The sequence below is a fragment of the Scaptodrosophila lebanonensis genome, unplaced genomic scaffold, assembly GCF_003285725.1.
Source record: "Scaptodrosophila lebanonensis strain 11010-0011.00,11010-0021.00 unplaced genomic scaffold, SlebRS2 tig00000092-arrow-pilon, whole genome shotgun sequence".
In the NCBI taxonomy this organism is placed as follows: domain Eukaryota; kingdom Metazoa; phylum Arthropoda; class Insecta; order Diptera; family Drosophilidae; genus Scaptodrosophila; species Scaptodrosophila lebanonensis.
In genome coordinates this window covers 872,660-973,818 of record NW_022060566.1, presented here as the reverse complement: position 1 = coordinate 973,818, position 101,159 = coordinate 872,660, and the positions used below count along the sequence as shown (strand labels likewise).

Genomic DNA, 101,159 nt, shown 5'->3' with positions numbered 1-101,159 from the left:
CTTGCATGTATGAATATTATATAAATATATGTATACATACGCTGCAGTTGTAAGCAAAAGCATATAATATGGATATCTACATATAATCATGCGCATTACATGAAATAAAAGCAATGTTAAATGCACAAAGAGACGAAATTCGAACAAATTTTTCATTTTTAAACAAAGGCGCCGCATATGCCTTTGTGCAGCCAAAAGCTCGGTGCTATGCAACATTTGTTGGTATTTTGCAGCACTGTTCTCAAACGCCGGCTACATGGGCGCGAGTGAAACAGGTAACCTGACTGAGCCTTAAGCCAAACAGCTGATTCTGCGGACCATCCGCCTGTTGTTATTTAATAATTCATTGCTGATATTTTTGCGCCCGATTAAATTTGTTTTATTGAATAAAACTACAATGCAAAGTACACGTAAGGTAAAATTCCTAACACTGGCAAGCCTTATGCTGAAACGCACGGCGGCAGGTGCAGCGCAACAAACGACAGCAAATACTGCATCTGCCTCTAGAGGGGATGAGCAGACTACGCACTTTGGCTACCAAACGGTCAAGGAGAGTGAAAAGGAGCAAAAAGGTAGGTGGGACAAGGCATGTCCGCACCAGAGCTACAAAATAAAGTAATACAATTATTGCTCTTCGTGCATAGTGCACGAAGTGTTTGAGCAGGTGGCCAAATCTTACGATCTGATGAACGATGCCATGTCCATGGGAATACATCGTGTGTGGAAAGATATATTCATTGAACGACTGGGACCCACACATGGCATGCGTCTGCTCGACATGGCCGGCGGCACGGGGGACATAAGCTTTCGTTATTTGAAATATCTAGCCAACCAGTCAAATCCAAAGCAACGTGTCAGCCATGTAACTATATCGGACATAAATCAGCACATGTTGAACGTGGGTGAGGAACGTGCTCGTAGATTGGGTTTGACAGGAGAGCGATTGCCGAATGCGAGCATTAGCTGGCAGTGTGCGGATGCCGAGAAGCTGCCATTTAAAGACGAAAGCTTTAATGCCTACACGATTGCTTTTGGCATTCGGAATTGCACGCATGTGGATAAGGTATTAACATAAATAGATATTATTATGTGAATTAGTGTGTGAGGCAATCTTACATGTTATTTCAGGTACTCTCCGAAGCCTTTCGTGTGCTTGAGCCTGGCGGTCGATTCATGTGCCTCGAATTCAGCCACTTGACAAATGAGACCATGCAATGGCTGTACGATCAGTACTCGTTTCAGGTCATACCACCAATGGGTCAGTTACTGGCTGGCCAATGGCATGCCTATCAGTATCTCGTTGAGAGCATTCGCCGTTTTCCTCGCCAAGAACAATTTAAGCGTATGATCGAACAGGCGGGCTTCTCCCAAGTGGAGTATGAGAACCTGACATTTGGCGTTGTGAGCATACATTCGGGCTTTAAGCTGTGAAATATGTGTAAATCTATGCTTTAGATAAGGTAGCTACTAAGTTAATATCGTAAAAAGTTGTTGGGACTTTAGTTTATTGTTACAAAAGTGTGCCTAGCTCAAAAATGTTTTAGGAATTTGTAACTCTTGCACATTAAAAAAAAAAAGTATGCTTGTCACGTTTACGAATGCGCCGAATGCGTTTAACCCATCAAGTTGTAAGAAAATAAAAGTTTTATTTCCCTTGTTGAGAAATTACATGACAAACTTGATGGAATTTTTGTGAGACATTTTAGCCCAATTCCAGAATCAACATAGCGAACATGTCAATAAGATTTGAAGTCAACGCAACATTTCTCAGTCTAATTTTTGTTGCTGTAACACCTGCCCCACTCGTTAATTGTACATTAATATTCCAAATGCTTTTATAGCGTTTACAAAAAAAGTGAAAATAAATGAAAACAATGTGGGGTAATTGAAAATTCATTCATTTTATGTATGTACAGAGCGCATTTGATGGTGTGTGATATAATGTCAGTCAGTGGCCCACACCTACAACCCCACCCCAGCCCACCCCCGCACTTCAACATCATCGATGGCGACGGCTACGGCGACGGCCACTGCCAATATGACTTGCCCCAGTCACTTTGGCAGTCATCAAATTTAGTGCAAGTGAAATTTATGCGTGTGAATGTTGAATATTAACTAAAAACGAATCGCGCCAATAAAAGCGAAATGATAATGTGATGAAAAGTAGTGCAAAAGCAATAATGAAATGCCATTAAAATAATTGATTGTTGGCATCGGCAACGCATTGGCTAATTATTCAGTTTAAAGGCGCCTCTTATGGGCGTTTAAGTACAATTTTTATTTTATTTATTGTTATTATTTTTGTTGTTGCATATTCGATACAAAATAGATAATGGCTTTCCCCTCTATACATACATATATATGTATGTATATATGTACATACATGCATATGTATGTTTGCAGATATGTTCGATTTTGTAGCAGTCAGCTTTTGTTTAGCCATTTTTCTGGCCACTGATGTAACATGCGATACTTATTTGGCCCTGGGCTGCCATAATAAAGATGCCACAGTTAGATTTGTTTCACTTAATTGCAAAAATATATGTATATGTAAATAAAACTATTAAATGACAAACCTTTTTGGGGCCCATTGGCCATTGGCGCGTCGCTTAAGAAAGTGAAAGACAACAACGCATCAAACACGGAACGAAACATTGAACATAATAAAATAATAATAATAAAACGTTTGTGCATGTGCAGAAACGTGCGGCGCATGCGTAGGTGGTTGCTTCCAGCAATGGTCGGCAACATAATGAGCTAGCGGTTGTGGCCGTTGGGCAGATGGGCCGATGGGCAACCGCAGGTGAAATGGACGTGTAAAAAACGTCGCCCACACAAATGCACTGTGGGCCACTGGACCCACACAACAAATTTATTTTAAAATAAGTATCAAAATATCATAATATTGTGCATGAGTAGTACAGTAATTAAAATTATTTAACAACTTAATTTTCAATTTACACCTCTATTAAATTAAGTTTTGTTCTAAAGCTTTGAATTGAATTTGCAGATGCTTTTTTGTGACAGATGTTTTTTTTCCTCATAAATGTTAGATCGCACATAAAGTCGAGGCCACTGGACAAACTGTTAGATCATTTTTATAGGAGACATGATCCGCAGCAGGAAATTTTTTAAAATATACATAGCTATGTTTTGCTGATCCAAAGTACATATGTATGTTCATATATTCAACATTTTATCCATAATGTATCCAAGTATGTAGTTGCTTTTGTAGGCGCCAAATAGCCTTAAAGGAAAGTAGTGTAATACCACTCACTGTTTCGAAATAATATATAGCCTATATTTCTTTTTGATCCATATAAACATAACGTAAAAATGTCAACGCAATTAGTTCAATGGACACCCATAAAGGATAGGCAGGTATACACTGATATGTATAGTATATATAGTACTATATGTATTTAGGTACATATAAAGTACATTTGTATGTATATGCCATAAGTCATTTTTAAATAGTAGCTTATATACTATAATTAATTTGATATAATAAGCTTTTGATGCCTTATGAAGAACTTTCGGACATAGGTCATTATTTTATGTTCTATATCTTAAAGAGTGTATTTCATTTTATCAAATATAATAATATAACTAAAATGGAAGCATATGTACGTATGTACGTATGTAGATAAATTCTATTGAACACTATTTACCACTTTTCATTCCTTTGTCGAAATAATGCATTCACATTTACTTCTAAATATAGATTATTATACTTATTAATAATACCTTTTAACGAATTAAGAAATATATAAATAACTAAATGAAAATAACACATTTATTTGAAACTATTTGCTGCAGTCAAATTTTAATAAAATCATGTTTTCTTTAAAACTAAAACAGTATTCAAAACAAAAAAAATTCGTAACTTAAAAGAATTAAAAAATACATTAATTCAATTTGTTAAATGGAGTTCATTGAACCGGATTTAAAATAGCAATAGCAATAGTTTTTTTTTAATATTAAAATTTAATTTTTATGTATCATTATTTAAAATCGCTTTAGTTTTAATTCCAAACCTTTAATGCTAGTGACAACGCAAGTTCTGATTATACTTACTTGTATTTATTCAAATATTTTAGTAGAAGCAAGCATTGGAGTAGTTAGTTAATGCTTGGATAGTCCAAAAATCGACTCGGTGGGCCACTGTGCAAGGGCCAATTGCTGTCAGCCATGCAGATCAGGCCCAGTACGCTGCACTAGCCATAGAGCTTTGTCCAGCTGCTTAGTATGCACGGAATAATGCCAATTGGCCGACCACTGCATTGATATCCGCTTTATAAATACAACAAACGCCGAGGAAGTTCATTTCATTTTCTCGGTAACAATTGACGCGTTGACATAATCGCGGCCACCATATCGAGTAGTGCCAACCACAACCACAACCACATCGAAAACGAAAGTCGCACGGATTAGACAATGAACCCGAGGAGTATCTGCGTGCTGTTGGCCACGATTGCTTTGGCCTGCAGCGCACGTGCCGCATTGCGTGTGCGCCAGTCGAGCCGCTTGGCCAGCACCACACCCGCCACCGTGGTGGCTGTGGCCACTACAACGGCGGCTGAGGACTCACTGAAGAAAACAGTGCCCGAGGTCACAGAGTCAGCTGTGGAGCAGCCGACGAGCAAGCATAAGCGCGGCATCTTGCATGGCGGTGCTGCTCTGGGTGGGGCCCACTGGCCAACCCGTACCTATGCCGCCCACTACGGGTATAGCTTGCAGCTGCCCGGCGCTGCTACATTCCTGGCCGCCGCACCGGCCGCCCATCGATCGCATGGCTTTGTGAAGTATGCCGCTGCCGGTCTTCCGTTCCATGGTGGTTTCCACTACAAGCCTTATGCGCTGGCAGCCGCTGGAGCCACACCTCTTGGCACCGGCGCCTTTCTACCCACATCCGCTGTTGGAGCGGCAGTTGGAGCGTTGCCCGCTATCGGTGGTATAGCTTCGGCTTTGGCACCCGCTGTTGCACCGGCAGTGGCCACTGCCTTAGCCCCTGCTGCCCCCGCCGTGCCCGCGCCATCGTATGTGCTCCGCCCGGGCAATGCCCTTGTCTCCTCATACAGCGTCAATTATCCGCATCATCATTTCCGCAAACCAATTGTGGCTGGTGCTGTAAAGCCGCTTCACTTCCATGGCCACGCCTTGCAGGTAAGTTCTTCTTGAACATTTAATATAGTAGTAAAAGGTTAATATTGTCCTATTCCCTAGCCCACATTTGTTCAAGCTGCTGGTCCCGCACTGCCAGCACTGCCGTCCCTGCCAAGCTTACCTAGCCTGCCTGCTGTGCCGTCCGTTGGACTGCAGCCAGTGCAGCCGGCGGTGCAGACTGCCTTCGCCGTGCCCAGCGTGCAGCCAGTGGCTACGCCCGTGCCAGCCGCACCTGTCCCCGCTAGTCCACCGATGGCTGCTGAGTTCCCCAGTTTTCCGCAATTCCCCGCTTTTCCCCAATTCCCCACATTTGTGAGCCAAGTGCCTCAGTTCCCACAGGCACCACAGGCACCCGCGGTTCCGCAGCAGCCACCCACATTTGTGCAGCCCGAGGCACAGTTTCCAGGCGGCTTATTCCCATTTGCGCCTCAGACGCCCGCTGAGCCGGCACCGCCATCTACCAGCCAATTCTTCCCCGCCAACGTGCAGCCACCACTGCCGCAGCAACCGCCCACATTTGTGCAGCCCGAGGCCCAGTTTCCAGGTGGCTTAGTGCCACTGGTGCCACAGTCACCTGCCGCTAATGTACCCGGTACACCAACAGCTCCACCCACAAGCCAGTTCTTCCCCGCCAGTGTGCAGCCACCCACTTTTGTGCAGCCCGGAGCACAATTCCCAGGTGGCATAGTCCCGTTACCAGGCTCTACGCCAGTGCAACCGGAGACCGGTACGGCCATAGCGTCACCCCAAATACCGAATGTGCCCGTGCCAGAAGCGGACCCTGAGCCCACGCAGCCAACTCAATCGCAGCCTCAGCCACAGCCACAGCAGCCATGGAGACCGGTCTTCTTTCAACCATCAACGCCGTCGTCGGCGGCGACACCTCAACGACCTTCCATCACACTGCAGCCTCCCTACGGCAGAGCGCCGGCTGAGGGTAAATCGCATTTCATTCCAACGACTCACTATCTCCATTTCGCTCTAACACCTTTCTCTCCGCTTCTCATAGGCTATCTGCCGCCTGTTACGTCGCAGTCCGCGGCACAGCTGAGCCCGTCCAGCAGCCAAGGTCACGGCATCTTCGATCAGCTGAGCGACGCTGAGATCGAGCACATCTTCGCTCAGGCAAATCTGGCGCAGCAGCATCATCATCACGACGCCTACCAGCACTACTAATCAGCACTACTCAACCCTATTTAATTCCATTTCTTACGTGGTTTACTTTTTTTTTGTTTTTTTTTTTCTGTTAAAGCTTAGGGCATATTATTATTATTTTTTTTGTAAAACCGTTTTCCTTGATGCGCTATGCTATTTTACTTACCTTATTGTTTAATTAAATTATTATTAGTTATTTATAAACGAAACATACAAACAATCGTAACGGTATTTGGAAAGCTTTCAGCGCTTTTCACCTTGAACTTGGCACAAAGCTTTTTTCATTCATAAATTTGTTTTGGCAGCTTTCAATGGGGGCAGGGCTGAGGGTGGGCGGCTGTCTGAGTGGCTGGCTGGCTGGCTGGCTGGTTGGTTGAGTGGCCAGCTGGCCGGTTGCCACATGTTGCAAGCACACGCACTAGTCGCCTCAGTTGTTACCGTTAGCTGGCAGCGCGCGCAACAGAAAGCAGCGCTCCGCGAATTTCGCCAAAGTTCGTTTGGCTGCCGATCTCAAAACAAATTGAAAACCGAAACAGAAGCAAAATTTAAAGCCGTTTTATCTCGATATCTGCCAAATATACATATGTATATATTGAGATGTATTTTTTCCAAGAAATTTGAAAGTTATTGCAGCCATCGCGTGTGTCTGTGTGCAACGTTTTTTTTTTTTTTTGGGTTATTTGTACTTATTCATCGATTGTTGCATTTCGCTTAATTTGTGATTTAGTGATTGCTCTCGGCATTAAAGAAATTAAGAAATCAATTGACGCGCTGGCTGTCCCGCATATTGCCCACATCTGTCACAGTAATGCGTACGTGTTCCCATCATATCGGTTTGGTTTAATTTGCTTTCGAATGGATTGGTTTGTTTTGCTGCCGGCCCTCGAGTAAATAAACATGGATGCGCCTTTTAGACGCTCCCCCCGCCCTTGCCACTGTCTATATCTCTGCCACTGTTTCTGCTTCTACTTCTGGGTGTGCGTGTGTGCGTGTGTGGCTGTGTGATCTTTTCTATTTATCCATTTGCCGGCCCCGTGCTTTGATAATGTATTTTTATTGCCCGATATATATACGAACAATTAATTGCTATTAATGCTACAGCTAGTAGAACAGTGGCTGGAAAGGCGGGAGCGGGGAACAAAGGTAACTCACTGCCGGCAAAGACATTGGCCAGGTGCTGCCGATAATTGGGTAATGACATTGGCCACACAGCCGATCGTCTGGCTCTGATAGGTATATAACACGTATACGCTTATGTCTGTGAGAAACCAAAGAACAGCAGGAAAGCTCTTGGTGGCCTTTCTCAACATGGAGAAAACCGGACAAAACATTTCTAAGAACACTTGCAGGAAACAATCGTGTGATCTGAATTGTTGCCCTCACTTCAACATAATAATTAAAATATTTTTAAAACTTTAAAAGAGTCTTATATTCTGGCTTACTTTATTTATAAATTTACAAATACACTAAATAACATAATTAAATAGTGACTGTGTTTTTTTTTTTTTTTTTTTTTTTTTTTGGGTGTAAGTGGAAAGCGTGTGGTCTGTATTGTTGCCCTCAAAAATCTAATATAATAATTTGAATATTTTACTTTAAAACAATCTAAAATTCTGGCTTACTTTATTTTATAAATTTAAAATCTTAGACTAAATAATGCAATGATAAGTGTAAGTGGAAAGAAATTAATGTTTTTTATTGTTACATGATTATTTAAAAATATATCATGAATGATATAAGATTTGATATTTGAATTTTTAACTTGAAACATTTATAAATGAAATGATTGTGTAAGCCTTTTTAGTCAAGCCTAATAACGAGTGGAAGTTCAATTTTAAGAAATTAAAAGTGCTCCTCAAATTACAAATAATTTATAATTTAAATAAGACCAAATCGTATATCCTATATATCCAGGAATAATTTGGCAACTTATTTAAATATAGAGTCCTTCTTTATAAATAAATTACTAGTATTTCTTTGAGAGACCCTTCGCCCTAGCCATATTGTATTTGTTGGAAATCCTGATACACTCTTCACTATTTCAATCTACATATTTATGCAGAGCTAAAGTGATATTGCTAGGAATAATGTGAATGATTATGCTTTAAGTGGGTATATTAATATTTTTCAATATAGTAGAATGTCTTTGGTAACTTAAGCAAATGATTTATGAATTGTGTGAGTGCTGTTGGTTGCTTGTGTGCTTGAAAGATTGCATCCAATTTAGTGCTGGGCTTTATCTAGCGATCTGCTATCCTCAGATGGGGTTCCGAGAGTATGGAGGATTGATTGGGAAGAGTGTCAAACGATGTATCTATCAAATCATAAAAATGGAAAACGCACAAAAGATTTTATAGCTGTTCTTCTTAAATTTTTAAAAGTAGAACTCTTTCACCCGTTCTTCTCACTTTTTTTTTACATTTTTTTTGTTGCAACACATTTAAAGACAATATAGTACATATGTGTACGTGTATATATGTTTAATATCCTTCCCTTGAATGTTTTAATGTTGGCGTTGAAATAGTAACAAATAACTAAAGGAAATTCAATTTCCCGCCTCTATTCAAATGAAAAATTTTGTAATTTGCATATTAATTTATTGGAGTTGAGCGCGACGTGATTCGCGTTTATCTATTTACGTTCAATGCGCAGATTTCCGTTATTCGACTGTGTGTAATTCGAATTTTCATAAAATGTCATTAAGTGTGTGAGCTCGAGAGATTTATGGCACTTCAGGGTGGCAGGTCCTAAACCAATTGTTCACGGCTGGCTTAGCCAGCGCCAATGAACTGTGCCCATTCGCAGTCACATTTAATGACGGTTTTCACACTTCCGAACCCCCCTCCAACCACATTCCCACCCAAAATCTACCGCACAGCTGTTAAGTACACAGAGATAATCAACGTTCTAAACACGAGTCATATCCTGGTCCTTAATCGCTCATTGAAACAAATCTGTAATCCTTATGCAAGAAAGCTTCTATCGACTTCTCCTGTATGTCCTGTGCTAATAGTTTTATTGCTCATCTGTTTGAAACGCACAGGATCATGGCCTTAAGTGTTTCCTTATTTGTGTGTCGCTCCTTACTCAAGCAGGGTCTATGAATAAATATAATCGTATGTAGGATGTCGAATCTTTCTGCATCAACGATCCGTTTCTCAAGGTTCTTTCCTCATTAAATGAAACATAGCCTGCCGGCTGGGAAAATGAATTTCCTACAACATTTCGGAGGCTTTATTATCCATTATAATAATTTGTTTAGATTATATAAAGATGGATCTATATTCGATCTCATCAACAGAGCAACGGTTTATTTATATCATTTATTTTATTATTGGCAAATAAAATTCCCCCACCGAGTTATTATTATTATTTTTCTTTAGTTTTATTTATTTAGTGAACTTGCTCTATTGTTTTGATTTGTTTTTTACATACGATAAAATAAATAAATTAAAAATTAGTTTTGCAGGTCCACTCTTTTCTTAACAGTTGATGTGTTTTCTACAATTTATTAATTAATTTAATGTATCGACTTGTCAAACAAGTCTTTGACCTATTTGAATAAAAAAGTTGCTTTAGTTTTTTGTTAATTCTAAAACTTTGAATTAAACAAGAAACATGTTTGGATTGGGGACTAGTCTTTTGGTTTTTGTCAGTGTACGAGCATTGAAGCATCTGGCCGGTAGTGAGTTTTAGCTTTTGATGTCCAGTTGAAAGTTTGTTATTAGATAGTTGTCAGGCGGTCTAATGGCTAACGGCTTACGGCTTATGCAAATGCTGCGGCCTATCAGGCGCTTAACTTTATGACCAGCCGCAGGACACGTGCACATTGTCCATATGAGGCGGCATTTTTGTGGACAGATTAATGCAGATATTACATATGGCATTATGTATGGACGACATGAGTAAGCAGCACCTCTAGCAGTTCTCTAATTCCAACGATAAGGTGCGAATGTAACTGAGAGTGAAAGTGAAAGTGGGAGTGGAAGGGGAGCGGAATTGTAAGCCACAGAGCTAAACGGAATCTCTTAGGGGCAGAAGCCACGTACAGTTCATGCAGCCACATGCTAATGTAATTTGACAAGGCAGAGGATTAATCGCTTTGGCTCGGCACATTGAAATATTGATAAACAGGGCAGGTGGACAGGACTTTGAGGTGAGAAAGTAAACTTTAAAGGGCACTGAAAATTTCAACTCTCATTTGTAAGAGGAACAAAACTAGTATACCCTTTCACCCTTTGGGTACAGGGTATAAAAACGAAGAAAAGTTGCCGTGGAGTTTTTCCATTTCCTATTTACTTTGAGTTATGTGTTGATTTATCCTTAAAGTTGTAAGCATAGCACTCTAATATTGGTTAAAAGGCTAGTTTTTTAAGGTTCTAAAGGCAATTATAATAATGAAGATTGTTTTCTTTTCTTTTTAACATATTAACTAAAAGTAGAAGGCACAACTGAATCATTTCAAGCATCATTGGATACTAGAAAACACACCTTAAATTAGCCTCTTTAATTCCACTTTGTTGTTCTAGTATTCATTTAAACGCTTCTTTGGCGATATACTACAGTACAGTGGACGCTCATAAATTAGCGATAATTATAATTTCTGAAAGTTATTTCTTTCTGTCGAGCTAATAAATTGCTGAATTGCTACCATTTATCAAATTATTTGTGTTTTTAATAAGCACTTTAAATTAAGGCAGCCTTGTGAAATTTTGCAAGCCGTCTCTCTCATACGTACGTACGTACATATATACTAATACATACTTATTAAATATGCATAATTATGACATTGTTTTCATGCTTGACTTGCAATTGAAGCATTTTATTTAATTTTTGATATACTCCTCAAATTGATCAAAATTATTGCAAAACAAACAAATTGCAATGCATCCTAAAAAACCCATAAGAAATGCCTTGAAAATAATTTTATTTTATTTAATTTATCAGAAATTTCACACTTTAAATCTCGATTTGCCATCACTTAAGTACTAGGTATGAGAATCGCAGAGGAGGGCGGCCAAAATATTTTTTTTATTTAATTTAATTTACCAGAAAATTCACAATTTATTTTTATTTATATTCATTTATCAGAAATTTCACACTTTAAATCCTGATTTGCCATCACTTAAGTACTAGGTATGAGAATCGCAGAGGACGGCGGCCAAAATATTTTTTTTATTTAATTTAATTTACCAGAAAATTCACAATTTATTTCCACAATATTTTTCTTTAATTTATCAGAAAAATCAGAATTTAACTCATGTTTGCCATCACTTAAGTACTTGGTATGAGAATAGCAGCGGAGGTTGTTTTATTTAATTAAATTTATCAGAAATTTATCAATTTTTTTAAAATTAATTTATCAAAAATTGTAAGCTAATGTTCACTGCGTCCCATTTCCCTTGCTTAGTCAACTGAAAACTAATTGAATATTTAACATTCTCTAGCCACAAGAGGGGAGAAACAAGAAATATTTTAAAAAGGGAGTGTTCGTAGAAAATTAAATGATTTGCTCACATACATTGGTAAGCTTGTCTCTGTGCTGCCTCTATGACAAACAATGGCCTGTTGTTACAAATATTTTAATAAATTTGTGACATTTATATATTTTTATAGGAGTATTTATTGATTTTAGTTAATAAGGATATTTAATAATTTATACATTTATTTTCATCAACAAATATTAATCAGACAACAAAAGAATTTCTTAACACATTTTTTAACTTGAATTTGCTTAAAGAATATTTATTACAATGAAATGTGTGTGTAGACTTAATAATTTGACTGGGTTCTTTTGAATTGGAAAATTATTTTAAAAAAAGTTCTATAAATTGTTGCTGAAACAAATATGTAAACAAGTTCTAAAATCGTAATTAAATAAATAATTTTAACAGCTAATGTTAGATTTGAATGAATTATATTAATTTTTCCCCATTCTTTGATTTAACATTTCAAATGCTATTGTAGTTATTAGAAGCTCTTAAAAATACACCAAAAACCAATTTTATTTATTATCACAGTTAAGCGTGGTAGATTAAGCAAATAACAAGAAAAAACTTAACAGGGAAAGGAAGCTTAGAATCAGTTAAAAGCTCATTTAAAAAATAAAAAAAAATGTGTACAAAAAAAGAAAAGGGGAGGGGGAAAAAGCTGCTTCAAATTTAAAAAATATGTATATTTTAAAAGCTGCTTTAAAAAGAATAATTCTGAATGATAGCTTCATTTCAAACATATATTCAAACATGCAAATCATATTGAGGCTTTTGAAAACAAGTGTGTTTGTCGTCCTTCTTTTCTAAATAATAGATAGTATACATATGTACTTGTATAGATTAAAAGAGCATTTAATACGCGTTAAATATGAGTCATTGAGTGAATAGCACCTTATCTTCCTTAGGCATCAAATTAATATCCATCCATCCGTTCATACCTAAGTACTATACATATGTTCAGTGCCCATAGAGAAACTTTGGTCGGCTAAGCCCAAGAAAAATGATTCTGTCAAATAAAAAAATAAACAAATAGATACTCTGCCAACCTAAATATGTGCCATCATCTGCAATATCTTTGGTTGCCTCTACTGCTCCGCATTCCCCAATCCCCTTTCCTATTCTCATTGCCATTCCCATTTCCATTTATAGCCCCATTCTTATTCGCACTCATCCATTGCCCATCGCCTGCCACTTTATCAAAACTCAGAATTTGGCTTGGCTTACAACAACAACAAGAACGACATGGCAATAGGAGCAGGGCAAGTGACAGGACCGACCCCAGTGCCTGGTTTTCCACTTAAGCGCGTGTCGCCCGTGGCCGAGCAGTCAGTGTCCATGACGATACGAGTATGTGTAGTCCTGTCCCATTCCTTTTCCTTGCTCTGGCCGGCGCACAAGTGGCGCTTCAAGGAAGTAATCCTTATAGTGTTCGGCACACGGCTGCCTGTAATTTGAATACGCGCGTACATAGCAATCATTATTTATGGCCTATGCGGCGATTTGTTGGGCGTGCTAGCTTCCGAGCTGTATATTTTTAGCCATTGCCGTCTCCTACACTAATGACGTGGTCGCAGTCGTCTCGCCATCATTCTGGTCCTCCTCTACAGTGGACATTCCAGGCGCCAGAGAAAGTGCAATGTACTGCTAATCGACACTAAAAGAAAATCATGTCTTGATTGTCCAACACACACACACACACATACGAACACGAACACGAACACATAAAAGAAGAAAGAATAGTAAGGACAAAAAAGTATATAGGAAGAAAACAAATTTAGCAATAATATCATGTGACAGCCTTGGGATTAGGCCTGACAGACGGCCGAGTAAAAAAAACTTGGCAGTTGGCAGTTGGCATATGGCTTGAAGGGCAGCTTTCAAGTTGATCAGGCGACCAATGTGGGTCTTGTACGTATCCGTAGGATTCATTTTTTCTCCTTTTTCCTCTTTTTTGGGGGGTAATATGAGGCGTAACTGTTTAAATTGCACGAAAATGTAATAACATGCTAAAAGGTTGCGCATCATTAGAGCGACCTGAATGGAGCCGAATGGGGTGCTCTGTGGTGAGATGTGGTTGTGTGGTGTTGGGTCATCAAGTGATGCTTTGGATGATGAGTTGTTTCTCCAGTCGTTGGCCAGGTAGTACACACTCGTACAAAGCTGAATATGATAGGACATTCCGAGATTGTCAGGCAGTGTGCCAAGCAGCACATGGAGATGGTGACTCGTGGTCCTTCATTTAGGTTCCTTGAAGTTGTCACGTCAGCGGTTTATAGTGTGTTGGGAGACTTGCGACTATTTCCGCCTGATTGCTAGTATCAATTCATGCGTCCATATTTCTAATCTCAGCCAAAGTAGAACCAAAGTAGTTTGCAGTTATCTATCTGTCTCTAAGTAAAAGAACATTTCAAAACATATTTATATTTAAGACAGCCAGCAAATAAAATGAATTTAACATAACAAAAATTTACATTACCCGTGTCTTCGTAGCCAGTTTTTTTTTGGTTTAAAATTAAGGTGTGCTGTACCATAAATTCGAAAAATGAAAGTGGAATAGGAATTCGGAATATTTCTACTAAACATAACATGAGAGTTGTTTGAGTTTCAGAAACAAAAATAAAAGCTACGTAAATTCTTCCAAAGTAAGCAGAGGAAAATATTTTGTTTTTCTTTCCTTTTTCTTGTCACTAATACCTCCATCTTTAGGTACACCTAATTCTGTTTTTATACGGTAGATTGGTTCCAGAAACAACCGTGTAAAAAGACATTGATCATATGCAAAAATATAAATATATATGCAATTTTTAATTTTCAAATCGTGTTATATCAAAATAGTGTAAAAAAATACCGTGTAAAAACAGAATTAGGTATATATGCAATTTTTAATTTTCAAATCGTGTTATATCAAATTCGTGTAGACCGTGTAAAAACAGAATTAGGTGTATTTCTCATTTAAACCTCATTTCTCAACTGCTTATGTTGACAATTGTATTATACATAGGATCTTAAAAAAAGAAAGAGGTAGAGAAACTTTGTTTTAAAACTTGCCTATAGAGGTAAATAAAAACGAACACCTTTTTCGGACTTTATTCTAAGCAAAGCTAGTAAGTTTGTAACATATATCTCTAATTTTATTTGAAGTAAAACTGCGACCAGAAGTGCAAATAATTTACGCACAAATATGTGTAATAATCAGGGTTTGTAAAAGTAGTATCAAAATATTGTAGTTGAATAGAAATATTTTTGTTTTTTATTTATTTAAATAACATTAAATGTATGCCATTTGTGTGAAAATTATTTGCATGTCTTAACAGTACTTTTTTTTTTGTTAAAAAACTAACAGTGACATATTTCTGTACTTCATGTACTGTACTTATTGAATAATTTTTATTTAAATAATTAATTAATTTAAAATTCAAAATTTGTTCTTACTTTTGGGAGTGTGTACAGAGTATTTAAGAGTTGAGCCCGCTCGATTCCAGAGTTCCTTTCTTGTTTGTATTAGTGTATTCTCAGGGAAAAAGTGAAATTGCGTTTGAACTTGTTGCTGCCACCTGTCGCGGAATACGTTTGCAAATCGAGGCGCCCGCTCTGCTGGATTTTTGTCCATTAAACCATCATCAATCGATAGCAGTTGCATGTCAATATGTCAATGCGCTTGCCAAGCAGCTGTAATTAACATTTGGGCGTTTGCCCCGCTTGATAATGCAAAACAAAACAAAACAGAACAAAACAAAACCGAACAAAATAAAACAAAATGAACCGAACTGAACCAAAACGAAACGAAATGGCAATTCCTGTTGCTGCTCTTGCTGCTCTGGTCCCAGTCCTGGTTCTACTCAAATTAATGTTTACACAATGGCAAAAAAAAAGAAACACATACGAGTATCTGTGTGTCTGTCTGTGTGTTTGTGTGTGTTTACACACGCCTCGGCTTGCTGGCGAAGTGGAAAAATGAAAAATGGCATACGGAATTTGTTGATTGAGGCGCGCACTAAAAAGGAGAAAGGGCAAAGGATGAAGCAAAACAGCCACCTAGGGCCACAGCCACAGCAATAACAACAACAACAACGACAACAAAGGCAGGGATGGATTGACTTGGATCAGCCAGTAAGTGTGGCTTAAAGTTGGAGGCTGTGGACTATAAACCGCCTAATTTCGCAAAGGCCTTTGTCACATAACCACCGAATGTTGGATGTCGGATGACGAAAGCGGAACGCCACAAAAGCAAGCCTATCCACTAGCCGACTGCCACATGCCACATACCACAAGCCTCTTTTTGCACCATTAACCATTACATTACATTTATATTCATTTGTGCTTGCGTTTCTTGCTCGCTCTATCTGCGTCAGCTCAAAACATTTCAGCATTGACTCTTCATCTACATTTCCCGCAGCACTCCCCCCCATTGACTTTTACCCCATTTTCCGTTTACTATAGTATTTACCCAATCGCTCAACCACTGCCGGTCCCGACCCAGTACAAATGATTAATTCGCACACAGCAAGCATTGTATAATTAAATTTAGGGACCAGTCATTTGCATTGTCATTTCGCTGTGGCGACTTGACTTCACAATTAAGTCGTTGCGAGCAACAAACACTTACTCCATACTCCACAATTTGCATATCCATAGGCGCCCTGTTTATTATCCATTATCATAACCATAACATGTCTAAAAAGAAAATCAAAGTATGTCGGCAGAGCTCTTCAAAGGCAGGTTATAGTTTTAAAGCTGCTTTTGGAAATCACAAGTGAATTTCCAGTGCAAACAGCGCAATCCACGAGGAGATTTCCAATCACCCAATTATTTACTTATTTATTGATTGTTCAAATGTATGTGTAATTGTAAATAAACTGTGCTAGTATATACTATATACTATAGTATAGCTGTAGCCCCATGACCTTCAGCTTAAGATATTCTACAGTATTCTGTTTTTTTTTTTTTTTAAATCCATGCTAAGCTGAAGCTTAAATGCTATTTCGAGTTATGGTGGAAATGTAATAAAGTCTGTGATTTTAGTGAAATTGTTTGTTGTTGGATTAAAAATTTCAACTTAGTGGATTAGAGTTGTTAAAGGACTCATACAAATAAAAAAGTTAGAGTAACAAGAGTTGACAGAGGTTAAGGGGGAGTTTGGAATGTGAATTGAAGGGCTACTTTTCTGGTAACAGTTAAAGTTTTCCTTAGTCATAGTCATTGAGCATTTCTCAATGAGTTCTAAGATTTGTAGTGAGGCCTGGTAAGCGGAATAAGTTATAGACCTGACCAAGTCGATAATCAGAAAGGAAAGGCTAAGCATTTCTGCTGAGAATACAGAGGAATGAAAAAGTTATTCCTATGATTCTTACATATTAAACTAAATGATATCGGTTTTTGTTCGGTGAGTAAGGGTTTCATAGCAATTCTTGATGCTTAACTAAATATAGGATCATGGGATTAGTAATTGTCGTTGTTGAAAGGCCAAGAAGAAGGTAGAAGTTTTTGATTCAGTCGTTTAGATTTATCATTAAAATATTGATATTTTAACCCCTCTTTTTCCAATGACACTAGAAATACATTCGACAAAATAGTTTTATACCGTGATATAGTTATTATAGACATAATCAAAAGTCTGATGATGTTTGTAATTGCAATTAGTTTGCAGTATTGTATTTATTTTTTGTAAAAAGAAGCAGATTGCGATTTTATTTATATTATTTATAAAAAAAGTGATGTGTAACTATGCAGCTCACTGAGGTTTTAAAGGAAGACTACAAATAAGTAAATATATGTACACTCTATATATAGCTACTATGTAGATAATTAAAAATATATAAATGTCGTTGATAATTGTAAGGATCTCGCAAACGTGATGCCAAACAAATTGTTAATCTGTTAAGGGTTCATATAGTTATAGTTGATCATAACTGACTTATAGTATATTGATTATTTGTAGAGCTATAAACAGAGTTTAATAGGCGCTTTGTTTCGGAAGACAGACGCTTCTTTGTAATTCATCTTGAGGATGCGTGAAGTGTTTATCCTTTTCTCTTCGTTAATATGAGTCCATGAATACAATTCATTATTACGCTTAGAAGACGTTTCCCTTTCCCTCCCAATACTGTCAACCATTTCAATTCTTCGCTGTCTTATGGCTTTAGACGGAGATAAGGCACCTTATTTCAGCTATCCGAAGGGCAAATAATATTCCCCCATTGGGTCGGAGGCGTTTTTAGATATTATTGTAATTTGATTAGATTTCTCCTTCCTAGGCTTTTCTAGCTTATAAGATGTTTTTTTATTTTTATACTTGTATATGTATTTCCTATGTCGACAGTCAATGTTTGTTGACATAAATAAATAAATAAAATTAAAAAAATAAATAAAATAAACAAGAGATAACGCTACAGTCGAGCAAGCCCGACAGTGAAATACCCTGTACCCAGACAAACTTCCGTCACTGAGTTATACACATATGCGAACTTGATGCTGCATTTTTATACCCTGTACCCGTAGGGTAAAAAGGGTATATTAGGTTTGTGCAAAGTATGTAACATGCAGAAGGAAGCATCTCCGACCCCATAAAGTATATATATTCTGAATCAGCATGACGAGAGAAATCGATCTAGACATGTCCGTCCGTCCGTCCGTCTGTCCGTCTGTCCGTCTGGATTAACGCGAGGATCTCAGAAACTATAAAAGCTAGAATAACCAAAGTTGGCATCCAGATTCTCCTAGGTCCGAGAAAGGACGAGTTTATTTTATTTTTTTGAATTTTCCCCCCCTTCCCCCGCTACAGAATTTCGTCAATAGCGTCCACATTTCAAATGCTACCTAAACCAAACTTTGCACACATAATATATATATAATTGTCTACTGTTGTTTAAAATTTTATTCAATTCTGTCAATTCTAAGAAAAGTTATTAGCGAAACAAATTCTCGCCAGTACAACCTCACCAAACTGCAGCAACAAGTTTGCTCTTCTTCTTCCTCTTTTTGCTGCTGCTATGGGCGCATATAACTCAGTGACGGAAGTTTACCTGGGTACAGGGTATTACACTGTCGGGCTTGCTCGACTGTAGCGTTCTCTCTTGTTTAGAATAGGTTGGTTTATAACTTTTCTTCAAATTAAGCGATTTTAATGAAACTTCAAACAAAAGTAGTAATTATACATAAAAATCGAGTTTTTGGCTTATGTAACTTTGGAAATGTGGACAGTATTGACGAAATTCTGTATCGGGGGAAGGAGCGAAAATTCTAAAAAATAAAATAAACTCGTCCTTTCTCGGACCAAGGAGAATCTGATAGTACATACTTTGCACAAACCTACAAATATACAAATGATTTGAAAAAAATAAAATAAGAAAACCTTCTCAACCAAATCAATGATAATGAATAATCCAAAGTAAATAAAAATAATAAAACTGTCCTGTGACAGTGCTTGGTGGAATTAAAGTCCATAGCACAACAAAACTATAAATTGTGAATGAAAAACATCAGCGAAGATGAAAAGCCAACTCCTTTGAAAAACCGCTTTGTTCTAGTTATATATATATCGAGCATTTTTAAAGTAAACTGTTTAAAAAGATTTTTAAAAAATGATTCGAAAAAAATAAAATAAAAATAACTTCTCAACCAAATCAATGATAATGTATTATCCAAAGTGACAGTGCTTGGTGGAATTAAAGTCCATAGCACAACAAAACTATAGATTGTGAATAAAAAACATCAACTTTAGTTGAGCGAAAATACAAAGCCAATCACTTCAAAAAACCGCTTTATTCTAGTTACATATTTATAAAACAAAAAAAAAAAATTGAAAAGTCGAAAAATAAAATATATATTAGTCTTGGTGCGATGTGCTCGCCAACGCGAGCCACGCACGACTGAAAGTTTTATGATTAGGCATCAGCGAAATTACTTTTCTGAGATGCCCAGAAGCCTTCTTGTTTGCCCAACACTAAATAAGTACGGGATTACTTTTCCAACACTTAGAACCCGCAGATTGACAGCACTTTCTTTTCCTGTTCGCACTAACCGAAAATGCCACACTTGGTTATTTGTTCACCGCATTTGAATGCAATTCCGTTCAATAATGCATTTCTTATTGTTTTCAATTTTAATTCATATAATGCGACACATATAGCGTATGTAAATGAATAATTGGGTTGTATTTAGTGCCAGCGAGTTCTAAGTGTTGGAAAAATAATCCCGTACTTCTATAGTGTTGGGCGAACAAGTAGGCTTTTCGGGATCTTAGAAAAGTTATTTCGCTGATGCCTAATCATAACATTTTCAGTCGTGTGTGGCTCGCGTTGGCGAGCACATCGCACCAAGACTCATACATATATATTTTATTTTTCAACTTTTCAAATTTTTTATTTTTAAATTTTTCTTAATTTATTTTATAAATATATAACTAGAACAAAGCGGCTTTTCAAAGGAGTTGGCTTTTCATCTTCGCTGATGTTTTTCATTCACAATTTATAGTTTTGTTGTGCTATGGACTTTAATTCCACCAAGCACTGTCACAGGACAGTTTTATTTTTTTTATTTACTTTGGATTATTCATTATCATTGATTTGGTTGAGAAGTTATTTTTATTTTATTTTTTTCGAATCATTTAAAAAAATCTGTTTAAACAGTTTACTTTAACTGAAATGTACAGCTTGCTAGAATTAACTCGTCCTTTCTCGGACCTAGGAGAATCTGGATGACGACTTTGGTTATTCTAGCTTTTATAGTTTCTGAGATCCTTGCGTTCATCCAGACGGACGGACGGACATGTCTTGATCGATTTCTCTAGTCATGCTGATTCAGAATATATATACTTTATGGGGTCGGAGATGCTTCCTTCTGCATGTTACATACTTTGCACAAACCTAACATACCCTTTTTACCCTACGGGTACAGGGTATAAAAACGTGGCATTTGTAAAATTGTAATGTTTTAGAAGTAGTAGATTTTTGAAGGCTTTATTTCTTCTGGACAATTTTGGAGCATATCACACATTTTGGCGGGAAGACAAACTAAAGTATTGACTGCAAACAATATAGAATTTTCCTTGACAAATAGTGCAAAGGTATTTTTGCTAAATACTATATAGAACGATAGATAACGAGTATAACATGGTCAGTAAATATAAAACCAAGAAGATAGTAGATTTGGGCATATATCTTTCGCCTTGCTCAAAAGCCGACTGAATAGGGCTCTGCATTGAAACTACAAGATACAAGTATATAGCATGTCTGTAATAATAATACACCAATGAGTGTGCGGCATAGTTAAATAGACTGCTTTATTTTTACAACATTTAAATTGGACAGCCGAACAATTTGGCTTTGTTTGATGTTTATGCTGGTGTTTATAAAAATAAGTTCATCAGTTTTGTCTGTTTTTGCTGGGTGCGTGGGGTATTTGGTTTATTCTGCATCATTTGCACGATATGAACACATATTCATGTATACACTGCAAGAAAAAGTACATACCATGTATGAAAATAGCCTCAAGCAGATAATAATTTATATATTTTATTCTGAACATAAGAAAATTATATAGCGCTGCTAATAATCGTAATACCTTTTTTTCATTTCATATAAAAACTTTTCTGATGTAGGAATTAATTGTTTTTATTTAATTTCCTTTGTTTAAGTAACAGACGTTTCCAAACACGATCAGCTCATGATTAAGTTATTTGGGTTGTGATTTGAGGCTGGTGTTATGCTTTTGCTTCTTTAATTCAATAATTCAAACATTGCTCGTGATTTTGATAATTTTTTTGGTCGGTTTCAAAGAGGGTAACAGATCTGTATTTATATAAACGGACCACAAGACACATACTAGTCTCAGACGAAACACTTAAGATTTTAGTTTTTTTGTGTAGCTGTGTCCCATGTGGTGTTCTTATGGGATAATTCCTGAAGAGCGGTCCGTCGCCAGGTCCATTTCTCCTTCAAATTGTGCTAACCTGGATGGTTCCTTTTAGAGTTCTTACGGTCCATTGTCCGATTCTTGTCCGTTTTTGAAATGCCTTTGGACGTTTCCTTTCTAGTTATTTTTTAGCTGCAAATGATTGTTTTCTTGGCATCACAATGAATGGAAAATGAAATTGATTTTGCTATCACGTTTTTCTCAGTGTATGAAACCCAGAAAATCAACTTTCACCCACCATCGGACCATCCGACCACCCCCTCCACCAATACGTACAGTTTCGCCGTGCCATGCCCTACTTGCATGTTTATCATCAACTCGACCTTTTGTTTACAACTTTCTTGGTTGAAACTTTTGAAATTGAACTAGCATTTGTTTTAGAATATAAAAATTCCGAAAAACGGACGTATAAATATTTTTTTGGTCTCTTTTTCACAAACAGAAAACTTTGCGATTTCAAAAACGGTGAACAGCAGTGAATAAAACTTTTGGAATTTCTGCGTTGTCTTTAATTGTATTTATTTTTGTTTAAGCAATTTAATTTGGTTTGCAAAATATAAACTAAACTGCTGCTCTTTTCTCATCTCTGCCTGCCTGTTGTTGTTGCTTTTTTCTAAATTTCTCTTCTAAATTCTTTTTTAATCTTTTCAAGTCTTTATGCTTATGTATGTTGTTTAATGGGGCTTTAGCTATAGAGGGACTTAAAAGTACCAAAATAATTTGAAAGTAAAAGTTAAAGTCGATCGACAAATATTGACAATTGTGGAGAGGGGGGGGGGGAGGAGGGGGGACTTTCACATTTTCCAGCTTAAACGAACCCGCATTAAAAGTTGACTGATGTGCATATTTTCTAAAATCCAGCTCCACTCAAACAAACAAACAAACAAACAGGGGGGCAGACTTCTTATATGAACTCATTATGCTGATGTACGAATATGTAAGAAGTCTTTGATTTAATTTCGAAAAGAATGAAAACTTTATTCAGAGCCTAATGCGACAGAGCCCAGGCAGACAAAGAACACAAAGCTGGGAGACATCATTATTATCATTATTATCGGTATTAAGTACTATACTTAAAAATAGTACTACAAATTCGTTATATAATATAGATTTCTTATACTGTTTTAGTAACTTTGTAGTCCGATCTGGAACAAAAATCAAAGTTTTTTCACAAATGTTCTCAAATATTATGTAAGCTCATGAGCTTCGCCAACCCCTTAAGTTGTTGAGGCAGAAAATATTTATATAGACCCTTCAACTTTTGATTGAATATTTTGGAATTGGTATTCATACTTGTATATTTGCCTTATTTGAAGTACAGCTGTACCCGCACTCTAGAAGATCTTTTCACTCATTACGAGTACAAATACTTTTGTGATTTCATTTTGGTTTCTGTTGATAGCTCTGCCAAGTGCCGGTCTATTTTTGTACGCTCTGTTTTTAATTTCTTCTAATCATTTTAAATGGACATAAACAAAAGCGCCCCATTGACTGAAGCATTTGTCGGAGCATTTGCACGGCAACGGGCAATCGATGGTTGGCAGTCGGCAGTCAGTAGTCGGCGGTAACCGAAAAATCGGCAATTGGCCATATCCACGGGCGGTCTTTAACAAGCAATTGGAAAAATGCTCAGCAATGAGTGAACTGGAAAAAAAGCGAGCACCAATTGCTCTTTTATTATTTTTTGGCAATTGTATCTAGAGTATTGAACCGGCACTCAATTGGATTTCAGGCGCAGTGGAACCTGCTTTTATCAATTTTTCAAGGGTTGTTGAATTCCCTGAATATTTTAATTCCGTCACGATTATTGTTGCCTTTACGCAACTGTCTATGATTCCACGTTCCCATTATAGAAAAAACCCCCTATTAATTGTATCAGATGCTATTTTAGGTAATTTGCTCACGAGTTTCTGATTAGACACGTCATTGGATTGGAGAATAGTAGCTTGATGGATTCTTTAATAAATCATCTCTTATCGTGCGTTACATTCTTTAGTATAATTTTATTTTTAATTTTTATTAACTTTTTTCATTTAAGTTGATTTTATTTTTGGCATTTAATAAAAAGTGATAGTATTAAAGAGCTAAGATGACAAATAACATTCCCCTTTCGAGTCGGAGATGATTTCAGTTACTATTATGCTATTTATTTATATAGTACATTGTGTTCAAATTTATAACATAATCATCTTCCAACCAGATATAGATTCAATTTTTATTGATTTATTCCAATTAGGTTATCTGCGAGTTATTGACGCCGTTCTAGTACCCTTTGAGTAATTAATATTGAACCCTTAACGTATTTTCTTTAAAGCATTTCAGCACACTTCGTGTCTTCTTCAGGGAGTCTGTTTGTTCATTAGAAATTATTTTGTATACCTTGTACCCGTAGGGTAAAAAGGGTATATTAGGTTTGTGCAAAGTATGTATCAGTATATATATTCTGCATCAGCATGACGAGAGAAATCGATCTAGACATGTCCGTCCGTCTGTCTGGATGAACGCCTGGATTTCGGAAACGCCTGAGCGTACAGAAACCAAACTTGGTATGCAGACACTCCGAGTCCGTTTCGATCGAATAGTGAGTATATGCTGGGCTTGATGTGTGTCATGTGTGTGTGTGTGTGTTTTTCAGAGATTTTTTATCAAATTGATTGTGTGCTGGCAATATTTGGACATTTGTTTTAGTTTTAAGCTTCAAATAATTGAGAATTAACAAATAAACTAAATAAGGAAATGTTTATTAACTTGTAGTATAGGAAACAAGAGAGAACGCTATAGTCGAGCAAGCCCGACAGTGAAAATGTGGACAGTATTGGCGAAATTCTGTAGCGGGAAGAGGGGAGGGAAAATCAAATAAATAAAATAAACTCGTCCCTTCTCGGACCTAGGAGAATCTGGATACCAACATTGGTTGTTCCAGCTTTTGTAGTTTCTGAGATCCTTGCGTTCATTCAGACGGACGGACGGACATGTCTGGATCGATTTCTCTAGTCATGCTGATTCAGAATACTTTATGGGGTCGGAGATGCTTCCTTCTGCATGTTATATACTTTGCACAAATCTTTTTACCTTACGGGTACAGGGTATAAAATCCTGCAATGAATATGATGCCAGCATAGCAAAATAAAATCGCCGAGTGTAAAACTAGCGCTAAGAGTGTAAACCAACCTTCTACAATGTTGAAAACTGTAGAGATGCTTAGAATTTGCACAAAATCTATTTGAGTCGCCAACTTCTGAGTATCTACTGTAGCTGTTTATATACATACGAGTTTATTGCTATATATTGCATGTCAGTCACACTTTCGGATTGCCCGCTGACTCTCTTTGTCTGCTGATGTGTTAAAAAATATAACAAAATTGCTTTTGTTGACGCTAAAACGGCTACTTGGTCCAATTTGTAGGCTTCAATTTTATTACAACTGCCCTACAGTTCAACCGTTTAAATAGGGTAGGCCTTAAGGTAGTTAGTCACTATTTACCTCGCTCTGTTTACCCAATGGGAGGTGCGGGATTATTCCCGCTAGTAAGATTACGAGAGCGATATAAATAAGAAAATAAATTATACACAATCATCACCAACAGCATATCCGCGTACTGTTCGTCAAAAAAAAAAAAAATAATAAATACATAAAATTAAAAATTTGCACACAAATATTTAAAATATTTCACGCTTGCATTTAAACGGGCGATTATTTATAAACAATTCATTTGAGAAAATAGCTAAATGATGGATGAAATTGTTGATGCCAATAATTGGTGAACAAAAACGTAGATTTTCAATTATATCTGTGGTGTTGAAATCGAGAACAGCTGAAATGTAAATTACTTGGAGGTATGTAATCGGAAAAGCAAATGCATTTCTCTTGAATAAAAGAAAGGGCAGACTCGCCTCCTAGAATCCGAACAGAACTAAAATGCTGTTGAAATGAAATTGGTTATAAACATATTTTGTTGTCATATCTGTATTTATATGTAGTTGTTTGGTTTTACTTATTAAACACTTCAAAGAAGGAGACAACATAAGTTCAGATACCTGACTCTACAATGAAATGGATGTCCGAACTATCGAGTTTTTAAACGATAGGCAAAAAAATCTTCTCTCTCTCCCCATAAATGAGATGCTGGCATTATCGCCAATTTATCGGCCAGAAGGTAGTTACCGGGAAACCACAGATATCGCTAGCTACCAGTACTGAAGGGACCTACCTACTATGTAGTGTGTACTAAACACTTTAAAGAAGGAGACAACATAAGTTCAGAAGCCAGACTCTACAATGAAATGGATGTCCGAACTATCAAGTTTTTAAACGATAGCAAAAAAAAAACTTATCTGGCATTATTGCCAAGAAAAGACCATTTATCGGCCAGAAGGTAGTTACCGGGAAACCACAGATATCGCTAGCTACCCGTACTGAAGGGACCTACCTACTATGTGGTGTGTGTGTGTGTAGTAGTAGGTGTGTTCTTTTGTGTGTGTGTGCAGCTTTAAAGTGAGCCATCAATCACAGGCCCAAGCGCACGCTCGCTCCCGTCCAACAATTCAATTTGCCGCAAATGTGTTGACAAATGTCAGGGCCCACATCTTTATCTTCATTGCTCTTTGTGCGACTGTACCGTTGTGCTATTGTGTGTGTGTGTGTGTGTGTGTGTGTGTGTGTGTGGGAGAGAGTGTTCTGGGCCAGGACAATCAAATAGAGCTCTTGCCTTGGGTATGCTGTTTACAGTTGCAGTCAGTCGGTGTTGCCACCATCGGCGCCATTCAGCACATTAGCAACACGTGTCAAATGCGTCCAATGCACCTGCCCCCTGCTCCCTGTCCTTTGCTCCTTGATACTTCGGCCATCTTGTCGTACTCCTGGCCCTGGACCAGGCGAGCTTAATTACACTTTTATGGAGTCGCCGTCATTGTTGTCGTCATTGATGTCTTCGTTGTTTCCGAGTGTCCGCATTCGTGGCCAGTAATTGTAATGCGCCGCCTTCTGCCTTTTGGCGGTCACTCCAGCTACAAGAGAGCGCTGGAAATCCTGCTCCTACTCCCACTCCCACTCCCACTCCTACACGTTCTCGTCCTTGCCATTTATTTGTTTGCCTTTATTCTTTTGATTGTTAATTTGTTTTCATGCTGTATGCCTTATGCTGATTTGATCTCCGCCCACCTTATTTATATTTATGTTTATGTGCACACATACACGAGTATGTAAGTATGTGTATAGTATGTATAGTATGTACATATGTATGTCTGTATGTATGTGTGTTAACCTTTTGTTTGGCTTTTTATTAACATCATGTATATGAATGAAGTGGATATTGTTCTCGAACAGCTGTCGGCCGCATTGATTGCTTATCGATGACAAACACATACATACATACATATGTACATACTACACATACTATACATATAGACGATGAAATTTGTGGGGCTTTATAAAAAAAAGATTTCACTTTCACGCCCCATTGCACAATGACTGGCACATTCAACATTCGTTCAAAGGCCCAATGTACTGTTCATAATTTTTATTACAAACATTTTTATTGCACAAATTTTACATACGTACTACATATGTATGTACATACATACATATTTGCAATTTCAATTCCAATGTGGGGCATTGTAAAAAGTATGTGTGTGTGCATTGCATTAAATGCAATCGTTAAAAATGATAAATACACCTCTGGGACTGTGGCGCGGCCATGAAGAGGAGGCCGGTCGGTCGGCCGGCCAGCCGGCTAGCTCTCAACGATAGATATGTCTGTATGTATGTATTTGTTTGTGTGTGCGTGAGTTTAATTTATGAAAGACCAAAAATTAAAATGGCTAAAGCTTTTTGTATATTCTCATAAAGAGCAGATGGCCTGTCCGCTTTGATTCACAAGATAAAGAGCACAAATTACACTGCTCGGCAAAAGTCTAGTAACAGAATGTTTGACATACATACAATCATACATTCGTGTTTGTACATGTAAATAATTTGCACATCACCTTTTCAATTTTCACACGAAAATTGTATTCAAATCAAACAAATAAAGCTGCTTTTTTGTAAGATGGCACAAATTTGTGTGCAAATAATTTGCATGTCTGACCGTAAATAAACTACAATATCGATTTGGAAACCTTCGCATATCAGTTGCGTGTATGTAAATATTTGTAAATACTATGTATATCGATTATCTGTCACAATATTACAAATATCATTACGTTCTTAAAATTATGTTGAAATTAAACTGAAATGTAATTTTTCTTTGAATTTTATAAAAAGTCAAAATTGCCACGCGATGTTTTTAAAATTATTTTGAAAATTAACCTGAAATTTAAAAAATTAAATGTCCCTGACTTTGGTTTTGTAGATAAAGAAAAGTTTTTTTTTTTTAATTTGAAAGAATCTGTGTTTTCTTAAACTAACCCAAGCTGTACTCTGATTTATTAAGAAGCGAAATGTTTTACTTTTTCTATTTCTAATTAAAGAGCTTATTGTTTAATATTATCAATTAGCTGTTTTTAAAAATATACGTATACGTAATATATAGTACGTATGTTTCTTGATTTGATTAGCACTTATTGTCGGCCAAAGTTGAAACCTTTGTATATCCTGGTCATGTTTTTCAAAATTTTACAAATATAAGAACGAATAATGATCCTTTCACTTTTCTATAGCTTTTATGAACTAACAGATGGTTGTCTACTAATTGTTACATTACTGCTTTTGTTTAGAGAAATTAAAGGTCCTATTATTAAAACGTATAATTTAATATTTCGGGGCTTGGAGTGGGCGTCTGATTCCTATTATTCCTATAAAATCAAAATAAAGTAATGGAAGTGTTTAATTATATTTTTGTCGAAGCTGCAGTTATTTTTGTTGGGTTGAGCTGAATTGGTGCTGGGAACTAAAATAAAACCGTGTAGAAAGTAGAATGGCGGAATGTAGAGAAAAGAGATCACACTCCATTTCCTGCTCTCTTTTGCAGCACACATGAAATCTCCGCACCTGTCGTGTGTGTTTTTGTTGCTGCTCGCCACATTGGCCTTCACCACCGGCGAACGCCAGCCGCGCACGGTGCCAGCGAGCAGCCACCAAAGTGAGGCGTCGTCCGTGGTCGATGGCGACGCCGTCACCATCAAGACCGACATTGTGCCGCCCGATGAGAGGAATAATTGCCCGACGGGCTACTTCCACTGCAATTCGACGGATCAGTGTGTGCCGCAGCGCGCCAATTGCGATGGCAGTGTTGATTGCGATGATGGGTCCGACGAGTGGAACTGTGATAACGAGGTGGATGCCAAATTTTGGGATCATCTTTTTCGCAAGCAGCCATTCGGGCGACACGACGAAATTCCAATTGGCAAGTGTTGTGAGTAAGCCGGTTTTAAGTAATTAAACACATTGTTTATGTGTATGTGTGTTACGTACCTTTCTCTTGTTTTTCTTCTTATTTTTTTTTTGTTTTTAGCGTGCGCATTGCGCTCGCCAATTGAGGTTATGTGTGCCATAAAAAATAAATTAGCATGCTGTTGTTTTCATTAAAGTAAAAGATTAAAAGTGCGATTATTATTAGTGTGACTATTAAATGTAATGCGCGCGCACACACATACATTATACATATGTATATTTTTTATGCAGTTTGGACCAATGAGACTTTCAGCTGTCCCTGTCGTGGAGATGAAATTTTGTGCCGCTTCCATCAGTTAACAACACTGCCATCCCATTTGCCAGCCGACAATCTGGCAATGCTGTAAGTACATACATACTTGTACATAGTCAATAACGGTACATTATATTATTAAAAAATATCTATATGTATACATAAGTGAACTATTTTGTAAGTGTCTGTTTTTTCCACACCACAGTTGAAAATTTACATTCTTCAGTTATTGGGGAGGATTCTTGTTTTGTTTGTCTGTGATCTTATCGTATTTTAGAGAGCTCCAGCTAAGTTTCATCTTGCACATTCGATCATTTTTTTCATCTTTTTGAATGCCTTGAATTATAAAAAATGTTATATTATATGATAAAACTAGCAAAACTATACTCTTTTAACACAGCGATAATATCGTTAGAATAATAATATTTAATAATGATTCCAACTAGCCAGGGATATTTTTTATACCCTGTACCCGTAGGGTAAAAAGGGTATATTAGGTTTGTGCAAAGTATGTAACATGCAGAAGGAAGCATCTCCGACCCCATAAAGTATATATATTCTGAATCAGCATGACGAGAGAAATCGATCTAGACATGTCCGTCCGTCCATCCGTCTGTCCGTCCGTCTGTCCGTCTGGATGAACGCAAGGATCTCAGAAACTATAAAAGCTAGAATAACAAAAGTTGGCATCCAGATTCTCCTATGTCCGAGAAAGGACGAGTTTATTTTTTTTTAATGTGAACAGCTTAAGTCAGATATGTTATTATAAAGTGATTCAATAATTAGAAATAAGGAATGAATTATAAATAAATTAATGTAGGATCAAATTATTACAAAAATAAAAATATTCCCAGTCCTCTGTGAGAGAAGCCAGTTCATACGTATATTAAGTATACGTATTATCTCGAAATCAAAAGAAAAATTGAACAATATTTTGAATTTATTTCTGTCTATGAGAACTAAAAATATCTTTTAGTGTAATAATATTCTCTTTTTTACAGCGATCTCACAGGCAACAGTTTTGAAGTAATCCATGAAAGTTTTTTTAATACGCTGCCCAACGTGGAGAGTCTGTAAGTGGTCTCAAATATCAGATTTTGCTTAATTAAAATTGAAAATCCAAACGCTTCACATCGTATATATGTACTACTATGTACATATGTACTATATTAGGTATGCAATGGGAAGACCAAATGCAAAATATCACTCTTGAAATTTTAAGACAGCCAGTGAAAAATATTAGCACCATGCTGTGTTTTTATGGCCAGCACTTTGGCCGACACTATAACCAGGGGGCCCCACAACATTCCAGTCAAGTCAGTCCCATGCTGGCTTACATACAAATTAGACGGCCACCCATACATACATAAATACATACTCGTACATACATACATATGGACATGGCATCAGAGGATGGCCGTGCAACAGCCGTATCCGTTTCGTTTCTTTGCTCTGCCCCTCCGGAATCGCATTGCAGCCGTCGCAGCTTGCAGTTTATGTGTCAGTGTGTTAAAGGACATTTTGGTTTGGCTTAAACCGTAAATGCGGTTTAACAAACGACAGATGTTCGGTTATACCACTCGTTGTACGAGTATGGCGCCTGTGTGGCATATTAGACATCGTGGTGGTTAGTTGCTTCATTGGCCGCAACGCCCACACCCCTCCACTCTATCTATCCATCCGCTCTGTGGTTTATTGAGGTGAGCCCTTGGCTCCCGGCTGCTATCTTAAGCCTGCGAATGTGCAGTTTTTGCTGAGTTAGAACTTAACCCATTAACGTCTATCTATGATGAACGCGTAGAAGTGGTTTATACAGTTTCCCATCCCAAACATTATGGTTTTCACAGAAGTAATGGTAATAAATAAAAATAGATCCTTATAAAATAGGCAATGCTTTAAATCCACTTGGTTAATGCAGTTTAACTTATCTTTAAGTCGATAGATGACTTAATATCTATTAGCACCTAGCAATTAGTCAGTATTTGTACCTATTTCAGAGTTGAATTTTCTAGAAAAATAAGTAAAATGAGGACAAATTTCATTACTAAGAAAATACTTGAATGCAGTTTGACTGTCTTCAAGAACGTATTTAATGTCGACTTAATATATATTAGCGACTAGCTATTTATAAGTATTTTAACCCATTTTAGAGTGGAGTTTTCTAGAAAAATAAGTAAAATGACAAATTTGTTTATAAAGAAAATATTTGCATTGTATTTTCTTTTCTTTTTTGATGTTGCTGGTGCAGGTTTAGGCAAGATTTAGATTGTCTCCTTTTTAGATTCTTTAAAATGTGGTTTAAGCGACCTTTCTAGCACGTCATTTTGGTTCGATAACTAACTCTAATGATATCCAAAACTAACAAGAGAGCTGCAGATGATCTGTATAGTGTATTTGGAAATTAAGCCTTCAGCAGACTTTAATTTCGATTCGCTTCAAGCAATTGTTTAGCCATTTATATTGAATTCGATTTTAGATTTTAGCGTAAAGATAATTTAGTTGATTTTGATTTGCATTTCAACTCAAGTCTGTTATGCATCAACAACTAAAAGTTGTATATGTATGGGGAATTTTAAAACTGTACGCGTAAATGGGTTAACTAAACAAACTTGAAATTATTTTTTCGCCTCAGCTGTAAAAATACATTGATGCGTGGGAAAAAAAAATACGAATATCAATAATTTTGTTCACCTGAGCAGCGTGTGTCATCAGTTTGCAGTATATCCATCAATGTCCAATGTCCCCAAATCCCCCCATCTAGACGCATAAAGATCTACAAATGTTTACGAGTAGAAACGCGAATTATTTGCGGTCATGGCCCACAGAACGCGAAAACAGTTTTCATTTCATTCGTGGGCGAGTGTGTGGGTGTGTGTGCGTTTTAAAAACCTCAGGAACAAGAACAGCTTAATTTCCAATTCCTTTTGTTGCTGTTTGCGCCAAGAACAACAACAGCAACAACAGCAGCAGCGACAATAATAACGACAACATCCAGTAGCCAAGTAATGAGGCACGTTTTGTCTTGTTTACGTGTCACCATTTTGAAATTGACAAATTTTTTATGGCACCCTAATTATGTGTGCTATGCTAAAGCAGCAAAGTTGAGCCACATGAGCCAAGATATTCTGTATCGTCGTTGTTGTTGCTGTTGCTGTGTAATCTAACGCGAGCGAAACAATTTCTTTAGCTCTGCTGCCGAGCAACATAAGCCAAGGACCAAAGTCCTGTTGGCGTGGTGGCGCGGTGCCAAAGCAACTGGTCAAGAGAGCTACAAATATACAAAAATAAAAAGTTAAGCTTAACAAGAAGTTGCGACATTTTAAGGCACTAGAGCTTACATTGAATTCGACGGCGAGCACGAGTATCTGCGGATATAGCAGGCATACTTAAAAGAAAAACAAAAGGAAAGAGACCAGAGCGAGGGAGACGTTTTCAATCCCAAACGAAACGCCTTCGCCTGTTTCCAACTAATACGAGTAGAACTGTACGTGAAGGATCGTGAACGGCCAAATATGCAGTAGAAATCACAGAAAGTGGCCGAGTCCGAGAGTGCTTCGAATTCGGATTATAACGACCTTGCACTCATTTAAATAATAAAACAAGTAAAAAAGCTAAAGTCGGGTGTCCCGACTTTGAAATACTCTGTACATATGTTTACAATAATTATAGAAAATAAAAAAAAATAAGAAAATAAAAAAAAAATTTGATCGATTTTACCTCTCTCGGTATTCGAACTCACGTAAAGGGTGTATAATTGCACATTTACATAGCAATTGCGTCTGTGTGAGTGTATGTATGCCTATGCGCATCAATTCGTGTCTGTGTAAGCATTTTCGCAGTCAACCAAACAGCAACATCAACAACAGCCGCGGGCAGCGCTTGAGCAGCGCTGCAGCAGCGCTGCAGCAGCAAATATATTTATAGCTATAACTTCTTGGTAAATCGGTCTATCATAATGAAACTTGGCATACGGACACATAATAACTAACTGGGGGTATTTCCAAAATTTTAGTTCGAAATTCCAAGAATTACGGGAGTTAGAGAAAATCGCATTTGCGGGGGAGAGGGGGGAGGGAGGGAAATTCCAAAATATACATTTTCTGCGTATTCACACAAGGCATCTTGGACTACAATTTGGTGTGCCTAGGTTTTATAGTCTCCGAGATATAGGCGATTATACGAATGGAAAATCGGGAAAACCCCCATAGGGGGGAAGTGGGGGGGAAAATCAAAAAAATAAAACAAACTCGTATAGAATATACACATAACGCATCTTCGTGCAAAATTTGGTGTCTCTATCTCTTATAGTCTCTGAGATCCAGGTGTTCATACGGACGGACAGACGGACAGACGGACAGACAGACAGACAGGGCTAGATCGACTCGTCTTGTCACGCTGATCAATAATATATATACTTTGTGGGGTCTGCCACGCCTCCTTCTGCCTGTTACATTTTTCAGCTCCCGCAAACCTAATATACTCTTGTACATTTCATGTACAGAGTATAAAAAGGAAAGAAAATTATTTGCAAAACACTCTCAAATATTTGCTGAGCCTTGAGCCACAATTTTCAAAACGGCGATATTTTTTGTTTCCTATAAACCAAATACCTTTTTCTTCACGCTCTATCTACAATATATACAATTTATATTGAAGTGTATTCATATTTTTAAGGCAACATACACATGAAAAAAAAGGTTTCAAAAATAGTTGGATATTATATATTTTTTAAAGCTCATCTAGAAACTTGTGAGTTTGATTTGGAAGCATCAAGTTTTTGTTTTTGAAAAGTAAAACGCCAAAGTTTTAAGGTTCGGGAAATGAAAACGCGACTGATATTCCTTCGCACACAACTTCATTTGAAGTAATGAGAAGTCGCTTCTAAAAAAAATTGTGCAGAAAGCAATTTAATACAAATGTTATTCGAAACTATTTTTTGTGGAAATCGGGATAAATTTGTTAGCCTCACTGCTCTGCTTTGTCGCAGCACTAAAATGAAATTCTCGCTCCTATTGTTTTTTAAGCGGCGTGACAAGTGAGCGCCGTTTGGTTATCACATTAAACAAAAAATGTTGCTGGGTCCTTTATAATATTGATGGGATTGTTACGTGCATGAAATTAGGAACCAAATGTTGTATCCTTACGTGCCAACATGGCTCCAATTTTAAGCACTTTCCATATCAGATTCCTTCATCTACTCGTACTAAGCAACTTCTTCAAATGCATTCCGTTTGTGTCATTTGTTATTTGTTGTCATTGTTGTTGTTCCCATTATGAGTGTTATTTTTGTTGTTCCTGTACTTATTATTTATCTTTCCACAGCGTGCTGAAATTTTGCTCAATCAGAGAAATCGCCTCGCACTCCTTCGATCGTTTGGCCGCCATGCCGCTGAAAACTCTGTAAGTAGCGTTGAAGTGTGGCAACATAATTCACAATTAAGTTGATTATTTATGTGCACTTAAATTTATTTGATTTTTTTTGCTCTGTTCTTTAAATTAACCACGACCGTGTGGTCCTTGGAGTGTAATGTGTGACTTTAATTCTTTCCTTTTTATATTTTTCCCAGCTATTTGGATGACAATAAATTGTCTCGGCTGCCGGCACATTTCTTTGCCAAGGGCAATCAATTGCGAATTCTGTGAGTATTAAATCTCTGCTCTGCAGCTGCACATTTTACATTTAATAATAATATTATGTGAATTTTATTGCTTGTTTTAGACATTTCCGAACTGCAAAGTTTGCAACATTTTGTTTATGTTTTGACAAATTTTTTTCATAATTAACAATGTGTGCTAATTTATGAATGGGTGTCAAAAAAAAGTGTATATGTTTAAGCGCGCTGCTTATAATTGCATTATTTATATAACTTTGAAGCCACTGTGTGTATAATAAAAACATAAATATAGTTTGTTGGGTGTTCATTGAAAACTCCCCCGAATGCAGTCGCAGCTGTTGATTTAACAATTTGTGCGCAACTTAAAAAAAAAAGTTTGCACATGAAATGCGCAACGAAAAAATATTGCTCACTGGTTTATAGCAGTTATTAAATATAAGTTTATTTTATATACAAGTATATATAGTATTTATGCAAAATAGTGACTATTTACATTGCATTTGCTTTGGAATTTAGATGCTATTCGACAGCACAGTTGTAACTACTAGTTGTAATATGTATAAGAAAAAAGTAATCTTTCGTGTCATTAATTTTTGTTTTCATTTCGACTCTTGAATACTCTTGAATACTAGATTTCTATTACATGGACAATTAATTGAAATAATTTGAATAATTCTCCCCGCTATTATTTTATTATTTATTGCTTTCCCATCTCTTCGACTTTCAACTTAAATAATCATTCCTACAAGTATGGCAGCTGTGTAATATCTACGAAACTTAGCACTTAGCTCAAGATAACTTTATAAAATAGTTATACTACTCAGAGTGATTTCCTCTACGATCATATGGGAGACATAGTATATTTAAATAAAGTAATGGCTATATAAAAAGGTAATAAGATAGGCCACACAAGTTCTTGATGTTCATACGAACATATACATATGTCTATATCGAGTTGTCCCATCATGCTGCTCTTATATGTTTAGTAAGAATAAATAATTTTATATAGAGTCTGCGACACCTGCTTCTGTCTGTTATGTACCTTTTGGCGTTTAGTTTGGATATAACGAGCCATTCCATTGAATGGCAACGCAGATAAATGTTGAATGTATGTTTACATAGCCCCCTAAGTTGCAAAACTATAGTATTGTACAGTCGACCGATCTTGATAAAAATGACAAATTTAAGAATATAAGTATTTGAGGATTATTTATATTATTTGAACGTTATATAAGTTTTTATACCAATCTGCTACCATCCCCGTTGCGAGGGGGGTGCAAAGCGGGCAATGCAGTTTCAGTTCTGAACAGTCGAAACAAAATGATTTTAGCTTTCTTTATCTGCCATAACTGCCTTTTGATAACTGCCCCGACCCCAGATACAGGTCCCATCCCATGTTAGCTTGCAAAAAAATTCTATTCAACTCGATGTCGCACGGGACCAAGTTTATATTAGTTCCACGACCACAAATCTTCTTACTTTTTAGCAAATTTTTTTACATTTTATTGCATTTGAAATCTTTGGATGAACACATTTTCATTATTTTGAATTTCATTTTTCCCTATTTTTCCATATTATTCATGTGTTTGTTGTATATAGTAGTGCAAATAATTAGATAGTAAGAAATCGGCCAACAAATCCTGGCTACGCACATGTCTGCTATTGAGAACTAAGAGCTAGTTACCAATCTATTAGACGGTAATAAAAACGTACAGTATTAGGATAGCTAGTTAAAAAGCCATTTAGAGTTATCTTTAAAGCAATATCGTTAGTACTTAGTACTAAATCATAGTTTGGATATTAGCCAGCTGGACACGAAAATTGCTTGTCATACTGAATTTTGCTCTCGACATTCGCCTCAGGTGGCAGATAGAAATAATTTATAATTGGAAAAAGTTTCGTTAATATCTGTGTATTTACAAAACTCGTCAAGTGCATGTGCAGACGAGTATGTATGTAATCGCATGCCACAAATACGATTATATATGGTGCCATACAAAAATGTTGATTGCCTACAAAAATTGTGCACCCGCCTGCCATTTGTTAGGGCTGCAAAATGTGATACATTGTACCGATTTTATCGCATGAAAATAGCTTTTGTTATGCTGACCCCCCACCCCTCCCAGTTCCAATGGCCCGCTCCACTCGGGCAGGCCCAGACGCACACGCTCAGGCACACGCATAGGCTGCAGTATACTTGATAACAGCATCGCACAGCTTTTGTTACTCATACGCACCGTGACCGTCATTAGGGTGCTATGCTAAATAAAGGGCGGGCAAACAAAACCAAACAAAACACTCAAAAAAAAAAACGAAAAAATCTAAAAAAAAGAAGAAATATGTGGAAAATATTGTCATTGTTTAGGCAATGCAAGCGAAAGCAAAACTTTTGACCGGCACACCATGTTTATGGCTGTACGGATCAGAAGTCAAGCATTGGCCTTTGTTGCTTCCACGAGCATACCCTAACCCGAAAGGGGGACGTGCTCCAATAGTCTTCTTTTTATGTGATAGAAACATGTGCATGGCGAGGTCTTCAACTTTATTTTTATATATTAATTAATTCTTATTAATGAGTAAGCTTATAAAGAGTGTGTTCTTTGGAAAAATAATAATGCTTAACAAATTCCCCAACTTTTTTTTTGGAACTGGAGTGCTTATGCAGAGTACTTTAGTTTCGGCAAGCCGATAGCTGAATATATCTTTTTTTTTTTTGTTAATACTTTTTGTGCTGACCGAAGACAACAACACAATTCAGAAAACAACAGACGGCTTGACACAGAGCAATGGGCAAAGAAAGCAAAAATCAAAAACACATAAACAACTCAGTTACACTTTTCGACTAAACTGTGGCACCGAACCGGCAGTGGCACAGCTGTGGAGCTCACAGCCTCGCTAAAAGTTTATCTTAGTGGCTAAGGGCTAGTGGCTATTAGAGGTGGGCATGGGCCGTGTTTATTTCAAAGGTGTACACGCGTGTTCGTGACAAAGAAACGTGACAAAACACGAAAGAGAACTGCGAATTATAAGTACAAGTATTGTTAAAATATTTTCAATATACTGCGATTATTCTTATTTTATAAAATACTTTCGGTCGATGCTAGATGTGACTAAATTGATATGTTGGTGAAAAAGTGTGTATGACATAATTTATTTATTTATTCATTTATTAAGTGTTCCAATGCGATTGGAAATCGACATACGAACTATATAATGATTGCTAAAAATTACCTAATAAAGTATTTACAGTATATTAAAACAATATAATAACAATGAAGTAACAGGTTGTATTCGTTATCATAATTAATATTCGTTATCATAATAATATGAACTAGTTTTATATGATAAATATTTGATTCTTTTAGAAAAGTGAAGAAATAATTACTATTATTTTCCGCCAAATGGAGATTTGTGCAAGTTTTAAGGGCATACTCTATATGCTCTATATACGCATATACTTCATATACTGCATACCACCCTGAACAATTTCCCCAAAATAAGCAACCTCGTGAAAGCAACAAGTAGATGACACGCTTTAAAAGATATCTGGGGAGAATTCAGGGCGATACATTTATATAGATAGATAGCTAATAGATACAATAATACGATAAACAGAAAATGTGCCATTAGATGCGGACTGGGACATACAATTCCATATGGCATTGCAAGTATTCTTCCCATAAAACATGCACCTTTTCAATAATTCCGACTCCAAATCAAACGCTCAAATATATATTTCCGTATACTTGTATGTAGGTATAAGAGACCAGTCTGAAATTAAATCACATTTTTTTTTATTATTATTTTTTTTAAAATTTAAATTAGTTAAATTATAATATAAGAAGTAATTACAAATCAGGAGTGCTAGCTCCCTTGGCCATCGACTCGGATTTCAGATAATATATATGTATAAATCACATTTAGTACTAATACTAAGTCATCATTCCATAAATAAATATGCCACTTTCTAAAAAAGATTCGACTTAAAAAGCATTACTTTCATAGACAATATATAAATAGTACATGTAAATTTCGTGATGGACCGTGCTGGGCAGTACATGTCCTGTCGGGCTGAAGAAAATACGGTCCTTGCTCGTCTCTAGCGGCGCCGCCTACACAGAGTAAAAAGATTAAATAGACAAATAGGGTGCTTTTTTATTGTTGTTACTAACTGGCTAATATTTTTGACAATGTTCTGATTCGAGTCCTTTTATTCGGCCCTTCCCCGTTGGCTTTCATAAGTTTTTGCAGATATAACATTGTTTACAAGTTATCTTTATTATCAAAGGACTAATCTTAAAAATCTTTTTTTTTAAGAATAAGACTTCAACTAAAAATTTTGTATGAAACTATGGTCTGTTAACATTACATTTTTTTTAAGTGGCAGCATTATTTAAAGAGCAATTTATAAAACTTAAAAAATGTGTTATTTTCTTTATAACACATAAAACGGTTTTGATTTTATTTTTTTTAGAACATAATAGTTATTTTTATAAAACTTACAAAATGTGTTATTTTCCTTATAACACATAAAACGGTTTTGATTTTATTTTTTTTAGAACATAATAGTTTTTTTTATAAAACTTAAATGTATTATTTGATTTATAACAAATAAAACTGTTTTGATTTTTTTTGTTAACATGAACATAATTTTGTTAGCATTACATGAGAGGCTGTAAACATTATTTGGTTGTTATTTTAATATTTTTAGAGTTGCTATTTAATTTATTTTGCAATAACGAATGTTAATTTTTTTGTAAATCAATTGTCTGCCTCTCATTTCTCAGCGAAGCACCCTTTAAGCTAAAGTCAGAGTGCAAATGTTTGGACTTCAAAGCACTTTTTCTCTGAATGTGGGAATGACTTTTGCCATTGTTTGCATTTGTGCAGTGCAGAGTGTTGAGTTGGCGCTTAATGGCTAATTAAGAGTGAGATATGTGTGCTGGCTTTTCCTGTGCCCTTCCGCCAGCACTGTCGCCATTGTTGGAGGCAATTGCAATAGCAATTGCACTTGCCCTGTTGCGGTTCATTGGAGGGCTGCTTAAGCTTTTGTTCATATGAAAATTGAAAGTTAATGTGCTTTGGCAGGACTTTTGTCTCTGTCCCATTATAAGGACATTATAAGCTCTATTATTGCTCACTCTGTTGTCTTTTTTATTGTCTCCATTTTGCAGACTTTTGGCACGCAATCGTTTGCATACCTTAAACAGCAGCGATTTTCAATATTTACGGAATCTGGAGGAGCTGTAAGTTTGACAAACATATAACTCTATTTGCATATCTAAACATATATACTCGATTGTATCTGTAGCGATCTGCGAGGAAACCGAATCGCTCACTTCGAAGCGCACGTCTTCGATATGCTGCACAACCTGGAAGTGCTGTAAGTCTCAGATTGGCGCCAGAGGCAGCTATTTATGTATGGCATGTATATATGTTTATCTTCATCTACTTTTTTTTATTTCGTTTCGAGCAGCTACCTGAACGAGAACCGCCTGCAGCGTCTGCATCCGGGCATGTTTCCCAACACCCTAACGCATTTGCACACATTGTCGTTGGCCCACAACCAAATAGCTGACATTGCCAGCAATACGTTCACATTTCCGCGTCTCCGACATTTGTGAGTTTTTAAATTGAAGTTGAAACAACATTTTGCGCGGGTGCACAGAAATACACTCGGAGAAAAACAACAAGCAAGTTATAGTTTAAAGTTTGCAAATGGAAAAGAGTGTGGTTTATTTAAAAAGTTGCCATAAATAATAAATATTTAATTGTTGCTACTTGCTAGTGCGTGGCACGATTTGATTAAAAAATGATTTAGTTTAGGATGAGCCAGCAGTTAGACTTTAATTTATTTCTTAAAATATGAACAAATTTATTTAGTCATCGCATGAGCATTTAATATATAGTTTGTATAAGCAATCGTTAATAACAAAATGAATAAATTTACTGCACTACTTAAAGCACACGTTGTTGAAAACGCCCTACTTCTGAGTTAATATAAAAGCAATTAGTAATAAATGTTTCGAAAAAGGAACTTTAGGCATTCGTTCTAAGCTGTTACATTTTTGAAGTTTCTTAACGAATTTGGGTTTAAATAACTAGCATTTGAAAAACAAAAACTTGTTAAATTCGTTTGAAAAGGTCGACCTTGAAGAGGAATCATATTCAGCTCGATTATATATATAATTCTAGCTATATTATTATATAGTGTATAATTCTAGCTGCTCACAACAGCCTATGTCAAGCAGTGCGAGTGCCAGCGCAAGCAGTGCAGTGCAAGCAGTGCATATATATAGTCCGATTTCAGCAAACTTAAGCGTTCAAAATTGTTTTTATTTATTTGAAAAAAAAAAAAATTAGATAAAATACCTTATCGCTTAATTCTTAAACGCTATTCATTATTTATTTTTCTTAGTTAGTTGTTAAAGCAACATTTTCGTCAATCAAATATTTGTGAACCGATTTGATGACGCTTTAGTTTTCCGAGTGTATGCGTGTGGTCATATGGATTATTAGCTGCCATTCCCTTGCCACAATAAAAGTTGCGTGTTGTTGTTTTTGTAAGTGCGAATATGCAGTAAAGTTTATGTTTTCTGTCTTTTGGCCATTGCAGATTTTTGGCCGGCAATCAGTTGGCTTACATACGCGACGGCACATTTTGCAATCTCAGCTATCTACAAGGACTGTAAGTTGAACATAAAAAGAGAGACAAAATCAAAAACCAAATCCAAAAAACTGCTGCCCAGTTTTGGGATCGCAGACACATTTTGGATAAGGCGGGTGCATATCTAATGACCTACGTTCCACGTTTGACACACATACATACAAATATATTTGGTTTTGGGTGCTTTTTCAATTTGGCGTGGCTTAACTTGACATGCTCTTGTCCATGGGTGTGTGTGTGTGTGCGAGGATTTTGCGGCGAGGCAGCACGCCATGGGCGTTCAAACGATTTATTGGTGGTTAAATTTCAATGTGTTGACAAGGAATTTAATTTATTATTAATGGAATTTCGGCGGATTGGCCAATCTCCATGTGTGTCTCTATGTGTTCGTCTGTGACTGTGTGTGTCTCTGTGTGTGTGTGTCCACAGTTAGATATCAAAACTGTTGGTTTTGTATCAATTGGACAGGTTGATTGGCAGTTTAGGCGACAATCAGCACCAGCGCCAAGCACACAAAATATTTCAGTTGCAAAACTATTTAATGCTCAAATGGAATAAGGTGGGATTTTAGAAATGATCTCGTACAATTTTCTATTTTTTATAGACAGGGGAGCCTTGAAAAAATATAGAATTGATCATGAATTCAAAAAAGTCTAGTAACTATTTAAATAGGCTAAGTATTTTTGAATGCTGAGTCTTGATTTAATTAAACTGATATTTTATATTTTAAATGTGGATAAAAAGCAAAATGTTTCATAGTTTTGGAAAATTAGGAAAATTAAATGCTAGAGAAAAAAGCAGAAACTCCAATAATATTTTAGACAAAATAAAAAGAAGAAATTAAAAATTATTTAATGCAAATGTAAGCAAACAATTAGGGAGCTACAGAAAAAATTTAATAGTCTCCGACCCAATGGGGGAAATATTTACTTAAAAGTCAGTCCAGCTAGGCTGCCCCCACTCAGAGCCATGGTGGTCCCCGATTCTCCCGCAGGTGGCAAAAAAAAAAGAAGTTATATCTAGCTATATCTAGCTATATCTAGCGAATTACAAACTTAAGTGAGCACGATTTAGTAAATCGGAATGCGCAGCATGCAACTTCCCTAGCTGGCACACTTGCAGATACAATGTGTAAACTAAACAACGAGCCAGTGAGCAGCAGGGGCCTGTGGTTGGTGGTTGGCTGTCAGTGGTCAGTGGTCGGCGGGGGGGCCATGCGTGCGTTTGCATAAATAAGCTAAAACGAAATGAAAACTTTAATGATGAAAGTTTTCTAAACATGCCGCACGGCAAAAGTCGAACGACGCCATGCAATAAGTACGATTGCCGACGAAGATGGAAAAATAAATATAGCATACTTAGCAGCGCCGCGTGCTTGACTTTTATGGTTGGCCCATAAACAGAACACTTGCAGACATGCCACAGACACGCCAAAATGTACCGCTAAACAAACACCTTAATTCCGCTCCACAGGCAATTGAACGAGAACCGAATCATGAAATTCGATTTGCATGCCTTCGACTGCTTAGAGAGCCTCAGTTCGTTGCAGTTAACTGGCAATCGCTTTAAGACGCTCGACTCCCGAGTGCTGCAGAATCTGAGTAGCCTGCATTATATGTGAGTTTGTCAGCCGATTTGTGTGTGAGTGTGTGTGTGTGTGTCTATATGTGATTGTGTTTATTTTTCGTTCACAGCTATTTCTCCTGGTTCCATTTGTGCCGAGCCGCGATGCATGTGCGTGTCTGTGAGCCCCATGGAGATGGCATTAGCAGCACTTACCATTTACTGGATAATCAAATACTGCGGGGCAGGTAAGTTCAAGGTGCTGCGTGCGCTTTTTTCATCTTATATAGTATTTTCGCCATTCCATCGTATCCCAGCAAAAGCCTATTACAGCGTAAAATAAATGCAAACAAAGGATTCTTGAAACAGCCCACACTCATTGTTTAAGCTACAGTTGTGCAAATTCTCGCATTAGTAGATAGTAGTAGATAGCTTATACTTGAGCTGGAACAGGCAATTAGTTTAAACGATATACAACGTTCAATAAATATGTACTACAATTAATTATCTGCCACTTCTATTCAAGTGTATGTGTGTGTGTGTGTGTGTGTAGTGTATGGATTGGAATAAATGAACCAGGAGCGCATTCAGCTCTCAAGCCTTTAATAGATATTAGTATATGTATATATATGAATATATTTATATGTTTATATAAATATATTGCTGTGTACTTCACATTCACTATTGATTTATTTGATCTCTGCTACGTCCGCTGCTTCGTTTTCGCCACACACCTCCATCTTGTTGCTGCTTAGGAGTACATGATGCGTCGCAAACGCTCACGTAGCACCAACATGCGCACCTGGAGCTGATGATCCGGTCCTCCCACGGACGTAGTGTTCACCACATTGGGCTCTGACCATAGACTACTACGTCGTATGTTTGCATCCACAGAGGGGGCGCCGCCGCCTCGATGGCGCTGCTCAGTCGCCATAGATTCGACAACTTGCTCTTGCTCTGAGTTCGACACAGACATACCGACTATTAGCATCTTGATGGATTGTACCAGAGATAGTTAAATTTAGAATTTAGACTATTTTCTGGTTTCTATTTGAGTTTGTGATTGAATACACTTGGGAAGGCTGCTGACGCTAAAGTCTATATGCTACTGTGTTAACTTTTATCAAAATATAGTATAACACCTATTCCAGAGCATGCCTCTTTGAATATCAACAAGTATTCCATTGTATTCCATTCTTTATAGAACTTTCATCTAGAGTTTCTTGTTTTAAGACCAAGACTGCGTATTACATGCCCCACCTTAGGCGCCCAAAATTAATTGGAAATACAATAATTAATTCTATATAGCTTTGCAGCTGTCTAGAGATTTTTAATGTGCCGATATAGGCAGCTTTTCAGCTTCTCTGCTTTTTATGGCTGAAGCGCTATTATATATATATTAAAAACCTTAGCTTAGGCGCCATAGATGTATTGAAAGTGAATACAAATGGTTTAAGTGCCGACCAATACTTCTAATTAAATACTCTTAACGATCTCAGCAGATTAGTCAATAAATAAAGATAAACAATTCTATATAGCTTTACAGCTGTCTCAAGAATTATAAACCGCTTTCGTTTCTGCCCCAACTTAGCCAGCTTTCATGGCTGATTTTGCATATTAAGCGCCCTAGCTTAGGCGCCATAAATGTATTGGAAGTGAATACAAATTGTTTAACTGTCGACCACAGCACTTCTGCTTCATTAAATACTCTTTACGATCTCAGCAAATTAGTTCATGAATATACAATAAATAGTTCTTTATGGCTTTTCAGCTATCTAAAGGTTTATAAGCCGCTTTCGTTTCTGCCCCAACTTAGCCAGCTTTTTATTGCTGAAGTCCATTTCACTTTCATTTTGCATATTAAGGGCCCCAGCCTAGGCGCCATAAATGTATTGAAAGTGAATACAAATTGTTTAACTGTCGACCACAACAGTTCTGCTTAATTAAATACTCTTTACGATCTCACAAGATTAGTCGACACCCTCTATTAAGCTGGATGCTTGGACCAATTTAGGCGTCAGCTGCATGCAATGCTTCTTGTTGCCACAGAGTGCCAACCACGTACGGGTAGCTGGTACGCGTATGGTGGTAAATTTCATTTACCCCTTTATTCGATATTTTCTTTTCTTGGCAAGCCAAATAAACTGTGCGCAAGAGGCAAACAGCAGCGAGCAACCAGCAACCGGCGGCAACTTGTCATCATTCCGGCGCATTGAAATGTCTGCTGAGTGATTATCTGGCTGCCTGCCACTCCGACGCCAGTTGCCATGCATGCCAAGTTTCGTGCTTCCGTTTCTACTGCACCAGCACCAGCAGCATCACCATGGAAATGAAAATTATACTTTTCCGAACTCTTCATACACGTTGCCGTTCCATTGCTTCGCTGCTCTATCGTTCCTCCGTTCGTTCGTTCGTTTGCTTGCTTGTTTGTTTGTTTGTTTATTTGTTTTCACGCTGTGAGGTGCTTAGAACAAAAGCGGCAGCAGCGAACAACCAACACCCAACAGCCAACAGCCAGACACCAAACACCATTCAGTATCCAACAAGGAAGATCCAAGCAACGTGAAGGAGTGTAGCAGGCAGGTCCTTAGTTGGGCTGCAAGTTTTCCTTACGCCATATAAGCTCTATAAACACACACACACACACACACACACACACTGACATGCCTCTGTGCTTGCACGTACACGTATCCATATAAGTATGTAGCTTCCTACCTAGTAAGTATGTACTTATGTTTGTTTGCCCGCTTGTTCAAAGGCAAAAATGTTCTGTGTACATTATTTCATTATTTTAAGTTGACGTTCCCATAAAAATTAAATGCTCCACTTGGTTGGGACATTTCTGGCTCTACTCTGCTCTACTCTACTCTGTTCTGCTCTCCTCTGTTGCCATTGTTTGGCTTCTGAGTTAAGTTGTTGGTTATCTAATGGGAAGGCTGGCTGGCTACAGTGTAGTTCGAAGAAAGCACTTTGTACAGAATCAGGTGGCATTGTATGTATTTTTATTGGCGACAGGTTTTCATATATATTTTCGTTAAAATTTGTTGGCATCAAATTTAAACGATAATGAAGCACCAACTAGACACAAAACATATACTGGTACATACATTGAGTTAAAGCTTGAGGTGCATGCTAAGAAGCTTTCAAATTTTATGCAAAATAAATAAAAAGCATGTTGATTTATTACCCTATTTATTTCACGAGGTAGCAAAGAGTATGCATTAAATTAGAAGCGGTTGCTTCTAATCGTCATCTTTATGTTTACGAAATATTTGTGTATTTTTCAAGCACTTTTTACTTCTTCTATGCTGGCCTTTATATAAATCGTTTCCCTAATCGATTCTAAAGATAAAGTACTGTTGAAGATCCATTTTAAGTTTGGATAATGGATAATAAATGAACCTTTATATGCTTTGCAGTTTTTATTTATTATCTCATTGTTAACATGTCTTTTGGACTCAAGCGCCTCATATCGGCGGTCATTTTTTGTCACTTTCTATGAATATTAAAAATTTAGCTGCGCCATCTATGAAATATTTTTTTCAAATTAGGTAGCAATGTGTACATATTTTTTTTTACAACCGTTTATAGTTTTGATCGTGAGTTCGAGTTTGTAGAAGACTGTAAAAATATTAAATTTTCCACCAAATAAAACTACTTTAATGCAACCTCTACCCCAAGGCATTATTCACTCATTTAAATTAATTAATAATTTAAATTTAAATTGGTAAAATAGCAATAACAATAATATGTTAAAAAATGTGCACATAGTACTTATAATGTGTGTGACCAACAGACATAATACAAGTTGAAATATTATATACAAACTGCTAGAGCTACAAATTTTAGTTAAACAACAAAGTTATGTTAGCTCTTTTGAGGATAGATCCTTTAAAAGCAAATTATACTGTATTTTTAAGTACACATTTACACTTAAAGCAGAAAGATTTCGTTATATAGAGTAAAGAGTCCTTAGTTGTCGTTGTAGTAGCTTCTGTAGTTTATGTACGTAGTTGTAGGTAATTGTGTGTGTTTGTCGGCCCATAGCAGCAACAATTACAGCAACAACGGCCATAATAAGCACTCATATACCTGACAATAGCGCACACAAAAGGCCTCGAACGTACGAGCCACGAACCACGCAGCATTGGACAGGAGATGCTTTTGTTTGTACCTAATTGGATGGCAATGCACGGTGAATTGGCCCCGGTTTGGGGTTATGCCCATTGAGGGCCACAACGAGGCTTTGATTTGCTTTAATTGACCATATTTAGGATCCCATTGATATTCAATGCGCATTGGTAATTGCCCAAACATGACTTAATCTTCTCCCCACACCACATCTTCATATCATATCGTTGGCAGTGTTTGGGTCATGGCCTCTATAGCCGTCGTGGGTAATATGCTGGTGCTGCTCGGCCGATATTTTTACAAGTCGCGCCGCAATGTGGAGCACTCACTCTATCTGCGCCATCTGGCCGCCAGTGACTTTCTCATGGGCATCTATCTGACACTTATTGCCTGTGCGGACATCAGCTTTCGCGGCAAGTACATTGTACACGAGGAGGCGTGGCGCCACAGCAGCCTCTGCGCCTTTGCAGGTGCGTATGCGATATGAAACTTTAATTAGTGTTATATAAATTCGAAAGCCCTTTATTTTGTTTTAGGCTTCCTGAGCACCTTCAGCTGCCAATCGTCCACACTGCTGCTCACATTGGTCACCTGGGATCGATTGATGTCGGTGACACGGCCACTACAGCCACGCGACACTGAGAAGTTCAGGTGGGTGATATACTCGTAAATATAATACTATCTTTACCGATTGGGCTTTAGGAAAATAGGACAAATTCAATTTAAAACATAAACAAAGGAGAGCCATGCATGATATTTCTGTTTTTTTTGGGAAGTGCCTAAATACGGGGCTACCCAACTTTTGCTTTTGTTTTTAAAATGGGTTGGAATATTTTAATAATGTATTCTGTTCATAGCTTAGGGTCCAACATAATTTAAATTTAAATTGAAATACATAAAGACCCACTCTAGAAATTGTAGTAAAATAATTTACTTTAGGGACTTAAAAAATGTATTTTATAGAAACAAATAGATTCACAGACGGAATTTGAAAATCCGTCTTAAGCTAGAAATCGAACATTCCTGCTATTTGCTTACTTTTTTCAATGCATAAGACCTTCATGTTTGTAAACAATTAAATAAGAATGTAAATAAAAAATAAATATGTGGTTCAAGTTGGATTATAACCGATAGTTCAGTTGCTCTTAAAAATGGTAAAAAACTTATCTTAAGAAAAATTTAAAAGACTTTAATTAAAAACAGTTTTGTTTTAAAAGAAGAAACATTTATTTCACGCCTATTGCAGCTCATGAATTATTATCAATAACTCCAAAGTTCTCAAAAAGTTAATGTGTCAAAAATATAGTATTTATAAAAAAATAAAGAAAGAGTGACTATTAGCAGTAGTTGAAATGCTCTCAAAAAATACATCCATAGTTTATGTATTTAAAAAGAAATTGCAGTATTACTTACTCGTTTATTATTTATTATATTACATGTGTCAAAAATATACACAGTATTTTATATACTTGTATTCAAATAAAAAAAGAGTGAAGAAGCTGAAATGCTCTCAAAAAATTCATGGTTGAAAAGTAAAGTGTTTGTATTTGAAAAGATTTATTTTAAAATTTAATGCAAAATTAATCACTTTTAAATAAAAGCAAGGAAAAACTTTGGCAAAAATAAAATAATATTATAGCACGAGAAGTGAAACAGAAAATGTACTAAATGCTTTTATTAAAAAACATGCAACAGGGAAAAACCTCTAGATTTCTAGAGGTGGCATTTGTCGCATCACAGACTGATTTGTGGATATAGATAGATATAGTGTGGAACAGCGACTAACCTCTTTGCTTTCTCGTCTGCAGGATTGTGCTGCGCTTGTTGCTGCTATGGGGCATCAGTTTCACATTGGCGGCGGCGCCTCTGCTACCGAACTCCTACTTTGGTGCACATTTCTATGGAAACAATGGCGTCTGTCTGTCCTTGCACATACACGATCCCTACGCAATGGTGAGTAGCCGTGGGCATGGTTTTTGTCTAACTTTTTAAACTACATACATATCTGTTGCAGGGCTGGGAGTACTCGGCACTGCTGTTTATTTGTATCAACACCTTCTCGTTGATCTTTATACTCTACTCGTATGTGCGGATGTTGCAGGCCATACGCGACTCCGGCGGAGGCATGCGAAGCACTCACAGCGGACGCGAGAATGTAGTAGCCACTCGGTAAGTTTATAGGCCTGCTGTCCAGACAGAGTAACACGCTTCTGTTCGCTTCCCTTTGTAGGTTTGTCATCATTGTGACCACTGATTGCGCCTGCTGGCTGCCCATCATTGTGGTCAAGTTAGCTGCCTTGTCAGGTGGGTTTCTTTAGAGTTTCGATTACATATATGCAACATAATGTGTAAGTTATACTGCAGGTTGTGTCATATCGCCCGATTTGTATGCCTGGCTGGCCGTGCTGGTACTGCCCGTTAACTCAGCGCTGAATCCGGTGCTCTACACGCTCACAACAGCGGCATTCAAACAGCAGCTGCGCCGATACTGCCACACTCTGCCCAGCTGCTCTCTGGTCAACAACGAAACGCGATCCCAGACACAGACCGCGTACGAGTCCGGTCTGAGTGTGAGTTTGGCGCATTTTGGAGGTGGCGGCTCCGGACGGAAACAGTTGTCGCATCGCCACATGAGTTACCTGTGAATGGGGACTAGACTGAGCGCTGTTATGGACTAAGTAGTATGTGGGCTTTGGCATAGGCTTCCATGTGATTTTAAAACGTATACATACACACTCACACATATAGTTCAATTATGTACTTTTTTAATTTTAGGTTTCCGTATGTACACGTATTTATGTACATACATATGTATGTTATTTAAATTTAAAAGTAATGTGCTCATTTTTCCCGAGCTCTGAGGACTACAGCAGAACGTCTTAATTGCCAGTTTATAACTGCAACAACTTATGTATATTTATTTACCGAGTATAATCATTATCTGTTAAATACATGTATTATATATGTACGTTTTTGTATATGTTTGTATATTCGCCCACCCAATATTTTGTTAAACCTTAAATACAATATAAACCCAATCATAATGTGTTGCTACATTATACATACATATGTTCTGCAGCGTTTATCGCTAGATATTTTTTTTTTTCGAATTTTTCTCGCTCGTATGCAGCCAGTGCCAGAGAGAGAGCGGTAGAGGTCAACATTTTAGTTACAACCGTGTGTATAATCCAAAACCAAATGTATGTATAGATCGCAGATTTAAACGCTGAAACACCCACAAGCTTGATATGATATTGCCTGCCTGCCTTTTGTATTCATTGTAAAGTGTAGGTAAGTCTGTGCTTCGATGTGAGTGAAGGATATAGGTGACTTGGCTTTGGTTACGGTGATGGTGGCCTCATCTGCAACTTTGCCAGGTGGTCGTAGCGCTACTGATTGCCTTGTGGTTCGGTGGCTAAACTAACGTCACTCTGCATGTAGTAGGGGCCCTCGTTGACGTAGGCAGTGAAGCGTACAATTTCGGTTGCCGAGAAGCCATCACTGACTGCCAGCACCTCCATAATTTGCCATTTCAGGAACTTCACGTCCTTGTGCTGGTCGCGTTGGCGCGACAACAGAAATTCAATCGCACCTGCTGTCCGACGAAGCGCCACAATGCCCCAAATATACTGGCACAGTGTCTTCAGTAGGCTAAGTGCAGCTAATTGTAAATCTGGGAATGGTGTGCGACACAGATCCATTAGACGATCGACTTGCTGACCGCCTGCAAAGTACTCGTACCAGCGTTTCAATATACCGCTGCATTGCGTTGCGTAGGTGAGAGGGAGGAAGAAAGAGAGGCAATGTATTCCATATATATATATATATAAGGCAGACAATTTGGCCAACTTACTTGTGCAAGCCAGTTAATGGCAGTTCGACGGCAAAGACAAGGTCCAGCGAGTTAAGTATCCGTATCTTGAGCGGTGGAGAGAGCACCTTTGTGTAATCGGCATATTTTTCAAACAGTTGTTGCATAGCCGGCTCGAAGTCAGTGTGAAGAAGTGTTTTCCCTTGGAGGGTGCTCGCCAGATTGGTCAACGTGTCGAGGGCTGTGGGCAGTACAGACTCGTCGCCCGATTGTAGCAGCTCGAACAGACATGTGAGCATCTGTGGGTAACCACTTATAATCTTCTGCGGCTGCACAGCAGCAATTTTTCCAAAGAACTTCATTATGCTCGGTACGAGCAATAGATCAAGTGGGTTCTGCTCGATCTGCTGCACGCGATTGCTGATCACGTCCAGGACGTGACGACGCTCCATGTAAGAGAGGCCGTGGTTCTGTTCAGCAAGTGGCACAAGTATTTCCATAACGCTGGCCTGTAGCAGCACATCATCATTGTCCAATTCACTGATGGCAGCGTCTAGTATAAATTCGACGGATGAAAGCGCGGCCGCGCTTCTTTTGGCTAGCATAACGCCCAGTTCATAAGCTCGACAGCGAATAACCTCATTCTGCTTTAGCAGGGTCATCAGCCGCGCCTGTATGCCAGGGTCGTTGAGACGCTGGGTCAGCACAATGGACAGAATACTTAATGCTGATACTCCACTATGAGTTTCTGGCTGCTTGAGCTCATCCAGCACATAGTAAAGCAGCTCATTGCTGGGCAAGGGCTGCATTTCACAGGCTGTGGTCTGACGACGCAATTTCTTGAGAAGAGCATCCAAAACTATGGCGCGCAATGCGGGATTGGGGTGGGTGAGCGATCTGCTAAGCAACAGCGGTAATTGCTCATCGCAAGTGTCAAGCTCCAATTGCTCCAAGCATGTATGAATGAAGTCGTTGGTCATGTTGATCAGTGGTTCCTTGCCACTTTCGACGGTGGCACACTCATACAGGGCTGGCGCGCACAACACGCGTTCGAGGATATTGCGCGGTAGACCTACTGCCTTATTGATAACACTGTTCATCTCAGTGAGGGTTTCCAAACGCTTAGGCTTTGATTCCAATTCCTTCAGCTTTGTCACCCACCATTCCTCCTCCATTGACTCAGACATTTTTCACACTTAAACAATTTATATTATTTCACTATTTATATGTGCGGCGCACCACCAATAAACCAAACAAGAGCCAAACAAATGATTTTACGTACTTGCTTTCGTTTCAAGGCTGTCAATTCAATTTTGTTGCCAACGTTGCCATTCTTTTGAAAAAGAAGTATAATGAGTCAGCTGGTTAGCTTGTTGGTGGTGGTGGTTCCCAGCACTGTGCAGAAGTATCGATAGCATGGATAAGGCAACAATGCGTGCTGAACAACCCCAGACGACGCCATTTTACACGAGAATTTTTTTTGTGACGCATCGTTGTAATAAGAAAGTGTATTTTTGATTGCTTTTACAGTTTTATAAAGGTTTATTATCTGCAAAAGATGTCGCAACGATTTGCGCCTGGCCAAGCGCCGGTGCAGTCGCGCTACCAACCGCCGCCTCAAGCGCCCGGCATGCGTCCTTATGCGGCTGGCGCCAGTTTTCCGGTAAGTGCATGAAATTTTGGGGCAATGGTTCATCGATTGATTGATTGATTTTTGTGTGCGTTGCAGCCTCGCGGCTTTCCACTGCATCCTAATACAACCCAGCCTGTGCCCGGTAGCGCCGCTGCTCCAGTCGGGCCCTCGCTACTGCAGCGCGCCTCCCAGCCCAGTTTTCAAAGTGGCTTGCGCGGAAGTGGCTCGGGTGGCGGCAGTAAGCGTTCAGCAGAATCGCGCAACCTCAGCAGTGCGCAGAACAAGGGCGAGTTTGTGACAGCGAAGAAGAAAAAGAAGCTAGCGGATAAGATACTGCCGCAAAAAGTGCGCGATTTGGTGCCAGAGTCGCAAGCCTACATGGACCTGCTGACCTTTGAGCGCAAGCTGGATGCTACCATCATGCGCAAGCGTCTCGACATCCAGGAGGCCCTCAAGCGGCCTATGAAACAAAAGCGCAAGCTACGCATTTTCATTTCAAACACATTCTACCCAAGCAAAGAGCCCAACAATGATGGAGATGATGGTGCCGTCGCTTCCTGGGAGCTGCGCGTCGAAGGCCGGTTACTCGAGGACGGCAAAGGAGATCCAAATACGAAGATTAAACGCAAGTTCTCATCCTTTTTCAAGTCACTGGTCATTGAGCTGGACAAAGAGCTGTATGGACCAGATAACCATCTCGTTGAATGGCACCGCACACACACTACACAGGAAACGGATGGTTTCCAGGTGAAACGCCCGGGTGATCGCAACGTACGCTGCACTATTCTGCTGCTGCTCGACTACCAGCCGCTGCAGTTTAAGCTGGATCCGCGTCTGGCGCGACTGCTAGGCGTGCACACGCAAACACGGCCCGTTATCATCTCGGCCCTGTGGCAGTACATCAAAACGCACAAACTACAGGATGCGCACGAGCGGGAATACATAAATTGTGACAAGTATTTGGAGCAGATCTTCAGCTGTCAACGCATGAAGTTTGCGGAAATACCACAGCGTCTCAATCCGCTGCTCCATCCGCCAGATCCGATTGTGATCAATCATTTTATTGAGAGCGGTGCAGAGAACAAGCAGACCGCCTGTTATGACATTGATGTCGAGGTGGATGATACGCTGAAGAATCAAATGAATAACTTTCTCATGAGCACAGCCAGTCAGCAGGAGATACAGGGATTGGATACAAAGATACACGAGACCGTCGACACTATTAACCAGATGAAGACGAATCGCGAGTTCTTCCTGAGCTTCGCCAAAGATCCACAGATGTTCATACATCGCTGGATTATCAGCCAGACGCGGGATCTCAAGGTAAGCGCGCTCCTTATATTTACAATTTTATATTAATTTATTATACCAGAAACTATCCAGTACCAAATTGCTTTGCTAGGTACCAAAAGCTAGGGCACATATCATACAATTATTAATTATTATTAATGAACACTTATGTATGAATGAACGTACATTCATTTGTTTTATTTTTATTATAAACTATGTGTGTGTACCCTTACTTGTCCCCAATTGTATTCCAAATTTGAAACCGTTCGGATAAATCGAAAAAATGTTAAAATGATCAAAAAACCAAGTATGAAGTTTATTTTGTATTCTTGTGGAGAGTATACAAACTAAGTTTAAAGTTGATTAAAAAAAAGAAATTCGGATTGTTGAAACAAAAGTTTGAGCTTGTTTTCCCCTCTTTGGAGTCAAAATTTCAGCTTTTTAGCTGTTGTCTTTTTTGGGCTGTGCGTTGACTAATTGAGTCAGTCAGTCTCAACTGTTATAGATATTATAAATATTTCATCTTTATTTCCCTATGCAGCTTATGACCGATGTCGTTGGCAATCCTGAGGAGGAGCGACGTGCTGAGTTCTACTACCAGCCATGGACGCACGAAGCTGTCTCGCGCTACTTCTTCACTAAAGTCAACCAGAAGCGCGCTGAACTCGAGCAAGCGCTTGGCATACGCAGCGGTTGAGCACGCCGACATATCAGATCGGATCGGCATGGCAAACTTTTTCCTTTGACATTTAAGTTTAAGCTACTGATATATCATTTTCATTTTTTTTTTCTTCCACTTTACAATTTGCGGCTCAAATCACTCTTAGGCTGCATCGAATGTTTGATGAGGCAAAAAGAAAATAAAAAGTGAAAATGCGAGGGCTGTAATATAAGTACCCGTATTTTCTAGTATTATAAACTGCATTTCTTTTCTAAAATGGTAGTGGTTACGTTTTTAAGTGATTAGAAGCAACATATCAATGAGACATCGCGGGGCCGCGGTACCTTTAATTTAGATTTGATGATAAGGGTTTCACTATAATTGCTATCTCTCCATTCCTTTAGAGAGAGCGAGAGAGAGAGCTTAATCTACAATTAAACAGAAATTGGGCCCTCCCTCCCAATAATTGAAACTTTTGCAATTTTTCAACTACAATTTTACTAAAATGTTGTTTATGTGCGTTGAGCCCCTTGGGCTGGGACAAACGCGAACACATGGACAGTTCATATACTTATATACATACATATACGGTATGCAAAGACGAATATCAAAAATGGATTTGCTACGCACTAAGCTACAGCTCTAAAGATATAGACGGAATATGCGGGGAGTCCTAGTCACGCTTCTGGTGATTTGACGTTGGATCCAAATCCGTTGGCTCTGTCTCGTCAATAGCAACGCCGGTGTCGACGCGACTCTGGTCCACGGGATAAAGCCAGCGTTGATACAAATATATGAGGAACACAATGTCATCGCGCAGACAGGCCACGCGATGGGCAGTCGGCATTGTGATGATAAAGGCAAAAAAGTCATCGATGAATGTATTGAAGGCTTTATACATGAAGGCCCGCCACGGAAGTGCTGCCACAGACTTCAGCTTATAGTTCACAAATAGTTGGGGCAGCATAAAAAGAAAGCCAAAGGCATAGACGCCATTCACAAGCGAGTTCAGTGTCCAGGAGTACCAAGATCGATGCGGCTGATAGATGAGTGAGTAAATTGCGCCACCAATACACAATGGATATAGGAGGTAGCTGAGATATTTCATGCCCTGACGGTCGAACTGTTCTGTCTGGCGTTCAGCAAGCTGGCCACGCTTCGTGGCTGCATTACCATTGGCCTCCGCCTGCTCAAGTTTTCGACGCACGAAGCTGCTGAAGCTAAGCTCCAGGCGTAGGATCTTCTTGCATTTCCACAGCTCAATGAGCGTGCCCAGTCCGACGGGCACAATGACCAGATAGGAAGTGTCCTCATCCAGCAGGTACAAAAAGATCACAAACTGCGAAAACGCCCGCCACAATGTGGTGCGTGTCGAGAGGCCCTCGTAGGAGCGTTTCTTGCGCCAGAATGCAACGTCGTTCTTAAAGGATAGAAAATCGAAGAGCATCTGCGAAAAGACGCAAAGTATAATCATGGTCGGGTCGTAAGCAAGGGGGTCAATGCCACTTACATGCACACTGGATACGAAGATAGTGCCGCATAGCAGGTACATATTCGTGTCTGAGAATATGCCCTTGACTTCGTCAATGTCCTTAATAGCAAATCCAATGGCCAGCAGCGCTTGCGTTGCATGCTCCATTAGCAGCATCAGACGCAGTCTGCCCACGCCGACGGGCTTGTAGTGGAAGGTAAAGGTGAATTCGGTGGTATTGCGAGTTACTGGCACCAGATCCTTTAGGCGGGTGTTGAACGTGTCCGTCTTGAGGATTGGCAGTATTTGCTGCTTTCGGTTCACATGTATGTGCTGGGCGAGTTCTGGTGGGACGTCGGCTTGTGACAGTGAGAAGAGATCGGTGAGCAGCGTTACAAAGACTTTCGAGCGTATGTGGGTGCTGGGACGGCCGGCTGGGACTTGGGCGCCTTCTTTTTTGCCAGAAGCCGGCGACTTAAGCTGCTCGGCATCGCCTAGCAAATTGAAGGCTTCGGCTCTTGGAACCATATAGTCCGTCAGACTGAGTGTGTGCAGTACGGTGGGTCCATCACGACGCAACGTTCGCCATTCCAGCGGCTCACCCTCGAGCGCAACCACGACGTGCATATAGAGGGAGCCATTTCGGCGAGTCTTAAGCGGCACATCCACCTCAAAGTCATGCTCGAACGGACTGGAGTAGTCAAATTTTTGTGTCTTATACACGTCGTGCACCTCAGCGGCGATGGGGTTGCGTGTCAGCGATGTGAACAGTGCCAGCTGCATCTTTGGATTATCTGCCAGGAATGAGGTGTAGCAGGGCATACCGGTGCATTGTAGTTTGTTAAAGAGTTGCGACATTTGATAGATGGAATGTGCAATGTAGGCGAGAAACGCCACGCCCAGTATTGTTGAGATCGACGGAAAATACATCCTGTTGCCTGGGAAATGTGTTCGATTGTGGTGATTGTGAAGACGCTCCCTTATGAATGCGGCGTCAGAATGCTAAACTAAAACAAAAACCAAATGAAAGCGCCCAATGCGTATTTTATACACATTACGCAGATCGCCGGTATTGGTTGATAAATGAAATGGGTTGCTGCTTGGCTGACTTTGATGGGCGGACAAAATATTCCTAGTGTGGCAACACCGCTGCACTTGCTGACGTCTCACATTGTGATCTGGTAGCTCTGCAGATGTGGTAGCTTTGTCCAGCTCAGTGCTGTACAGTGCTGTAAAATGTGGCGCTCAATTGAAATGTAGTTTATTTGGTAGCATTTTTATTAAAATGTTTAGACATTACAATATACAGCACATATTTTTCTTTTATAAATGATAAACATGCTCTATACATATTTGGGAATCATATATTGTATATACAAAATGGATTTTGTAAAATTAAGTACTACATCTTCATATGTATAATTATTACTACTTTTCGTCACACAAAATTTCCAAACCTTTGGAATAAATTAAACGACTAAAATGTACACATTACGAAACAAAAAATATTTGCATAATACATTGATGAAATTCATGTAATGTAAAACACAACTGGTGATAGCGGTTAGCTGAAGAGATAGAGCAAGAGGTGTTAAATGGAAAGTGAAGAGTACGAGTAGTTATGAACGATGCTATAAATATGTGGGCATTGCATTCTTGAAAGTACGATGAAGTAACAGAAAGGATAGCTGAATGAATAAGGCGTGTGTGAATGTATGTATGTATGTATGGTTTAGGTATATATATATATATGTAGTAACGCATAAATAAACACTGATGTTAGTTAGTATTGGCTCAGGCGAGACGCTTTTTTCGACTAGGTGACAAGATTTTCAGCATTGTTACAACGGGCGCCTCGAAGGACATCGAGACGACAAATGAGAGGAAATATGAGGCGACGGTCAAGCCAAAGAACATCACGACCTGTAAGGAAGTCGAGAGTTATAAAATTCTGTGTACCATATGTATGTATTATATATCTCCCAACTCACCATCAAATCGCCGCCCAAATGTAGAGGGGCATCTGAATTTAGTGCCATGGATCGAATGACAATCGGATGCACCAGATAGGCGCAGTAGGTCACCCGCGAGAATGGATAGAGGAAGGGCGCCGACAGCAGCGAATTAATATAACCGCCATAGCCCGTCGAGCAGGCGATCGTGATCCAGGCCAGAGATAGCGCCCAGGCCGAATGGCTCAGAGAGCTATAGGCGGCTGCCGTGAACTGTGACAGATCGGCGCGATATAGTCCGAAGACCAGGACAAACAGATTGAGCATGGCCAGAGTCCAGGCAGTGGCGACCGTCAGCTTCGGCAAACGTATTTTGCAATTGGTGCGGAATAGAATCCAGCCCACGGCCATGCCAATGAGGTAGGGCCCCAGTCGTGTCCAGGGCTTGTCGTAGATCTTATCGAAGAGGGCCAGGGGGTCGTCTGTGTTCGGTCGATGATTGTTTGTGAACGCAATTACCGCTGTGGTTATCCATGAGAGAACCAGGAATACGACCGTTGTTATCGCCGATAGTTTGAAGTGGCGCACACCCACAATCAATATTATCGCACCGATCATATAGAATTGTGTATCATTGGCCAAATACCAACTCCAGAGCATGCACTGCAATGGATTACGAATTAAATGAAGCTCTAAATTCAGGACATTGGACATTATGGCACTTACCATCTCGTCTACGGGAAATAGCGTATTTATGTAGAGTATGTTGCGCCACCAGTAGTCTGGGCATGTGATGTGGTCCATGGTGGGCGGGTCGAATATGGAATATGCAGCCAAATACTTCATTGTCACCTGCACCACGCCCAGGACGAAGAGATAGGGGGCCGTTAAACGCATAAAACGATAGGCGACCAGACCAAAGAAATGCGCTGTGCCCGCCGTAAACTCGTTGGTGCCCTTGGTCAGCTTATTGAGTTTACCCTTGGCATTGGTGCGGAAGTACAAATACGATATGAGGAAGCCGCTGATGAAGAAGAACGTGTCCACACTGAACGGTCCATTGGTGATGGCCTGAAAGAAGAAATTCTGCTCCACCTCCTTTCGCATCTCCATGTTGTCCGAGTACTTAAAGACCACAATACATGTGTGCCCCAGGATCACCCAGGCCATGCTGAAGGCGCGTAGTCCGTGTATGCAGGGTATCGTATCTGCACCCACATTTCGGTCACAGATCGCATTGAAGTTCGTTATAGCCGAGAAGGAGAGCAATAGCTCCGCATAGATGCTCAACTTCTCCGGTTCGTGCAAATGCCCCTCCAGATGCTCATCCGAATTGTTATTGTTGCTGTGCACATGATGGTGGACATGGTGATGATGATGATGGTGATGCTCCTCTGCACTGTCCACACCTGTGAGGGGTGGCGGCAAATTGAGGACCAACTGGTTCAATTGATTCAACTGCTTCAGAGAGGATGATTGTGAGGATTGCTTCAGCGTGGAATCGTCGTGGGCGGTCATCGTATCGCTATAGTCGGACGAGGCGCAGCCAATGCCCGAAGAGGTCTCGCTATTGTTCATCATCTCCTTGTCCTGTTCACGTAGTGCCTCCTGCAGGCGACGGGTCAGATAGATCTCGTACAGGGTGCCGCAGCAGATCAGTGCCAGCACAATGCATGACACAATTCTGTAAGCATTGTGAAGCAATCGAACAAGAGGTATACAAAAAGAGAGAGATAGAAATAGGAAGAGAGAAAGAGAGGTGCTAATTAGTATGGCATATAATGGAGGAGTGCCGCTTGGTTTTGATTTTGGAGCGCGCCAGAAGCTTCACACGATTTCGTGGCTACACACCATCGGGCCTTGCTAATGGCAAGTACCAACCAGCTGTCCAAAACTGTGGACAAACATGCATACAAACATACATAAAGGCAAATGTTGGGGCACACATGTGCATTAGCACCCACCCACACCTACAGACATACTATACTACATGCTTGTGATTATACAGGGGGGTACTTTTTGTACGCTATGAAAATATGTCCCTCATGTAACATTTAAACATACAATAAGTTGTGGACAATCTTATGGATTGATTTATTATTTATACCTCAATTTATGGGAGAGTTCAGCTTCACAGCCTAATATATATAAATAATATTCTCGTATACTCTCCAAACTCTCTTTTGAAAATGTTATCTGAAAGCTCTCATTTCAAGATGTTTATCGTTTGTTAGATATGTCGAAGTTTGGAAATTATTGGAAAAATTAGAAGAGTTATAGTATTTAATTTTTAACAAATATTTTAGATCAAGGAATATTTAACCGTTTTATATAATTTGTGGTGAATCAGTAATTTTTGAATGGTATTATTGTCAATAATGTTATGTTAGCATGACAGTTATAAAATAGTATGTTTTCAACACATAATGTTCCCAATTTCTTCTTTTTGTACCAGCTGGATAACTTTTTGTTTGCAGCAGATAATTCTATTCAAAAATTTTTAGTGTCGTCCTTATTGCGATAAAAGTAGGGTTCAATTTAATATTAACCTCCAAACATCAACATCAATAGATGTTATTCGAAAAACTTCTTCAAGCTCAGTTTAAAATAAAAATTAAGTCCAATTTCATTTGTATGTAACAATTTTCTTTAAGTAATTCCCATAAACCAAGTCTCCTTACATTTTCTGAAAGAAAGTACTACTATTTTAAACATTATAGGTGTGCGTATCAAATATTTTTAAATTTGTACAAGATGTTGAAGGTTTTGAAGCTGTCTAAGTCATACTTATATTATTCTTTATAATATCTTTTATAATAGGAACTTTTGGTCAAGGGTCGCGGCCTTTTAATTTACTGGTTTTAAAAATTTAAAACATAATTTATTCCACCACTTTTGAGGAGCATTTTATCTCAAATGTAAGCTTTACCACAAATAAAACAGAAACTGTGATTTAATAATGAAAAAAGGTGAAATTTCATATACTTGTATGTATGTTTTGTACATCTACATTTAAATAATTAAACTAAAATTAAAAATGTTTAAGCGAGGTATATATATAGAAACTCAAAATTTCCCAAAAAAATGTGCGTAAAATAAAAATTAAAAAACTTACAAAATGAGTTTGGGGAACAGATACCAATTCTTGAACGCTAGTTTGAATGACACTTTAAGGAGTCGTCTTTATTAGACACCCTGTATATGCGAATACACGCACACACACATTAGGGTGCGTTGTTTGCTTTCAATATTAGCAAATGTATTTGAAAGTGAATTTTTTATTTGTTAATTATGTATGAATATGTACGAGTACATACTTGTATGTATGTGCGACTACATACACACATTTGCATGTTGTTTAAGCATTTTCGTTTTCATTGGACTTACATAAGCAGCCAGAAGGTCTTGTCCGACCATATGTTGAACTCCTTGTCCGTCGGCACTCGTATGTCCAGCACCTTCAGCTCTCTCGTGGGCAGCTTGAGACGCGCATAGGCGCTCAGAGAGTGCACGTCGCGAATGCTGCAGCTGGCGGGGAGACAAATTCCCACATAAATGGTGCGAACCTGTGAAGGAGCAGGGTGGGAGAGGCAATGTGTAAGAAAAAAACCGAGAGAGCAAGATGAGAGGAGCCAGTTAGGAATGTTGCGTCTGCCCATTAACATTTAACTGTTAATGGGTCGAGCAAACTATGCTACGAATAATGCTTTACATAGATGGTAAAAACGAAAGGCGTTGACAGCGTCAGGCTGCCTGCCATGTTGACATCGACATCGACTTCGCAATCGACATCGTCATCGACATCGACATCGGCAACGAGGCGGAAGTGAACGCTCACTATTTGCTTACCACGCTCGTTGGATGCGTCTCGTTGAGCTGCATCTTGACTACGTAGAAGCCGGGCATGAAGGGTGGCGGTGCATTGTAGACGCTGTTGTAGGTTTGTGCGTGTGCAGCGGCGAATGGCAGACCGCTGTTCTTGTTGCTGTTGTTCGTTTGTTGGCCCGACGTGTTGTTGTCCTTGTTGGGAGCAGTGGTGCCATCCCCTCCCTCCGCATCCACATGATAAATGGCATCGCAAAGGGCCAACGAACCCATCCAGTAATTATTGCCATAGAAGAAACCGGATGTATAGTGACCGGAAGCATCGTCCACTGCAAGCAACGAGAAAGATAGCAAGAGAGAGAGAGAGAGAGAGCATGAAGGAGTGCGATTAAGAGAAGGGCATTAAAATGGCTCAGTCAGTGATTGTGCCATAAAAAGTGGCCATTATGTAACATTTACACGACTGTAGAGTGTACTGCAGATGTTGTGATTGTTATACAAAGATGTTGTTGTTTTTATTGCTGCTGTTGTTGTTGTTTTTGCTGTTGTAGTCATTGTGATCATTGTAAGCTGATGCTGCAACTTTAGGTCTCGGTCTAATGCGTCCACTGCATGCTCTACACATTCAGAGCATGAAAGAAATTTCATAAATTGTTTTATGAAAGTATCTAAATCTATATCTGATATTAAGAAACCAAATACATACATCAGTATATAATAGAAAAGAAGTTCAGGAACTTTTCAAACAACCATTGAATATATTTTAAATGAAATTTTAGTTTTAAATGCAGCTCCATAATAATACAAGTACAAAAAGTAATTAAATTTAAAGATGAAGTTTCCAGTTTCTTTAAAATACGACGAAATCGAAATCCTCTCAATTAAATTTAATTGAATTGTTTTTGAAATAAATATATTCCATTGTCAGATGAATGCAAATGTTTTCGATTACAAGTATATCCAAAAAATTATTATACAAAGCAATTGCGAATTTTAACAAAGTCGAATTCAATAATATATGTAATTTTGTATTATGAATTAATCGCAAGCGAAAATACAATAGTGTCGGCTTAGTCGATTTAGTTTCGCTAAATGATCATCAATTTAATATATGTCTATCGGGGTATATATCACATTCATGATCTAAAGTCTATAACCTATTTCTTGGACTGGAATAATATTGTTTTAAGATTAACCGATATGGAAACAATATTAAGTAATTCAATCGAGAATAAATCCATCTATTCATTAAATTTATCTTTCAACAAAGCTGATCTTCAATTATAATTCAACTGAAAATATTTTACAAGCTGTAGGCATTAATATTATTAATGAAACTACTTTTTCTCAGCAAGTGTAGACTTTTGGTTTTTGCTTTTCGAAAGAAAAAAGCCAAACTGAAAAGCAGAACTCTATAGGGTTGTAATCAGCTGAAAATCAAGCTTTGGAGGAGAGAAGAAAAACAATGTCTAATTTGAAAAAGCCGAACAAAATTTACGTACTCAAAAAAATATAGAGTTGTAGGTAACTCATGTTTGTTGTTTGTGGACCTTAAAATTATTTGTATAAACAGACTGGCAGGTAATAAATGAAACCTATTGGATGGCCTATTATCAATATTTACAACAATTATAAATGTTCAATTTTGAGTTCAGTTCACCCCATATGACAAAAGTTTCCATGGCCCAGTTCCAAAGACTCTGGGCTAAATGTTGAATACACTTTTGGAAAGGGTATATTAAGTGCAACAGGCGGCTGAGCTTCAAACTGGTTCCTTGTCCATGTGGCGCCCAGTCACATGCCTTGACAACTGGTTGCAGTCCACAGCGGAATGAGCACAACATGTACAAGTATAAACAAAAACAAAACTAAAAACAAAACAAAACCAATGAAACAGAAGGAGATTGCAATAATCTGAAAAAATATCGGCTTTGTTGGCAGACAAATGGCATATGATAGGTTTTTCACTTTGTTTCTGCAGAGGCTCTATTTAGAAATACACCTAATTCTATTTTTTTTTTATTTTTAATTTTCAAACCGTTTTAAATCAAAACCGCGTAAATAAAAACAGAATTAGGTGTACTTAGTAACTGAACCAGGGCATTATGTTATAAAAGGGCCTTCAATAAAAAATTGGTTATTTAGTTTCTTCTCTAAATATTTATAATATAGTTTGTTTCAATCTGTTATTCTATATACTCGTATATTTTGAAATCTCTGTCTTCAATTCAGTTGGATATTAGCAATTTTCGAAAGATAATCATTTTTTATTCTAAATCAGAGTTTGTGGCAAAACAAAGTAAAGGCGGACTCGATTCTTGAACAAAATAAAACAAAGTGAGAATTGGATGGGATTAAGAGGATTTACGTGTAGAATATTCTAAAAAGTTTACATTTTTGGAGACAAAAGAGAATCAAATTGTTTAGCTTTACAAATCACAGCATTTCTAGTATAAATTGTGAAGGGTATCTTTGTTTCGACGAGGCCGCCAGCTCATGTATTACTTCTGCAACAATTTGTTGTTGTTGGCCTCTTGCATTTGTTGGCCATTTGGTGACAAGTCTTGTGTGCTTGTGGTTGTTGCCAAAAGTCTTACATGACTTTGGTATTAATTTCCACTTCCGCAATGTGCCTTGACCAAGGAAAATAAATATGAAAACCATGGGATGTTGCTCAACCGGTACCGGGTGGGGGACTGCAGCGACGGCCTTGCAATTTATCAAGATTTATGTGCATATGTGGTCGTTGGAGCGCAGCGAGTAGCCATGACCATGGAACGACTTCCAACAAGGAGCAACATTGGTCATTCCGGGCAATCGGGAATCGTGTGGCTGTCTATCGGTATCTGTGCAATCGACCACTTAGCATAACGGTAATTGATTGCAAATATCTAGGCCGTTGTGTATATTTTTTCAATATATACGCATATATTTCTTTTTATTGACATTTATCAATAAATAACGCTTGGCCAATTGCAACAATAATTGCATTAATTGCCCACGTTAAGGTCATACAAATTACCAGCTTCTTATTTATAAAATTTGTTGTCGTTCATAAACAAAAGATGATGACAGTCGTCGTGTTATCGAAACGCGAATGCTCTTTACACAAAAACCCTAATAAGAGATAAAACAAACAAAAAACATCTTGTGGCTATAAATTGCTTAGCAGCATTTCTTGCGGGCCAAAAAATCAGATAAAGGTAAAATAATGAATGTTAATTTACCTCTAATACATACAATTTCCCAACGAAATACTCGTAAAGCGGAACGTTTTGTTTGACAAAAAAAAGTTTTGCTTGAGATGCAAAAAAAAAAAGAATTGTGAAAAGTTTTAAAAAATATATAAACTAGTTTTGCTTGCTATTTACTAATACAGATAATATTGATATTTAAACTGACAAATAACAAATAAAATTTACGTGCATGCTTGAAGAAAAACAAGTCTTGCTTGAGATGCAAAAAAAAAGATGTGTGAAAAGTTTTAAAAAATATATAAACTAGTTTTGCTTGCTATTTAAAAACATTGTAGAAATTTAAATAATTAACAATTTTTAAGAATGTGTGAGAGCATTTACTAATACAGATAATATTTATATTTAAACTGACAAAAAACAAATAAAATGTATATGCATTTTAAAGCCACTTTACGATTTTAAAGTTCATAGTCGCTTCTAGGACCTAAGAGAATCAAATGAGCTGTTTGTCAGGCCTTCGAAAGCATAGAGATTTAGGCTAAGCAATATTTATATTATATTTATTTATGTATTTACAGTTATGCACCTTTCTCACGGGTGTTACAAATCTTTATAAGAAACACAAAATAGCTCGCTGGGAAGGGTATTAAAGTGTTAATTAAATATGCGTCAAAACGTTGACCCATTTTTTCTTTCGTTGTGGCGGCGCTTGGGTTTTGTTGTTATTGCTGCTTTCGAGTTTTGCCCGTAGCTCGAAATATGAGACAATAAAACAATTATCATTACCCCAATGTCTGCGAATATACATACATGCATACATACATACATACATATTTACATACACAGACACTCGTGTGAACATGTTTGTTAATTTGATTGGCGATCGAATTAATTGGATTTGGGTGAGTGGTTATCACTTTTGGCAAAGAGGTTTCAACAGCTTGTAAAGTAAGTTTTGCAATTTATAGACTAACTCGTAGCTCGGACCTATTTCTGTTGTTTTCAACATCAATTTCAATGCTAAATCAATTTCGCAGCTTTTACACAGATGATGGTTTTTGTATAAACTGGCACTCAACTTTACAAGATGTTTCCTGAGGAAATACTCCAGGTCTTTCATCGAATGCAACGTACTTCTTTATTTAAGTATATAATAGAACAACTCTTGATATAGAATTTATAAGACTTTTACTTCACAATATGAGAGAGCAACATTTTCAAGACCACCTACAACTTGTGGTTGAAATAGAAAAACTGATAATTTTTTGTGTTAAAAGAATGTTCCGTTCAATGAAAGTATATGCGTTTTAATTTACTCAATATTTTGATAATATAAATAATATTTGTATAGAGCACCTGCAGCTAGAATAACATTTCATTTGGCGGCTCTTCCAAACATCCATTATAATCTGCTTAAATTGTGTTTTTTTTTTAACACGGAGTCTTGTTGTTCTCACAACATCCAAATAGTTTTGTAATAATACAGGGTATACTTTTGGAAAATGTGGGTCTCAAATTCAGGTCGTAGGTGCTTAAGTTCAGGTAAGAAATCTTTAAGAGTGCGCATCAACCAAGCCCAATCTATTTTAGGATTAAATTATTCCCAAATGTATATGAAAAATTCATATCAAAATTAAATAACTTTAATGATTTTTTCGCTACTTCAGTTACTACTTATTTTAAATACGAGTTATATAAAATATCTAATTAATTCATTCATCAATTTATTACTTACGATTAAAAAAAGGATGGATATGAAATAAAATTAAAGAAAATAATAAAGAATACTATATTGTTGTGGAAATTAAGACCGCGTCTATTTTCAAATATGTATAGACTGTTGTTTTATGATTTTAAGGGATTTGAAAAAAAAAAGTAAAATATATACAAATTTCTGAGCTGGCCGAACTTTTTTAAGTGTTTGGCATGTAAATGAGCTTTGAATAATAAGTAGAATGCAATCCGCTATAATGATTTCTGTAGAAGCTGCAGAGATAAGGAAAGAGGTCGTGAAAGAAATGCAAATTACCGGGTGTCTGAAGGTGGACCTATAAAACACCTAGAGACGGGGCTTTCAGGCCTAACAATGGGAGGGTGGGTCGTTGAGGAGCATTGCCTCAGCCCTTGAAACATAAACACTAGAACAGTTTAAGGTTCCTAAAGTATTCTTGACAATTCCACTGAGAATCAAAACATACACTGACGTGCTTAAATGATCTGGTTTTGAAAAAGTGAGGTACAGCTAATTCTGTTTTTACACGGTAGATTGGCTCCAGAAACAACTCTAAAGAAATATATATGCAATTTTCAATGTTCAAACCGTGTTAAATCAAAACCGTGTAAAAACAGAATTAGGTGTATTCACTTGCTAGCAATTATAGTTATTGGAAGCTAATTGGTTTAGGTTGACAATCTTCGGTTGCATCTATTTAGGATTTATCGGTTGCTGTTTTTTTTTTCTTCTTCTTCTATGTGATGATCTGTGTTTTTTTTTGTTTTTTTGTGATTTGAAGCTTGGTGTGCTTGTCGCTGCCTCGCTTTATTTGTATATTTATTATGAGTAGCATTTATGCCATACAGCAGTCTCATGTTCAATTGAACGTGTCATTCAAGCGTTTAACGTCTTAACACAAAAGACACCAAGAGCAATGATTTTTTTATAAATGGAAGTTCAAAAAGATAAATATAGAGAGCCAAACAGCCAAACAGTCGGACAGCCGTACAGTCGGACAATCGGATGGACAGCAATGCAGACAACTATCAAGGTAACACATTACTGACATCGAACATGACAAAGCGCGACAGAGATTGCCGCCAGCGCCAGCGCCAGACACCAGCAGCCAGTAACCAGTCACCAGCTGGAGATCTGGACAGCTAGACAGGCGGCTGGACAGTCGAGACGCCGTCGTAGCTGCAAGTGAACTTGGCAATGTGGCGGCTAAACAAGCAAAGTCAAATCTTCAAAAGGTTTGATCACGTGTGGTTGTTGTTGTTATTGTCATTGCTCTTAAGCAGCATCAGAAGGTCGTTGTCAGCACACAGTGTGTGTGTGTGTGTGTGTGTGTTCAGATACGACTCCAAATATCACTGACTGATCTCTGCATATGCGGAGAAGCGGAGGCCTAGTATTGGGCAATAAGCACATAATTAAGGAATCTGAAATATTTGATAAGTCAGCTTGACTTTAAAAAATACCTCCGATTATAATATGTTTCTTTACATTTAGGAGAGACTATTTCCAATAATGACTATTGTTCCCACTAAAAATAATAATAGTTTAACAAAAGTATTATTATTAAAAGCTGTGTCTAGCAGAAGATAGGATGACTAAATCGCAAGTTCTTCGTCTTGAATATCTCAGTAAAATAAGTTCAGATGTCTTCAGTTCTATTTAATAAGTTCATTATCTAGAATGTCTCAGTAAAGAGCATTCTCATATAATAAAATCAGATGTTCTCAGTTCCATTCAATAAGCTTTTCATCTTGAATGTCTCAGTAAAGAGCATCCTCATTTATATGAGGATCAGATGTTGTCAGTTCCATTTAATTAACACATTAGGCTCTTCATCTTGAATGTTTTAATAAAGAGCATCCTCATAAAATACGATCAGATGTTTTCAGTTACATTTAATAAGTTCTTCATCTTGAATGTCTCACTAGAGTATCCTCATATAATAAAATCAGATGTTTTCAGTTCCATTCAATAAGTTCTTCATCTTGAATGTCTCAGTAAAGAGCATCCTCATTTATATTAGGATCAGATGTTCTCAGTTCCATTTAATAATTTCTTCATGTTGAAAGTCTTAATAAGGAAGTTTTAAGCTGACTAATGACACTTTAAAGGGGCGATTCGATAGATAATTTTGCTAAAAATACTTGCTATTTAAGCTTTCATTTCGCACATTTATGCAATCCATAAATAATAATAAAATTTGTGGAAGAAAACATCTTTATTCACATTTTATTGGTATGTACTTATAAATATGATTGGCATGGTGAGACGAATCGATCTAGAAATGCCCGTTTATTTTAATAACTACCTTCCATTTAAATGATCGGCCATTAACTTAATTACTTCAAGTACCACATTATTACGTTATTTTGTTGTAACAAGTTGTTTAATATTTTTCCTTCTATGACAGAAAAAAAGTAACTGTGATTTATTGACAACTTAATGATGGAACAGATTAAGATCTATCCAAAAATCTATCAGCTATCTTCTATCTACTTAAAGACTGTGAAGTTAATTGAAGTTTGTGATACTAGAGCATTGCTGATAATTCCAATATTCCATTATTCTTCCTGTTATGATTTCCCATTTTCTGAAACCTAGGAATATTTGTTCTTCTTTTAAACTGTTGGGTAGATTGTCTTCATCAGATGGTGGAACGGTGGAGCTCCGACAAATTAAAGAGATTGCCAGACCAACATAGACCAATTAGGGGTCTTGTAACCTTGAACTAAGCCTAACCTAAATATCTATGGCCATAAGATCGGCGACCCGAACACAGCTTGACTTCGGTAATGGTATGTTATGTCCTACATCGGGCGTTTGATTGATTAGGTGACCTTATATGTACATACATATATAGGCAAGTTATATGTGCGGGTGTGTAACTACATACATATGTACATACTTATACATATGTCGTACACACATACTTTTAATACGAGCATATCCAGACTCTGTGGTTTTGTGAATGCTCTTGCCAACATTTATTTTTTGTGTGTTTGGGGCCGATTGGGTTTATTGCAGTAGTTAGCCTTTGCCTTGCCCAACAAAAGTGCTAACAACAAATCCGATTACAGTACACCATATATGTATAACAACAACAACAACAATGCCAGCAATAACAATAGCCTATGACGACGGCAAGCAAAGTTGTTGAAATATTGTTGTTAAATAAAACGAAAATGATGTACATATAAACAAATGTATGTATATTGGCAATAACAAATAAATATTATAGTGATTATATATACATGCATACATATATGTACATATAAGTGTGAGTATGTATGGTGTTTTTGTTGTTGCTTTTGGTCTGCTGATATTGCAAAGGTTGGCAAAACCAAAAGCAAAAAACCAATAAAAATGTGACAAAATAATGAAAGAAAAGACTAAACAATGCAAAATTGCGCACAACAATTTGTACGCGCCTAAAATGTAAACAGTGGAATTAAAATCAGCAGCAGCAGCAACAATAGCAACAACAACAAGAACTAACACAACAACAACAACGACAATTGATCGATCAACGTCAGAACAAAGACGGCGCGACACACGTTACTGGCCAGCGTCAGCCCATTGGGAGACATCCATTAACAATTTGCTAAATACGATAAATTTTTATTGATTTAGTTGTTGTGTGTTTGCAGTTAAATTTTGCTTTTATGGCACTATCATCTATGTACACATTCTATGTGTATAAAACCGTTTTTCCTAACTGACTGACGGACTGACTGACGGACTGACTGATTGGTGAGCCACGCACAGCCCAGATGGTAAGAGCTAGGAACCTAAATTGTTGACTAAACTGCCCTTTGACAGAGTAGGTGATTACGAAGAAGAATCAAACTGTTATACACTGTTATACATATGTATGTACATACATACATAGTATGTATTAGATTTTGTCAAAAAATATAAAACGTAGATGAAGTAAGTGCATTTGCATTTAACAGATAAAGTAGTATATACTTAGTAAATATACATATGTAAATAAATGCGTTCTGAATTTTTAAAATTTGCCTTTTCATTCATAAGTAGCGGCGACTTGCCATCTGCAAATATTTATGAACCCCAATTGGTTATAGGCTGTCATGCGAGTTTTGTTTTTGCAAATGTACACAAAAATGTATAAACGCAATTTTATATACAAATTCCAATCTAATATTTTAATTAAGAATTAGAACATTTTTAATGTTGTTGGAGCTTCGCAAGAATTCAAAGCGTAGAAATAAAAGAGAAGCAAACAACATGGTTGTAGTTGGGATACCAATAGGGGTTAAAGGGTTATGTCAAAATGATTTATAACTTAATTTAATAAACAAATTGCATAAAAAAATTCTAAATAAATCTTACTCTTCATTTTAAACAATATACATACATGTCACAGTAATTTTATGTTCAAAAGAAAAAACTATTTATTTAAATGCAATTTGCTTAAAATCCCATTTGCTTTGATCCCTGTTACGCCTTTGCCAATATGCCAGTTGCCTATGTTAATTTACAGCTATGATTTTTGATTCTTTGCTTTCACTTTCGCATTCTCGTAAAAGAGAGCAGAGCTGGCTGAGCGAAGGTCAAGTCTTAGTTTTGAGCGGCATGATGAGTGCGTCGCGTCGTTAATCGTTGGCATTGGCAAACAAATATTACAAAACGCGTAAGTTAAATATTAAATTTAAGTAAAATATGTGAAAATTAAGTGTTTATTACATCTTTGTTACACGCCGCGGTGCCGCGCGATCTTCACATGTGTATGTATGTATGTAATGTGTGTTTTTTGTTTTTGTTTTTTTAAGTGATTGTAAAAGTGATTTGCAATAAATAAAATGTGAAATAAAAAGGAAATGAAAGGATTATCTGCATATGTATGTAATAAATGTGTTTTGTTTTTTTAAAGTTTTTTTAGTTGAATCCAGCTGCGTACGAACATGTTGGAGCATGGGTGGTCGAACGCTCCAACTCCAAGCAAGAGAGCGTGTGTGTAGGGCACAAGGCTCTGCAAGTTACAGAACTCTCTCGTTAACTTTTAGGATAAAGAACAAAGCATGATCGAGTCGATCGAGTTTGAATCAAGCTGTGTGCGAACAAGTTGGACCGTGGGTGGTTGAATCGCAAAAAAGAAATAAGACAGCTCAGTAAGCCACTATGTGTGAGTACATACATATGTACATATTTCGTATTTAATGTACATACATATGTTTATGCCCAGCAAAGACGGGCAACATCAAATATTAAATCCGTCAAATACTATATTTCTTATGGTCCGCTTACGTACATTCATGGATCACAATTCCAAATCTCTGCAATTCTATCGTTCGTTGGCTTTGCTTTATGCCCGTCCCTTTGTTTGATGTTTTTTTTTTTAGATACGAGTTTATACAGATATATATATGTGTGTACCATATGCTTTGTATTTTCTAGGCTTGTCCAAATTGCTAATAATTATAAAAATCAACAAAATCAGCGGTAACATTCGCATCAACACAAACAAACAAATCGTCTACAAGCGGCCGAAAAGCAGTCGCAGACCGACAATATCATGTCTGTCTACGACTCATCGCACTTGTCAAGCCTTACCTCATACCTTATACCCATAGGCACATACCATACACCATATGGGTACGTGCGGAATGTTAAAAGATGATCGTACAGACCAGAAAGCTATTATTTTTCGGACTGATATAAAATGCAATAATTACAATTATCGCGCTCAACCCGTACTCTAACTAGTTTTATTTGGCTCGTGCGGGAATTCGAATTGAAACTGTTTATCACCTGGAAAATATAAACATACAAAGTTATTTCTGAAAAATAGATTGTTAAAAGCAGAGATTCTTAGAAGCAATTATTTGATTTCTTGCAGCCCATGTATGAAAACGAATATAACTTTAGAGTCGTGCCTTCCCGACTCTTGACGAGCCTGTACTTATCGTGTTCCCGTTTCAATTTAACGTGTACGTTATAGATTTTGCGAAAAATTAACTTTGAAGAGAAATTCTTGGTACAATTGTACGAGTTGTGAAGGCCCATTATTTGTCGAGAAATTGAATATTGCTTACAACGCCGGTCTCTTTTAATAATAAGATAGATATTGCATACAAAAAGGAAACTAAAAGCTTTATATTTATATTATTATATTAATCAGAACATATCAATACATAAACAATAGTACGTTAAACAAATAACAATTCATTATATATACTCGTATATATAATAATATATACTCGTATTTGTTTTTATTTTCGCAATACTTGTGTGCAGATTTTTTACCTGTGTGACCGTAGATATTAATGAGGAAATGTCATTGATGCGATTGGTATTATCTTAGGAAAGGCAACAATTAAATTTCTTTTGCCACAACTTTTTGGCATGCCTTTGTCTTTATATAGTGGAACGATCTTTTGTTGACGAACTTATGCGTAATTATCGCTGTCATCGACGGGTCGGCGACTTAGATCTTCGTACTTTGTCATAATGTTAATGGCATAGACATACTCGTATATACGGATATATGTTAGAAGTAATGTTTTTATTGTTGTGGTAAGCGGACATTAGAACTGAACCGCCACCGGGGCCTGCTAATGGTCGGACATCAGTCGCGTGTGTTGGCCATTTAGTCGCAGCTTCCCTAAAGTTATTCTATAGTTTATTTTTTTAACTTTTTGCTTGTTTGTTTGTTTGTTTTTGCTTAACGTATGATATTTAATAAAAGTATTTGCTAATGTCGTTGCCTTTTGTTGCCATTTGTCAGCTTATGGTTTGCATTATTTGTGTAATTGCGTCACATAAAGAGCGATGCGAAGCCACAATTTTATGCTCAGAGGCGCACAAAACAAAAATTGTGAAAAGATTGCTGCGGTGCGATAAATCGGTTGGGTGCGTCTTAAATGCTGCACAGACACTTCCTGAAAGTCGATGGCGAAAAGCTTGCCACAGCTAAGCACTCCAAATTATGATTCAAGGCAGATATATCAGTACAACATACTTGTATATGGATGGATATAGAAAGATTTACAGCAATACCGACACATTTTCAATGTCAATGTCTGACCAGAGACGTTTGCTTCAGTTCAAGTGCATTGTTAGTAGTGCGGGGGGGTAGGGGGGATGGAGGAGGGTATTTATCGGCTTATCAAAGTCTAAGTCAAAGACGACATTGAAACGCTTGGCCAAGCAGTTGATGAGAGCACCGGCGCTTTCGCTGTCTCGCTGATCAACAATGATCGATGATCGGTCCGTTGGCTGTTTGCTTCACTTTGCATGGCCAACACCAACACCAACGCCAAAGCCAACCCTGGAGCTATGTATACTCGTATAGTAGGCCATAAGCTGGAGACTGCCTGAACACTGAACACTGAAGACTGAAGAGTGAAGTCCGTGGCAAGTGAGAGTGCGGGTTTGTCGTTTTTTTTTTTTTTTGTTACGCGTTGTTTTGTTTCGCTTATTTGGTTTTTTGATCTTTTTTTTCTTCATCTTCATCTTTATTTGGTTTTTAGGTTGTCTCTATCTTTTCACGCAGATTCAGCACAAGGTCAGCTGCATCTTCAGCGTCAACGTTAACGACAGCGCCGGCATCGCCGTCGACTTCGTTGCCGACCCGTTTGTCTATTGTGAGTTGTAACTAACAACCAGTTGAATATTTGGCAAGTTGGCCAGTTGGCCAGTTGACCAGAGTTGTTGACCATTGGCCGGCCAAATGACTAACTGGTATTTCTTTAAAAGTAACCGACGACGCTCGCGTCGCTGCAGCCGCACAATCGTAATCGAAATCGGCTGATGGCGTGTGACGCGTGGCCTGGTGAGGATTGGCGTGGCAAAAAAATTTTTGCGTAATGTGCGTTACCGATTGCATGACTGGGCATGGGGCCGGGCCGGGCCGGGCTGGGTTTGGGACTGGGGCTGGGGCTGGGGCCCGTCTATTTGCGCATTTCTTTGTGACCGTATGCCGTTCATTATTATAACTATTATTACTAATATGGAGCTCAGGGTTGCATTTGCATAAGCCATGAGTCCAATGATTCATGGCCTGAAATGCACAAAAATGTTTAAACAAACAATTATGCCAAAGACCGGGGAATTTCTTGAAGATGTGTCTTCTGATAGATTTATGAACCATTACAATAAAACGGTCGCTGAAATTTGCAAAGCATCTCAAGCATCAAAACAAGGCCATTGCTGAACAATTTTGTGTGATGAATAATTATTTATTGTTGGATACATTCTGAGAAAAACATAACAGACTCCTCACTTCCAAATAGCCCACATGGCTGATGTGATGTTAGTTTTTTTAGTCAGTTATGAACATTCCTATAAGAATTTTAGTTCAACACTGGAAAGGAATATTGCTCAGAGTACTTATATCCCTCAAATCTTTTGCTACTTGCTCAAAAAATCGTCATTAAAGATTTCGACCTTTGCGACTCTCTTTCTCTGTGTTTACACATTTAAACATTTTTAGGATCCTCCACCAACGTTTTTCAAAACTCATTTAAACTTAAACTTTTTACAATAATATTACAATCTTATGAGCTCCAAGAAAGCTGTCTGCGCGAATAGGTCTGAAGCATACGATCGAGAAAACTAGACGTGTGAAACGATAGTGCAAGCCGTATTTATTTTTATTTATGGGACACCCTTTCTTTCCTTCCACAATAGGCTTAAATAATAGGTCTGTGTAATAAAACTGTAAAACTAATTCCTCCACAATTTTTTTTAAAGATACTTTAAAGAATTATTTATTTGGATAACTTATTGAAAATGTAATGCAATAACTCAGATGAGAAAAGTATGTAGCTTTTATTTTCCTGTTTAGCTGCAGATGAATTTAAATGTGACCTACTTTTGAGGCTTTTAAGCTGTTTTGTCATCTTCTTGTTCACATAACAATAGCAGCTCGTGTCAATCAAAGATATGGATCATTGCAGTTTGTTCAAGTTTCTTCATATAATTTCTTGCTAGTGAGAAAATGTCGCTTAACCTTTTCAAATTCTAAGCACTATTCCGTCTGGTGCCGAGCAATTCTAAATGCTATTGCAATTATAGTTGTAGAAAGCATTGATAAATGCAAATCTTTAGCAAGATGTTGACATATTAATTAAAAAACGAACGCGCTCTAAATGTATTGCCCAAAAACTGTGTTACGATGTCAAAAAAGAAAACCAATACGTGCCTACATATTAACATATATGTATGTATGTATGTATGTATATATGTATGTATAATAGTTGCCGCTTGCATAAGTACGTGTATCTCGCCCTACAAAGTCTCGCGACGAAACCCCATTAGACGCCTCTACTGCCACCCAAAATGCAATTATGGTCAATAACCCCAAATCGGAGTGGCATGCAAATTGCTGCGGCTTTAGCTCAATAAAACGCCGAGGAAGACAAAGAAGAAAAGCAGAAACAACAAATGCCAAAAAAATTGAAAGAAAAAACAAACAACAACAATGCATACTACTACTAGTAGTATTTCATAATCGTTGCGCGGCCACACCACTTGAGATGGCAGGCACGTTGGTGGTTTGTGGACGGTGTCTGCGGCAGCATAGTCATGGTTGATGGTGTTGTTGTTGTTGTTGCTGTTGTTGTTGTTGTTGTTGTCACTGCTGCTGACCACTTTTACCTAACGGAAGTGGTTTTTACTTTTACCAGAGACAGAGTCAGCGTCAGAGTCAGCGTCAACGTCAACGTCGCGACGCCCGTTATGTAGCTCAGTGTCAAATGCAAATGGGCCAAGTCAAGAGCGACCGTTATGGACCGGCATTGTGACTGGGTCTGGCCAACATACTCGCACAGAAACTGCGGCCTGCGAGGCATTGAAAATTGGTACAACGTGGGCTTGGGACTGGACTAGACTGAACTAGACTTGGACTTAGACTTATACTTGGACTTGGACTGGCAAGCGCGAATGCATTCAAAATCGGCGCTCGATCATAGAAATCGTTTGATTAAGTCGCTCAAACAAAAATTAAAAGCCAAGACCGAGTTGCCAGTTAAACTTGAAATTCGTTTGGGCATGGCTAATAATGCAGCCTAGACAGCAACAGCAAACACACCTGTGTGTGTGTGTGTGTGTGTGTGTGTATATATAAGTATATATAAGTGTGAGTAGAAGTGAGTTATGTGAACATTGTAAATAAGCGCCATCTCATGATGATCTGGCGTAGAGACCATAAAAATAAACCCATAATATAGTATGCATGCCGACATTCCTACACACACACATACACACACACTAATGCACATACATATATCTAAATATTTTTATATATACCTGTATATACATATAATTTAAGTGCAGCGCCGACATCGTCAACTCGTTGGAAATGTTTAGTTTAATTGTCAACGACAGATGGGGAGGAGGACGGACAGGTCGGACAGACGGACGCTATGACAGGCCTTCCAATTTTGTAACTGAAATTGTTTTCTGCCGCGGCATTAATTGCAAGTTGTTAACAATTAGTTGGCTAATTTTCATGGCGTTAGTCAGCGAATTGCCACTGCTGACCAACAATGCCGATTCGGGTTCGGATTTAGATTCGGCACAGCTTGTATTATTGCGTCAAGTGCGTCAAGAGCACAGCAAATCGTTGGCCTGAACCTTGCTACATAGTAGAGCTGTGGCACCTGCTGTTTCTGTTTCTGTTGTTGTTTTTGCTGTTGCTCATACCATTTGTATGCCACCACACATTACATTAAGATCTAAGTAATGCCTCAGCTATGCAGCCATTTAGCAGCCATGACGCCGCGAAAAATATAGTAGAAATGTGTAGACAAAAAAATATCCAGTTTCCCGAATCCATTAGCCTTACCGATATGCATTCCATATTGGTGATATCTTTGGAGAAACTCATTATATATATTAATGGAATACAGCAACCCTAGATGGCTTAATGAGCGCGCATTTGCACGTGAGCGGCAAAGTCTTTTGAATTAAAGACACCAAAAGTTCGCGATATAACATCTTCATATTGGATCTAATAATTGGCAGTTTCTAGAAGTAAACATCTTTCATTAAAAGCTTCTATTTGAAAGCTGACTTGGGATTAAAGTGTTTGAACAGCTGGCATCAAGAAATGGATCCTTTACTTCAGTTGGTTATAGAATACCTTTAAGTCGGGTACAAATAGTTAGAGAGGCACCTCTATCTAGTCAGGTAAGAACTATGTAGTTGTTATTTGTAGTTTTGAAAAGAAATGTAATAAAATAGTGGAAACATTTAAAATAGATCGATAAGCAGAGATTTGCGAACCCTTACTTCATAGCCATGAGATACCGATCTTATTACATGTATACTTCATCATTTAAGGGTATGCCATTATATTTGCAAGAATCAAATCAAAGTTTTAAAATATTATCGGCAGCCTTTCAATATAAAATTCGTCGCACGCGCCTTCTTGTTTTCTCAACATTGTGTCAAAATTAGCACCAATCATCGCTAAAAATATCACAGAAATGTACGAAAACAATGAGAAAATTGTTCCTTCGAGTTTCTCATTTAATACCAGGTAATATTGTGGTAGTTTGGATTTACAGTCAACATAGCAGTTCTTCTTAAAAACAAATCAATTTATTAGCTTTTTCGTAAGTGTGATCTTCAATTTAGAATTCATAAGTAGTTTGTTGTCTCTTTGCTTAAGTCCCCCTATATACTTGTAGAATCCAATAATTGCGTTTGACAGAACTGGTAAATGGGAACTTTTGCTTCTTATCTGTGTACTTTAACGGGAGTCCAGACCCTTTCAATAGGAATTAGCCAACATTGCTGAAAGCCATCTTCTGGACTACCGAAACCGAATTCCTCGTCACTTACATATTGCTCATTGGTTCTCCAATATTCATTGGACATCTGTGGGCTTCTCTTGCAAAAAAGGCTTTCCATCAACTTTAATGGTTGTCCATATGTTAATCTTCTATTATTAAGCTTCTTCTTCTAGAATGTTATATACTGTCAGATGCTTCCACTAGGGAAGAATACGAAGTTATCTGCAAAATGCAACTCAAGTTTTAGTAGCTCTGTTGCATTCTTCGTTCTTTTATTTTGAAGAAATATTTCTGCTTGGACTTTGTATAAAAGAAACGATTATATATTGAGCTGTACAAGATGAAGTATTTAAAAAAAAAAAAAAACGCATAATAATACTTGTACATACGAATAGTAATACAGTACCAAATGTCACGGCGATAAAACTTGTTTGACATTCCTTCAGTTTTACTGAAATTGTGATTATGAAGATAGAAACCAGTTAAAGCGGACTATGCGTGTTATTTTTATAAGCACTAAACCACAATGCTGGCAATGCACTTTTTTTTTGTTTGCTTGCAATGGACGGTTGAATTTTGTGGAAGGGGTGTACGACCAAACTATCTCCAAAAGGAGATGCTGTCAAAGGCTTGTGGAAAGTCTGGAGATTGCAATGATATAATTCATTTTTTCTATAACTTTTGGATATTTATTTATTAATTGTTTGAAAATGTGTTGCTTATGAGACTGAATTCTATATATGTATATATCGATTTTTTTGAATTACTTTATTGACGATGTATTCGAAAAAAAAGCACTGTTTCAACTGTTTCTTTTTTTGCAATGCGAACCTTTTCCAATCCAGTAGAAGAAATCAATTATTGCCCAACCGGAAAGAGATAAAACGCAAGCATATTTAAATAAACACTGCAAGTCGATTTGTATAGCTAGAGCTCTATTATATAATTTATTATTTAATGCAATCTTTTATATAATTATAAAGTCAATATAAACCTATGATTTACAGACAACTAAATTCTTACCCGAACCGACACACCCCATCGCCGACCCACTCAACGCCCCAGCAACACATTTAATACTTGATTTTTTTTTTTTTTTTTTTCTGAACAGCTACAGTTTCATTATTCAAGTGCAAGACATAACGCTGGATTGTGTCGTTTGCGCATGCGCCTTTTTATAATTGCGCGCAATTAAGCAAAAACAAGTTCGTTGCCTAAGTCTTTCGTTTAATGCTGCAAGTATGCATGACTGCGTATGTGTGTGTGTGTGTGTGTGTGTGTGTGTGCACAGGCAAGCGAAAAATCTCGGTCAAAGTTGAAAGTATTTACATCTGGCCGAATTAACAGTTATTACATGCACAGCAAGAGCAACAACAACAACAACAATCAGCGGCAAGGTAGCGCATATTATTGCTGCCCATAATTTCGTTTTCGCCGATCGCAGTTATAACAACAAACAACAACAAAAGTGCAAGGCATTGCAACAATCAAATTAAAGTTACATTACATAAGCTTAGCCGCTGAGCCGCCGAGCCGCCAAGCCGCCAAGCCGCCGTACCGCTCAGCTGCGCTGCCTGACCAGCTGACTGACAGCGGCGCTTATCTGTAGTTTGTTTCTGTTTTTGTTTCTTTCCTTCCAGCAACACAAAGCATGACAACAACAACAACAACAACAACAATAGCAACAGCAACAGCAACACTCAACTAACTGACTGGCTGACTGGCTGGACTGACTGGCGAGTTTATTTGTTGTGCAATTCTTCTCTGCTTCTTTATTTTCTTATTGCTTTATTATTGCTATTTACAGTCTTGTTCGTATATTTGGTTGACTGCTAAATATGTATATATGCAGCGTGTGTGTGTGTGAGTGAGTGGACAACAAACAGCGGCTGCAGCGAATATGGGAAAGTAGTAGAAATTATGTTGCGTGACTTTTCATTTCGCACAAAGACTGTAATTGGGGCTCGAGGCAACTGCAATGCGAGCCATTGCTAGTGGTAGAGCCATCGAAAGACGGGCGAATGGGCGGTTTTAGGCCTAACAAGGCGGCTACAAAAAATTGGCCTAAATATTGTGCGCATTGTGACTAATGACCAGCTACAAATACACACACACATACACACGCACACACACACACACACACAAAACTGTCAATTGGTCAACTGAGTGGACTCTATTGTTGTTGCCATTTGCTTGCTTGCTTCATTTGCCTTTTGCAATTCGGGCTTAACTCACTTTTTTTCTGCCACTTATTGCCACATTTACTAATTTTCCTATTGTATTACTTTTATTGGCCAAGTATTGCAAGAGAAATGTAATGTAAAACTCACGTCTTTCTCAACGTCATCGTCGAGGTTAATTGTAACACATAAAGACAATTGCAAAAAATTAAAAAGAAAAAAAAACTCATCCACACTAATTTCCATTTTCAATTTAAGCACGTCAGAGAGTCAACGATATTTTTTCTTCTTTTCACTTCATTTTCGTTTCTTTTTTCCTCACTCTTTTTTGTTTTAAGGTCAATGCGCACCAGTTCCTGGAATCTGTGTGTGTGTGTGTGAAAGCGTTTGGCCAACGGGGAGGAAGTTTGCACAAGACCCGCTAATATTGCTCGATCAAGGGAACCGTGCCGGGTGAAGTGTGGACGGGGGGAAGGGGGCACGGGGGTACGGCACAAGCCCAACTCAAGGCAAACATTTATATTTCCTCTTAGACTTTGGCGGCGCTTATTTGCACACCACATGACGAAAGCTTTAATTAAACAAAAACGTGCGGACCACACACAAATCGCATGAAAAATATATAGTATATTTTATACTATACATACATATTGGCAACACAAGATCAATAACAGCAACAACAACAACTACAAATAGTAACAGCGACAAAAAATAAAACGCACAAATTTTGAATTACAAATTAGGTAAATGGCGCGCAGCAAGTTAAAGTTCAATTGGGACAGCATTGTCCCAAGCGACTAGCAGTGCCTATAAAGTATCAGATACACTAGGATTTTACATATCGGAGCGCCTTTCAACTTTCAGGTTAGCTAATGGACGGTATGTCATTTCGAATTAAGAGGAAAATCACAGAAGATCTGTTAACTCTTAATCGATTTGATAGCTGAAGTTATTGGCACTTCAATTGCTTTTGAAAGAAAATGAATTTCCTTTAAGAAATTAAGGGATCGGGTATTTCGAAAAAGTTCCCAAAGCACGTATATATGAAGAGTATGTCTATGAAGAGTATGTCTATGATGACTATGTTTCTTGTTAGCTGCCAAGTTCTTGATATCAAATTTGTAATCTAAAGTTTCAACATTTTAAAAATTTATTAATAATTATTCAGATCGATGTCTAGGCAGGGAAGAAGTGTCGTAAAATTTCTATTTCTATCTCACCAAATTCAAATAAGAAAACAAAGCGGTTCTTTATCAACTATTGAGCTTTTGGCAATTTATTTTATCAGTCTTCTTGACGGTTCTCTTGCTATCAGTCTTTGGATTTAAAATTACTGGAAAGACGAGGTAACAGAGCGTATTTTGAAGCTTACAAATATGTAGCTTGACCAATTTTAGTTACTCTGTATAAGTAGCAGAAGTATTCTGGAGCAGTTTTATGGGTGGCTGAGCTCCCTTATGAGATGAATCCCAGTAAATGTGTATATTTCCATAAGACTCTGCAACTGCACTTTGCACGCTTTGCTCTCGATGGAAATGGCCAAGAACTATGTGGTTGGCCTTAAACCTTGTCGCCATTGCTAATACAAGTATTATACAACCTTCAACGTAGCCTGCCTCAAGAGTATGTAACAAGAAAAGCAACAAAATCAGCGAGACACGCTCAGTAAGCCAATCGAGCTGGCCAATCAGGAAATGCAACGAAGCGTAGCTGCAACCAAAAATACAAGTATATAGCGATAGGGGGGCAAAAGAAACCGAAACAGAAACCGAAACAACGTTTGCTTGCCACACATTTTACAGCCATTGATCTTGGCCACTAAGCCAGGCCTAAGTCCGTGGTCGGTGAGGAACGACTGCACAAATTATGCGATCAGTGTTGAAAAGTCATTTATGAGCTGAGCGTTAAATAAGCGAAAAAATCAAAACTGTGGCACACACACTAACACACTCTCTAACACCAACACACACATATTGACAAAATCAGGTCCGGTTTGCGGGCCAAGAGGAAAAGCAAAAAGACGTCGCGACGTCACGATGTCTTTGTGTCTTTGACTGAGGGGAGGGGTATGGAATGCTGGGTTTGTTCACGCTGTTGACACACTTAGAGCTGACTAATTGCAAATGGAAAGATATCCATAATGGAGAGTGCAATAAACCGCAAAGAGGAAGTGACGACAACTACAGCTTTGGCTTTTTGTCAATGCTGTCAATGTGAAGTTTAAAGTGGCAGTGAAGAGCAAATGAGGTAACAAAATGCACAGCATTTCTTATATAACCTACAACTCTGCACACTGCAGTTTGGGAAAACATACAAACAAACTACATATGTACATATAATTAAGTATGTATATTTGTAAGCTGGTGCGTACTACATATGTACTTCAAAGCGGCCAGAGAGCAACGGGCACTTAGTAAATAGAAACTTGCTAAAAAGTCCTTCAGCAATTGGGAAAGGATCCCCAAGGAAGGGGCAAATGAAGAATGCAGGCCACATTATATTAGGTGTAAGAACATTTTTTTTTTTTTTTTAAAAAAGCTTGTCTTTCATACATATTCTAATTTTTCTCAAAAAATCAATTAGTTTTCAAAATAAACATACTTTAGCGACAAAACAAATAATAAACGGCTTTACCAACTATTAAAAATAACTTGGCGTTTAGTTAAATCCTAAAAGACAAATATTTCGGCTGGACCGAATATAGAAATATAGAAATTTTGTTATTTATGGTCCCGTATTGTACGGAATTGATTAGAGCACACTCCATACCCTGAATATCCGCCATTATTCTTGATGATTTTTTCCATTCCTGCAGACTTGAAGGGATGTTATACCAATATTTTGCCATAAAACCTACAAATTCATTGCCAGATCAATGGGATGGTCTGAAAAGTTCGTAACGAATGCTCTCAAACCAGACAAATCCATCGAAACACGAGGAACACCAAGAAATACTTTAATAGTGATATTTATTGCATATAGGAAATATTTGCTATAAGCATATAGGAAAACATCTGGCATGTAAGTGATCGTTTGATTCTGTCTTAGGCTCCATATTTGTGTGCACAGTGTGTAAGCAATTATTTACATAAACTTATTGGATGATTGCTTACTTATTACAGTCACTAGTCACGAACAACGCCATATACATACATATGTACAAGTATATACAGGTTCTATTAAGCAACATTATTTAATTACGGCTCTGGTGATGAAAAAAAAAACTTGGCAGAGAACATTTTCTTTAGCACTCTTCCTTAGGAATATGTTAAGTATGCTCAGATCAACAATTTCAAATCAATTTTCTCTTGTGGTTATTTACTAACTTAAGCAACGAATTGAAATAAATAAGAAATGGTCGGCTAAAATAAATGTTAGTAAAGAATTCTTATTGATTTTTTATGAACATTTTCCCAAACTTGTGTACAAAATTGTTTCTTCAAGTCTTACAATTGTTGTAGTAAAAGGCTTTGTGAACATTTTTACATTTCATCAAAACTGTGGAGTCACGGGCAAAAAAATCTTGTCAAAATTTGGTAAATATAACTACTCGTATATGTACTATATATGTATGTATATAACTTATCTGTAAATATATATAACATTTCGTTGTTGTTGTTGCCATTTTCTCCATTTGCCCACCGACCTATTGTTGTTGTGGCTTACAATGGACAAAAAAGAAACCTTAAATAAGCATAAAAATGTATAAAATAAAACACTTTTAGTTTTGTGTGTTGATTTTTTTTTTTGGTTTTTGGTTTTTGTATTTCTTGAATTCGTCTTTACACCAGCATTTGTGTTAATTGATTACATAACCGTCACACATACGCACACAATGCAGCGGCAGCAGCAGCGACAACAACAACAATTGGGACAAGTCAGTCGGGCAATCAGTTAAACAGGCAGTTAGTCAGCGAGGCATTTAGTCAGTCAGTCAGTCGGACTGTGAGCGGGCGAATGAGTGATAGTGAGAGAGAGAGAGAGAGGCAGGCAACGACATTAAGCGGCGACTTTTGTGGTTGGAATTATTGTGTCTGCTTCTTGTGGGCCAAACTAGTCGCACAAAATATTTATTCACATATACATACAGTGAAACCTCTCTTGGACCTACCGGACACTCACCGTCCACCAACTTTTATTCGGCCAAGGGCAGTGTCCGGTTAAGAGGATACATAGAAATTTTTCCAATTTTTTGCTTATTTTAATTGTTTTTCTACTTAGACGATGAAAATAAATGGACTTTATTTAATATAAAAAATACGTTAGGATTTATGTAAATACTTACGTATAACAATCAATTATAAAAATGAAGATCCAAAGTCAATAATAGTTTTACATTTATATACAAAAACCCACAACTATATTTTGAACCTTGTTGTAAGTTTTTCCTTATTTATTGAGTAATTTAATTTTAATAAATAATTTTTAAGTAAATGAGCGCCATTCAGCCATAGAAGAAAATAAAAATGCACTACTCTTGCAAATTATTATAAAACTAAAATATTTTCCTTTTGCAACCATTTCTGGGCTAAAGAACAACAATTATTATTATGTATCGTGAACTAATTAAATAATAACAATAATATGTGCACAAATAGCAGAAGTTGGGATATTTTATAAAAAAAACTTGTAGTAGATACCATGGGTATACGTAGAAAGAAATAAAACTATTTTGCATGCATTTGAAAAGTACGCGTCTGGCCAAGGGAGGTTTTCTTTCAAATTTGGTGTTTATGCATGTCAGCGAGGTACGCGGCTTTAGTTCGAATTTCCCGAAAAATAGTGTCCGCGTCCGGTCAAGAGAGTCGAGCTATCTCTAAAAAGTACACCAAAACGAATGTTCTAGAAAAAGTGTCCGCCTAAGAGGGGTGTCCGTTGAGGGAGTTTTCACTGTACATACATACATACATATGTAATGTGCCTGTTGTTGTTTTTATTGCTATTATATTGCTATTGCTATTGTTGGTGTTGTTGTTGTTGGCTTGGCTTGCCTTCGACACTGCAATGAGGTCACAAGCAGTGCAGCCTGAGGCCAAGCAGTGCATGCAGTGGCGCACTGACAGGAATTTCTGCAGGCTAGCGGGCGCGCCCAAATCACAAATTTGGCTTCAATATAACAAGCAATTACAACAACACTGACAAAAAACAACAACAGCAAGTGTTGACAGCAGTTATCATTGACATGTTGCTGAAATAATGACCAAAACCAATTTGCCAAAACTGTGCACACAAATAAGTAAAATAGCCACTAAAATTGACAAGCGGCAACAAAATCTGAGCTTAAATCAAATTGAGTTGTGGTTTCTGTTTTTGTGTTTTTGCTTTTGCTTTTATTTTTCTTGCTGTTTGCTGTTCTCGTTGCTGCTGCTGCTGCTGCTACTGCTACTGATGTTATTGTTGCAGCTATCGCACGTTATACTTAGCTTCATGAGAGACAAGCCAAACATTTGATTGCGACCTTGGCGGCGACTTCGGCATCAACCAACAACAACAACAACAACAGCAACAGCCACAACAACAATAGTTGTAGCGCATGCTATCATGCAGATTTTTGTGTTGGGGCACAAATTGTTCGTGTTTTGATTTTCTTAAGCGATCCAAGCATGCGCCAATACAAACGACACGTACGTACAACCCCGACAAGATCCAAGCGCCAGAAACAATCACATAGCCCGGAAAATATTCCGGCCTCCATGCAAGTTCCATCGGGGTCGGCAATTCCGAAATATCGAGAATATTACCGGAAAAAAGAGTTGCAAATTTAAAATATACATATATTTCCCATGAAACTGTGGCATTGCCACAAATGTTTTAAATAACTTTCATGTCTTTCGATTTGCACAAAAAACGTGTGTTTTTGACGAAATACATATATGCCCCAAAAAGAAAATCGTAGCAACTAATTTATTTGTATGCAGATAATGTACAAATAATGAAAATGTCAAATAAAAATACTTATATGTCCAGTTCTGTCGATAATTCATAAAGTTATGGAAGGGGTTTAGTTGAAAAAAATGTTTTTAAAGGATAAGAATGGCGAAATGGGAAATTCATTAAATTTTAGTTCCGTTTGTTTGTTAGATGTACTGTATTAAAAGCTTCATTATATAGAAATTGAATTCAGATATAAAAAATGCATTCTTCTTACAAAATTTGTAGGTCAGCAAAAACCAAGAAAATTCATTGTTTGAAAATTAAAAATTGCATATATAATTCTTTAGAGATTGATTCCTTTAATCTCCTATTTTTGCATATGATCAATGCCTTATTTTACACGATTGTTTCTGGAACCAATCTACCGTGTAAACAAAGAATTAGGTGTAATTTGCATTCGTTTCAAGGAAATTGCTTTAAAAACAAGTTGAATTTTCATTTTTTTTTATAGAGTATCGTCTTCAAGAAGCTGTACTATATAATCATATCTACACTGCACTACAGTCGCTAGTTATCAGTTAGAGTGGTACTTACTCTTGACAGCCCACATGCTGGAATCGCTGAGACCACGCAAGTAGCTGCGCATATCCTGCGTGCAGTTAACGGAGAGCATGGAGGTGGCCTCCAACTGCGGCCACTGGGCGCCCAGCAGGGTCAGGTCGAACACATTGAGAGAGTCGCGCAGGCGCTGCGTTTGCGTCAGATTATAGACAGAGGCAGTGGCAGTGGGAGATGTGGTCGTGGTCGTGGTGGTGGTGATGGTTGTGGTAGTGGTGTCCACATGGTCGGGTTGGTCAACATGGCTGGCATCGATGGTCGTGTGGAGACTTAAATTAATGACATTGTGCTGCTCATATGCAGTGAGATTCTGACGCAATATAGACTTGTCGTCCTTGTCAATGGCCGCCTGCGTTGCAGTCGCTGCTAGGAACAGCGCCAGCAGCAGCAGAGACAGCGGTCGCTGTACGCACATCTTTTAAAATTGTCCACAAATCGCCTGGACACGATTCTCGTTTTTTGTGGTCAAGAGCAGAGCAGTTGTTGGCCTGCCTCACTTTCACTTGAAACCACCGAAAAAAAACAAACAAAAAATAAAGACAAAAACTTCAAAATGTATGTCGTGTTGTTTTAGTTAAAATATTTCGCAAAGCTGCATTTATAAAACATTTTCACACAATTCAAATCGGAAGGGAAAAATAACACACTTCAGGCTTTTTTCTTCTCTTTTATTTTGATGTTAATGGTCGGCGCGAAAGTTGTGTAATAAACGATCAAATACGCGGCGGTGGCGGTGTCTCTGCAGACTTTATTAAAATTATTATATGTATGATTATAACAACTTTTTTTGTATTGAGGGGGGGGGCTATACCGTTAGAATTTCTTATGTGTTCGACAGAATTGTTGGCACTTTTACTTTCGTTGTGTGTGGGCGCGCGCGAAAAAAAATGATTTCGATTTCGAGAAATGTGAAGAGACTTCTGGCTCTGGGTCAGGCTCTGGTCTGGGGACAGGCAGCTTGGTAGCTGGACGGCTGGGAGCTGACGAGCTACAATCGACAATCGACGACCGCTTGACATGAACGCACGTCAACGAATTGCGGCTGCGCGTCTTGAACAGTTGTAAAAATATGTTAAAAATTTTAAAAACGCAGCAGCGCAGCCGAAAAAGTCGCCACTGAATACGACAGCTTAAGCGGGCACGAAGCTGAGTTTATTGTGTCTGCTCTGCTCTGCTCTGATGGGCTGTGCTGTGCTGTGCTGTGCTGTGCTGTCTGTGTGTGTGTGTGTGTTTAGCCAAAAACGAAAATCTCTGGCCACTGCCAACGGCAACGGCCACGAGCATGAAAGCGTAAGTGAGCGCCCCCCAATATGCAAGCAAGCACGGCGGCTGCTGCAAAAATTTACCGTTGTGCTCAACGAAAGTACTGCAGAGACCTCAGCCAGAGAGTGTACAACAAAGGGAGAGAGAGAGAGTATGCACCGTAGAGAGAGAGCGAGCGAGAGCCATAGGGAGAGAGAGAGAGAGAGAGAGAGAGAGGGACAGGTGCTGCTACTGCTCTGTGGCCAGCTGAATAAAAAGCCCTGCGTCATTGGCTATGTTGTAATAAATGTACACATGTATTTGTTGTTGTTAACAAATGAATGTTACTGCAGCTGTTATTGTTGTTGTCGTTGCTATTGCTGTTGCTGTTACTGTTGATGCTGTTGTGTGTCTCTCTGTTGCAAAAGAGCGCACGCGCACATTGGCCCAGAAAAGGCGCTGCTGCGAGCTGGAGCCCTCGCGAAAAGTGTAGGATATGTTTGACTATGTGAGTCCCAATAAATATGAGTGAACATTTCTGAGTCATAATTTGAATGTATGTGAATCAGTTGTGTGAGTGTAACTGAATAATGAAGAATTGGTATTCAATTCGATTAAATTAACTAGGTTCGAATGAACCTAAATGTATTTGAATTTTCGTGCAGAAATTTTCTTAATGACCTGTTCTTATTTTTGGTCTATCTGTTGATATTTGTGAAAATAATTAGACATAAAATTAGTAAATATATATCATAACAAAAACAGCAAGAATTTGATTTCAGAATCTCTTGCAATGTATAATGTCGTTGCTTCCTATGCATTGATATTTTATTTTTTGAACATTCATTGAGTGAGTGAAGTAAATGCTGATCTAGGGAGCGCCTAGAATATTGTTCAATAGGCAATCAAATAGTACTTCAGTTAAATTAATACTGATTCGTGCAAGTGATGTGTGTGCGATTAAGTTATTTGTTTGGTTATTTGCTCAGCAAATCATTACTGCCTTTATTTGATTAAAAACTGAACATTTAGTAGTAATCTCTAAATAGTATCGAGTGCATACAGGCTCTGTATTTCACAAAATAAATGCATTCATTTACTTTGTAACGAAGGAAACGCAACATTCCCTCTTCATTGGCAACAGGAATGAGAAATGTTAACGCATTATGGCCACATGCTGCCTAAATATTGGCTTTGTTGTTTTCGCTGTCATTGGTGTTGTTGCTGTTGCTGTTGCAGTTGTTGTGATGGTGACCTGCTTATGCACACAAATACAAGCACAAAGACAGGCACACGGACAGCAACTCACACCTGTACGTGACTCCGACAGACGGGGGAAAGAGCACAGCAGCCCAATGGACGAAATTTGTCATGACAGCGAACCAAATAAAATAAAAAAGAAAAACGTAAGCGACAATGACAACAATAACAACAACAAAAACCGCAACACTTGTACTCGTAACAACAACAACAACAACAACTAGTTGTCTGACTATTTATTTGTTATTGTTGCCGCTGCTCTCTCACAGATACAATTGTGCAATATCCAAACATCGTGCAATGCTTTTTCAATTTTCCACATAAAACAAAATAAAAAGTTGGGAACAGTCCGACGCTGACGCCAACGCCAACGGCAACTTCAACGTTGAGGTGCACCTCAGCTTTGCAAGTGCCTTTACCGTTCATTTACCGTTAGGCTGCTGCAGTTACTCTCTGATTTGTGGCCGTCCAGGGTACTTGAGAGTGAAAACCAGTTCTTGGCTGCTGCCAAAAAAGTGCTTAATGACTCTGCCCACCACCACCATGAGTATGTGAGTGCGTCTGTCGTTCTGTCAGCGTGTCTGTCAGTTTTTAAAGGGCGTCAAGGCATGAAGGAAAACAACAACAGCAGCAACAGCAACAACAAAATGCATTAAACGTGTACAAGAAGATGCTAAAAGATGATGATAAAAGAGAAGATGCTGTTGCAGTGGCAGAAGTAGGTGACTGGAAATCGAATAATCGAAACTGGTTTTCCTCTGCCCGCCAAATGTCAGAGGATAATGGCAAAGAGAGCAAAAGGTATAGAGGAGAAACCAAACAAATTCGACTTCTATAAAATGTTTCAATTTCAAGCAAAGCTAGCCACTAACTTGAATCTTATGTATATATATTAGGGATCTATTAAGAACTAAAAATACAACGTGCGCGATCAGATACTTGTAATTTCTATTAAATTACAAAGATCAGAGGCTCTTATCGATGGGTTTTTTAAAAACGCACGCAAGTCCAGTGAGCGCGTGATAAAAAAAATAATTCAAATTTGTGCAACTAGAAATATGTCTATTTTCCGGGCATTATATCTGGATACGAATGTAATACAAGACTTGTATTTGCATTGTATTTTTCTGAGCATTTCTGAATTCATAAGAAATTTAATCGAAGAGAACAATGGAGATTAATGAATTTTTTAAGAAATCTATTTAGACACATTTTTAATTTCAGGGAGACATAATCAATAAATTCGCTGACATTAAACCCAGATCACTCGAATGTAAATAAATAAATAGCGCCAAATATTATAGTTGATTAATAATATTTCGGAGTAAATAATTATAATAATATATTTCCTTTGGCTCTGTATAGATTAGTGATCTCAAATTTCTCATTGCCTCTCTGACCTCTGACAGAGTTATGGCCTTTTTGACACCTACTACGACTACCTATTTAACAAAATAAATAATTTAAAAAAAAACAACAAATCTCAATGGAACCATTGAACAATAGTCTCAACATGAAGTTAATGCGAGCATTGCTCCAACGCCCTATATAGTCACAAATTATGCTTACATATGTTATAATCACAAAAAAAAAAAAAAAAAAAACACACACACAGGCAGGCATAGATGCGACGCAACATAGCTTTTAGACAGATCGGCCAATAAAGCAAAAACTGGGCATTGAATTAAGATGCAAATGAAATGTACAAGTGATGCGAGCTCGAGGTGGGGCTACGGCTATCGAATTGTCATGTCATCTTGTCGTCTTTATAGTACGAGTATATGTATGTTGCTATTGTTGTTGTCAGCGAGTCGGCAAAACCAGCTGCCCTGCACTGCTGTGCTCTGTCCCCTAGGTCGGCACGGCGACCACGTTCATATTTTAATGAGAAAAGTGAAAGTGTCAAGAAAACGCAAAAGCCGTCACAAAACCAACAGCAACAACAACAATAACAACAACAACAGCAGCAACGATCGAGTCAACAGTAAATAAATAATACAAACATGCGTACTAAAATATTATAGCACAAATACAAATCTACATCAATAAATAAATACATGCATGTTTTGACGAGTCACGCACCTCGCCAGTTGCAAGTGACGGCAGTTATCGGACGATGGGCGATACCCGCTGTAGGATTTCGATAGATTTGCTTATTAAATGCATTCATTGTGTGTTTATTCAGTGATCATAGCTGATGCAGGTGTAGAAACCGGCGATGGAATTGATCGATCAACAAATTATCGATAGTTTATTGATTGATTATCGGTGTTGTATGAATACATCATTCGAGTATTTATTAAGTACTAGCAGTTATTAGATGATGGGAAACAGTCGATAAAAATGATCGATAAGAAAGTAATCGATAATTATGATCACTCACTGTTGCACGCGTAATTATTAAATAGTAATTATCGATCTATAAATTATCGATAGTTATGGTCAAATTATATTGCATAAATAAATCAAGCAAATACACGTGTGATTGTAAGTATTTATTAAACATTAGGAAACAGTCGATAAAATAATGATCGATTAATCTAGTATTTATCAAGTTATATTGCATAAATAAATCAAGCAAATACACGCATGATTGTAAGTATTTATTGGACATTAGAAAAGAGTCGATAAAATACTTATCGATTAATCGAGTATTTATCGGACCGTGAACAACAATAGACGAAGAGGGGGAAAATGTATCATAATTTTTGTAGCAAATGTACATTTTTTGTAGCATATTCAAAGCAATAAATCGAATGTCACGCGATATTTCACAAACACGAGTGTCATGAAATAAAAAGGTTCTCTTCTCTGTTTAGGAAAAATTTCTTTCATTATTATTAATTAGCATTAGTTAGCTTGAAAGGAACTCTCACTTTTCAAAAGCAGCATAGCAGGTGATAAAAGGCTAATAATTATTTAGGCACTCGCACTGAATCATTCGCCCTGTACTGATCCAGAAGAGTGTTTCAAGTCAAGCAGTTAACCCACTAATTACCCAGTAATATTCGAAATGAAATTGGCTATGAAAACGATATCAAGTATACGCTCCACATGCCAATTGGTCCATGAAGCTGCAGGCTGTTGAATACGCATTCATTTTTATCCACTAACCTGCATTTGCGGCCCATTGTCAGGCATTGCGTTATTTTTTTTTTTTTTTTTTTTTTACTTGACTCTTTGACCATGAACGCATTTCTCGCAGACAAGTCGCATAGGAAAAACGCATGGCAAAGCAACAAAAACATCTGAGCAGCAGCAGCAACAACAACACTAACAATAACAATAACAACAACAATAACATCGACAACAATGAAATTGAACCAAATGCCGACACTGATTTTTTGTTTGTCGTAACCTTTTTTTATAATTATTTCATTTGCAATCTTTCATGAAGCAATAGAAACCGCCGTTAATTAAAAACGCAAACGCACAGACGAATGATCGTGGGCAGCGTTCATTGGGGCCATCGTATGGGCCGGGAAGTGGGCAGTTGGCAAAAGGTGGGGTGGGGAGGGGAATGCGATAGGGAAAGGGAAAGGGAGAGGGAAAGAGGGCAACACTGCTGTTGTAACAGCGGCGCCAAAATATTTTCACCTGACTTTTGCGGGCCTGTGTTTTATAGTCGTCTGAAGTTCACATTCATACTTACTCACCAGCGAATGGAATGGGGGGAGTGCTGGCTAAGGGAGGGGAGGGAGGGGGCAAGGCATCGGGAGTGGACAGGTCGGACGACTGTTATGTAATAAAGAGAAAATTTACAACAAGACAAACCGCAAAATGCAAAACAAACAAAAAAAACCGAAACAGAAATGCAATGTCACTGGGCCATTACAACCAACAATCGGTGGTTTATGAAGGGAAGAGGGGGAGGGGGAGCTACTGCACAGAATAAGAGATGAGTATATATATGGGTGTAAGTGTCAGTTGGTAATACACACATAGATTGAATCCAATGCATCATTTGTTTCCTTAAATCTACATCTATTCGTGCTATTGGACTACATATCGAATCATATAAATCCTTACATCTTTCGTTGCACTCAATCAATGAATCCATTTATTTATTGGAATTCCAGGTCTTAATATGGTTATTTCACACATCTATTTTAAAAGCTTTTCATTGTATTATTATTCTTCGCATTTCTGCATCGAATCACATGAATCGTTGCGTGCAATGGACGCCGTAGAAACTAATATATCGATTTGTAATTTATATTTCTTTAATTACGATAAGCCTACTTGTATTGATTAAAGTCCTTGCAATTTAAATTGCTAGAAATTCGGAATTATTGGTTCCAAGCAGGAGGCTGTACACCATGGGGATTATAGTAAATTTGTTACGATATTTTTAAGAACTACTATAAGAAGGATAATTCCAACAAGTTGAGTTTAAGATTATTCGTTTGCATTTAAAAAAAATACTTCGGCTGGCCTTCTGACATGGGATGGAATTGTTTGAGATGTCAAGTTTTCAGCCGTTGGAAAAAAATTAGTATTATGCTGGAATAGTTGTAATATCTATTAGGTATTGGTTCGATAAATTAATTGTCTTGAGTGATGAGCGAAGCGGACAATATTCGTTATACTTGTATAAGACATAGTACATATATGCTCGTACAAATGAATTGAAAACATCCAGCGATGATAGTTATCCATTGGGAGGTCGAGAAAAAGTTGAATAGATAATGTTATAGGCTTTTCAAAGGCTGTAGGAAGCTTTGGACAACACCAGGCTTTAATGCTGATAATAAGTATTAGTATTTATTAAATTTCAGTGATTAGATTAGTTAAAAATATAATTAGCTCATAAAATTGTATCTTTCAATGAATTTTGAATAAAGTTTGCTAACTTGTATATCCTTCACTGAACAGTGTAATGGTATACTATTTGTGATTCAACTCACACTGTTTGTAACACCAGAAGGAAGACTGGTAGAGCACATTTTAAAAAAACATAGATACAAATCACGATGTACGCATAATACGTATGTCGAAATAGACTTTGTCAGGACTTTTATGATATTGCGACCATACCAGCTATATGACGACGAAAGAGTGTTTGCACGGAAAACTTGTCTACAAAGGAAATGAAAATATCTTGAATATTGAGAATGTTGTTGTCATTCCTGATGGTAAGGCACAACATGATGTCGGGCGACCAATTGGTAAAGAGTTGGTAATTTCTTTCTAGTGGAAAAAGGTGATACGAAGACAGTGCGGTTTATAGTATAAGCAATACCATGGATAGGTTCAGTTTTGTTACTTTCTATAACTTTTTAGTTAGTTTATTATGTAGCTGTTTAATTCAAATAAGTTATAACAAAAAATATGTAAGCAATTTTTTTATTTACGCATTCTTTCTAAGCTTATAACGGTTAATAAACATAATTGCAATATATGCATATATATCTAAATAAAAATAAAAATTTTTCCCAATTGCATTCGCAACTATAAAAATGTTATTTTTATTGTTTTTTCTTTTCAACTAATTACAGAGTATTTTAACGTCGTATTTTCATATTCTTCTCTAGCTTAAAAGCACGGAAAGCGCGCGAATAGGCTTACAAAAAATATATTCAACATGGTCAAAAGCTATAGCCAGAAACATGTAGGAATCTATTCAATACGTATATAAAGTTGGCTAAGAAGTGCTTTCCGTTACAGGAACTGGTTAACTGAAACGTTTACATTAAAAATATTTGCAAATAAAATATGGAAATAATAAATAAAAGGGAAAAGTTATACCAGTAAGCAGGCCCCCTGCTTTTCTCACCACAACAGAGCTTTTGCAAAAGCTTTGAAAGCTGGTGGTAAGCAGCGGTTGTTGTCTCCGCTAAGTGCACTCAACACACAATACATTGCATAGATGTCGCTGGCGCCTTCAGAGCTGGCTGATCTGGGGTCTGGCCCCCGTCCCGCTGCATTATCCAATCCTCCAGAGCTTGAGCAAATAGTTGTTCATGGCCGCCATCAATGGGCTCGGTTAGTGGCAGAATGGCTGAGAGAGTTGTGGGGATCAGCGAGACCTCCCGGCGCTCACAGAGGCGACGCAGCATGTTCAGCTGGCTGCCCAAATAGCCGGGCAGGCGAATCACACGACGCGGCTTGAAGCGATCGACGCGTGCCGGCTTGGACCAGTGCGACAGATCATTGATGTCCGTGGCATTCAAGTTGATGACCACCAGCACGAGGTCACGGTGCGCCTTGGGATCCTTGTTCTGTACCACATTCTCATCCACTAGACTGGCCATCCACTCTGTGTAGCTGACAATGATGATGCGGACGTTGAAGAGGCGGCGCAGACGCGCATGGTAGCGTGCCGGATAGCAATTCTGGGCGACACAGCCGAGCATGCGAGAGCTGCGGGTCATCGGCATCGAGCTGACCAGCATCTCCAGCTCATCTGGAAAGAGGTAGTCCTGTTGCCAGGGCATGCTGCTGGGACGGCGGCGCCGGTTCACGTCGATGCAGGAGGGCAGACCGCTGCCCCAGCGCTGCACACGCAGGCGTTCCAAGTCCAGCTGTTCGAAAAGATAGATAATAGGTTATCAAGATGCCTGTCCTTGGACGGATTAACTGACCACAAGCTCGCGCTGCGCCCAGAAGTACCTGGGGGGCTTCAAATACTCGCTAAAGTTGTTGACCATAATAAGCTCGCGCTCCACTTCGGTGCTGGCCAAACCGAACTTGTCCTGGCACACATAGATGGCCATGCGACCCATTTGGGTGCCATAAATAGCCGCAGGCAAATGGCTGAGCGGCTGTGGGGTGAGGAGGCCGATGCTCAGACGACGCGCGTCCATTTCAAAGAAATACTGCCATATGATGTTCTGCTCAACCGAGGGTGGGAAGTGTATGCCCAGATGGCGGCGTTCCTGGCGCGCGTTATATGGCAATCGATTGGGCGGACGCTCCTGGTGGACGTCGTGGAACCATTTCAACAATTTGCGCGACTCCGACGTCGCATTCTCCAGTATGAGGCGGCGCACGGGCACATGAAAGATGATGTTGGCCCGTGCCAGCCCCAGCTGCAGGTACTCGTAGTTCAGTATGAACTCGACCAGCTGGTAGCATTGGAAGCGCACGAGACGCAGATCGATGTGTTGCGGATACAGCATATGGAGGAGTTGGCAAAAGGCGGCACCGCTGCGCAGTGGACCATAGTCCTTGAAGTCGCATTGTAGTATGGAGTTGGCCCAGGCCAGCAGCGGATCGGCCGAGGGCGATGGGGGCGCGGGTATAATCAATGGATACGACCCGTGCTCCTTGTGCTTGCGCCTAAAGCTTAACGCCCGTCTATGTTGGCCATTGTGGTTGGCTGAGAGCATAACGACTGCAAGATGAGAAGGAAAATCCAGCAAAGTAATTAGGCACAGCTCTTGACAAACCCGAAACCGACTATAAAGTATCAATGCATTAAATATGCAGTGCTGCGCAGTTAGAGATGGAACTTGGCACGGCACGAGGAAGTGGGATGGGATGGGCGGCATCGAAGTGGGCGGCATCGAAGTGGACGTACTTTTGCGGAAATAAAAAGACTCCACACGGCCTTTGAATTAGTTTTGCCATCGAAATAAAATGGACAATACATCAAAAGAATCTTTTACACAATAGACAAAAATTATAAAAATAAAACTATGAAGAAAAACTCTTGCAAAACCAGCGTGTTTCTAATGATTTTGAAACATTTTTTAACTTATATTTTCGAGCTTAAGTACGAGATTAATATTACTTTATCGATTTAGTTTTCGAATGTTTGAAAATAATTTTCGGGAGCTTTTGGCATTCAATTAGTTATTTTCACAAACTATATAATTTTTATAATGGAATTTCCGCTTTCCCATCATTGTTAATTTGAACTGAACAATGTACGTGAAATATTAGGTGTAGCTCATTATTATTATAGCATAAGTTCCGATCGAGTTTAAAACAAATTTGGTATACAAAGATAATGATAAAACGACTGAATATAATAATATTATAATAGTAATAATTAAATCATTAGAACAACATCTCATGATTGTGGATGATGTTCCATTCTGGATGTAATAGTATCTCTATTTGTGAAATAAACTGATAAATCTTCATTTGCACGATTTGTCTCATATTAGTTTCAGTCTGTTCGTCCCAATTTTGAGCATGGAGTAAATTTAATCTAAATCAAAATCAAATGAAATATTACTATAAGTATTAATGGTATTTTAAATACCTTTTGATTTGACCTAGGTTGTTGTTAAAAAAAAAACACATTTCTATTTAATTTTGGTTTTACCTTTGCGCTAATACAAGTAACTTTAACTCTTTCCAGCAATGAGTAAGAATGAATAATTGGAGATATCAAACGGAAAAGTATGGTTGACATTAAGACTAATTGTTTAAAACAAATATTGAAAAGTATATAAAATGGCATGTTTTCTCACATGGAATGTCAAAAAAAAAAGCAGAATTTTGTATTAACAATCTGTCAGATCGGCAAGAAAACGTTCAATAGTTTGTGTAGCCAAAAAAAGTGTGCATTTTATTAAGGAAATAAATGAATTTGTTTACTATGGAGCAAGCGTTATCAGAAACTAATTTTTGAAAGCATTTTATTCACGCTCGTAACTGCCACACAAGTAAGCGTCGACGGAAATAGCAATTACACTCGCTCTCGTGTTAATGTATAATTGACACTTTTTTTTAAAATTATACTGTTATATTTAAAACTTAAATTAAACTGAAACGTCAATACAAATACAACTTAAAATAGGTGTTCAGTCCTAATTATAATTTAACATTTATAATGTATATAAATCTATAATTGACAAACAAACAAAACCTTTATTATTATTTTATCATTTCTCGAATTTTCCCCACAAGATCCCTTGTATAAAATATATAATATATATCATAAAATATAATTTTATTTTTCATGTAAATCATTGTAAATATTGTATATACATAGATGTAAGTGCGTCCTATAGATGCTTACTATAGACAACTTTTGTATTCCCTAACTTTCAACTAGCTTAAACTGCCATATTGGTAGTAGAAAACTAGTTTAATAAATTGTATATATGTAAAAAAAAAAAATTTCTCGAAGTAATGCAAAATGGCTGTTGGATGTTGGATTCATGCAGCCCTCTAGTACTTGTAAATACTACTGATTGAGGGGTCTTTCTGCTCATTTATGCGACCACCACTCGTATAGCGACGATACGTTGCGTATGCGTAATTATTTAAGTGGGCGAAACAAAACCCTTGCATACTTTTAAGCGCAGCTCAAAAATGTAAACTGAGGCCGTAATGTCATGCCCAGCCAGTTGGCAAGGTGGCCACAAAACCATTCATGGAATGGCGCCAGCAATACGTAAATACTCATGCACATGCACTCACACACACATATGTAGGTACATATACATACATACATTTGTATATACATATGTGCATATGTGCGTATGCATATTTGCTTAAGCATGAGGCGCTTGGGACAACACGGCGTATATGCAATGCACTAACAAACTGACTGACTGACTGACTGACTGCCGGACAAAGAGACAGACTGACAGACGGACTTGCTGTTTTGCGGCTTTAATTAAATTGCCAAGCAAGCAGCTGCAAAAATTAATTTAAATGCAAGTTGTTTGCACTTTAAGTTGTTCTCCAGTCGCAGCAGACACTCACATTAATACACAAACAGCATCAGGAAAAGCATATTTGCGTAAATTTTTTTTAATCTTATTTTTATTTTTATTTTTTTTGCCTGCCTGCCTGCTTTAATCAGCCGCCAAGTGTTGTTCAACACCACCCCCTCCCCCACACTCGTGAGAAACTCTCTGTGCTAGACTGGCTGGCTGGCTGCCTGCTTTATGAGCTTAGTCGTGTGCTTTACTACCCAATTAAGCTAGAAAATACATATATTTAGAAAACTAATGAATTATAAACACACACACACGCACACATACGCACGCACTCACTGAAAACAACAACACTAACGGCATACGCAAAAGGCAACCGAAATACAAAAACAAAATAAAATGAAACAAAACAAAAACAAAAACGAAACGACAAAAAGAAGCGCACAACATCAATGCGGCGTAAACGCAAAGCTTGCATGGCTTTCGTGAGGTGTGTGGTGTGATGTAGTGTAGTGTTCTGTTCAGCTATGTTCAGAGGGTGGGCGTGGCTGCCGCGGCGTTGTATCCTTTTAAGTGAAATTAAGCTAATTTAGGCAGCCAGAGCACGCCGTCGTCATCGTCGGCATCATCATCGTTAGTAGCAGCAACAGACTCTAGCAATGGGCGCCCACGTTTAATTCAATGCAGAGCAACATGCCGGCTCTACTTATGTGTGTGTGTGTGTGTGTGTGTGTGTCTGTTTGTGTGTATGAGTGCGCTGCATGCTTGTGCGTCTCTCTGTTCTCGTGTGTGTGCGTGCTTGTATTTCTGTGAACGAAATCAAAGTTGGGTCGCTCTGTTAACTATTTACAGCACATGCTACTCGTCTCGTTACCCATCCCTGTCCGTCCGCACGTCCCACCATCTAACTATCTTGCCCCATCTACCCCACCGTCGTCATCGTCGTCGCCGCCGCCGTCGCCGTCGCCGTCTCCTTTTCCATCTCCGTCTGGCAATCTGTCTCACTATTCATGTACCTAGATATATACCTGGGCTGTCTGGCCTGACTGCCTGCCTGCTTGCCTGCCTGCCAGTGTATTGTTATTTATTATCCTGCATGGCAAAAGGGATTTTCATCAATTAATCATGATGATGATTTCGCTGCAGTTAGACAAGCAACACATCACGCGACTTGCCACACACACTACTACACTTGCAGAGAAAAGAACCCTCGTAGGTTAATCTCTATTAAACAAAAAAGAAATTACCACTTAAATGTTAAGTCGCCCAAATTTTAATAATATCTGATACGCATATGAATTGAAAAGTATTTATTACTTTCATTAAATATTTAAATAATTTGCTATAAGCACTTCAACAACTGATACGTGATAAGAAGTAGGTTAATGCTCCATATTTCTTGACATGCTTTCTCCTGCTTTATCCTCTTCCATAGATTCATAAAACAATCATGCTTCATATTATGAGAAAAAGAGAAAAACAAAAAAGGTTGTCTTAATTAATTTCTTGAAATAAATTCGAATTACCCCCAAAAACTAAACAACTTTTAAGAAAATCCTTCAATTTGAATTATCTTGTGCTTTTTCCTAACAATATAGCTATTTATTTTTCTTTTAAAACACTTTCTAATTAAGATATCTGTATATACTAATTCATTAAATAATTCAAACCAAATCGTAGATTTTCT

At 38.0% G+C, this 101,159-nt stretch overlaps 7 protein-coding genes across 7 annotated transcripts; 4 read left to right on the top strand and 3 right to left on the bottom strand.

Annotated features, from left to right (window-relative positions):
- The first annotated feature begins 338 nt into the window (after nucleotides 1-338).
- On the top strand, nucleotides 339-1,677 carry LOC115627274 (2-methoxy-6-polyprenyl-1,4-benzoquinol methylase, mitochondrial). The gene is made up of 3 exons (XM_030522904.1): nucleotides 339-572; nucleotides 645-1,063; nucleotides 1,129-1,677. The coding sequence occupies exons 1-3, from the start codon at nucleotides 398-400 to the stop codon at nucleotides 1,429-1,431; spliced, it is 897 nt and encodes a 298-aa protein (XP_030378764.1). The 5' UTR covers nucleotides 339-397; the 3' UTR covers nucleotides 1,432-1,677.
- A 2,760-nt stretch (nucleotides 1,678-4,437) lies between these two features.
- On the top strand, nucleotides 4,438-15,938 carry LOC115627360 (vegetative cell wall protein gp1). Its single transcript, XM_030523009.1, is given in 4 exon segments — nucleotides 4,438-5,166; nucleotides 5,227-6,103; nucleotides 6,176-6,316; nucleotides 15,859-15,938. Coding segments are annotated over 4 exon segments (1,827 nt in total).
- A 12,701-nt stretch (nucleotides 15,939-28,639) lies between these two features.
- On the top strand, nucleotides 28,640-50,072 carry LOC115627359 (relaxin receptor 2). Its single transcript, XM_030523008.1, has 18 exons — nucleotides 28,640-28,649; nucleotides 28,694-29,077; nucleotides 29,347-29,458; nucleotides 30,370-30,441; nucleotides 34,691-34,768; nucleotides 34,936-35,007; nucleotides 40,158-40,229; nucleotides 40,295-40,366; nucleotides 40,460-40,603; nucleotides 41,600-41,671; nucleotides 43,124-43,267; nucleotides 43,345-43,461; nucleotides 47,579-47,814; nucleotides 47,881-47,995; nucleotides 49,153-49,297; nucleotides 49,359-49,513; nucleotides 49,575-49,648; nucleotides 49,709-50,072. The coding sequence occupies exons 1-18, from the start codon at nucleotides 28,640-28,642 to the stop codon at nucleotides 49,987-49,989; spliced, it is 2,355 nt and encodes a 784-aa protein (XP_030378868.1). The 3' UTR covers nucleotides 49,990-50,072.
- Nucleotides 50,073-50,227: 155 nt separating this feature from the next.
- LOC115627064 (26S proteasome non-ATPase regulatory subunit 5) lies at nucleotides 50,228-52,431 on the bottom strand. Its single transcript, XM_030522610.1, has 2 exons — nucleotides 51,198-52,431; nucleotides 50,228-51,103 (listed from the first exon to the last, which is right to left on the bottom strand). The coding sequence occupies exons 1-2, from the start codon at nucleotides 52,340-52,342 to the stop codon at nucleotides 50,734-50,736; spliced, it is 1,515 nt and encodes a 504-aa protein (XP_030378470.1). The 5' UTR covers nucleotides 52,343-52,431; the 3' UTR covers nucleotides 50,228-50,733.
- Nucleotides 52,432-52,620: 189 nt separating this feature from the next.
- LOC115627179 (brahma-associated protein of 60 kDa) lies at nucleotides 52,621-55,002 on the top strand. Its single transcript, XM_030522780.1, has 3 exons — nucleotides 52,621-52,818; nucleotides 52,885-54,111; nucleotides 54,620-55,002. Exons 1-3 carry the CDS (start codon nucleotides 52,714-52,716, stop codon nucleotides 54,773-54,775), a joined length of 1,488 nt encoding a protein of 495 aa, XP_030378640.1. The 5' UTR covers nucleotides 52,621-52,713; the 3' UTR covers nucleotides 54,776-55,002.
- A 210-nt stretch (nucleotides 55,003-55,212) lies between these two features.
- Nucleotides 55,213-57,317, bottom strand: LOC115627196 (cleft lip and palate transmembrane protein 1-like protein). Its single transcript, XM_030522810.1, has 2 exons — nucleotides 56,250-57,317; nucleotides 55,213-56,186 (listed from the first exon to the last, which is right to left on the bottom strand). The coding sequence occupies exons 1-2, from the start codon at nucleotides 57,138-57,140 to the stop codon at nucleotides 55,413-55,415; spliced, it is 1,665 nt and encodes a 554-aa protein (XP_030378670.1). The 5' UTR covers nucleotides 57,141-57,317; the 3' UTR covers nucleotides 55,213-55,412.
- A 511-nt stretch (nucleotides 57,318-57,828) lies between these two features.
- LOC115627269 lies at nucleotides 57,829-87,893 on the bottom strand. Its single transcript, XM_030522898.1, has 6 exons — nucleotides 87,327-87,893; nucleotides 62,012-62,316; nucleotides 61,550-61,728; nucleotides 58,889-59,846; nucleotides 58,202-58,825; nucleotides 57,829-58,133 (listed from the first exon to the last, which is right to left on the bottom strand). Exons 1-6 carry the CDS (start codon nucleotides 87,763-87,765, stop codon nucleotides 58,005-58,007), a joined length of 2,634 nt encoding a protein of 877 aa, XP_030378758.1. The 5' UTR covers nucleotides 87,766-87,893; the 3' UTR covers nucleotides 57,829-58,004.
- Between the last annotated feature and the right edge of the window lie 13,266 nt (nucleotides 87,894-101,159).

Bases quoted from the DNA above. Each gene is read 5' to 3' on its own strand.
- LOC115627269 (XM_030522898.1), bottom strand. From the start codon at position 87,765: ATGTGCGTACAGCGACCGCTGTCTCTGCTGCTGCTGGCGCTGTTCCTA. The intron at 61,729-62,011 runs GTAAGCAAATAG...GCTCCTTCACAG, and splicing joins AGACGCATCCAACGAGCGTG to GTTCGCACCATTTATGTGGG. The intron at 59,847-61,549 runs GTAAGTCCAATG...CAATGCTTACAG, and splicing joins AAGACCTTCTGGCTGCTTAT to AATTGTGTCATGCATTGTGC.
- LOC115627196 (XM_030522810.1), bottom strand. From the start codon at position 57,140: ATGTATTTTCCGTCGATCTCAACAATACTGGGCGTGGCGTTTCTCGCC. The intron at 56,187-56,249 runs GTAAGTGGCATT...GTCTTTTCGCAG, and splicing joins TCTTCGTATCCAGTGTGCAT to ATGCTCTTCGATTTTCTATC.
- LOC115627359 (XM_030523008.1), top strand. The intron at 35,008-40,157 runs GTGAGTATTAAA...TCCATTTTGCAG, and splicing joins GGCAATCAATTGCGAATTCT to ACTTTTGGCACGCAATCGTT. The intron at 49,298-49,358 runs GTGAGTAGCCGT...TATCTGTTGCAG, and splicing joins TACACGATCCCTACGCAATG to GGCTGGGAGTACTCGGCACT.
- LOC115627179 (XM_030522780.1), top strand. From the start codon at position 52,714: ATGTCGCAACGATTTGCGCCTGGCCAAGCGCCGGTGCAGTCGCGCTAC. The intron at 52,819-52,884 runs GTAAGTGCATGA...TGTGCGTTGCAG, and splicing joins CGGCTGGCGCCAGTTTTCCG to CCTCGCGGCTTTCCACTGCA. The intron at 54,112-54,619 runs GTAAGCGCGCTC...TTCCCTATGCAG, and splicing joins GCCAGACGCGGGATCTCAAG to CTTATGACCGATGTCGTTGG.
- LOC115627274 (XM_030522904.1), top strand. From the start codon at position 398: ATGCAAAGTACACGTAAGGTAAAATTCCTAACACTGGCAAGCCTTATG. The intron at 573-644 runs GTAGGTGGGACA...CTTCGTGCATAG, and splicing joins GAGTGAAAAGGAGCAAAAAG to TGCACGAAGTGTTTGAGCAG. The intron at 1,064-1,128 runs GTATTAACATAA...ATGTTATTTCAG, and splicing joins ATTGCACGCATGTGGATAAG to GTACTCTCCGAAGCCTTTCG.
- LOC115627064 (XM_030522610.1), bottom strand. From the start codon at position 52,342: ATGTCTGAGTCAATGGAGGAGGAATGGTGGGTGACAAAGCTGAAGGAA. The intron at 51,104-51,197 runs GTAAGTTGGCCA...AACGCAATGCAG, and splicing joins CCATTAACTGGCTTGCACAA to CGGTATATTGAAACGCTGGT.